Below are 144,179 nucleotides of genomic sequence, written 5' to 3'. Positions count from 1 at the left end.
GAATTGTAAAGCAAATGGAGTAGCCAGTGTCAGACAGAAATTTTCAGTGGTAAACTTGGCCCATTGAATATCATACAATGGGTCACATAACTGGAAAGTGGCCATTAAGTCAATCGAGTCCTGCACTGACCCTCCAAAGAGCATTGCAACCAAACCCTGTCCCCATGATCCCACATTTACCATGGCTAATTCACCTAGTCTACACATCCCTGGATACAATGGGTCAATTTAGCTTGGCCAATTCACCTCTCCTGCACATCTTTGCACTGTGGGAGGAAATCAGATCACCCAGCGGAATTCACACAGATATAAGGAGAACGTGCAACTTCCACACAGACAGGCAGTCATCTGAGGCTGGAGTTGAGCCCAGGTCCTCGCTGTTGTGAGGCAGCAGTGCTGACCATTGAGCCACCGTGCCAGCCTTTCTAGCGAAATTCGTGTTGAATTTCATGCATAAATTCACGAACAGATGGGCGAAAGCAAATCAACAGTCTGTTTCACATCCTACCTGACTTTTTTCTACCCAGTGTAAAATGGATTGTTAATTCATAAACACCACTTTTGCAATGCAGATCAAGAACAATTTCACTCTACCATCATGAACGTCCACAATTCAGCTTCACTCGTTACAGCAGGCAAATTGCATGTATTCTCGCTACAGTGCTCAACACGTGGATATTAAACAAGGAATATGGGCATGTTGCTTGGATGTTATGATACCGTATGATTTCTCCTTTAAGGGACAATACTAACATTTCTGCCCTATTGCACTGAAGACATTTTCTTTAACAGCTTTAGCTAAACAGTAAGGATGGCCAGTACCTGATGTTACAAAATCACATTATTAACTTTCATATGACACAAGTACTTGAACCATTGCTAACAATAATTTACAGCATGACATGAAATAGTTATATAATGACGATGTTTAAACTGTTCTTCGAAAAACAAAATTATGCAAATTGGTCTGAGTAGGATATGCTTCAATTTATTGTGGCTTTAATACAAAGGGGTCATTTTTACAGTATGCACTGTTTGCAGGGTATCCTCATTGCTGACAGCATATATCAGAAATTTAGGCATGTGCTATGTAATATTTTCTGACCAGTCATTTGAAATGGTTAAAAAGGATCTGAGTTGGGTATGCATGAATTTCAACAATGTGCTCCAAAGAGACAATCTACTATTTGGCAACACAAAGTTAAAACCTTGTACTTTAAATCCTTACTTCTCACTCTCCAAAGTGAAGGATGATGGCCATCAAAAATACAGACAGCTGAAAGAGAATTCAGACCCAAAAGAAGTCAATAACTGACAGCAGAAATGTGGTTTCAGAATTTCCCTCCTTTCCTCTAACGCAGTTAATTAATTTTAAACAAAAATCACCAATACTTAAGTAATCAATATATCGATATTAAAAATATTTTGAGCTTATTAAGCTCTATCATATTGTCAAAGTACAAAGTCTGACCACAGATTTTGGAAAAATATCCCTTCACCATTCATCCTTGTAGGAATTAAGTCCTTCAGATGACAGACCATGTTTGGAGTGACACTGTAAACAAAACAAAATAAATTTAATGGCAATTTGTTTAAATAAAAAAAAATTGAAAACAGCTTGGGTAATTGATTAATTGAATAACTACAACGCCACAAGGAGTCGGCCAATCGTGCTGGTAAAGTGCTTTTATTTATGCAGATTTAGTGCATCTCAGTAACCACATCTTGATAAAGATGCATTCATTCTCTGCTGGATACCAGACCACTCCACTAGGAACCACAACATCTTGGTGGAAAATTAATTCACTTCAGAGGACAATCAGCAAGGCTCAGTAGGAAAATGGTCAGCCAAGTCTTATATGTATATCCATGACTACTGAGTCGGAACAAAGTACACATACATAGCAAAGTCACAGGCAATCATGCTCTCTAATAGTTTTGAGTTAAAGCATTTGCACTGGTCTTAATATTGACTACAAATATTTTAAGTCATGAAACACTTTTAGTGTTCGTTACATCCTTACATATTTTCTAGGCCAATTTATCAAAGATTTTCTGTGGCATGGTTTTAGAACCAAGCTTGTCAATAGAACAGGCTCTTCTCTGTAACATTCTAAGCACCTTTCATGCTGAATAACAAATGGAAAATTCAAAGACACAATTGAGATCAATTGGCTTTTCAATCACAAGTGTGTGATGTTTTCTAAATGCTAACTAACTTGTAATCAGTGTTACTATCATTAATTTGTCCATGCTCAGCTAATATAGACAATATCATTACAACATTCGCAACAACTACAAGAATTGGCAAGATTGCAACAACAATTGCAAGTAAACAAAGTGCCGTAAATATTATAAATTTAGCATGCAAGCATTGCATGTGATAAGATTGCCATTCTGGAGTATGTCAAGTAACTAATTACTTCAAGCTGATTAAAACTACAGAATTATACTTCCTGCGCTGTGCCATTTGGTTATTTCAGATAAGTAATTCCAATATTATCCCGATATAAAATACATATTAATTCCAGGAATCATTCAAGAGTGTACCAATATGTAAAATAATCTGAAAGGACTAATATGCTAGGCAGTGAGTATTCATTACATATATGTATGCATGACCTGGCTGGACTTGGATGGCTAATATTATCTGATTTAAAAGTGCAACATTAAAGAAAGAAATAAGTGGAAAGGGACAAGTGTCATGTTTCTTCCAGTGCTTATAGTAACCAGTAGAATTTGTGAATAAAATATGAGTTTACATGCAACGATATTGCGATATTGCTTTATAAGAACCACATTCCAGTGTACCAGAGTCCTGACAACAAAATCATGCTGGACTAAATCTAAGTATTAAATAAAGAATATTGATTCGAACACCAATTTTATGTTGAAAGCTGGAATGTCTTGCACTTTACATCATCTGTTTCACACTGCTGTCTATCCAATGAGCAAACTCAGTTATTTTATCAGTCAGCATACAGTCTTCATTAGTGTCCACATGACATGAAAAGTGATTTTACAAGAGCTGTGATAAAAGTAGTTCAGCTATCAATGCTAAGTGACAGGAAGAGAGGATTTTCCTGGGAAATTATGCATTGACTTTTACTGGAATATTTCACATAAATCATGGAAATTTGATAATTTATTGATATTGTAACAAAGAAAATGTCCACATACTAAATAATAATTCAAATAAAGAGTGAAATATTTAATTTTAGCAGCTGTAGTAATTGTGTTGACCACTGGGCTAAATCCATCCCTTCCTTTTCTAGAATGCATTGTGGATAGGATCACTACCATGTTGCACAGAAAGTAATCTTTAGGGCTTCTCTGAAAAGAGGTTCTAATTGCCATCATAATGGATCTAGATATCAGGATAATAACACTAACAGGATACCCAAGGCACTCAATAGGGAATACCAATACTTTAGCCAAATAGTATAAAACTTTAAGTAATACCAAGTGAAACTATTTATGTTCTAGCACATTTTAAGAGAGTGTAAAAACATACTATGTGATACTATGTCTGAATGATTATCTGATTTGTCTGCATCTGTCTGTTATGGAGAATGATATAATTGATATGTTAAGGGTCTGCTTGGAAGTATCTTATGTCTTAAGATAGCACTGGCACCTTTTAACAGTATTGCAATGTACCGAATAATTATCAGTATTTAAAACCACTACGATCAATTAAAGAATTAAAAGCAATTAGTCCACATTACCGAAATATAGAGGTCATTTGACTTGGTGTCAATGTGGCTCTTTCAAAGAGTGATCCACTTGATCCCATTCCTCTCTGAAAATCAAATGCTCTGTAGAAAGGAGGACTGGAACCTCTATGCTCAAAGAAAAGAAAAAAAATGCAAGCATGGTCTTTATCCAAGATAGTATTTACTAATGTTGGATATATAATACTAATGTTCTTTTTAAAATAATGTTTCTCAGTTACTTCTGTGTGCCATCTGAGATGTAATCAACAATTTTCTTATTCAACCATGGGATGTGGACAGCATTGGCTGAGTCAATGTTTCTTTTTTTAAAACCAATCCCTCGCTGCCATTGAGAAGGCAGTGGTGAGCTTCCTTCATGAATTTTGCAGTTCATTTGATATAGGTAGACCCACAATACCATTAGGAAGTGAATTCTGAAATTTTGACCCAGCAACTTCAAAGGAACGGTGATATACTTCCAAATCAGGCTGGTGAGTCACTTAAAGGGGAGTTTGCAGGTGGTGCTGTTCCCATGTATTTGGTTTAAAAAAATTATACTTCTAAAATTCTGCTGACAACTACAATAAATCCTAAGCACTGAAATGCTCCAGTTCAAAAGTAAAAATGATCCTCTCAAGTTTTAAGACATCAATCATAATGCTTGGAACAAAAACCTCCTTCCAAGATTCATGGGTGGATGTGTGAATGCAAACCTCCCTCTCTTTCACTTGCCTCTTTCAAGGCCTGGCGTAAACAGAATGAGAGAATGAGGTTATCTGGGAGACCTACATCTCTAAGCTTTTCAATTATGTGTCCATAGATCTAAATCTTGAAGCTTCCATTTTCATGTCTTCCACCCACTTTAGCTCCATATGTCATGTTCTACAAACCATTCAGACTTACTGTCTACTGACTCCCTGACTGATATATCAGAATTAATGCTTGTCAAGGGAATGCAATTGATGGTGCATACAAAATTCATTTACAGGATGTGGCTTTTGCTAACTGGACAATAATTGTTGACCTATTTCCAACTCTCCATAAAGAAATGGTTGAGGGTGGTCTTCTTGAATTATCACAGTCCATCAGGTATAGGTTCAGCACAGTTCCATACTTTTGACCCGGCAACAGTGAAGGAACAGCGGTATAATTCCAAGTCAGAACGAAATGTAGCTTGAAGTGGAATAAGCAGCTGGTGATGTTTCATACACCAGCTGCCCTTGTCCTTTCAGGTGGTACAGGTTGAGGGTTTGGAAAAACCACTAGTTAATTACTCTTGCTCTGTGCTTTTCATTCATAGTGTCTACATAGAGAAATGAAAATAGGTTAGACTGAATTATTAAGGTGTAGTGTTTATGTATATTCAGCAAAAAGAAAGACTTGAAGGATTTTTAAAATCTATTTTGCTGCCAGGTAAAGCAGAAAAAATAAAACGCAAAGGAAGAGCAGCAGGGTATCATGAAGAGCTAGTATTAGGCACCTACACTCTTACTTCTTTGTTCAGGTCCTTTGTTGTCTTTCTGAAGGCCAGCAAGGACACGGTGGGGCAAATGGCCACCTTCTGTGTTTGATAACTGCTGACATGTTTTCTACACTGTATTCTGGGGAAGTGTGGCTGACCCTTCTACCTCACCTGATTGCAAAATTTGAATGGCATAGAGTTTACAAGTCATAGGATTGTGATGTTGGAACAGAACACCACGGCTTTTTTATTTAAACTAGGCCTCAGTAGATACATCTGGATACCGATTTGGTCAAGCAGAAATGCCTCAAGAAGATCAGGATCTGCTATCTTCTGCAGAGCTAATAGGCATTCCTCAGCTGTGACACGTCAGCCCAAACAGCCTAGTTAGTTTTCAAAGTATTTAGCTCTTTAAATCCAGCAGAAGCTACTTCTCCCTTTGATAAATAAGTTCCTAGTGAGTGTTGTTTAAAGTCCTCGGGCTATATCCAATATTATAGTTAAGCTTACCTTAGAAACCTACATGATATCACAGAGTGAAATATTACTGTCAAAATTTCAAGGTTTGTAACCTTGCCTCTTGTTCCAGGGACTGGTCGAACAATACAAACCACAATCAGCAAGATCCTACTATCAGGCGACAGATCAGCAGGTCCACGTGGTTATAAAGGACCCAACTAGCTCAAGACCCCAACTTCCCTGTCCTCCATACGTTAGAAGGTTTATTTATTCTGCATTCTCCTTCATCCCCTCTCAAACATCTCACTCTATTACTCTGCACTATATTAAACTTTATTGCTAACAGATCACCTTACCCCTCTCGGTCACATCCAAGCAACTCCTACATCACATTGGAGATGTCAGAGCTAAGAGACAGATCAATCCCACAGTAGGCGATGCTTGCAGATTTTTATATAGGTTATCAGAGAACAGCAGAACATGCTCTTGCACAAATTGCAACAAAAGACAGTCTCATTTGACCAAGGCAATCTGCACGGAGATCGCCAAAGAGGTTAGCGACTATGATGTTTAATTAAGATTGGGAGTTCAGTAGAGGAAAACGGTCAATAACGTAATCCCACCAGGTAAGTATCAAAGTGGCATGAGATTGTCTCTCAAGTGGGCAACAGGCTATGTATTTGTGAGAGTGTGCTGTTAGATTGGGCAGGTGAGTGAGGGACTGAAGGTCGGTGGCACTTAAAGTGAGCGGTTGGATGCAACTTTACACCCTGATGGGCCAATAGTTGTGCTGATACATTTATGAACAAGGGCGTCAGCTGGCAATTATCAAGTCAGTAAATCTCCATAAAGCAGTGGCTAGGCATGATGGGGTGAAGGCACTTGGACCTTCTTCTCAAGTGAGGCACAGAGGTGCCACAGTAGTCCAATGTGGACATGTGAACACATGTCAGCAATGCAGCTTTCATCATTTACATGCAGCCCATTTATTTGTGGTGGGTTATTCACCAAAAACGTTAGCCAGGTGAGTTAGCAGATAACTTTTGTAACCCATCAGCTACCCTCTTGTTTGTTGCTGTAATCACACTAGTGCCATGCCATGATGGCATCTGGCATGGCCTGTGCCAGATGAATGTATTGTAGTTGGCATTCATGCCATTGGGAGGAGACAATACTCAACTATGCTTTGTAACCGAGTCTGAGCGAAATCAGCAGAAACATTGTTGGGTGGTGGTTGCAAGGCAGTCAAGCTACGCTTTGCTTTGGGCTTGATGAATTCTTGCTCCTTTCAGACTTGAAATCACTTGTGCCAAGCAGTGATTTGGGTTACCAAAGCAAGTGTTCTTGTTTTAATTTTCAACCACTTGAAAATGATATAAATTTATTATCATTCTGTAGTTTCTGAACTGTTCAGTAAAAACTGTTAGGTGATGTCATACTGCAGCATAAAATATTAGAGAATTTCTACAGGTCATAACTAATGTTAAATGTCTAAATTATCTATAATGTTGACATTTTTATGTCATTTGACAAATTGCTCAACAGATTATGTAATCTTTTCCAAAATAAGTTTTAAGTCATCATATCACAAATTCCTGGAGTCTTGCTTGCAATGTGGTAATTAGATTTACTATAATTTGTTGATCTGTTCATCTTTTATCGAGTTAAGAATATTGCTGTTTAATATTTATCTACTTAAGTGGAGTTTAAAAATACATAAGTTCCTTATTTGTTGGCAATGAAGTAGCAAACTAGAATAATTTATTATTACATTTAGAAGACATATTGCAGGTGCCATGAAACAACAGTAGTAAAAAACATGGAAGCATCCATTAATCAACCTTATCATTTTGAGAAAGTGAAAGAGGGATCTTCAGTGGTGTCATGACTAACAACTTGGTCGTGTTTAGTTTTTCCCTAATGCTTTTCAAATTTACCAAACTACAAACTCTAAAACAACACAATGAGAAAAAAAAACTGTTTAGAAAACCTGAAAAATAACTTTTCAAAACAGGAAAAATATATGGGTACAAATTACAATTAAGAAAGGAAATAACACTTTGATGGGATTGTACAATAGCACCCCCCAAAAGTAACAGAGAAATTGAGAAACAAATATTGACTGGGACTACCATAGCATTAAAGGTTTAGATGGTGAAGAATTTGTCAAATGTGCTCAAGAAAATTTTCTTTATCACTGTGTGGGTTGCTTCTATTAGAAAATGAGCAAAATTAGACCTTCTGGTGGGCAATAAGATCAGGCTGGTGATTGAAGTAAAAGTGGGGGAACGCTTTGGATCTAGCAATCATAATTCTTTTAGTTTCAAAATGGCTACTCCATAAACGTTAAAGTTTTAAACTGGAGTAAGGCAAATTTCAATAGTATAAGACAAGAACTTGCAAAAGTTGATTGGAATAGACTGTTCACAGGTACAAGGACATCTGACAAATGGGAGACGTTCAAGAGTGTGATGACGAGTTCAGAGGCATTTTGTTTCTGTTAGAATGAAAGGAAAGGTTGGTAAGATTAAGGGCCAATTGATTAATGAAGATATTGAGATTCCAGTCAAGAATAAAAAATAATTTTTATAGATATGGACAACTTGGTTCAATTGAATCTCTTAATTAATTGAAAGAGTATAGGGGCATTCTTAAGAGAGAAATCAGGAAGGAGAGAGGGGATATGAGATAGCATTGGCAGATAAGGTTAAGGATAATCCAAAGAGATTCTACAAATATATTAAGAGCAAGAGGGTAACTAGAGAGAGGGTTGGGCCTCTTAAAAATCAAGGAGGTCATCTTTGTGTTGAACCCCAGGAGATGGGAGAGATACTAAATGAATATTTTGTGGCAGTTTTTACTGTGGAGAAAGAAATGGATTCTAGAGAATGCAGAGAAGTAAACTTTGATGTTTTAAAAACAGTTCACATTACAGAAGAGGAAGTTCGCAAGATCTTAGAGAATACAAAGGTGGATAAATCTCCAGACCTGATCAAATGTATCCCAGAATGTTGTGGGAAGCAAGGCAAGAAATTACGAGACCCATTGCAGAAATATTTGCATCATCTGTAACAATGGTGAGGTGCCTGTTGACTGGAAGGTAGCTAACGTTGTACTTTTGTTTAAGAAAGGCTGTAAGGAGAAACTGGGGAACTATAGACATGATTCTGACTTTGGTGGGTAAATTGTTGGATGTAATTGTAAAAGATAGGATTTATGGACATTTAGAGGGGGCAAGAATTGATTAGGGGTAGTCAGCATGGTTTTGTGCGAGGAAAATCATATCTCACAAACTTGATTGAGTTTTTTGAGGAAGCTACTAAAAAGATTGATGATGACCGAGCAGTAGAAGTTCTTTATTTGGATTTTGGTAAAGCTTTTGACAAGGTCCCACATGGTAGACTAATTAGTAAAGTTAGGTCACATGGGATTCAGGGTGAGTTTACCAACTGGATACATAATTGACAGCAACGGACAGAGAGTAATGGTGGAGGGTTGCTTTTCAGACTGGAGGCCTGTGACCAGCAGTGTTCCACAGGGATCAGTTCTGGGTCCACTTTTGTTTGTCATTTACATAAATAACCTGGATAAGAATACAGAAGGCATGGTTAGTATGTTTGCGAATGATGCCAAAACTGATGGTATTGTAGACAGTAAAGAAGGTTTTCTATTATTACAAAGGGATCTTGATCGAACGGGTCAATGGGCTGAGAAATGGCAGATGGAGTTCAATTAGGATAAATGCGAGGTATTGCATTTTGGTACAAGAGTAGGGCTTATACAATTAATTATAGGGCCTTGCGTAGTGTTGTAGAACAGAAGGACCTAAAGGGTGCAGATCCATAATTCTTTACAGTTTGTGTCACATATAGACAGGGAAGTTAAAAAGGTATCAGAGATAGTAGGAACTGCAGATGTTGGAGAATCTGAGATAACAAGGTGTAGAGCTGGATGAACACAGCAGGCCAAACAGCATCAGAGGAGCAGGAAGGCTGACGTTTCGGGCCTAGACCCTTCATCAGAACTGGGGGTGGGGAAGGGAGTTCTGAAATAAATAGGGAGAGAGGGGGAGACGGATAGAAGATGGATAGATCCCCTGAGGTTTGTCCGGAGGGAGGAGGGTAACTTCTTCCTACTATCTCTGATATAATTTTAACCCCACTGCAAAGCCTCTTCTAAGGATGCCTACCCTGAAGAAGTTACCCTCCTCCCTCCAGACAAACCTCAGGGGATCTATCCATCTTCTATCCGCCTCCCCCTCTCTCCCTATTTATTTCAGAACCCCCTTCCCCTCCCCCATTTCTGATGAAGTGTCTAGGCCCGAAACGTCAGCCTTCCTGCTCCTATGATTCTGCTTGGCCTGCTGTGTTCATCCAGCTCTACACCTAGTTAAAAAGGTGTTTGGCACGCTTGCCTTCATTGCACAGCCCTTTGCATATGGTAGTTGGTACATTATGTTAAGGTTGTACAGGACATTGGTGAGGCCTCTTCTGGAATACTGTGTCCAGTTCTGGGCGCCCAGTTATAGGGAGGTTATTATCCAGCTGGAGAGGATTCAGAAGAGATTTACCAGGATGTCGCCAGGTATAGAAGATGTGAATTATAAGGAAAGGCTGGATGGGACTTTTTTCACGGAACGTAAGAGGTTGAGAGCTGAACGGATAGAAGTTTATAAAATAATGAGAAGTACAGATAGAATTGATGGTAGTTGTCTTTTCCCTAAGATGGGGAATTTCAAGACTGGGGGCACATTTTTAAGGTGAGAGGAGAGATTTAGAAAAGACATAAGAGACAATTTTTTTACACAGAGGGTGGTTCATGTATGGAATGCATTTCCTAAGGAAGTGGTGGATGTGAGTACAATTACAATGTTTAAAAGATATCTAGATGGATATATGAATAGGAAAGGTTTGGAGGGATAGGGGCCAGGAGCAGGCAGGTGGGATTAGTTTAGTTTGGGATTATATTCGGCATGGACTGGTTGGTCCAAAGGGTCTGTTTTCATGCTGTATGACTCCATGACAGATCAGTTTTAGTTTGATTTGATGCAACTCAGACTATTACTGGCTATAAATTAAACAATGACATATTTTCCAGGATGAATTGAAATAAGGGAGCAATTTCATTTCTGTAAGAACTGGAGAAGAAACGAAGAATTGGAAGGAAGACAATGGGTTTGGACAAAGGTTATTAACTCAGCAGGTCTGACAGCATTTGTAGGCAGACAGCAGAGATAACACTAAGTCTGGTGAGTGTTCATCTGAACTGTTAGCATCTAGGAAAAAGTGGTATTTATCCTGAGGATGAAATAGGGGATCGGTAGGGAGAAGGTCAGTAGATAGGTGGAGATGGAGCTCAGAGAGACAGATATGAAAATGATAGGCGGACAATGGGATTACCAATGATTCACCGAGAAGAGAAGCTGACTACATGATAATGAGAGCCGAGAGTAGGAGAGAATGAGTTAGCTGTGCTGAAAGTGACCCATGTCACAATAGGACTAGGGTGTGCAGCGGGTAAAAAAAAATGGAAGGATGGAATTAGGCTCTAAAGTTATTGATCTCTATGCTGGGTCCCCAAGTGGAAAATGAGTTGCTGTTCTTTGAGCTTATGCTGAGGCTCACAGGAACACTGCAGCAGGTCTGAGACAGAAATGTTGCCGCAGGAACAAAGTGATGTGTTGAAGTGGCAGGCAATTGAAAGCTCCAAGTTACTTTTACAGACAGGACATGGGTGTTCTGCAAAGCAATTACCCAGTCTGTGTTTGTCTCTCTGAAGTACAGAAGCCACATTGTGAGTAGTGAATACAGTAGACTAGATTGAGTGAAGTACAGATAAATTGTTGCTTCAACTGGAAGGTGTCTGGGGTCTTGGTTGGGGAGGAGGGAGGAGGCAAATGGCAGATGTTATGCCTTCTGTGATTGCATGGGAAGGGGCTGTAAGGGTCTGGGAAGGTTATGGGAATAGAAAAGGAGTGAACCAGAGTGTCCCAGAGGGAATGGTCCCTGCAGAATGCTGACAAAGGATGAAGGGGACTATGTGTTTGCTCATGGCAGCCTGCTGGAGGTGACAGGAATGGTGGCTTACAATCCTTTGGATGTAGAGGCTGATGGGCTGGTAAGTGAAGACCAGAGGAATGCTATTGTTGTTGTGGGAGTAATGAGAAAGGGTGAGGGCAGAAGTTTGGGAAATGGGTTGGATATGGCTAAGAGCTCTGTCGACCACAGTAGCAAGGAATCCTTGGCTGAGGAAAGAAAGTGAACATTTCCGAGGTCTTCCTTGTGTAGTGGCATCAACAGAACATATGAAACAGAGACGGGATAGAATCCTTACAGGAAGCAGGGTGGAAGGATGTATAGTCCAGGTAACTGTGGGAGTCAGTGTGTTGGTAGCGGATATTGGTGGCCAGCCTTTCCCTAGAAATGGGAAGAAGAGATATTGAGGAAGGGAAGGAATGAATCAGAGATAGACCAGGTGAAGGTGAGAGCAGGGTGGAAATTGCAAGTGAAATTTAAAGGATTCCCCAATTCTAAATGGGAGAGGGAAGCAGCACCAATGACATCATCAATGTACCTGAGGAAAAACTGTGTATGAGGTTCGGAGTACGACTGGAACAAGGCAAGTTCCACGAATCCCACAAAGAGACAGACATAACTGAAGCCCATGCAGGTGCCTATGGCCACATCTTTGGCATGAAGAAAGTGAGAGGAGTTAAAGGAGAAGTTATTCAAAGTGAGGATAAGCTCGGCCAGATGGAGAAGGGTGGTGGTTGTTGTTCAGGTCTTTTTTCCAGGATGTAGTGGAGAGTCTGACACCATCCTGATGGAGGATGGACCTGTAACGCGATTGTATATCCATCGTAAGGAGGCAGCAGCTGGAGCCTGCACACTGGAAATTCTGAAACTGATGTGAAGCGTCAGATGAATTGTGGATGTACGTGGGGAGCAAACGGACAAGGGATTAGCCATGGTAAAATGCAGGGTTAAAGGGATAGGGTAGGGTCTGGGTCTGGATGGGATGCTCTTCAGTGGGTCAGTGCAGACACAGTTGGCTGAATGGCCTCTTTCTGCACTGTAGGGATTCTATGACTGTGTGTTTCTAAATGCCCTGCTATTACATCCTTGATAAGAGACTTTAAAATTTTCCCAATGACAGGGGTTAAGCTAACTGGCCTATAGTCACCTGATTTTTGCCTTCTCCCTTTTTGAATAAGGGTATTACATTGGCAATTTTCCAAATCTCTGGGATTCTTCCCAAGCCTAAAGGATTCCTGGAAGATTACTACTAGTTATTCACTTTCTCTGCAGCTATTTCTGTTAAAATCCTAGGATGCAACCCATCAGGTGCTGGGGATCTAGTGGTTTTTAACCCTAACTATTTTTTCTGTAGTGATTGTTATTTGTTTATTTTCTCACATACTTACCCTTTAGACCCTGGATTTTTTTTAATGCTATTGCTCCTGCTGTTATGTCCAAAACAGTGAGGCACATTTATTCTTTCATTACATTTTCCAGACCCAGTGCACAGCAAAGATTTCTTCTTTGTCGTCCCTTAAAAGCCTGGAGGACATTTGCCAAGGATGGCAGCACGTGGCAATATTGTGTGCATGGAATCTTATAAAGTGCAGCAGCTGCCACATGGTTCTGGTTGAACAGGAGACTTGGTCTGGCAGCTTCCGGCATTTTGGAACAACTTACAAGCGGATAAATGAACCACTTGGGCCTCCCTCTCCGTAGTTATCAAGTCCCAGCATGATCCTCAAACTCAGAAGTAGGAACATGATCATGCACCTCGATGACTCTTACACTGAAAAAAACCACCACCTCTAGCAATTCATTCCTTAAACAGAACAGGAGGTGATAAGCTTGGGAGGTTTCTATTGTGTCCCTCAAGCTTTTTGGAGTTGTACAACATAACACTTTTACTCATTACTTGTAGAAATCAGGTGGTGCACTGCAACTTGATCCGCCGATGCTTCATTATGGAAGCACAACTGGATGTAAATGGAAGTCAGGTTTGTTTCAACAACAACCCGATACCTTCCTACTTTTTGTCCAATATGAACTAATCAAATATTCCAAGGTACTAATGATTTTAATATCAAAGTAAACACTCCTTGCTCCTTGAACCTTTCACCCTGCAGCCTCTATCAGTTTTACTCAATTAATAAACACATCTCTTTATCTTTTCTTACTGGTCTGCTACTATCTACAGCATGTGTTTACCATAGCACATAGAAATATGGGGTCATCTTTTCAAAAAATAATTATCCTTAAATTTATTTGGCACAGTTTATTCTGTACTCGATTTCCTTTATTAACTCAGTTTTAATAGTCCTACAGCTATTACGCGATGTATTGTGTCACTTTGAGGGTAATATAATCATTGCACAGAAAATTAAACCCAGATACTAATCAAAATCCATGCACTTCTTATAATAAAACCTTTTATTGCAATCAGTATTAATAACCCTCTTCATTTTTTTAAGCTACGCATTATTTGCAAATGCAAAGCATTGTTTATTTGCCTGCTAAACAACCTAAACCGCTTCAGAGATGCTTGAAATGAGTGTAACTCTCAAGGGTAAAGTGCTGTAAAAGTATTTTTCACATATTTTGTCAAAGAATTCCAGACGACAAGATCTAATTCTGCAGCTCTTTGTTTACACTAAGAAACCATCCTATAGATATAAACTAAAATTTACAATTTAGCACAAAATTTAGTCAGGCTAGCATATATTTATCCTTCCTAGCCTATCTTAAACTTCACATTTTATAGAAACTATTTTTGGACTTACAGGGAGGATGCTATGAATCTCTTATTGGCCGAATAGCCTAATCCTGCTCCATTTTTCTACACTTTCAATATTATATGCTGTTACATGTATGCCTGGTTGTGTGTGATATCTTTAAAGGACAGAAAAGTTGGAGCATTCAGTTCTAATACCCAGCAAAAACTATTTTATTCCAGTTTGCATAGATGGTGGCACTGTTTTATGTGGAAAGATTGAGGAGATTAGGCCTATCTTTTCTGAAATTTAGAGGAATGAGAGGTGACTTAATAGAAACTTAGAAACAAGAAAATTCTTAAAGGGATAAACAGAGTTGGCGCAATAAAGCTCGTTTCCCCTAATGTGGGGTCTAGAACAAAGGGACACAGACTCAAAATAAAAGGCCTGAGATGAAGAGGAAGCTCTTCACTCAAAAGGTGATGAATCTGTGGAATTCTCTACTCCAGAAGGATGTGGAAACTCAGTCATTAAATAAATCAAGTGTAATCAGGAAGGTGGATTTGATCTTATAATCAGATCAGCCGGAGTTTTGTTTAATGCTGGAGCAAGCTTGAGGGAGCAAGTAGCCTGCTCTTTGTTTATATGTTTGTAAGTTTCTGTGAAAGTGAGAAGGTGTAATGGTAATATGATTGGACTAACAACCCAAAACTCCATGCCAGTATCCTGCAGACACGGGTTTGAACCCCACCATGGCAGATGGTGAAATTCAAATTCAAGAAAAATCTGGAATAGAGAACTAGCTTAATGGCAACTGTGTAATCACTCATGATAACTGTGCAATCACTCATAAAAACACAGCTAGTTCACTACTGTGCTTTAGCGCAGGAAATCTGCCATCTTTACCCGGCCTGGCCCAGACATGACTCCGGACCTACAGCAATGTGGTTGACTCTTAACTGTCTTCTGGGCATTTAGGATTGGGCAACAAATGCTGGCCTAGCCAGAGATACCTACATCCCATGAATGAAGAATAAAAGAAAAAGTTTAAGTCATAGGTTGATAGATTTACTAATGACGTGAAAGGATGAAGGGGATTATACAAGAATATAGCATTGAGGTAGATGTTCAGACATTACGTCAAAACAGATGATACTCTTTTACCTTAGTCTTCAATAGGTGGTGATAGAGCCCAAAGAGAGAAGAACTGTTGGACAGTCAAAGAAGTGGATAACGTTCTGGCTAGGAGGGCGAATAGCTGTTAATGGGGACTGTTAGCAGATAGGTTATGTGTAATAACAGACTATGTGATAACAAGGTCTGGTGTATGGGGGTGGGGTTAGGATGTGGTAAAATTCAAGCCCTAAAGTTACTGAACTCGATATTGAGTCCAGAGGGCTGCAGGGTCCCCAAGTGGAAAATGAGATGTTGTTCTTCCAGCTTGCGCCGAGCTTTGCTGGAGCACTGCAGAAACCCTGAGCCAGAGATATTGGCCAGGGAACAGGATGGTGTGCTGAAGTGACAGGCAACAGGTAGCTCAGGGTCATTTTTGCAGGCAGAACATAGATGTTCTGTGAAGCAGTTACCCAATCTAAAGTTCGTTTCCCCAATGTACAGGAGACCACATTTTGAGCAGCGAATGCAGTAGACTAGATTGTGTGAAGTGTAGGTAAAGTGCTGCTTCACCTAGAAGGTGTGTTTGGGAACTTGGATACTGAGAATGGAGGAGGAAAACAGGCAGGTGTAACACTCTCTGTGGTTGCAGGAGAAGGTGTCATGGGGCTGTTGGTAGGGTGCGGGGTGTGGTGTTGTGATTGAGGAAAGAGTGAACCAGGGTGTTCTGGAGGGAATGATCCCTGCGGAACGCAGATTAGAGAAGGTGTCTGGTAGTGACATCTTGCTGGAGGTGGCTGAAATGCCAATTATTGATCCTCTGAATGTCACTGTTAGTGGGATGGTAGGTTAGGACAAGGGGAACCCTATCACTGTTATAGGATGGGATAGAGAAGGTGAGGGCGAAGAACAGGAGATGGGTTGGACCCGGTTGAGGGCCCTTTCAACAACGGTGCTGGGGAATCCTCGGTTGAGGAAGAAGGTTGTCATTTCGCAGGTTACCTTGTCGAAGTTCGCTTCATCAGAACAGATGCGACAGAGACGAAGGAACTTGGAGAATGGAATAGAGTCTTTACAGGAAGCAGGAAGTCAGGATATATAGTAAAGATAAAGTGGGAGTCAGTGGGTTTACAGTGGATAATTTTGGCCAGTCTATCCCCAGAAATGGAAACAGTGGTCAAGGAAGGGAAGGGAGGAGTCAGAGATGGACCCGGTGAAAGTGAGGGCAGGGTGGAAATTGGAAGCGAAATTGATAAACTTTTCCAATTGAGAACGAGAGAGGGAGGCAGCACCGATGATATCATTGAAAATTCAGAGAAAGAGTTGTGGGTGAAGGCCAGAATAGGACTGGAACAAGGAATGTTCCATGTAGCCCACAAAGAGACAGGCATAACTGGGGGCTATGCAGGTACCCATGGCCATCTCTCTGACCTGAAGGAAATGAGAGGAGTTAAAAGAGAAGTTGTTCAGGGTAAGAATGAGCTTGGCCAAGCAGTGGAGGGTGGTGGTGAATGGAAATGGTTCAGGCCTTTGTTCCAGGAAGAAGCAGAGAGCTCTGAGACTATCCTGGTGGGGGATGGATGTGTAAAGAGATTGTACATCCATGGTAAAGAGGAGGCAGCTGGTGCACGCAAACTGGAAATCCCAAAACTAGTGTAAAACCTCAGAGGAATCGCGAATGTAAGTGGGCAGGGACTGAATCAGGGGAGAAAAGACTGAGTCAAGGTAGGAAGAGATGGGTTCTGTGGGGCAGGAGCATGTGGAGACAACAGGTCTGCCTGGGCAGTCCTGTTTGTGAATTTTGGGAAGGAGGTAGAAGCGAGCTGTGCGGGGTTAGGGAACTATCAGCTTGGACGCAGTGGACGGGGTGGATCACCAGATGAAATGAGGTTGGTGACTGTAGTCGATACAGTAGCCTGGTGTTCCATGGTAGGGTCATGGCCCGGGGGAGATAGGAGGAGGTACCTGAGAGCTAGTGCTCAGCCTCTGCAATGTAGAGGTCAGTCCACCAGACATCCTTGTCAACAGGCTTAATTACAAAATCAAGGTTGAATCTGAGTGCATGGAGTGCAGTCAGTTCCTGGGAGAATAGGTTGGAATGGGTGAGGGGGCGCAGAGAAATTGAGACGACCTATGTCACATCAACAGTTCTCAACGAACAGGTCAAGTGTAGGTAAAAAGGTCAGAGGGAGGGGTCCAGGTGGAGGGAACAGTGTTGGAGGTGGGCAAAAGGGTCTGTGGGACGGGGAGAGGACTAGTCCAAACAAAAATGCACAGAGGTGAAGGCAAGAGTTCAATGTCATGTCATACCCAAAATTCATTAAGGTGGAGATGCAGAGGGATAAAACTGAGACCTTTGCTGAATATAGAACATTCAGCAGTGGACAGAAAGTTAGGAGGGATTGTGAATACCTGACAGGAGGTGGGGTTGGAGGAGGGGATGGAGTCAGAGGGAAGGGGAGGGGAGGAAGGTTCTAGGGGGCCATGGGTATGTCTGAGTTGTTGTATCTGTGTGCCTTGATGCCTGAAAGGAAAAGGAAAAGTTCTTATTAGCACATTCTAACATGTTAATATATCGCCGTTTCTTCACTGTTGCTGGATCAAGATCCTGGAATTCCCTTCCTTGGTGTATTGGACTGTAGTGGTTCAAGAAGGCAGCTCCACTACCACCTGATCAAGGGCAATTAGCTATGGGCAATTAAAATGCTAGCCAGCTAGCAGCATCCACATCCCAGGAGTGAATAAATAAAATAAAGATGTAATATGAGCAACAAGTTATCATGAGTGATTTCTATCTCCATATAGACTGAGTAAATCAATTCAGCACTAAAGCTGTGGAAGGTGAGTTTCCGGAATGTGTTAAAGGATGGTTTTCTTGAGCAGTATGTTAAGGAGTCCACTGGGCGACACTATTTTAGATCTAGTACGTGTAATGAAAAAGGGGTGAATTAGCAATTTTGCTGTAAAAGAAAATTTAGGGATGAGCAATCACAATATGAGAGAGCTTTATACTATGTTTGAAAGTGAGACAGTTCATTCTGAAGCAACGGGGGAAAACTTGATAAGGGGAATGATGAAGTCACAAGGAATAAATTGAGGTGGATTGGGAAGATATTTAAAATGCATGATTTTACACAGCTTTAAAGAATGACTTACAGCAATTATATCTTCTTTCAAGGTGGAAAACCTCAAAACAAAAGGTCAGTCTCTAGTTAACAAAAGAAACCCAGGATTCAAAAATTAAAAGAAAAGGATCTATAAAGTTGCCAGAGATAACAGTAAATCTGAGGATTGGGAGGTTAAGAAGACAGTAATGAGCAAGAAAGCAAGAATAGAATATGAATTCAACCTAACAAAAACAAAAACAGAGTGCAAAAGCATTTATTGGTATGTAAAAAGAAAACATTCTGAAAATGAATGTGGGTCTATTACAGGCAGAGTTAGCAGAGTTTATAATGGGTACTGGAGAAAATATAGAAAACTTAAATGATCATTTTGTATTGATTTTCACTGAGGAATAGACAAGAAATCTTCCAGAACTAGAGATTCCAAGCAACTAGGGAGAATGAGAAATTAAAGAAAATTAGAATTTGTAAACAGATTATACTGGAGAAATTAATGGGGCTGAAAGGTGATAAATTCCCAGGATCTAATATTTCAAACATTCTATTAATACTAAAGAAGATAGGGGAGGAATTAAGTACCATCTCCATCACTACAGAAGTAGTATTAGACAAACTAATGGAGCTAAAGTCAGTTAAGTCCCCTGATCCTGATGGCTTGCATCCTAGGATCCTAAAGGAAGTTGTTATAGACGTAGTGGATGCAATAGTTGTAATTTTCCAAAAATCCTTGGATTCTGGAGAAGTACAGTAGGTATGGAAAGCTACCAATATCTATTCAAAAATGGAGAGAGGCACAAAATATTAGCCTAATATCTATTGTTAGAAAAGTGTTAGAATAAAATTAATAAAGAAGTAATAGCAGCACATTTGGAAAATCATAATCTAATCAAGCAGACTGGACATTGCTCTCTTGTGAAGCCACCGTGTCTGACTTATTTATTGGAGTTTTTCAAGGAAGTCTCAACCAGAGTGGATAGAGGTAATCCAGTCAATGTGCTGTAATTGGACTTCCTGAAAGTGTTTGACAGGGTACCTCACAAAAGGTTAAGTCATAAACTAAGAGCCAATGTGTTGGACGTAGTATATTGGCATGGGTAAAGAATTGGTTTGTGAGCAGAAAACAGTAAGTCAGGATAAAGAGTGATTTTTCAGGTTGGTGACCTGTAACCAGTGGAAACCAGTGGAGAACACTGGTGATCAACTGTTGGGATCAGGACTGTAACTGTTTATCATATATATTAACAACTGGGAGGAAGGAAGAGAACATACTACAGTCAAATTTGCAGACAGCAGAAAAATAAGTGGAAAGGCAAGTTGAGAAAATACAAACAGTTTACAGAGATATTAATAGGTTAAATAAGTGGGCAAATAGTTGAAAAATGGAGTGTAATGTGGGAAAAAATGTGAAGATGTTCCTTTTGGAAAGAAGAACCAAAGAACAGAGTATTATTAAATAGAGAAAAAGTGCAGAAAGCAGCAATGCAAAGGGATTTAGGTGTACTGGTGCATAAAACTAGCACATAGATGCAGCAGGTAATCAGGAAGGCTAATGGAATGTTGATGCTTATTTCATGGGGGTTGAAGTATAAGAGTAGGGAAACCTTATTGCAACTATACAAGGTGCTGCTGAGACCACATCTGGAGTACTCTGAGCAGTTTCAGTCACTTTATTAAGGAAAGATATTATTTCATCAGAGGCATTTCAGAGAAGTTTCACTAGGATGGTCCTGGTATGGAGGGATTGTCTTATAAGCATGGGTTAAACAGTTTGGGACTCTACTCGTTGGAAGTTAGAAGAATGAGAGGTGATGTCATTGAAACATGGATTCTTAAATGGCTTAACAGGGTAATCTTTGAGCAAGTTGAAGGTAGAGATTGATGGATTTCTGATTACCTACAGCATACGGAGTTATCATGTTGGAGTGGGTAAAAGACATTGAAGTATTCAATAGGCATCACATCATCCTGAATGGTGGGGCAGGCTTGATGATCTCTTCCTCTTACATTCCTATGCAATGTAAGTGGCTGGCTCCTCTTCCTACATTCCTATGCAATGTAATGGCCAGGATTGCTTGAAACCATAATTTTTAAGTGTTTTACAACATTTCAGCAGAAGCCCACAAGCAGTTTTTTCTAAAAGGGCACACCAACTGTGACTTTAAAAACTGGCTGATCCGAGAACCAAAGCATTCAAATCTACACCTTATTGTGTAAGTTGGTCTTCTTTGCTCCGTAACTTGTATTCTCTACATACTTGGTTCATGCATGTGTTTCATACGAGTTTCAGAAGTCAAGATTTTTAAAGATCAGGCCAATACTTCTTTAATGCTTAATTTGTATTATCAAGTTGAATTTTAGCCTAATAAAAACTAACCCCTTACTTGTTAATCTCAAAGAAATCGATCTTCATGCTGTTGTACAAACCACATAAAGAGACAAGTACATACTGGATTGGCAATACATCTTTGAAAATTTAAAATCCTGTTGCAATCAAACAAAGTTTTGAAAAAAAAGGGGAGCTATTCCACTCCTCCTCAACTGGTTATAACCCATTGATCAATGATTCAGAAAGACTCTGATTCCTTGAATAACATGGGAATTTGGGTGATACACAATGAATCCAGTCTCCAATTGTTTTTCTAGCTAAGCTAATTTTCTCTTTAATAATCTTGGACATTAAATTCTCCCAAGAGGAGTTGAAATTGTTTCAGCTGATTTCCAGTTCTTGAAAATTACTTTTCTCTTACTAACAACAGCATGTGAAATTACTGCACAATTTAGACATCAGCATATCTCACATCAATGAATCTATGTGAGATCAACACATTTGAGGTACAAGTAAAACGCACAGTCCATCTTAGCCACATGTTAAATATATTTTGATCCTTCTCTCCAACGAAAGCCAATCTTGTCTCATAACTGCTTGGCATGGATTAAAATGCTTTGCTATTTTGAAAAATTGTAATTGCTCCAAAGAAAAATGTAAACAACTTTCACAAATGCTTGTCATCCAAAATCTGCTGAGATTTTCTTTTCCCCAGTGATAATAGATTCAAGATGGGTTAAAAATAATGATTGTGAAACATTTTTCAAGGCTTAGTAGCATCAACAAGGCAGCCTCATCATAGGTAACTTGTAAAACCAGAGCCTCACCACCATGATAGTTATCTGAAATAATTACAGGAACTAACTGTTATTGCCCCAAAGTGGCAGGAGCCCAAACTAGAATTATTAGAGATGAGGGTTAATTTCTCTGCTTGGCATTCCCGGTGAAGAGTAAATGCTGGTTGAGATAATATAAACTGAAGGCTCTGACTTTCCATCTATTAATTTACATGTGTGGAAAACCAGGACTGAGGATTACCAGTTTATAGTGAGGGCCTCCTGTGAATGCTGAATTTCATCAGGAAGTGCCTTATTAAGGAATCTGCTATGCAGTGATGAACTCAGAGAGCCGCTCTGATCCCATCATTCAGCTTTACAGTCAACTCAACTTGGAAGTGCATTTCCTTTAAATTGGCCAGTGTCTTTAGTCATGGCATCAGTATCTAGTGTTTTAAAAGTAAATTTTTTTGATCAACTTATTAAGTTCAAAGAGGGTCTTACTGGATAAAAAGTAGAGAGGTAGAGGTGTAAGGAAGGAATTCCATACCTTTGGCACTTGCCATCTAAAGGCATAGATACAAAAGATAGAACAATTAAAATCAGGGTGCACAACAGGCCAAAATTAGAGGAGCAGAGATGTTTTAAAGAGCTTGGAGGAGATTACAGAGATAGAGAGTGATGAGACCACAGAGCAATTTAGAATCATAGAGTTAGAGTCAGAGTCACACAACATGGAAACAGACCCTTCCATCCAACCAGTCCATGCTGACCACGTTCCCAAACTAAACTAGTCCCACCGGTCTGTGCTTGGCCCATATCCCTCCAAATCTTTCCTCATCATGAAGTTATCCAATATCTTATAAACGTTGTAACTGTGCCTGCATCCACCACTTCCTCTGGCAGTTCATTCCACAGACAAACCACACTGCATAAAAAATATTGCCCCTCATGTCCTTCTCCTCGCACCTTAAAAATATGGCCCCTAGTTTTGAACTCCCCCATATTAGGGAAAGACCCTTGTCTTTCAACTAATCTATGCCCCTCATGATTTTATAAACCTCAATAAGGTCCCCCCTCCTCAGCTCCAGTAAAAAACGTCCCAGCCTTTCCAAGCTATTTTTATATCTCAAACCCTCTAGAGCTATTACCTGATGCAGTTTCACAAAACTGATGTGGGTTAGATAAGAGCTGAAGTTAATAGCTTTCCCCCATATTGAGACTGGCCAACTGCACCTCTCACTCCAAAAAGGTCCTCATCTCCAATATGATTTACACCATAAAGAGGATCTTCACATGTTGCAGACAGAACCTCACCTGCAATTATCAAGTCTGAAAACAAAACTTGAAAGGACAGAGAACTTGACAGAGCAGGGAAATGAAATTAAGAATGTAGAACAGAACACTGGTTGAGATCTGTCTGTCCATATCTGTCTCCAAAAAAGAAAGCACCAAGGTCTCATAAAAAAAGCAGTGAAAAAGCAGGCAAGCTGTGAATTTTAAAAATAAATGCAATTTCCACTACATCTGATGGTTCAAGAAGCCAACTAACCAACCATGATTTCAGGTTGAAACCTTATAATTTAAGGAGACCCAAAAGAATCTATATTATTTTATCTCCTTTTGCCTTTATGCCCCTGGGTGTGTGAAAGAGCTTATGGGGTCACACAAAGGCAGCTTGATGCCACATTCCTAATATAGTTCTCAGGGTTAGCAGGTAACTAAATTGTTCTTTCTTTCACTGAAGAAAACCGTGTAATTGGCTCCTTATTTCTCACAATGAAATGGTTAAATATATTTTAATTGATGAAAGGTACAGGCACAATTTTAGAACAAATTTAACTCTTTGTTACAAACAGAGAGGTTAAAAAGAAGAGAACTGATTCACCCTCCTAAGCTGGTCGTAACAAAATATACAGCAAGAAACTAAAGCTAGGTATATTTAAACAATAATAATATTAATTAAAATATATATTAAAAAGTTTATAAGAAATTCTTGAAGTTATTGATCATGACCTCTATTGAAATGATGTTTAAACAATTCTGACCTTGATGGTTAATCCTCTGTCCCATCTTCCATTTTCTGCATTGCTATGATTTATTGTAGGGTACAGACATTTACCATAGGAACATGCAATACCATCCCAGGTTGAATCACTTCAAAAATAACAAACAGAATCATTCCTAATCTTGTTTTCTTTCCTTTTCAGTGGTTACAGATTTAAATGGGACGAAGCTGTCCTCAACATAGATGGTAGCAGTACAAAACACTAATCCCATTGAGCCCGTGAAGTTTTATGCTGAAGTAATCCAAAACTAATCGCACTGCCCCAAGGTCTCCCTCCAGGCTTCTATCTTTCTCTGCTTCAAATATAATCCAATTTTCCTGTAAAGGGTGTAATGCTCTTCACCTCAACGATTCCCCATGTCCAATAATTATTTACTCCAATAACCACTTGTACATAGAAAATTCTTCTAATCTACAACAAGGAGAAGGAGTCGGCCATTCAGCCCCTCAAGCTTGCTTTGTAATTCAAGATGATAAAAGCTGATCTGGAGGTGGCTTCAACTCCACATTCCCACTTGCCCCAATAACTATAAAATCCACTGTTAGTCAAGAAACTTTCTACCTTTGCCTTAGAAATCTTTAATTACCCAGCCTTCACCACAGTCTGAGAAAGAGAGTTTCAATGACTTGTAACTTTCAGAAAAGAATTCGCCTCACATTTCCATCTTAAGTGGAAGACCCCTTATTTTTAACTATGTTCTTTAATTCTACCCTGAACCAAACCTATCCTTACAATCTGTAACGATCATTTATAAATTGCTGGCTCTTCGTTAGTCATTCCCCATTCAAATTATTTCATGATCTAAGTAAAATTTCTTAATTGTTCTCTTAATCTCCTTGATTCTAAGGAAGTATTTCCTATAATGTCTCCAATCTCTCAGTTCTCCATTCCTGATATCATTTTACTGAGCTACTGCTGCTTGTTTTTTTTTCATTCACAGGGCAAGGGCATCACTGCCTAGGCAGCATTTATTGCCCATCCCAAATTGCCCAGAGGGCTGTTAAGAGTTAACCACATTGCTGTGAGTCTGGAGTCACATGTAGGCCAAACCAGGTAAGGATGGCAGTTTCCTTCCCTAAAGGGCATCAGTGAACCAGATGAGTTTTTTCAACAATCAACAATGGATTCACAATCATCATTAGAGTTTTAATTCCAGATATTTATTGAATTTAAATTCCACCATCTGCCATGGCGGGATTCAAACCCAAATCCCCAGAACATTATCTGGGTCCCTGGATTGCCAGTCCAGTGATAATACCACTAGGCCATTGCCTCCTCCACCATTAGCTGACCCTTCACTGTCTGTACACCTGGAGTTTTAATTAGCTCTAAACATATACACTCAGCAAACAGTATCAAGGAAATAGTAATATACCTGATGATCAGTTTATGAAAAACAGTAGTTAAATGTGTTAGTTACCCTTGGCCTTCACAACTGGAACTTTACATCTTTAAAGTCATCTACTTTCAAAGTTCAAAGCCTGTAATATTCAGATAGAGTTGGTCACCTATCAGTTTGGAGATGTCACGAACATACAATCATGCACCAAAACAGAATTAGTACACATTGTGATCTACAACAGCACAACACTAAGCAGAGGAATAAAATATGATTTGAAGCACAAAGATCTTAAAACTCAAATTCTAGGCAAATATGTCCTTGAGTAATTTTCACTTCCTGCTTTCCCATTTTATCCAGTTATACCTCTAGATTTTTGGGATTATATTATCTCCAAGGTGTATGCAACTTCTCATATGTAATGAAAATCAAAGCTTTGAAACCTCTTCTGCTCAGACTTATTTTGTTTGATTGTTTGCTGAGCTGCTCAGATGTGCAGACCTAACCCTTTCTGCATCAAGGGATGTGTCGACTAGTGAACTATTTCAGGATTATTTTTACCATGTTGAATTTGCACTACTGGATTTAATGTATAGAAGCCAGCATTTATCTAAAAGTGTTTGGCATACACCGAGCCAATTGTAATTCCCTCCACAGGATGTAAATGAGGTAGGAAATGACCTGACAATGATATTCAGTTACTTCCATAATTACTCAGGTACACTAGTTAATGCTATTTCATATGGGGTACTGAGAAGGACAGCCAAAAAGCTCAACAATTTAAGTGGAGGCCACTTCTACTATGCAACTAGGGTCTCTTTGACATAGAGGGCTGGAAATTAAATTTTGAGGAACAAGTAAGTGAAGCCTGCACCATCAGAACCTTACATATTTGTACCTTAAAATTACAATTGGAGTCTTATTTATGACATAGACTGGTATTGCATCAATTAACCAGATGTCCTGGAATAGCTTAGAAGATGCTCAAAACTGCCCAAAATAACATTTATCTTCTTTACTTTTGTAAAAAGGAAGTGTAGCAGAGGGTCTCCAACTGGGTCCCCTTCTCAACCAGGAAGCAATTATTTGGTGTGCACAGCAAAGCCAAAAATAAGGCCCCAGGCTTAAAGTGGCACATGCCTTGCAGCATTTACAACAGCTGAGCATACTCCATCTGCTATCTACCTATACATAGTGAAACATGAATTCAGCTTCACTCACGGGCATCAGCACCACAGAACATCCATGCAAATACCACCATTCTAATGTCAGTTTACCTTCAGAACCAATGCCTTTTCAAGAAGTTTAATTCACCTAAGTATCATCAATATAATTATACATCTTGGACACTAACCTGACCAACATCAATATAATGATGTGATATTGCCCTGCAGCCTATACTTAATTCTAATTGACGCAAGTTTGAAATGTCAACATTAAATAATAAACATAAAAAGGACTTCATTTTGTAGCAGGAAGACAATCCACATAACTTTCTCATCTCTTTACATCTGCAGGCAGAGCCAAGCTTTGTTATATAACTCTTCATCAGATTTTTAATGTTTCTCCACTGGTATGATTAAAAATTGCTTGACCATAATGGGGAATGAGCAGGCATTGGGGAACAGAAGTACAACTTTTATTCGACAATGCATGAAGAAAACTTTGACATTGCATTTGTAATTGAATAAAAGACAAATTACTCATTTTCAGTTATAGTTGGCATCATTCTTTAAATGAAGGTCAAACAAATAATATTCTTGGTCTTATCATGCTGCTAAAGAACATTTTAAAAATCTGCTGAGATAAGGACACAACTTTACATTTTACTGTAGCTTCCTCTCGCCATGGGGCTACAAGAGGGAACAAGAACATGTGACTTGGCATCACTTCCTGTGACAAAGAATACTGCTTCATTTGCATGTTACACTGTCAAACTTAACGCCTTATACCAAACTGCCTGCCTATATCAAAAGAGAAACCGATTTCAGAAAAGAAAAAGGTTTTGAAGAAGGAAAACTGTCATATTGGCTGGAAATGGTGGCTCTTTACTACCCACATTTTTAGCACTACAGTATATGCCCACTTCTGTTGTGAACTGTAGTGAATCCCATTTTGATGAAAGCATTTAGGTATGGAGAGTGTTCACTGGATGTAGAGGAGGCTGCGGTCAGTTATGCCTAATGTTGATTTTGACACCAGCCATATCATTTTGGAATTCAGTGATTCAGTTCCTACTCTCTATTCAACACATAGTGAACACCTTTTTCAGCATCTGGAAGGACTCACTATCAGTGCTATGAATAGAGATCATCAACTACTGAGAGGTTAGTGATTGACTGATTTCCATTGGCTGATGCTTCATTGTAGAAGTGTTCGGTGATTTCTGGAGTTATTTAACATTGCTAAAGTCTACAGGAAATCATGTGCCACATGCTGATCAAAAGTGTCCTGACTTTGAGGACTAACACTTGCTTCCATATAAATGGTGGTAAACATTCTTCTTGTTCTAAAGCATAAAAGGGAGATTGAGTGGACATAGGGGAGGAAAAGCTGTTCAAAGGTAATGGAGGAGGAGAAAGGAAATGAAATTTGTAACAAGAGAGAAAGTTCACCCCAATTATTCAAGAAGCAGTGGTCCCAACTGAAGCTTAATGTGGGGCAATATGAAAGGATATCCTCATTGATATTTGCCATCTGGTGTTGCAGCAAGTGCTTAGCTCAGAGCAGGTCTGAGGGGATATTTTCCATGGTGGGGGAGTCTAGAACTAGGGGACACAGTTTATTGATCTTGCCAGAAATATTTCCCTCAGAGACTTGTTACTCTGTGGAATTCTGTTTGCCAGACAGCATTAGAAGTTGAGAATGTGCATATATTCATGGCTGACTTAAATCTAAAAAGGAGTCAAGTGATATATGGGCTGACAGGAAAATAGAGTTAAGGCCACAATCAAATCATCCATACTCTTAGTGAATAGCGGACAGAGACTCAGGAAGCCAAATGACCAACTCCTGCACCCTGTCTTCAGTAAGGTGAGTTATGGCAGTGCTATTATTGGAAAATGTAACTATCCATTTTATGTGCTTGCCAGATTGCCAGTTGGCAGAAGTGACAATCTGTCAAGTAATAGATTAGCTTCATAAATGTAATAACATCTTCTGCTGAATTAAAAAGAAACTAATTTCATGGATAAAAATGTGGAGTATATTTCACACTATTGAAAGCATAGCCTAATGTGATAGCAAGGTGCAAATCTTTAATCCTTTTCTATTGCTTTTATGTATTCAGACCAGATATCTATTGATATGAGTTTTCCAATCCAGTCATTTATTTGGGACATTTTTGGGCTCTTGGTTGCAATCCAACTGCCCAATCACTTTACAAATGCCTTACCCTGTTTACAATACTGCTTTTAAGAGTCTATTTGTCGACTTAGGAAGATTTATGGATGTTCAACATCTTCCAACTGTTATAATTGGGCTTGTGAATTCTGTTCATAAAGTGGATAATGGGTATTGGGTGTGGGTGTTGGGCAGTTTTATAATGATCAGGTGGTATAAAATGGTCAGAAGGTTTAGCTGTACATTAATGAATTGCTGATTGCATCAGAAGAATGAAACCATAAGCTTTAGAGATGGAACCTGCCTGTTCTGGACTCAGCCCACCTCAATTTTTGGCTAGAAGCAGATCCACCTTGAAGCCACCGAGGGCCTGGACAATCCAGGCTACTAGCAGTCTCAAGACGGAGGTGGAATTTGGATACAGGATTAATTCTATTTCCTGATACCTGGCTCCTACATGAAATTTTTGTCCTATTGTTGCAAAATGAAGCAAAATAGATTTTACAAAAATTGTTTTACATGTTGATGCATTCCATCGCTCTGTATCTTTAAAATAACATACATGTTGAAAAATGGAGATACTGAGGCAAAAGCATACTTTCCTAGTTATAGGAAATGCTCATTTAAATCTTGCCTTGAAGAAATACTATTCAGGCAAAAATGGTAAAGAGGATTTGAGGTAACATTGACTCTTTTTGGCATTATTGACTACTAAAAGTTGTATGGTAAAAAATAAAACTTGAGTATTTTAAAATTCATTGTTAGATCATGATTGGGAATGCTTTGATGTTGGGAATTGAGAGCAAGAAGGTGTACAAATGTTTTAGGCTATAATAAATTTGTAGATTAACCCCCATCCCCATACAACCAATCAACTACCTTTTTAAACATCATACATTAACCTTAGAATTGTCATGTATAACTCTCTTGATAACAATTATTTGTTTCCAAGTTAGTAGGCCAAAAGCCATTTTCACTGGCCATCAAGCAATGACACAAATGAAACACAAAGGGAATATTTATGCAATTTATTTTTAATCTAAATTTTAGTCAGTTGTACAATAGTGCATTGGGAGGGGCAAATCCGCAGGCATATGAAACTGGATTCATGCCTTCCTGTAACAAAGAAAGACCTCCCAAAATGCAAACTGAATTAGTAGAGGAAAGTACATCAAAATGCAAATATTTCTGAAAGAGCTTGCAATTGGGCACACTTTTGTCCGGATTAATTAACTCCCCACAAAGCTCATTACTTTTGTAGCTAAAATAATTTCACACCATTTACTATGGAATTTTTTCTGCAAGCATATTTAGACTCTGAAAATTAGAACACTCTCAACTAAGGAATAAAAGAACAGTTGGACATTGTAAATCAGGCTGTGGGCCAGAAAAAAAGCACAATTTTGCTGAACACAGACGAAATCATTGTAAAGGAGTCAAAAAGCAAAGTAAATAAAGTGAAAGGTTGCCCTGAACAATTCAAACGTCTATGTACTTTACTGATGATCACCCAGAAAGAATTGACCTGATCTTTATTAAAAGTAAAACATTTTGATTCTCCAGATAAATAGCATCTGAGTACTGTAGGCTGGCTATCAATGTTTACACAGATTGTTTAAATATATTCCATAGGTGTGCAAGCCTCTACACTCTTTACAATTAATGTACATAATTTTTAAGCACCTACACATGTGGGGTAGAACTAAAATAGAGAAAAGTTCATCTTCTTTCTTAAATATCACTGTTGATTAAATAATCGTGATAAAAACTGAGCAAATATCAATTTCATCTTTAGCACCCAAGAACAGAGTCTTAATAAAAAGTCGAAAGGTAAACAATCCATATTCTCATAGAGGACATTTTGTCCTTGTAACTATATTTGACTACATAAGGTTAATTATACAATAATTAAGTGACTATTGGTTATACTTTGATTAGTGTTCCCTCACCATTATTTCATGCATAAACAACATGGCATAAAACAAAACCAGACTGCTGGATCCAGTTTCCACTCACATACATTGTTGTCAACTGTAAGTTTACAGCATAAAATGTTTGGAAGCTCATTCAATAAAATATACATGTTATTTTCTTCAGGCAAGGCTAAATCTCTTACAGAAACAATTTGGGTATGGGAGAAAACATTAAAAAGAAATAGCTAATAACACATTACGGTTACTACAAACTGTTAAATCGGACACTTTGACCCTGATATGTATGGCAAGGCACATGTCTGTTGGTGGATATTCTGGCAATATAAAAGGCCTACTACAATAAATGGCAATACTTCATTAGTATCTACTTACTGTTTTCCACCCACTAACTGGTCAGATTTAGGATTTGGCCATTTATTGGTCAATTTTAAAAGAAGGTCACAGACTGGGGCTACTGGTGACAAGTGCTAGCATTATGATACGATTCTGGTGTGACTGGTTGACTTGGAGCATAACTAGAGGAGGGAGGGAGGTAAAGTTAGGTGCATTGTTATAGGAGGAGGAGGAATGGGTTGAAAGACTGCAGAGAAAGAAGAAAAGTTCATGTAGCAGAAGGCTGAGGTTGAAAGATCAGATGAGAAATTGTGAAGGATAGATTGCAGGGAAATGTAAAGAATCGCTCTAGGTAAGTGGTGTTCAAAAAATGCTTGGAGAAACTCAGCTGGTCTGGCAGCACGTCTGCCAAAAATATAGAGATAACATTTCAACTCCAGTGATGCTTTTTCAGAACTGGACTCAAAACATTAACTCTGCTTTCTCTCCGCAGATGCTGCCAGACCAGCTGAGTTTCACTAGCAATTTCCTTTCTCGTGTGTTTCCAACTTCCAGCATTCACAGTTCTTTGTTTTATTTTGAAAAAATACTTAACTGCTTGATCTAGCAGCATGCATCTCCCTTTAGCTGCTGGATTTCCGGAACTCTGGAAAACTTAGCCTGAAGCCATTAAGTTCTAATGGCTGCCAAAATCTGAAGAAGAGTCTCACTTGAATATTCAAATGATGACTATGCCTCCATTGAGTGGGTTACTCAAAAGCTATCAAGTAGTTAACTCAGAAATAGGCAAGTCCAGAACAGGTTTGAGTTGAGTATCACAATTACCAATTTAATCTCCTCGTCCCTGACCCTATCCACGTCTGAAGGGATGTGTGAAGGGATTCAAAACTTGCCACTCGCTTTGAGACAGATACCCTGTTTTATAGAAAATGTATTAAAGTCTGTGGGAAGCAAACATTGCTTCAAACCATCTTTACTGAACAAACTGAGCATCACGTACAGCTCAAAGCTTATAAAATACTTTCCTCAAAGGAATAAAATGGACTAAGGGAGCATAACACTGATATAAAGTTAACATAGTCCTACTTGACTATTGGGCTGCTCTCTTATTAGAGAGAGAGAAAGAGAAATGACTGGTCATTGTTTAACCCAAGGGTCACCATGCCTCAATGAGGGTAGAGGTTGAGGAAAGCCCTTCATGGTAATCTCAGCCACTGTGGGAATTGAACCCATACTCTTAGCATCACTCTGCAATGCAAGCCAGTCATTCAGCCAACTGAGTTAACTGACCCCTAACAGTGATGAAAACCTAACCTAATTTTAGAATTGGTGAAAGCAACTTAATGCATGGAAATGATGTGCCCACATTTCAATAAGCACCAAAATCTCAGAACACAGAAGAAACAATCTTAACCGCAATGTTTGCTGTTAACAGTTTTGTTTTAATGCAGGAAATGCTTGTTATTTGTTCAGACAGCCTTTTTATTACTCTCATTACAGCAGTGTAATGGGATATTCTTGATACTCTTTAAAAATATATATTGTGAATGTACATTGGTGGTCAATCCAACAACATATTTTATTAGCATCTGGTCACTGCCAACTTGAGAGGATGTTTCTGTTATTGCTGTGCCATGGACGAATGCTAAAATTGAGGTATAATTCCAGAGCTGGGTTTCAATTTGCCTCGAGGATGGAGTCCATGCCATTTGGGTTTTGACAATGCACAAAGCACAGACCTTTGCAAACTGTTGTAACCAACTTCTGAAAATGAACTGGAATTTGTGTTCACAGTTTAGTGCATGTGAACATTGACATTCATACTCGATGTTTGGTGGAGAAGGAACTGATTATTATCCAGCTTTTATCTCAGCAAGAAAATCAGACCCAGGCCGCACAAACGAGAAATGGTCTGTCAGAAGCCAATATTGAATCGGGAAAGACTTTCCTTTTCTCTCCAGAAAGGAGAAACCAAAGGACAATCTGATAAAGTTTATAAAAGAGTTCAATAGATGTACATCAGAAGATGCTTGCACTTCGGGAAGAAATCAAAGCTACAGGTCATTTTTATAAGATAATAAATCTAGCAAGGAATTTAAGAGGAACATCTTTAGACCGAGAGTGGTTAGAACATGAACCTCACTTCTATAGGAATAGTTGAAATGAATGGTATAGATATATTTAAAGAAAAACTGGGTAAAGGCAAGACAAAGAAAATAGAATGTTAGCCAATATCTGATGGGGTTAGATGCAGAGCAGTACAAGGAGACTTTTGTGAGCCATGAACATCAGCGTTAATCAGTTGTGTTAAAAGCTCTGTTTCTGTGCTGTGCTTTCTATGAATATGATTTTAGTCAATTGCCAATAATATTTACTTCAGTTATATACTCCGATATGTATGTTTTGGAGAGAGTTATTGAGTTAAAAATGATCAGGCAAGAAGTCGTTAAATCCAAACTTAAGATGTTAGAATGAAATGGGGGGGAAAAGATGTTTATTGGACAAACTACATAAATTGTGCAAGTTTCTTCAATGATATCAATGAGTATTTGGTTGGAAGAAATTTCTGCTTATCCAGTACTGGCTGTCTGATTAGCAGTCTGATTATTTAACAATAATGTAGGAATTGAGAAAAATGTTGCCGAGTTAAACTGATAGAAAACAGTTTATTTTGCTTAACATGATAAATATTCAAAGAGCAATTTCTCATCTACAGCAGAATTCTTCAATATCATTCTTTTACAATACATAATTTTAGTTTTTAAATTTAAAAGTAGCATGGCAGAAACTCAACTTCGATGTTGGTACTAACTGAATGTCATTGCGCTGGCTCCCTGTAATAAGCCCCATGATATTCAGTCCTATTGAAACCAATAGAAACAAATATCAGGCAGCATGTTAATGGGAATCAAATTAGAAACTTTTTTTTTTGCATTTACATACCATTCAAATATCTATTGCAGCATATTTAGCAATACAAATGCAAACTCAAATTTGGACAAAAAATGTTTTGCTTTCAGGAAGATAACTCCATATAATTAAACAAAATATGTTCAGTTTGATTCTAGGATCTCTAACTTAATCTGTGCTAGTCAAGTAAGAATAACAATGGCTAAAAGTATAACTGACAGTATAGTCTATTCACAAACTAAAAATAAATATTACCATTAAAAATTAAACAAAGAACTGTGGATGCTGGAGATCTGAAACACAAAAACAGAAATTGTTGGAGAAATTCAGCGGCATCAGTGGGGAGAAAACTCACTTCAGAAAGAAAGGAGGAGAACACACCCCCATTTATGTCAACAGAGCCGAGGTTGAGAGGGTGGTGAACGTCAAGTTCCTAGGAGTGACGACAACCGACAACCTGTCTGGACTTTCCACATGGATGCAACAATCAAGAAGGCACAACAATGCCTCTTCTTCTTTGGGCAGCTCAGGAAATTTGCATGTCCTTAAAGGACCCTCAACAACCTTTTTAGATGCACCATTGAAAACATACTGTCCGGGTGCATAACAGTCTGGTATAGCAACTGCTCTACCCAGAACCATAAGAAACTACAGATGGTTGTGTGCACAGCCTAGACCATCATGGAAGCCAAGCTTCCATCTATGGACTCTATTTACAAGGCTCATTGCCGTGGAAAGGCGACCAACATCATCAAAGATCCATTGCGCCACGGTAATGCTCTCCTACAACCACTTCCATCGGGCAAGAGATACAGAAGTTTCAACACACACACCAGCAGGTTCAGGAACAGCTTCTTCCCGGCCATTATTAGACTGATGAATCGATTGTCTAATTTCAAAAAATGCTGATCTTGCTAACATTGATCTTGCCTAGTGGATGCCCTGTGCAACTTAACCTGTATGTCTCTGTCTAAGGTTTTTTTCACTCTATAAACTATACATCCTTACTTACTATGATCTGCCTACACTGTTTGTAAACAAAGCTTTTCACTGTACTTAGGTACACGTGACAATAAATAATTCAAATCATATCAAAGCTAACATTTCAAGTCCAGCGAACCTTCTTCAGAAGAAAGATATTCTGAAGTAGGGTGACTGGGCCTGGGACATTAACTCTGTTTTCTCTTAACAGATATTTCCAGTTTGACTGAATATTAGTATTTTAAATCCAAGCGTTAATGGCCTTGTACGTTATACCATACTTTGCCATGGTTATGCCTCTGCTTTAATATTCTGCCACAACACAGCAAACTTCACAGCTTCTTGTGCACTGAAGGAAAATTTATGTAAATTGCACATCATTTACAGTGTTGCCTAAGAAAGAATTACAATTTATTTCTGTGTTGAAATCAATATTTTGACAGGATTGTCAAATTCTAAATCACTTAAAATGTCAATTGCAAGAAGTATGTATCTGCACATTGCATCACACCTATTTACTAATCACCAGCAGAATCATAAAGGGCCAGTTCTATCATTCAGTAGGTAAATGCAGTGCACAGTCTGGTGCTGAGTTATGCATATCACAAACGTTTCACTTTTGACCCATGTCTTTTCTGAGTTAGCTGTGTCACTAGTGGGGCTATAAAAAGAGGCTGCAATTGATGCATCTCTGAGCTAGGGAAGAGAGACTTGTTCTTCAGTGCTAGCCAGAGTCCAGTGTAGCATATTATATGAGCAGTGATCAGATGGGCTAGATCTTTAGCAGTCAGATAAACCGATACCAGTGCTCATTTTCTAGCTCGAATGTGAAGAATAGCCAACTTGATATCTGCGCTGATCCATGAGATGCCATCTCACCATCAGGACCAGAGGAGAGCAGAAATTGAGAGGAATTTGCAAAGGGAAGAACAGAGATTCCCATTTGTAGTTAGCAAGAAAAGATTGAATGTGTTATGAAAGATTAATCATTTGCTCCCATAGTTAAAGAATAAGTGATTTAAAATGTGCAGAAAATACCCTATCTACTTTCAAAGGAAAATGATGCTGGGGGAGCAATTGTATTTGTAAAATGTATCCTCCCAGAAAGCACATTAAGAAATAATTTAAAGGTTATTTCTCAAGAGGAAATAATTCTATGTATGGCTGTCAATAGCAGCCTGCTGGAGATTGACAATTTCACGTCTCTTAGCCAGAAAAAGGCTATTTGGTTGAGGCATCCAGTGGATTTATCTTTGGTTGGTTGGCATTGCAGTGAGTCTTGATTGGCATCCATCCTGGTTCTGGTTGCTGATCCTGGCAGTATACCATTGAAAGGTTTAATACCAGCAGGGCCTGGAGCCCTGAGCTCTGGCTGGTACTAATCCTTTTAGTGCCATGATAGTTACTGCTAAGAGCAACACTGAGAATCAGGAAGGCTGGTGATCACTGTTCACTGTAACGAGAACAAACGAAAGACATCACACGAGGAGACTGAAAGTAACTGTCCTCCAGCAGGCTGCTTTGTGATGGACATAAACACAATATGCTTTCACAGGTCAGAGGCATCAATTGATGCACATTTATATACTTTGAAGAAAATTGTTATATTAAACCATCCCAAATATTGTCCATAAGTAACATTTTCTTAAAATCATTCCACTAGAAAATAACACCAGAATTATTAGCACTTGCAGTATTTCCACAAGCTTCTGTATAATTAACTAGACTGTCAAAATGGCATATTCATTCTGCATCTAACCATGGCTTCTTTATATCATTGGCAAGCGTGACATAGCAGAATGTAAAATTCCATCCAAACTACCTGCCCAATGCTGTACACAGCTTTCAAACCATCATTGCCAGTCATAAAACAATGTTGTATTTTCCCACCATTAGAAAGACTCAAATGAAAGACCCGGCGTGCAATTCCTACAGGACACTAACAAATTCAATGACATTTAAACATCTGAAACTAATTCAAATCAGCAAAGTTGGATTTCAAAAGAGTAAAATAATTGGCAGCAAAGGGTATGTATATGAAGTCTATACACTCCATATATTTTCTACATATATCTAAATGTTAAACAGCTGTAAATGAATTGCACAATGTAATAAAATGGGGATAATTACAGTCCATGAGGAATGATGCATAAATGAATTCCTTTTCTTTAATTTACTGACAACTTCCTACCCTATTTAAACATATTTAAACCAGGGAGCTGGGCCAGAACCCTTTTACCCAACAGTCATGGTTGTAGAGTGAGCTTTGTGATTGTCTTTGTTTAAAGCACCTCAGTTCTAGTGTGACATCTACTCAGGATTACATGTTTCTGTCATGGGTCTACATGTGACTGATTACATCAATTCTCAAAACCAAAGAGCTTTAGGCACATGGGAAAGGACATCCCAAAAGGTAACGGGATCCAAAGTACAGGATTTGCTTATTTTTCTTTTCTTTCTGTTACTGCTCTGCCTCATCATTAAGATCTTTTGGCTCAAAACTTGATGAAGCTAGTTAGGCAAGTTGTCATTATTTTGACTAATTGATAGTAAGTTCTTCCCAGTCACTGATGTTAATACTGCTGCACTTTAAGGAAAGCATCAGAGGAACAGGAAAGTTGACGTTTCGGGTCAGGACCCTTCTTCAGAAATGGGGAGGAGGAAGGGAGCTGGGAAATAAATAGCGGGATGAGGGATGGAGCTGGGGAAGGTAGGTGGGATGGTGATAGGTGAGAGTGTAGGTAAGGGTGTGGTGGGGATTGGTCAGTGGGATGCGTGGGGCGGATAGAAGATGGACAGGTTGTGTCAGTTCAAGGAGGCAGGAGGGATGATGTGCGGGGCTGGGGAAAAGTAGGTGGGGTGATGATAGGTGGATGCAGAAGGGGGAATATTCCCCCTGGGGAGCCTACAGCCTGATGGCCTTAACATAGAATTCATCAGTTTCAAAATCTCCCCACCCCCGGCCTCATCCCACATCCAAACCTCCCTCTCATCCCCACCTCCCTGACCTGACACAACCCGTCATCTTCTTCCCCACCTATCTGCACTACCCTTCCCACTGACCAATTCCTACTTCCCCCTACCTGCATCCACCTATCACCGTCCCACCTACCTTCCCCAGCCCCATGCTCCCTCTATTTATTTCCCAGCTTCCTTCCCCCTCCCCATTTCTGAAGAAGGGTCCCGATCCGAAACGTCAACATTCCTGCTCCTCTGATGCTCCCTGAATTGCTGTGTTCCTCCAGCCCCACACTGTGTTGTCTCTCATTCCAGCATCTGCAGTTCTTGCTGTCTCCCTTTTGAATTTGTAGTGATTCCATTGTTCTCCCCAACTACTAGCCATTCAAGATTTGACAGAACATGACCTGGTGAGGGAGGCACTTTATAGATCTTTGGATGCAGTGGCCAGTCCATCAGGATTTTTGCATATCTTCAAATGTTGCTAAAACAAAACTCATATCAATTGCAGACCTTGTCAATCAAGTATTCCGTCAGTCAACTATTCCAACAGTTAAATATTCCAATATGTCAAAGGGGAGACTCTGGAATATGTTCAGCAGTTCATTTGCAGTCACGTCTTTCTCAAAGTGCTGCCACAGATAAACAGTTCAAACATTGGATCAACTGCACCAGCTCAGCCTTCTACAACCCAATGTTTCACAATAGACCTCCACAAGTCAGTAGACATCCTAGTGTGCAGAGCAGTTACAATCACCTCATCCCCTTACAGCAGTGTGATCTGTTTTATCAGTAACACACACAACAGCACCAAGTGAAATTCCTTCAACAATACCTCTGGTACATTCTCTGGATTCACTGAGAGGATAATTGAAAAGAATGCTGATGTTCTTCTTAAAGCAATCTGAAGATGGTTTTGTCCAGTTCTTAAAGGGCTTTTTGAGGACATTGTGAAAACGTTGCCTGTAATGATGGAACATTTTAGGAGCAATGAAACATCAAGTCCATTGCTGCTGTTTCTTTAGTGCCAATCCAGGATATCTCCTCACCTCATCTTCCCCTCCAATTGCAAAAATGCACTCTCATTTAGCTCAGTGAAGGAGTTAACAGATTTTCTGTAACCTCTAGCAGCATCTGTGAAGAAAAAAATCAGAGTTAACGTTTCAGGTCAGGTGACCCTTCCTCAGAACTGGACCCAAAACGTTAACTCTGATTTTCTTTTCACAGATGCTGCCAGACCTGCTGAGTGTTTCCAGCAACTTCTGTTTTTGTTCCTGATTTACAGCGTCCACAGGTGTTTTTGGAGTTTTTGAGTTTTTTTTTCCCTCTGTAACCTCTACCCACCAAAGGGTCCACCCTTCCTCCCAAGACCACCACCCATTCCAAGTTTTCTGTAAGCACTTATTAAGTACAAGCAACTTGCCAATATATTATAACACAGACAAAGCTGAGCTATGGAAATGGTTCTGAAATTCTTTGCAGGCAGCATACTGAACATCTAGCCTATTCAATTTGCACCACAGTTGGAAACTATCTCCCAGTATCTGGACATTTATCAGATGAACCAGTTTGAGTTTGCTTTCCAAGTTGTTCTGTTCTCTTGATTTAGTTATAGGTTTTATGGTAGCTGTCAATGTGGTGGTGATGATGGAAAAATGATTCAGCTAATCACCTCAAAGTTTGTTTGCAAACATTGGTCTCCCCCAGTAGCTGGGTGTACTATCAGCTGATATTCATCACTCAGTAATCAGATTCCTTTGTCTGCTTCATTTCAGACTGCATTGGCATTTGCTACTAAACGCCACTAGACAGAGCCAAAGAATTCTGGGACCAATTGTATCAATTGGTGTAATTAGCATCAATATATTGGGAGTTTATGAGCAACTTGCCACGCCAAAACACTAATAACCTGGGCATGAAGCTGCAACTAAACAGTAAAAAGCCGTTACAAAGCGTATCAAATTTGGCCTTCTTGTTTGTTTACCCACTCGTGCATATCAAAGTTCTTCTCCCAACACCTTTCCCACTACCATACCCCCGCCCTCCCCCAACCTCACCTGCCCTGGTGTAAGAGCTCTGCACAATTACTGGCTGGTTCCTCCACATGTCCTGGAGGGATTCTTCAGAAGGTTAAAAAGTACGGGTAACAGGCATGTTTTCTACATGAGTTATCCATTCACTCCTGCAGTGCCTAACCCTGCTTCTGACTCAGTCAGCATCTTCCACTCAGCCTCGGGGCTAAGCCGAAAAAAAATACTGTATCCAATTTGCGCACAAACATAGCTGCCTGTTCACAACTAGAAAATAATCACTAAATAAAAGCCAAACGCTATATTAACGTGGATTCCAAACAAACGGAATGCCCTGATGTTTGAAAAGTCTCATTCAAAGATCACGAACATGCTGAACCCGCAATCTCTCTCTCTCCTTGTTTACTGTGAATTTCAGATACTTCAACTTATGATTGTCACAATTAAGGAATGCTGCTGCTTTTGAGATATTTAAGCACCGAAAGATGATTGTTCCTTGTTCAACAGCAAGGACTGTGGTCACTCTCCCAGGATTTTAACCTGAGCCAGATCCTGCAAAGGAAGACCATTACATTGCCAGGTAATCTCAATCACATGATGCGGAGGCTAGCAGGGACGAGGAACTTTTTTTTCGAACGTAGCAGAGTGGGTGAAAATGAACCAGATATGAAAATGTCTGAAGCAATAAATTAACACTCAGCATATGTGTGATAGCTTAATCCTATGTAGCCCAAACAGTACCTCACACCCATTATTGTAATAGGAGGTACTGTAGTACCACACTGAATTGATAGAAAGCGAAAATGATCATTCCCCGATGACTTTAGAAACCGTATAGGTAGAGTGTTACTCTTTGATTGAACCAATTCTTGTTATTTATAAAATTACAAGTTGTGAGGGCTGTCAGACGAAGATGCATATTTATTTAAGCAGGCTTCTGCTTTTAGTTAGTTATTTTTGTATGTTTCCAGACTTGCTTTTTTTTTCAAAAAAAAGGTTCGGTTCACGTGTTTTTTTTTTCTCTCTGTCGTATAACTAAGCGGCTGCAATAAGAAACTTTATGTTGGGAAAAGTCCAGGTAATAGAAACGAGGGCATTCGGAGAAGACAGGCGTGCTGATCTTACAGACGGCAAAATGTTGCAGCAAGCTGCGTACAGTGGTAACGTTCCAAATTTTTCTCTGCACTTTGTTTACTATATATGCCAATAGTGTAATATTAAACAAAAACAGTGTGTCCTGTGCCAGAATGATTGATTACAACACTGTGGCAAGGTCACCTCCTAGGAACCAGCTCAGTGCAGTAAGGGCTGTCTGACTCATACAGTTAACACTATATCCGCATTGTATGAATGTCACCAGGAATCCAGTGATTTATTGCTTGGGAGGCTCTGTTCAATTTTTTCTGCCTGACCAAATTGCACATTTTCTAGGAAAAGAAGCAAAAATATTTCAGCACATAGATTACCCTGAGCCCTCATTTCCCCTCCCAGGTTCATATCTTTTCAAAGATACTGATCATCAAAATTCTCATTTTTATTTGATTTTGGGTGTTTTTTTTTGCTCTTTTTTTGTGTGTGTGCGCAAATGGTCTTACTGTGGGTGAGGGGAGGTTTAATTAGAATTTGGTAACATCTGTGGGCTGGCCTTTGGACAACAATGGTTGCATATGGTTCTCCCTTAATTTCAACAAGGTCTTATTGGCACAAAAATGGTTATCAGCCTCAGGGAACAAAAAAAATCTGACCCATCTGAAAGGAAATTTCATCCTCACGACAGGCTCTTATAACGAAGAACAACTGCAGCTGGGATCCATGTCAAATATGCTAGTTCCCACAAACAACACACATACCAGATACTGTGATTACTTTCTTAATGGCAAACACAATGTCTAAGCTATATTTCTCTGTATAACTAACAAAACATGATGGTAAAAATGATCTTATACAGATAACATATTTCCATTTGTAAGAAATTATCATTTCTTATTGAGGCAGTTCCCTCTGAAGCCATAACGCTTGGATGTAGCTAAAATGAATATCTAATAATTAAGCAATGTCAGATAAAATAGCATTTTATAATGACACTTACAGCTATTTTTTACTTTATTAATTGAATGTGTATTTGTTTTTCACTTACTTAAAAACGTTTGGAATTCCACGAGGTTGCAACGTGTAGGAGTTGCATTGTACCAATCATTCAGGTTACAAATCCCAGTAGGTTAACATTTTATGTAGGGCTTACATCTAAAGCTGATCCCCATACAGAATTAATATAATGACTAGGAACTTAAAGAAAACCGAGACAATGACTCATTTACCAAATCATTAGCTGTGATTACACATCCCTAGTAATCAATAATCACAGAAACCCCACTTTCAACCATCATATATGTAAGATAAACATACTACAGTTTACCCATAAATAATTATTTACCACATATCTTCCTATTTTTACAGATACATTACCATATTTTATATGACTATGGCTGTAAATTATAGAGAAGAATTTACATTTTCCCAGTCTTTAATTAGTTTTGTGTCTGTAGTTCAGTCCAGAATATGAAATACAAGCTCCACTCTTAGAATAATATTGTTTTACGTTTTTCACAATGGAAACAACTTTAAAGAGGATATGCTATGCTTTCCCGTGGAATATCATATTAATCCCATGAGTCACAATAAATTCAAACTTACACAATTACTCAAAACGGGAATAGCTAAGATATAGAAGAAAGACTAGTTGTTATACTATGAGTTAAATCAAAATGATATCATATTTACATTTAATCCATATTAAAATGTATATTTATGCATAAATAATATTCTTATGACACAATTAGATCATGTTGTTAAATTTTGATGGTGTTTACAAGGCTAACACATTTTACTGAGATGATTTTTCTGTTATGAATTTTCTCTTTTTAGAATTATTATCTGATATATGCATAAACTGAAAAGCAAATATTGATTGATATCCTCTCTGTACATGAAACAGAATTATCTTCCAGATTCTTACAAGACATTCCTCACTAGCAAACAAACTAATGTAGTAATTACTTAGTGGCTGTATAATATTCTTTTTCTACTCTGTTTGAAGACTTATTTTTAAAAGTTTGATAGCAATAATAACATTAAGAACCAGCTGATTGGCACAATTGGGAAATATAATATTTTACATTTTGTAATGATGTAAAATAGTCGTATTTGATTTTTATTTAAATAAAGACTACCATAATGGATGGTTGGCTAGACTGTGTGACTTCTTTAATAACAATCAGTCCTATAAGATTCGGAAGGCTTCTTAGCCTTTCCTTAGATTTGGCTTTAAAATCAGAACATTTTTAAAAACTGATCTAAATAGCTTTAACATCAATTTAACTTGCTACTTTTTAAATAATGACTCACTTTAGTCTATCATTTAACTATATTCTGGCAACAAACAGAGCCATATTGGAAAGTGACAAGGCAAGCTTTGCTTTATCAACCTTCGCTGCATCTTATCATTGTACTCTTATTTTCCTGGAATGCTCTGATATATGAAAATAATTTCTCCTAATGGATGTTGTAATTCTTTTTGTAGATAATATTTATGTATGCCATATAATCAGCTAGTTAACTATGGCTTTTTTTCTTTTGCTGACTTAATTTTGATATTGATTTGGAAAGTTGGGATAAAGTAGCAAATATGTGGGAAATATTACATGTTTTTGAACAAAAAAAGTTAATAACCAGAAGTGTATTTCAGTTATAAAAGTATTCCAATAAATTCAAAGAATAATAAGATACCATGAAGGTTAATAAAGCAGAACTAGCCTTGTGACTTTTCAACATGATTCTGTTGGTTGCCAGAATGAGTAAACTCAGCAATGCTACCAACATGAAAAATGTAAAATCATTTAATAACAAGTAACAAAGCCAAGCTGTCCAAAATGGAAAGAAGTAATTATTACTTAATGGACTTAGTTCTAAAAAATTAAATCTGTGACACTTGGAAATAATGTAAAATTGCATTGAAAATTTTGTGACCACTGTTGAAGTCTCTGCTAATAGGGAGGAATAACTAATATCCCTCCTTAATTTTCCTGCATTTGGCTGTTCTTTCAGGAAGTAACAATAAGATTGTGCAGGTAAAAGTAAGTAAACATGACATTGTGCACATGATATCACACTCTGAAAGTTTTAATACCTTAATTTATCAACATTACAGAAGAATAAGTCTGCAAAAAACTGGCTGCAATACAGAATTCAGTTACAAAAATATATGCACACAGCATTACTGTTGTCTGAAAGAATAAACAAATAATGATAGTAATCCCATCAGATAAAAAAGAAAGTTTGCTGGATTATCTATTACTCTTTAACTAAACTTTAAATGATAATTCACTTTTAAAAACAAGTTTTTGTGCTTTTCAAATATCACATTTAATTTATTTTTATAAATGCTGAAATAAAAGCATCTCCAAACCAAATTTGCCAAGTAAGATAATAAATGAGCTCCTAAAAAATGGACTATGGAGTGCACGTTTTATGTTTTAAGCACCAAATTTCAGTCCCATTTTTTCCAAGCTTGGTGTCTTCACTTTATGGAACCAATACTCGACATCACATAAAGACCAAATTAACATTACAAAGAAAATAAGCAAATACATTAAATATTTCATGGGAGACATGCCATGAGTGTAGATTCCATTGTCTAGATACAAAGCATGAGGATGAATTTTCTAACGCTTTGGAGTGTGCAGTCTGGTGTAGTGTAACCACAATAATCTTTTTCCACATGTTTAGACATCCAACTTTTAAAATGGAGAAAGTGAGCCATCGTCAATATCAGGAAATCAGTGATAGATTTGGCTGCTGACTTTTTTTTTGTTGTCATAGCTTATGTCATCTTTTACCACTCATTTATCTTGTACAGTATATTATGCATAATGATTGGTTCCTCATAAGTATGTTACAGAAAACACAGTCCGCATTAATGAGGTATTGTTGTGCCTTCTGTTTGGAGGATTTCCATTCAAGTCCTGGCTTTGATCTCATTCAAAATCACAAAATCCGTGGATGAAGTTTAGCATTTTCGTCGCCAAATCTCTTGTGAGGACAGCTTTATCTGGTAGTAGAAAACATCAAGATTGTGATCTATTCTACCCCATGAAACACAACTCCTGTCGGCCAATACTGCTGCAATGATAGAGGCTATAGAGCTCGGCTTCAGATTGTCCCATCTTCTTTCCCAACAGAGAATAGTGGTCTTGAGGAGGCTTAGAAAGTGGATAAAAGAATGAAAAGAGCATTCATTATAAATAAGCATTTGATATTGGGAACTTATTTCATATAATTCACAGATATTGTGGAATTAATATTTCTCCAGTTTCAACTTCCTTGGTTTCTATAGTAATAAGTAACGTAATGATGACATTAGCACATAACCAGTATATGAATCTACAATTAACGTTTAAAACCATAGCTTTGTATTGTTAGACAGCCACCTAATCAGGGTATTTTAAAACCATGAGGAAAATTAGTGAACAGCATTACACAACAGAAGTAATATTGGAGAGATTTCATATATGAAGGTGAAGATTTCTACTTTAAACAACTAATGAATACATGAATAACAGAATCCTCCAACTGAACCTAGGGTATGCAGAGTTTAAGAAATGATAAATAGCCAACCTACACTTCCCTAATGAATTACCAGTGTGTTACTTTTATCATTTGAATTTGCCTTACCTGTGAAGCAATTTACAGAGATGAAATGTAACAACAAATGATAATGTCATCATTCTGACATTAATTTGGACTTAATTATATACAGGATATCCTTTGTACCAGTGTAAGTCAAAGATGACAATAATTAAACCAGTATCACTTACACTTAAAAAAAACTTATTATCATGCACTTTTCAACAATGATAATGTTATATTACACGTACACTTGGCCTATTTGACAATTACTAGTAGAATTCTTTTTACTGCCAGCTTAACACCGCCAACGTGATAAGAATCTTTCATTTTGCTACCTACAATCCATGTTAACTTTTAATAATGACAACTACATGGCTTAAGAGCTCGATGAAATAATTTCAACATGGTTAATGTAGTACACGAGCTGTGATTAACTTGAAAGATGATGGAATTTTGTTTACTTTTCAAACAACCAGGAATACAAGGATTTAGCTTCTCCCAAATAGATAAGTCATAAATAATTAATAATACCATAATTCTTCCCTCAATTGTTTACTGCCTGCTTAAGATACATTTGGATAACACAAATCCAGAATGTGAATCTACAATATTATCAAATGTGCGTAAAACAAATTTCTTCCACCTCCATTAACAGTGGTAAAGGTGAGTGTAAATATATTAATATGGCTTTCTTAACAGAAATTACTGTCAGCTTGAAATTTGAAGCAGATTTAACATGCATGTTTTGAATGAATTCAATTCAAAATTTAATCTCCACAACTCAATTAAACAAATTGAATTTTTAAAGAACAAATGGGAATTCATACAAATCAAAACTGCAGACCAGTTTTAACTTCACACATTTATGAGTGATAACAAGAAAGACAAAAACATAGCTTTCAGTTTCTTTTATTCGTTGTCTCAGCAGTTAGAGGGGGTTGGCAGGCAGCATCACAAAAGGATAAAAATGTCTGCAATCGAAACACAGCTTTTGCCTCAATAAATCATCTGTCACATCATCACAGCCCTGTAGATAATGAGCAATAAAGTTTCTACACTCAGGGAATGAAGACCTAGACACAAAAACACAAGTAAGCCTGCCATAAGTCAATTCTTTTCTCTGTTATCTGAATGTTGTTTGCTATTTACTTATCAAATGAACACATGCATTGTTTACATCAATACTTTTTATAGCTTGTAAAATACAGAGTGCTGCACAAGTCAGTTAATGGACATAGTGCTAATGAGAATGTTCACTTGAGGAAGACATTTGCTCAGACATAGATTAATTCCCGGCATGGAAAACTACTGGTTTTTAGGAACAGTGTAGATTGGATGTGCTGCTTTATAAGTGCAATTACCAGGTAGAAAAAACAATAGTCAAAGTGTTTTAATTTGGATGTCATGTTGTTACTAAAGACTAAGGCTTTTTGTGACAAGTACTGATTCTATTTTATGTAAATAAAATCTGGTTGAGTGATCTGGGGCATAGTAGCTTTGCTCACTGTCCATTCCCTCTGAGGCCAGTGTTAAAATTCAGTCCTGATTGATAAAATGTAACTATGGCTGCTTTGTCAACTATAAGGGTCTAACAGCCCAATGGAAGTGAGGCAATAGCATATAACTGATTTCAATTGCATACAGGTTAATATTCTGTCTTGCCGAGATAATAACAAAAGCTGATGTGGGGAAAGATTGGCACTGTTTTGTGTGGTTGAATTAAAAGTCCATTGCTGTGATAGAACTTTGTAACTGATCTAAAGTATCTTTCACCTGGGAGTGTGTCACATTAGCACTGATAACTTAAATACAATGTTCCATTTTCCAGCATTGATATCTCTCACCTTGATAAACACCAAAGTTTTTAAAAAAAACTTTAAAAATGTATTGGGTAAATTGTGCATCACCTCTTGCTTTTTGACACACACTAGATCAATGCTTTAGATTTCAGTGGGTCACTTATGCATACTTCATTTTTCCATTGCTGAAAGAGATTGGAAGTTATCAAGACACTTTGGAAGTGAGAAAATATCTTCTGTTGGTCCTTCTATCAGATCAAGAGAAACAAATGTATGATGAAAATGATTGCTAAAACTAAACCAATTGCAACTAAAGGGCCATCATTTCACGTATATCAGATTTGGTGTCAGTGTGTACATAGATTCATCATAGGCCAAACCAACAACTCAAATTGAAAGGTTGCAAGGGGAATCTTTGTACACAGGGACAGGCACCCAGCTCCAACAAAGGAGCGAGTTGCAGCTCTTAAATGTTTGCTTGCTGTCTTAGCAAGCGCTCAGATAACACCTACCTGTTTGCTCACAGCATCTCTGTCTAGTCTTGCCTTGTATTGGCATGCTATGCCAATTAGCACAGTCACAAAAGCACGAAGCTTGCATTGTTGCTGCACAGTCCTCAGCCTATGGGGTGCTGAATGGCCATGTTCTACATCAATATTACATCTGCACCCAGTGACAACAGCTTATGCAGGAAGCACACTGCATGTGCAGCAAGCAGGCAGCCATATGTCCAACATTAAGGGGAGTAGTACTCCATTGACTCCATGGAGGCACGCATCAATCAGGGGTCTTAGCACATTACGTCAAGAACAGCCTCCCACACCAGTCCAGGTGATTGGCCACAGTCAGACACCAGTTGGGGTTGTTGGTCAGGGAGCCCATGTCTCTGCTGTTCAAGGAATAGGCTCTGTAGTGGCAAGTCCCAAGGGTAGAGTTAATGTAGTCGGAGGGAAATATAGGGGGTAGTCAAGGGTCTGGAAATGTCTTGCCTGTCTTGTATGGTCATGTGGGTCAAGGGAGTGGGCTACTGTTAGATCTGTCCTTAGAAACTGAGAAGGAGGGGTAACGAGATGGTGGGGTTGAAATTTCTGATTCAGCCCAAGCACTGAGTCTCAAATTTAGTTTTCAAGACTGGGGACTGCAGGCTCTAGGCAAGGTCACAGTAAATTATGAAAGGGGCTATTTTGACAAGTGTGCCTGGGAAAGGTATAATAAGGGAGAGAAGGTTGTCAATGGTCAGGAACACCCTGGCTTCAAGAAGCAGGCAGGGTGAGTGTTTGAGCGCTACTGGCATCTTTACCTCAATAGTAAGGGTCTGGGTGGGTAGGGTAGGCAGGTGTAGCTGAAAGTAGAGATGTTGGGTGGGGGCATTGGGAATCTTGTTGAGTTGATGGGATTGGATAATAGGAAGGAAACGTGGATATTTGGGCACTCACTGCCACAATCGGGCTGCGACTGGGAGCCACTGGATGAGGAGCATTCACTGTCAGCTTGCATTGTGCTGGAAACTGATAGGATGTAATGGGAAGAAAATGGCTGCTAAATGGCTGAGAGGGGTAAGGGATTCAACCATGAGGGACAGAACTACATCACACACCATTCATAGAGTTTTTTAAAGGGGAACAACGTTGGTCACTGGCCCCTGAAAGGTCTAGCACACAGGCTGCATTGTCCCTGGCCATTCTACAGCATTGACCCTCTCTCTCTAGGGGGCACTGCCCTGAAACAGCCACTGGACAACTCTTTGGTAGCCACACCTTTGTGCACAGAGGGAACCAAACATTTGGGATATTCAGCCAGAATGGCTCAATATATCAACAATACAAAATTCCATGTATACATATTGTTCCCCTGCTTGTAGCTGATGGAGGTTTCATGAAACTTCTTGCGAGCCATGATGTGCTGCTGGATGGTGTGAAAGTACAATTAGTACATAGACAAAGACTGAAAAACAGATATTACAAGTCAACAACATTTATGCACACTGTTCTAAAAGGAATATAATGTTCTTTGCCCATGCCAATATAGTACCCTTCTTACATTTTCTTCTTCCTGTCTCTGTCACCACACTTCAGTGCATGCCCTGCTTCTGCAGCTGGGCTGGAGGGAGCCTTCTCTGATGTTGAGTCCGTTGGCCCTGGAGCAGCAGTAGAACAACCCTGGGGACGTGTGTCTAGATGGGCCAGACACTCTGTGGCTCTATTCACCAGAGGCAAGAGGACCATCCGTGGCTTGGACATTCAAGGGTCAGAGGATACAGGTGGAGGCCCCCAAAACTCTGCAGTGTCCTGAGTGTATACTGTCAAAGGCCCTGTGTGTGGTTCCTCATCCAGCTGGGTGCCCTGTGCTACTGCCCTGCTTCCTTGTGAGAGGAGGGGCACCAGGACAGGAGCCAAGGTTGCTGACTCCCTGTTGTCGGGGGGGGGGAGGGGGGGTGGTGCAGTTTTCAGTCTCTGAAGGTGCTGGACCTGGCTGTCATGGCAACTGCCAACCTGTTGCTGGGGGCAGGCAGACACTCACAGGATTCGTTGCACTGCTGCAGCTTTTGGGCAAAGAGGGCTATTGCATCCCTCATACCTGTCTGGCACTGTTGCTCCTCCCAGAGCATGTGGATGAAGTCCCTGTTTGCCAAAACCACAGGGTCTTCTCCTGACTGGGGCTGAGCAGCTGCCTGTCTCTAACAGTCCTCCACATGCTAGCAGCCTGGGCCATTTCTGCTACAACTGTGTGGAACTGTCACTGTGAGGTGCTCGCTGTGTATCCTCAGTCTCTATCATGACAGTTCCCAACAAGGTGTCAGTATCAAGGTTGCTGGTGGGTGCAGGTGCCTGATGTTGGGCACGCCTCCACACACTTAGGCTCTTTCTGCCTGATTATAAGCTGTTTTCTCTCTTAATGAGCAAAACGGGGTGAAGGAGTGAGATTAAAAAGGATTCTGGGTAATCCAAGATGGAGGCCGGGAAAAGTTGTGGCTGTTACAGCTGCTCCTTTTCTTTGTGAGGTATTTTCACTGCTGGAGTTGATTTCCTCAAATTCTTGGAGCAGTAATTACTGTTTTATAAGCCGTTACATTGTTTTGGAACTTTGGAAACAAAGACATCAAAACAACAGCACTTTAAAGAAGGAGGAAGAGAGAGGGAGCAGGAGCCACATGGGAGGTAAGAAAAGCAGGATCAATGAACCTGCACAGCTGTCTGATCAGGCAATGAACCTTCACAGCCTGTGCTGTTAGTTTCCAGTATCTCACTCGGAGGGTGAGATATGGGTATGGAATGAGCTGCCAGAGGAAGTGGTGGAGGCTGGTACAATTACAACATTTAAAAGGCATCTGGATGGGTACATGAATAGGAAAGGTTTCGAGGGATATGGGCTAAATGCTGGCAAATGGGCCTAGATTAATTTAGGATATCTACTCAGCATGGACGAGTTGACCAAAAGGTCTGTTTCCATGCTGTACAGCTCTGACTGTACAATGGGTGGCATGGTTGTTAGTACTGTTGCATGTGGGGAAAACTTGTTGAGGTGTTCCAAGGAACAGAGAAGGTAGAGCATGGGGCATACAGGGTTAGTGGTGTGAAAGGCTAAAGGAGAGAGAAAGAGTGATGGAAGATGTTGCAGGCAAATCTGAGGGTGGTACAGCAAGCGCCATAGTGAGAATTGGGTGCAGTGGCAGAGACAGAGTATGTGTGAGATGGCACAGATAAGAATGTGGCACTTAACCTGGTGGAGCACAGAAGGTCATTGACATTCTTTCTGTGCATTTCTCTGCACCCTGGAGATGGCACAGATCTGGGTGGTGACCTCATACCAGACTGGCAAGGTCTAGTGACTGGTCCTCCAGGAAGAGACTGGTCCTTTTCTGCACCACCCCATCCACCAGGTCTCCAGGTCCCTGCCAGAGAAACAAGATGCCACTTTCTCCTTCTTTAACATGTTGCAACCTGTCGATGACCAAGCGGGCAGAATGCCATTGCTTGACCAGGTGCACTGCAGTGATTTAAAGATGGCATGGATGCAACAGATCATGGTGTTTTGGCGATTATCCATGGAGTGGCAAAGCATTCCAGGAATGGCACAGGGTAAGCTAGAGCAGAAATCGGACATGGCGGATGCCATAGGGGTGGGCTCGGCAATTATTGTTACAAGTTTGTGAGAGAACCTGCTAGGCTTTGCAGTGCCAAACCCTCTGAAATACTTGGCCCAACTCTGACTAAATGCAAAAAGAACCCTTAAAATCAGCTCATTGCTTTTGTTTGGTGGTCTTATACCACAAAACTGTTTTTTCACCTTTGAAATGGTTGTCAGTTGGAGGCAGTGGCATTCAATTAATCCATCATTTCCTCCTGAAAGATTTCTGGTTTCTCAGACTTTGGATTTCCAAGATGATGATGAACATTGCACCCAGCGTTTTTCATTCCAATGATCGACTACTGGTACATAGGTTACGACTAGTCAGATTCAGATAACCGAGAAAGCTCCAAGATGAAAAAAATACAGCTCTTGCTCTTTGTGTTCTTCTAGTCGACTTTGTGAGTGATTTAAGTTTCTGAAATGGAGAAATGTACTTTGTGAAGGTTAAGAAATGATATAGCTTGTACGGTACCTGAATGACACAAGTTATGTTTGGACAATAAGGCCCTCTGGCTGACTTATTTATACTGACCCTTCAGCTGATTTTATGTGATCCTTCTAAGCAGCCTCTCCTAGTCTCTCTCTCTATTTCAGAATCTAACAATTTCATAAATTTTTTTCTATGTGCTGGCCTCAACTACCAGCAATCTACATCAGAGGCTAAATCCCACAAATTTCTTTCCCTTCATGTTCACTGTTCCTGAGTTGAAGCAGCCTTACCTTTTTTAAGTTTACTTAATTGCTTGGATGAAGGGATTTATCTTTGTCTGAGAAGTCTTGTCATTTAAAGAATGCATATAATATGGACGTATTAAATCAGAGCAACACCTGTACACTTAGGGCATTTAAACTGTAATGATTGACTCAGTATGCTCAGATTCCACAAGTGTGGTGTGAGTGGGGAGTTTGTGTAATTGGGTGTGAAAGTCTGCAATAACTCTACTGAGTTTCACTCCATTGCATCCCCATGTCAGGTTGTGTTCCAATATATATTCAGATTCCTCTAACTCTAGTACTGTTGCATCAGTACAAATTGGAATACATTGTACCAATGCTAATGTTATTGTGCTAATGCATCTTAACTCTATAAATGCAATAGAAGATGACAGCTTTTCCCACCTTTAAAAAAAGTTTTTGATTATAGGGCATTTTAAAATCCATTAATCAGTGGAAACCAGTTACCTTTCAATGTGCAAGGAGAAAACTAATTGGAACACAAAATAAAGAATTGCAGATCTGAAACAAACAGAACTTGCTGGAGGAGCTCAACAGATCTGGCATCTGTGGAGAGAAAGCAGAGTTAAAGTTCCGAGTCTGGTGATCCTTCTTCAGAACTGTTCTGAGAAATGGTCACTGGACCTGAAATGTTATTTCTACTTTCTCTCCACAGATGCTGCCAGACCTGCAGAGTTTCTCCAATAATTTTATTTTTTTTTAAACAAATAGACATATTAACAAAAATTACTTGTGATAGGGTCATCGTTCTGCCAGCCACTTTGTTTTTCCTTGTCTTGGTCACAACATTCATAAGATGGTGACTACAGAAAACATCACTTTTAAAGTGAAAATACATTCACCACATTTCTAGTGTTATCATTTGCAGAGACCAAGAACACACTGAAACAAGAAGTCATTCAGCGTATCAAGCTCTTGCCTTGTAAAAGGCTGAAGCCCTGAATTTGAGATGTTGCTCATTCTGGCTTTGCATTACCAATTAAATGTTCTAGCAGTGGAGAGCACGAACCATAGTATTCATCTTTCCTGCTGATCATAACAGATTAAGCATGATGATCGACAATACTTCAGGAAAGGGCAATAAAATAAAGTGCTGTCAAAATGACTACCAGTCAACATAGTAACTTAATATGGGCAACAAAATTAAAATAGATGGATTGCTTTGATGGAAGCAGAACTAACATTTTTGAGATAGTAAGAACAGCCGATGCTGGAGTCGGAGATAACACAGTGTGGAGCTGGAGGAACACAGCAGGCCAGGCAGCATCAGAGGAGCAGGAAAGCTGATGTTTTGGGTTGGGACCCTTTTCATAAATTTCTGAAGGGTCCCAACCCAACATTTTGATGTACTTCTGAAGAAACAGGCAGATTGCAGGAAAAGCTACATAGACCAAGACCAGCCTTGTTTATAGACATGAGAGTGTCACTAGAAGTCTTCTTCTCAAACCAAGTAAATTACTGGTGGGAATTCATTGGCACGAAAGTAGCTGGGGACTTTGTCATCCCAATGAAATACGTCTAGCATTGGGCTCACTTTGTACTATGAAACTTCTTGAAATAATATCACAAATGTGTTAAGCCATCATTTGTGGCTTTTAGAGTTTCTGGGATTTCTGCACTGTTGCACCAAAACCATGCAAAATAAAGCAGCAGGCGGTTTGGCACCAGTTAAGTCAATGACAATTGCACCATTTCTTGGAATATATTGCCACTTAAACTGAAAATAATGGAACTGATGAATGTCTTTAAAATCACAAGTTCAGAATAATATGATTACAATTGATTGAACCTCTGTTTTCTCTCTTTTTTATTTTTAGCTGAACATTATTAAATAAGAAGTTCTTTGTCACAGTATGCTGAATTTGCATGTACATTGCACCCATGAGGGTAGGACAATGAACTGCTGCATGCACCACTGATGCAGGGCTATGACTCAAGATTGTGCCTGCTCTAAAATGAATCCCCACCACATCATGGTGCATAAGTGGTCTGGTCGATTTGCTGCCACTATACTCTCTCTTATTCGGGGTATATAAGGCATGCTTAGTTTGGTTTGGTACATCAAAACTACCTGGTACTTTGATAAGAAGAGATTTCTGTCTTAATGTAATTTTATTGCATGATTGTAACTCTGTGCACTTTACAATAATGTGATAGACATGGTTACAGAGACTATGGAGAAGACCCAAATCATAGAATCCCTGCAGTGTGGAAGCTGGCTGTTCAGCCCATCAAGTCCACACTGACTCTCTGAAGAGCATCCCACCCAGACCCATCCCTTACCCTATCCCTGTAACCCTACATTTCCCATGGTTGATCCATCTAGTCTGCACATCCCTGGACATTGAGCAATTTAGCATGGCCAATCCACCCAACCTGCACATCTTTGGACTGTGGGAGGAAACCCAAGCACCTGGAGGAAACCCACGTAGACATGAGGAGAATGTGAAAACTCTACACAGTCACCTGAGGCTGGAATCGAGCCCAGGTCACTGGCGCTGTGAGGCAGCAATGCTGGTAAATGGTAAGTCTTATTACTTCAAGACCTTGAGCTGTTGTCCTGCCAAGTCCATATGATGTCATCATAGTTGGTGGTGCTTAAGGCACTCCTTAGCATTGACCCTTTCAGATCCTTACACCTCTGTAAAATATCTGCCTAAGCTTTTCTTTTCATTGTTAAAATTTATACATTTGTGTGTATACTTTTAGAACAACCCCATCTTATCAAGTCACTGATTTCACAAATGTAAGTGTCTGGAGGCTTCACTATTCTTGGAGAGTACATTCTCTTCAGACTTGGAAGAATATTGGATCTCTGGATTGAAGACTGTTGTCTTTCATTCTGTTCCTAACAGAATAAGGATTGACAGTCCCTTTAGGCTACAGAATTTTTTTTTTTTCTGATATTTACCTTTGCTAAGAATATCTTTCTTCCATTGTAATATCTGGATGACCTCTATAGTCTCATTAGTTTTCTTTGTGGAGGATGCCTGTCATGTATTAGTTTCTTATCTGTGCCATTTGTGACTTTGTACCTTAAGAACTGGGTGGCATCTGCTGATCTCGTGATAAGGTTGATCTTCCCTTCTTTGGATTGATCTGCGCTACTTCCAGATATTACCTCCAATCATGATCTGAATGACTCTGTCAAATCAAAATCTTCTTTGGACTGTAATAAAGCCAATAAAGACTCAACAGTAATTCTAAGAACAAATCTGTATCTTATGAATTCTGACTTCAAATCACCATTGTCACGTTACTCCACTAATCTGTAAAAGTCATGAATGAAGTTATCTACACATGTCTTGGATGCTGAACTCGACTGTTTAAATCTTGTTCTGTCAAGAATATAATTGGTTTTCATGTTTTAAAAGCAATTATGAAAGGTTTTCAAAACTTCATCGAAAGCATGTGTTGCTTAGGGATCTTTCATAACATAGACTGTATTTCTAATTCTATACAAAAGTGTATTTAATTGTTCAACTTCTGCATTTTGGTTGGAAGCAATTCTGTGTCATAGGTTGAATTTTTCCATTTTATTGGCCACATTTCTTTCAGTGAGATTCCAGTTGTCTGTCCTGGACCATGTCGACTTTTGCCATACACTCTTCTTATTCATTACGGAACAGTTGGTTTGGTGTCTGTCTAATGGAATTGTTCAGCAGGGGAGGTAGAAGTACTGCCAGACTTTGCAAATTTCATTCTGCTGGCACCTATTTAACCCGGGCTTCACAAAACCTCAGATCACGTTGTGTTCGCAAGGAAATAGCCAAGAATAGCAAATTAGCTCCCCACTTTGTAAACAGAGACTGGGCTGTGCTGGTGGATGGAATGTTGGCGAGGGGAGGCATCTTTTTTCTGGCAGACTGCCAAAGGATGCCTTGTCATAAGACTCAACCAGCCTGGACCAAAATGGCATTCCAGGTCCACGAATGTTTGGTGAAATGCAATGGATAGCAGTGCAGGGAAGAAGTGAATGATCTTCTGCACTCCACAAGGGTAAGTGCCAACATTTTCTTTCTGCTACCTCCCACTTACAGGGCCACCACTCATTCAAACTCTGGCAATGCTCTTGCCAAGAGTTGTGGTCATGGACTACAACCTAATATTGCATACACAATGGCTCTCACCCACCTCATCTTCCCAAATTGATACCCTGCTTCCAGCTTCTGCATTTCTTACTCGCAGACAGAGAAGACATAGACATTAAGAGTACAGAAAAAATAGATCAGGCAACACAGTTCAATGGCACCAGTCTGGACCACAGGAGTTCTTCCTTTTTTTTTATTTTAATTTCTTTTGCTGAGAGTTGAGTTTTGCTGCACACTGAAGCTCTTTTTCATCATCTGTTAGTTGAGTATTTGTCCTTTTCACTATCTCTGAAAGCATTTCATTTCCTATTCGACAAAGGTTTTGCAGGAAAGTTAAGTGGAATACAGCTCACTGTTACTAGAGATTTTCTAGTGTTTCTACACAAGAGAGTGAGAGAGAGACATGTTTTGATGCTTTCTATTTTCAGGCTGAGTGGTATTCTGTTGTACTGTTCCCACACAAGCCATGATCACCTGGTCAGGTGCGAGTCAGATCTTTGTTGTCAAGCAGTTTTAGTTCAGAACCCAATGGCTCCATGGTGTCTGCTTCAGCTCTCACAGTTTCAGGAAAATGCAACATTATATACAATTCACAATGTGTTCCAGTAAACATGATTTTTAAAACAGCAGCAATCTCTTGCACAGCACAGTCTCCTTGGTTTAAAGCAGTATCTTCCTTTCTTTAAGATCGCTGTGTAATAATAAACAAACCAAGAAGATGTGGTCCTTACATCACCAAGAAAAGGCCAGTATCAGAGACTCTGCACTTCACGGCCAGCTCTGGGCTGGAAGCCATTCAACTCTCTGAGGAGGCACCAGCAAGGCTTTTACCTACACCCTCCACCAGTTCAGAGATTCTTACTCGGTGCTTTAGGTAGATTAGACTTGGAAGTACAATCTGGTGTGCACATCACTGATATGACTCCACAGCTGATCAAGGAAGAAATGCCCCAAGTCTCTGGCACTTAGAGGACTTCCAGACCAGGCACTAGCTCAGCACCAGCCAGAAGATGTTCCTCTTGTCTCAAGAGGCCTGACATAGCAGTCTCTCAGTGGCCCAGTGTGATGGTCTTTTGGTCCAGCATGGACTTCTGGCATTGAGATGATTCCAGACCGGCCTCAAGGTGAAGGCTGACATAGCCTGGAGTCAAGGCTCAGCATGGACTGGGTGGGAAGGACTGCTCTTCTGAACTTTTTTATTTGTTTATTTTTCTAATTTATTCCTACGATCTGTAATTCTGGACTTTTTATTTCTTTTTTTTTCAATTTGTTTCCCTAAGAATTGGTACTTAAGAATCTGTGTACCTAGGTTCCTTTGTTTCTAAGATGGCACTGTAAGTGGTGAATTGTAAAATTTTCACTATACCATTTTGAGTACATGTGGTGATAAAAGCTAATTCCAATTCTAACAGGCACAGAAACAGTTGTCTGTTAAATTGGATTGATGGATGGAGGAGTCCAGCACTATTATTTACTGGATATGTATGTGGGCTTACAGTTTATTGTACTAATTATAAGCTCACCATCAGTAGCAAGATGGAGAGCAACCATGATCTCACTCCAGCTGCCCTTCCACTCAGTGAGACAGGATGGTGCTAGTGGACCACCCATAGGGAAAAAGAGCTACACAGGACCCCAGGAGCTTCCTCTCAGGCCACTCTAGAGGTGCCTGGCCCCACCATCTTTCCCCAGACCTGTCATCCTGCAGCCTCAGAAATGAGGAGAGTGTACCTCCATTTGGGCAGGTCTCTCTCATCAGGTCCAGACCCTCTTGGCCCCCAGGGATGACCAGCTAAGTCTTCCAAGCCAACAGGCACAAACTCACAACAGGCTCCCCCATCGTAGTTGCATTTTCAGGACTCCACTGAGATATATTGAGAGGGAAAGGAAGTAAAATATCTTTGAGGGCTCAGACATAGGACAGTGAATCGTCTTTGTGAAGTTTTTTTTTGCATTTTCTAAATATATATTCACTTTCTCTCTTAAAATGCTTGCTATCATGTATGTCATTGGTAGGATGTCTTCAAGCCAGACAATGTGAGAGATGAGCAGCCTATTCAGACATCCCAAGAATGAAAGAAGTTGTAAATGCCAAGTATTTCTCATCTCCCACAAGCAACCAGCCCCCAGATAGCTGAGACGTGGGGATCCTTGAACTTGATATTGATACTGCAGCCAAGACATTGCTTGCAGTCTTAGCATTGCATTTTAATGTGGACAATGTACAGGGTCTGTCCTGCACAAATCTTCCCCACTTACACCCAGCCTCTGAGTGAGTGAATGGAATCGGTGATGATTTGGCATATCTCTACAGGAAACCTTTCATTCTGCCTTTCAGCTTTTCATGGAAGACCACTGCCATTCAAGGCTGGATGTCCTCTTTGGGAAGTCCATATCTCCACTCTCTTTCATTGTGCGCCTTGCCAAAGTGAGAAGTGGATTTCTCAGGTTAAATATATCCTACAAGATGCTCAGCATTTCTGGACAATTTAGCAGTCTACGCACACTCTGAATTGCTGAAGACTAACCAATGATGGATGGGTGGAAAGGAGTTGCCTCAAAGTTCTGGCATTGATGATCATGGACATATCAAACATGGATAGTGTGGAAGCCATTTCTGATGACAAGATCTATAGGTTAGTGATTGGGCGCTCTCAAAGCAATACTAATGTAGTCTATAGCAGCCCGTACTTTGAGGAAGCCAGCAATGGTCAAAAATCACAAAGCAGAGGCCATTTCACCCTCCTCATCATGGGGGAAGGATATAAACTAATGCAATCTGGAGAAATTGGCATCAGTAACATCCTGGATAGGTTTGTGGATCAAAGACTTGGAGATGCCTCACAGGTCATTAGGTTCACCCAGAACCAGGCCACTGACATTAAAAATTCAATGCAGCTGAGACCTTGAAGGCCATTGGGAATGCTGCCCATTCCATCCGAGTGCAAGTCCTGCCCCAGCAGATGACGCAGTTCAGTGTTGATGGCCTGGGACATCTTTGGTCTATACTTGCATGTTTCCAAGAGCTGTAGAAAATGACAACATGGTCTGCAGATGCAGGGTTACAACAGTATCCCCCACCTCCTTCTGGGGGAATCGGTGCCCTTTGGAGGCGGTGCAGAATCCACTGGAGCTTGCTGTTCTTGATGGGCTTGGTGACAAATTGTAATTGATCTCTCCTCGGCTGTCCATGCCTGTGCAGCAAGGTCACAAGGAATGCATTAACTGCAATGTCCATGGCAGAATCATGAACCAATGATCAATGGAAAGTGGCAGAAATAAAACAGTATTTCAGTAATGCTATTCCTGAGCTTTCATGTTAATTGCAATGAAGCCTCACATGACACCCTGACACAGTGTGCCATAGATGCTTTGCAAGGAAGCCAATATCATCACTGAAAAATGAACTTTGAGGTATCTAACCTTATCCAGATATATGTTGTAGAGCCAATGTGCTAATGCAACAATCAGTTGTGAAATTCTGGAAGTAGTCAAGTGTCATAGTACCGCCTTCCCAAAAAAAAAAGCTGCCCTTCAACACCAATTCCTTGCATACGTACAGTACAGTGTGTAAGTATGGCAGTTCCAATGAAGTGATTTATAAGTTTTAACTCTTAGAGTTAATTTAGATCAGCAATGTTTCCCTGATAACTCTGCCCACTGAGTTCAAATAGTCAATCCCACAAATGCCCACTGTTGGTTCTGTCAGATTCACATAAACATCTCACAAAGGAAGAATCTGCTGGAAAATGCTACCTCCCTCTAAATAGCCTGCTTAATTTCAATAAGCCTTAGCTACGCAATAAAAGCCCCAGATATTTTAACAGCCCAGGATTGCTTTCTCTACAATATAAACTTCACTGTTCAAGGACAATACAAAGCTAAGGGCTCATTTCTTCTTTTGTAGCGGAAGAACTTAAATATGTTGATTTTACTAATTTGAAATTTTATTAACAGGAATTAACAAGGAATACATTATAGATGAACAATTATATTGCTATACCAAGAACTATCAAAGGATCTAATGTCAAATCTAATAGAACCCAGTTAGATGTTATTTCTAACTATGCAACAATATCCAAGAACATCTGATAATAGAATATTTAAGAATATCTATCAACATTTAATGTGATGTTTTACATTTAAGCCCTGAGTGTGTAAGATAACTTCTCCTGGTAGGAGAAAACATTATCTGAGAAATATTACCAGAGGATTCCTAATAATTCAGAAATTTCTATAGAGGGGTCTTATTTTTACTTTGTTTGGATGTCTCCTGCTTTGCAAATGTGGGTGTTAACCATCTGTATTGGTTCCCCCACTTTCATGTAATGCTATATCATTTAATATCGTTCCTTAATTATTTAATGAAGTTTTTTTATTCAATTGTGGGCTTCTTTCTAGTCAATTTGTTTGTGATGTTCTATGCTCTGACATACGTTTTCCTTTCAGCTCTCCCTCATTCTTTCAATCTCAAAATAATCCTTTATTAAAAGTTTCAGTAAGGAAAATGTTTCATTTCTATCTTCTGTGTCTCTGTTGTCTGATCCTGGTACATAATAATATTCATGTGATAAGGATCTTTGCCATTTCTTATCTGTTGAATGTTCACAGTGTTCCTCTTGTAATTAATGTCTTTTCATGCCTGGGTGTTGTCTTTCCAAGCCTTATTTTCAGTGATAAAGTTATTGTTTATTTAATTTTGCTGTCTGTGCTGAGTGCTAGTCTATTAACTTAATCATGATTGTTAATGTTCATTGTTGCAAACAGAATGACCTGCCAATGAATTGCAAGTTGATGTCAGATGTGTGGCATTACTAAATCAGCAAATGTATGATTTAATGCAATTGCACTTTGCAGGGTCTCATGTTCAAGCAATTTTTTTTCTGCCCCTAAAGAGAAACATGGTGACTTACTCCAACCAATCTGCAGGCTGTGGCAGTCATCTACTGTGCAATTCATATTGGATCGAAGATGGCAAAGTTTCAACTTGCTGTCCTTTTTTATGAGTGACTTGCTTCACCTTAGATGCAGGGTGATATCCCCCATTCTTTATGTTGCTGTCCCTGTGTTTCCAATGATGTTTCACCCTTTTGCTGTTTCCATTCATCCCTGTTACATTTCTGTGATATCCCTACTTTATCCTGAGAGCCCAGAACTTTGCAAATTGTCATGCCTTGTTGGGACATGCTTTCTGATGTTGATAACAAAGCAGTTATAAATTGTGAACACCCGTTTCCCCAACCCTCCAGCTATCCCTGTCCCCTCTTTATCAGATGCCACCCTTTGTCTTGAATTGACTTGAGCTTCCCATTTTAACCAGGATTCCATGGACTGCCTCATAATTCCCCTGACCATTAACATCTGAAACACTAGAGATGACCAAGGCCCACCTCCTGGACTGACTTGACATGACAGCCACCACGGAGGATGGCCCAATCTTCAGACTGATGTCTTCACAGCCTCCCCACTAACCTCGCTGTAACTCCCAGACTAGTTGCACATGACCTGCACGTCTGACTATTGTCCAGTACTTGGAGTGCAAGGATATGGATCCTCAGACTCTGGTAGGACCAACTACCTGACTGACCGTGACCAATCCATAAGACTAATACAATAAGCCCTTTGAGTATGACTCTTCACCCCACTAAGGTCTGCTGCCTTTTGACTTTCACACATAGGCATTTGATTGAAATGCAATCCATGTGGTTACTCCATAAGCCACTGGCACAAGGTCTAGTGTGACGTTTGTGTAGCACAGCACCATACAGCAACATGTCCATCCCTTGACTGCTGAGTGCTCTGAACCATGACCAGCTGCCTGCCTCTCCCTTTGTGCCAAAATGCAATTCAAGCCACAGAGGCTGACAGTCTATAAGTTAGTACTGAAGATTCTCTGCACTAAACAAAAACAAAGCAAGACATAATGTCTGGCGACCACCAAGCAAGAAAGTGAGTGAGCATCAAGAAAGTCAGCTAAACACCATAAAATGCACCCTGTGTGGATACAGCACAAAGTGACCTGGCAGAAACATGCAGGCCGTAAGTGTGCCTGTATTCCAAAGTGAAGTCTTGAAGGACTGAATTGGTGTCTATGCTGGTCTGAAAGCTATCATGAGGATGTGGTGAAGCTGGTTGTTTAGTGCAGTCCACTTGCATCGACTGAAGGGTGAAAGATGGCAGTATCCAGTGACTGAGGGACCTTGTGACAAAAATGAAGTTGTCCATTGTTCTAGAGAAACAAAGTGGTGAGTTGCTGGTTATCATGGTTTCTTGTTGGTGCCATCTAGTTTCTTGGAGAAGGGAAGAATTGGGAGTGACACGAAATTGAGGCACATTTAGCTAATAATGTGATGCAACTTCGTTGGAAATAAGGTAGTCACTGCTTATCAGTGAAATTCAAAACCTTTAGGCAAAATCAGATTTTTTTTTTTTTGGTCAACATCAAGAAAATCTGACTTTTCCATTTTCACCATGTTTTCCCAACTTTCTTGCCACTGCTCAAATAAAAGGAAAATTGCATCTTGGATCATTACTTCCTCCAAGATGTCCAGCTGTCTGTTCTATTTTAGAGCATCTCTGGAATTAATTGTTATGGCAACATTATTTCTGCTGCCATGGCTCTCCAATGTGATTATTTATTTCTCTTGCTTTAGATGTTTTAATTCTGTAGTATAGCAATGCAGCTGTACTGGAAGCTTTTGCTACACTTTTGGATCAAAGTGAAAGATTCCAGCCCTCAGTTAGTAAAATGGATGATTCCTGCCTTTTTGGGGCTTCGCTAGATAAAATCAATGAATTGTGGCTTTAATAAATAAGTCCACTTTTTTTTCTAACATCTTTCCTGATTGAATCTGGCTTTCTGTGGTTCTTTAAGATAAATTCCATTCCTTTTACAGTTTTTCCTAAATGGTTTCCTCTGCTTGCAGGTGTAAATTTATAATCCCCATTGCTTTTGTAGTTTTCTTTCCCAGTTGAGTCCTGCTGTGTACTACTTTTTAATAAATTCGTTCTGCCTTTACCATAGTTTAAGCAATGGATCTCCTGCTTTGTCCGTAGCCTCAATTGTATCCTAACTTTGTTCTGCATTATACTCTTTTTTTTTTCTGTTTAGATCATTTCAGTTGTTCCTTTTATGAATTTTAACTCATTTCGCAATGTTTCTGAGTCTGATTTCCTTGTTTTAAGTTGCTCAATTTTCCTTATTGTAACCTTGCCTCATGATGTCCACTCATTGTAGTTGTGACACCCAATATAAGCTAAAAGTACTTACTTTTTGCTTTCCCAGTCTGTAAACTGTGCCACTTTCTCTTTGTCTCCGGGGATTTCAACTCAGATCCTCCAGTATCCCCTTCATTTTTCTGGCTGACCCACAACTAAAATCCTTCCTATATACCATCAGCACCCGATGCAATCTGTAACTGCATTGGTGTGACTAATGGCTTCAGTTCCATGGACTTCCTAGTTCACACTTGCTGCTGCATAGCTGCTCCTAGCTCTTCTTCCAAGTGGTGACAGTCAACACGAGCAATGTTTTTAAAGTTGTGTTTGAGAAACCAGAGTCCCTTCCTAGAGCCCATCTCCACCCTGACTGCCTCCCTCCAATTGTTGGAGGTTCAAGCCGAAGAGGATCAAACTGTCTCTGGCAAGAAGACCCATGGCATGTATGGCCCATCTAGACATAGGTGTCCCCAGATACCCCCACCAAATCCAGGGTCAGTGGGCTCTACAGCTAAGCAGATTCCACCTAGCTGCTAAACAAGTGAGTACACTAAACCACAGTGGGAGGGAGAGGAATAAGGAAACTTGTTGAGGGCACTTTGGTGGCTTGAGTGACAATGGCTTATGTGTTACACTCACACTTATACATGTATTAATGTTTATCCTTTCACCTTCCATGTGGTTGTTAGTTCATCATCCAGTATCGTTTCAGGGCCACAGTCAATGGTCAATGGATGGACCTCTACCGTGAGGGTCTATTGTACCGTCTAGAAGTAGAAGGAAAACACATACATGGCTTTGGGTCATTCTGAGACCTTTGGACCTACGTGTTTTAGCTCCTTCCTGTGAAGAAAGGAGTGGCTGCCAGTGAGATGACCAACAGTGGTTGTGCAGGGAGCTGCAGCTATTATGCCTCACTGGGGTAGCATGCAAGAACTAAAGGTACATTATTCCTAGTGTCACCACAAAAGTTAATGATTTTATAAAAAGTATGCAAAATTCTTCAAGTTGCCTATCTTTTTGGACAGCAAGCACAGACAGATTTCCAAACTTGGAAAAATGACTATTTATTACCAGTAAAAAGATTCTAACTACAGATAAACAATTATGAACTGTCAACATATAATTCTACAAGTTAAAAGTATAATGCACCTGTAAATATCCCTTCTGTACACACATGTATATAGACAGACAGGAAGACAAACATGGATATTATGGGCAGAGTGAAAGACGAGGAAGGCAGTTCAGTGGTCCTTGTTCACTGGGCCCACTGACATTGTTCTTTTGGCTTGTCAGAACATACTGTTCCTTGATTTTCCTTCTCCAGATACTTCCACTTGTTTGTATGAGGCACAGAGTGACTCATTCACTTTATAAAATCTGTGGCTTACTGGTTAAGAACCGTAGCTTACAGCAACTGCTGAGCAAAAATAAACTTTCTTCAGGGTTAAGATGGTTTTTACTGCAGAGTGCAAACAGCTCCTTTTTCTAGAGGCTGATAGCTTCTCCCAAATCATTCCCACCCCATGCTGCTCAGCTACCTGGGGTCCAATCACAAAGCTTTTGGCAGGCAGAAAGTCTTTGTCGTCAAAACTGGTCACTATAACACAGACCAATCAGCTACAGGTTGTCAGTCAAATCTCCATTTGGCTCCAGCTCATCTGCAAATTCAGCTTCCATGACAGTTTGAACTAGCAGCTATGTAAATATTACTTGCAATAAGTGTTACATAGCTTGGTTCTAAAATGTTCAGCAATCCTTCAACAGTCCTTGATTTTTAAAACTGCTTCTTTCCCATTTCGGTTGTCAATTAAAAATACAAAAAAAAAATAGCTTCAAGGCTGTAGGGTAGGAGTAGGCAGATTGAGTGCCTGTACAGTGCATGGGCCTGTGTCCAATGTTCTTTTCCTTAGAAGTCCTAATGATGGGTCATTGCTGCAGCCCCTCTTTCACAGGTGAGGTCACAGGTCCTGCCCACTCCGAGTATGGTCACTCCTATTTCTTCCCTATTGAGCATTTTTGATTTGTATCAGGATGGAAGGCAACAGTGAGGGCTGCTCTACCAGTGGCTTCCAGCCTCGGACTGAACACATTGGGCAAGCCCACAAATATCCATTTCCTCTTCTTAGTAACCCATCCCATAAACCTGACAACTTGCCTTGATGATCCCAAGTCCCCACCCAACCCATCAACATGAGCTTGCACCTGCCTACCGTTCGATGCCAGCCCCCAGCATCTGAGTTGAGTATTCCTAGTGCAGTCAGACCCTGCACCACCTTGAAGCCCTTCCCAGCTACACTTTACCATATTCCTCCCTTGCAGATCCTGCTGTCCCCTTCACAATTGCATTATGCCCTTCTTCAGAGCTTTAAACCCCCAGTGCCAAAGAGTAATCTGCCAATGCTAATTCACATGGCAACAGCTACCCCTTCCCCACAAGCTCAAAACCATCTCCTTTCTGCTTGTTTACAGTGGAAAGACCCAATGGACTGATTGTGGTCTACCTGCTCAAGTGACATGCGTGGGTAGTGCTGGATAAGACGTACCCATATCTTTGACTGGTACCTATGCAGCTCTCAAGTGCATTAACTCTGTTCCCCGGACTGACCAATTTGGAGCCAAATCACAGATTGTGACCTGTTTCTTACACTGCAGAAGCACCGGTCCCTTGTCCAATAAAACCTTGACTGGATACCTGACCATGACCAATCCTCTGGACTGAGATGAGAGGCTGCCCTTAACCTACTATGCCTGGGCCTCCTTTGATTTCAGTGAAGGTTATTGCCCTAAGACTTTGAGACATGGCGGTTTGCTTGCTGCATGTTCAGTGCGTTTGTTGCATAAGCTGCTGCCTCATGATTCAGGTATAAGATTGACATAGCCCTCTGCTGTTCAGCAAGATGTGCACTCCCTAGGCTGAGGACTGCAGACCAGCAAGGCAAACTACCTGGCTGCGTGACTGCAATAATTGGCAAGGTAAGGCATGGATGCTGACGGCATGCATTAGGTGCTAAATGAGCATGCTCTAAGACAGCCCTGAGAAACAGCCAATTCTTATAGCTTCAGTCTATAAGCTGGGTGCCTGTGCCTATGTATAAAGTAGATCTGCTGCAATCCTAGTTGCTGGCGCATCAAAGAGACGCGAGGATAGTTATGAGGGGTAGGCAACGTGGAGGTCATTCGGAACAAGCAGTGAGCAAAACCTACTTATTCTGGTTTCCATATTGAGGTTTTCCCAATGTCTAGTTTGTTTGGCAAGTTTGATGAAATTGAGGCTAAATATTAATGAGGCAATTTGGGTGTCCATGAGACATGTCACCATCATCATCCATTGATAACTCACCACTACCTAGCAAGAATCTCGCTGCACGACTTGAGAAAAGCACAAAAGATGATGGTGTGATTTACTCCCGATGTTAAGGTGGGCATTGCTGGACTTTTCATCTGATTCTGTCATATGTCTCACTACAGCCTAAGTCACTCAGATCCCTCTAAGATTCCATGCTACGGAGAGGACTGAGATAGTAGGTCCTGCTCCTTCGAGATCCGAAACTGTTTTTCCACAAAGTCCATGTCTTGGTGAATGGTGCTTAAGGCATTCCTCAGCATTAACCCTTTGAGACCCATTTATTCTTATGCAACAGTGGCAATTACTTCGGTTAATAATTACTTAGTTCATGGATGAAGATGGTATGTGTTACTAGTTGTGTCACTTCTGATGCCTTTAATTTGTCACCAAGCTCGCTGCAACACATTTGGATAGCTTGACCTGCAAATATTGGTTTAAATTTTGAAATGATAAGATTGGGGCATGAAACAGTGCCATTTAAGGTTAAGTTAACATTTCAGGAAATTGTGGGACAATACCATAAGTCATCCTTTAATAGGAGGCTTGTGCTTGCCAATTGTGCAGTCTACCTTTGTTCTGCAACTTATGGTCTTTCAATGTAATGTATGCTTTTGACATGCCTATATGAATCAAGATCCTGATCAGGATTCACTCTTTTATTGATTTTTTTTTAAGAAAGAGGTAACATGCCATTTAATTCTTGCAAAAGACACTTCAGAATGTTTAAGAATAAGATTTGCAATGTTCTGTGACAGGGTATAGAAATCAAGATGCACAAAAATGCATTTGGCATAATTATTTGGAGATAATTTTTGATGAGGGAAATATGTAGTATTTGTATATTTAAATGTAAAGTGCTGAGTTTACAGACATCAAAAATAACACGACCATTAAAACATGCACATATTTCAGCTGATCATTCAAAAATTTAATTAGATAAAATTACAGAGGAAAATGAGTATGAAACACTCTAATGCATCTGTAAAATCACATAGCATGCAGCCAGTCAGAGAAACAAATAGAGATGCTTACTTTCACAATAAATTCACAAATCAAGTATTTTGAGTAATTTTCTTGAAAAGAGAAGGCATCTCTGTCCCTCTACAAGACTCTGACTGTTCTGATAACACTGCAGCAAGATTTTGCAGAAAATTTACATATAAAACTAAAGGAAAAATGCAACTAATGGTTGCTAGGATTGTACTGGCTGACAGTGTTTGACAGCTTACTGTGTACTGGATACTATAAGCAGACTTTTTTGCTAAAATACTTTATTTATAAGCAAATTTATAGTGAGTATATGGTTTTTAAGAATTTCCTTATAATAAGCTGTGACTGAAGGGTGATTGTACAAATGTCCTGCAGCATTCAATCATTCCTTCATTTTAATGTCTTTATTTTATGATTTTTATTGATGAAATACTACTTACCCTGTGCTCAGAATTCCTTTTAGGCTGCAGGCTGAGGCTAGCTTGACATGGGTAGTCATATATTATGGCTATATATTTTAACTCGCTATAGTCCATCCAGGTAACATCGGACAGTAACCAAGAAGGTTTTCAAAACTGTGGGTTATAATTTACTTGTATTTATTTACTTAGGCAGTTCAGGTCTCTATATTTCTATCCCTTATTCTTATCAATCAATTAATACTTAAAAATGATGCATAGTCAACATCACACTGTACCACAAATGTAACAAAACAAACCAATCTTCTGTTTGATAACTAAGGCCATGTTAGGGAGAGTCATTCACAAATACGATTGGAGGCAATACTATTTTTTATGCCAACACAGATTTATGGCATATGAGCTATTGAGACCACTCAGTTCCTTTCTTTGTTTTGTTCGACTAGAGAAAGAACCTATGTGGGCTGTAAAGCCTGCATTCAATAAATCTCTGTTGGGCTAATAAATAATACTATTCCCTGTATTTATATATTGAGAAAAACAATTTTCTAATCATAGTGGATGGTTTCACTTGGACCTATTTTGCTTTACCAGACTCAACGAAGAAGTTAAAACATTAGAAACTCCCATATTTAGATTACAGGACAAACATCCTGCTTTTAAGTACAGAGCTTTCAACTTGGTATGTTATATTGATATAATACTGAGGTAAAAGGAGAAAGAGTGCAAGTGGCTGAAATAGTGACAAGTTGGTGCACTACTGTTGATTACACTTCAACATGGAGTTAAAGGAGCTGTATTGTCTCAATAAAGAAGATTGTAAAAAAACACTATCTGCTGGTTGGGGAGTGCTCCATATGGATGTCATAGACACTCCTGTAATTTACTTAACTTTCTTTTGTGAATAATTTCAAAATTATGAAGAATACACCTTTGAAATTGTTTGATAAGGTGAATGCTGAAATTATTGCAGATTACATTGTGTTCACCAACACTAGGTTGTATACATTTGTGAGAAAATACAACTCTTGATTTGTTTGTACCATCACTGCAACAGACAGATGCAAGCCTCAAAGCATGTATTTTTAAACAGATATTTTAGCTTTGGGATGTGCCCCCAAGTCTAGCATAAAGATACACATAAAAGGAAACACATAGGTCAGCAAAATAAACTTCAACTTTTTCTAACCACACAGAATGGACAGAATAAACTGTGAGCAGCCTTAGCAGAGTCTGTGCAATCCTGGCAAACATAGGCAACAAAGTGGACCCCCCATATGAGTAAGGAGCTCCTCCACTCCATCATCAAGAATTGTTCTCCAGAGTCAATACTGAAGCAAGCATTTTAAAACATGTACCATATGTGGCTAAGAAGAGCCTAATTTGTCCACTTTGAAATTCTTATGTATTTTGAAAGGCGAGTTAATTCAAAGTAATTTTTCTGCAGGTGAAGCTTTCTTCAAACTGCTCAATGCATCACCCTTGGTTTTGTGAGTAATTAGAAATTGTCACGTAAGATAAATGTCACAGTTCATGTAAATAACTATTTACCTAAAGGAAATGCGAATCCACAAGAGTCAGCATACTTTAATGAGGCATGACAATAGAAAAGCCAATGGTACAGTGCATCTGCTGAAGCTGACATAGCTTATGGTAAAAATTGGGCAAAACAACCATTATTTGTTTTTACTTGTCAGAAATAATGTAGCTTGAAAATTTTCAACAAGCAATGTGCGGTCAGACCATTTGTTACATCTAACTGCCTAATTGTTCTCCTGGCAGAAATAAAAAATTAGAGCACTTATGTCATTTGCCTAAATTCCTAATTAATGCAATAGTATCAGTAAAACTGGAGCGGAAAAAAAATGTTGGGTGAAAAATGCGTTGGCGAACGTTCATATAATTTGTCTTTGTTAACTTTCTACCATTTTTTTTCTCCCTTAAACAGCAGGTGTTCTAATCACTGTATTTTATTTTTCAGAAGGAAAAGGTACTGTATATCACTAGTTCTTGCATGAAAGAAGCATAGCTTCTGCCATTTGTCTGATAAAACTCTTTCAACCAGACTTTTAATTTTAAACACAGAAGGTTACCGAATTTCGAACTATAGGGAAAATATCTTCATACTAGGGAGCAGTTTGCAGCAAAACAGCCTGCAATATGAAAATGTATTTAATGCAATTAATAATTTAAGATCTGAGAGCATGTGCTCTTGGAGAGTTAAATGCTTGTCAGAGTGATAGATGCATGCTTCACCACCAATACATTTCGTCTGAAGAGCAGAGGGATTTTGCAAACTTGTGCTGACCTTGGGCTTCAGTACATAAGAGGCATATTGCAAGCCAGCCCCATTCCTATTAGAGCAGTGCAGCAGTTCTCAATTTACTGCCCTTATACCAATTAAAATGCTGTAAAAACATTAAAATTAATGCAGTCTTAACTCCTGTAGCAGGCCTACTTTCCCTCTTTCTTAATTAGTGCATAATTATTCAAATTTTGATATCCTGGAAAATTATCACATGGAAATTATTTTAGGAGCTGTAACAATAGCAAAAAATCCTTTCCCCCAAACTCTATTAACATGTGGAAGTAATTAACAGTTAATTACAGTGGAAATACTATTACTGTTAATGTTTAATGACTTTTGCCATTGCCGGGTAAGCAAGAAATTCAGGAGCCCGTAACAGCACTGTCCTATTGCGGAATGCACTACAAGCAACTTGAAAAGATTAGGCAGTGACTCTAGTTAGATGATTCACTCTAGAAGCAATTACAATGCTGAGGCTACATAAAAGTTTAAAAGGTCATTGCTCAGGAAATATCAATGCATGTAAACTAGCCTAAAATATTCCATTCAGTGGGGGAAAAATGAGAAAAGACAAATTTACTTTGTTTTAATTAACTAGCTATACAGCTACCTGGCCAACAAAAATGGACAAGTTCAGAGCAAATACTATATTGTGGTTTACGTTATTTTAATATTCCATAGTGAAGTGTTTACTGGGCTGAAATCCCAAGATAATTATAAGAATACAATGGTTTCATGAAAATGTCAAATTGTTTGAGTAGCCTTAAATCAATGCAATATTTTCATAACGAGTAAAGATTCCTTAAAATACTAAAGCTAAAGTGAAAATTTTGGATGCATAATAAACATATAGCATAATTAAAGCATATTTTTTGGGTTATGGTCTGCCAAGATTCCACCATATTGTCAGTGATATTTAAAAGCGTGCCGCCAGTAAAATTTCACTGGTCTAGTAGTAAGGAGTAAGACCAATTTCATATTTAAATTAAATAAATTATCATTTAACAATACACCCAACACTACTTGTATTTTTTTTAAATCGACTTTTGATTTCCCAACACTGCAGACTAGATGAACAAAATGTAATTATGCTTTACAAATGATCTCACATCTCAGCACTGAAAAGCAATAACAAAAATCCACATACAGAGTACAAAATTAGTGCAGAGATCTGAAAAGGTTGATGGGAGACTACTGCGCAAGCATGATTCATTTCTTGGCAATGTGACTTGGGCTGCTTTATAAAGAATTTGCTTCAGATTAAAATAGCTGATCCGACTCTCCTTCAGTGGGCCTAAGTTCAAAACGCCAGTCTTGACTGACACTTGAACTAGATTGGCCTCTATTTGTGAGTCTTGCTGGTTCTTGGCCAGGGCACAGATTGAATTGCTCTGTCGTTTACAGCATGGAGGGGGGAAGTGGGGAGAAAGAATCAGTCTTTTGTCACTTTTGTATAGGAGGTTTTTATTGCCCTAGAAGTGGAAAAAAAGCACAGCCTATATCCAGCAAAAGAAATAGCATTATTCCAGCTCATCCTCCATCTAGCTTGAATATGGGAAGTTAACTAAAGGGGGTTAAAATTCATTATAGGCTTTAACTTTGATCGAATAGATATTCATATAAAACTTTTAATTGGAAAATTAAGAGACCAAACTACTTAAAACTCCTTCAAATAGAGTGCCATACGTCACTTGCAAATGGAAAAGGAATGTGTCTATTTTATTGTATAGTTTCCGATCAACAGTGAAAGTAACTGGTCCCTTGCATCATTAATAAGTGTGGAGAGATTAAGTTCCGTGCTAGTATGCTCACAAATTCAAACACACACATCTTTCAAATGACGGTGAAATGTGACCTGGTTGGATTTTTTTCCTAAATTTATAAGCTTAAAAAGCACAACACTCGGGATGCAAGGTAATTCCAGGTACTAAACCTCTGATCTGTGGAATCAGCATAATTAATCTTGACTCTAGTGTGGCATAAAAGACTGCCCAGTTAACATTGTGTGGAATCTTATTGAGACATTGGGGTCTTGTCAGCGGGCTGGAGAGCTGGCGAAAGACCTGTTTTGCCTCTTCCAGGGAAAGCATATCAAACAACATTCCAATGAGGCCACGAGTGGGGCATTCCCTGGAATCGATATCCCACAGCTGAAAGTCCTGCAGAGTGAGAACTGCCAGCCACCCAGAAGCCTACAGCTCTTGTGCTGAGCAGTTCTACGGCAAAGGCCATGCTGCTGGCAGGGTAGCATCAATCAGGTGCACCACATGGCAACATGCCCACTAGGATTGAACCTAATAAAAGTGGACTGACACTCTTAAGTGGTGCTTAATTGGTACTTAAGAGCCTCAACTGACCATGGGTTTTCCTACTGAACATAACTCCAGTGAGGCAAGAAGACATTCGGTTTTGGAGACACTAGCAACCTGCCTAATGATATGCTCTTCCTACCTCCGCTTTCACCACTTCTTGAAGCAAAGGGTTCAGCCCATTATTTGTTGCTTGAGAACAGGAATAATGAGGATCACTGTGACAACAAAGTACAAGAAACAAAGTTGTGATTTCTTCAGTTGCACTGATCAGTTCTTCATGCTTGGATTCATTTCTGTTTTATGTACTATATCTGTCTCTGCAGAACAGAAAAACAAGAAAATGATTATTCTGCTAAGATAGCCATTTTAAAAAAAAAACCTGTAACAATTGACCACTTACACAATGATTAATACTGTTTTGACAACTCCATTGGCACTTAAATATTATTTATATGACTTCATCACATGAATATCTTTTATATTAAGTTATCCTACGATAAATATGTAGTGGGAGGCCTTAAACATTATTCAGCAAATGGGAAAAATGGGCCTATACTAGAAAATAGTTTGTGACAAATTGATCCTCAGAGATTTTAAATACAGTCCCATCCATTACTTTTCGGACTTTTAATTTGTCCTCCTTTGTAACCTTTAACATTCTGCAGCATGTTTGTGCTTGAAATTCTAAGGTATGGAAAACATATGTCTCCTTCCTTTCCAGTGTACATATAAACATTAATATTTTAAACTATCTTCATTGCTATGATGCCCTTATTAAGTGCATTTTTGTAAATATAACCATTTGAATTATGAAAGCCATGAATTGAGAATCCTTTCATCCTTTTCTGTATAGATTCTTGTTTTTGTGTGTCTTATGCCACCTCCTTTGCAGTTGATATTCCTGTTAATATGTATGACACTTTTAGGAAAATATTTTATGTACTTTGTTGCACATGAAATTCTGCTAATGAACATTTTAATTGCATGCATCAAGCTGAAATTTACTGGTCTGGGTATCTCATGGCACATCCACTTAGGTTACTTGCTGCACCTTTTCAGCTAAAAAGTTTTGTTGCTAACTTTACTTGCTGGAAGGTGGAGCTGGTAACAGTGTGGCAGGTTAACAGGACATCAGTGACTTTGGTAATGGTGGGACAAACATAGCTCCTTAACCAATCATATTAAAGTACTGAAAAATAATCCGAGGAAGGATTGAGAAGGACGGTGATTTAATATAATTTTCAAATTCTATGAGACCTAGAAGGAAAAACAGATTAGATTAAGAGAAACAAGTAATATAAAAGAAATGTATGGAACTTACTTAAACAATTTTAATTTTACATTTCAGAAATCTCCATCAACAAATCACTGGTTTACTGAACGAGTTGCAACACTTTTATTTGTTCATGTTCTGGGCCAGCGAGGTGAATTTTAGTTATGAACAATTCTGATGTCACTGAAAGGACATGAATAATTTTATTCATAGATTTCCAGTGATGCAATGGACAATTATTGTGCAAATGCAGTAGTTCTTAACAACCACTGGGAGGTTAAATATTAGATGTCATTTTCAAGAAGCTTTGCCAGAGTATCACTGGTTATTCAGCAACTTTTGTCAAATTGTAATTCACACAAAATCTCCACCTTGGAACATGTTGCTGGCTTATTTACATGTTATTAGTGAGACATGTCATTCTAATATGTTTTTTCGCAGCAAAGTTTGGGTGATTGATCCAGATTTTGTCCTTCTCTGTTCACTTCATGTGTAATTGACTATAGAAATTTTGTAGGCTCGTAAGTAGAGGTTTCTCCTAATGTGGTACCTGTTTCTACACTACCTTCTGTGACTGTACATCTGTGAACAGGGTAAACAACAGTAAGGTTCTTTCATCAATTAGATTGAACAATTTTCACAGAGATATGGAAGTATAAATGGTATTTAAGCAATATGGAGCAAAAATAGTTTGGATAAGAAGAAAAGAGAAGAAAAAAACTGAAAGTTTTGATTTTATAATTATTCAATTTAAATTATTCTGGTTTTAAAATCTTTAAAATTACTAATTTTCAGAGGGCATAAAGCCTTCTATTTCTAACTTTTTTTTTGATAGAGCCAGAGAGTGCGCTTGGAATTCCCCAATCACTTATTACATCATCAATGACTCTCTACTTCAAAATGCACCAGCTATAACTTTTCAACCATTTTCAGTGCAGAACTAGGGGGCAAGTACCTTTTTATTGCCATGCCATTTGCAGTGATTTCAGGAGTATTGCTGAGGAGTGTAACCCCACATTGTGTAAGAGCATCATATCTCCAACACTACCTTCTGGGATTCTGTACTTATCCAGGTGTGGATATCGAAATATACTGTCCAATTGGCACTGGAATAATGATGAGCCCTTTATTGCATTATTATTACTACAGTAAAATCTGGGACATTAACAGTCCATTTTTGGGTGGATTATGCCTTTGTGAGATGATATTAAACTAGATGATGTTAAATATGACAGAATTGTAAAATAAGTTGCCAAATCACTTTCATCAGCTTTACCTTATTGTACAATGTCAGAATCTGACCCTTTAAATCTAAAATGATAAACGTCATGGCTAGAAACTTCCCAGACCCTGAACAGTGTAGGTATCGTTGAGAAAATTGACCAGTAAGGAGCTTCCTGACATCAAGAACAAAAAGCCTAATTTCCTAACCATGTTTTGAATGGCGAGATAAGATTCTCACTAGTGAGCAGCAAGAGGCCTATCTTCATGCATTAGTATGCAATTACATCATTATGTCATCTTGCCTCAGTTTCCTATTCTCCCACCCAATGGATAGAAACCAGATAGCAACAATTCCTGACAAGAAATTCAGAGCTACAACCTGATGAGTCCAGCCCTTAACTTGTTCTTCCAGACATCCATCAGTCAACCAGCATCTCAGGGTACACGCCATGGGAAGTATCCACTTGCCTTCACCCCTAATCCAATAGGACTTCCAAGTCCCCAAAGACAAAGCAGGGTACTAATTACCTTCTGTCCGACATGTCTAGGACAAATAAAATGAACCGCGCAGGGCAGCAGTTGATTGTCAGCACTTGACTGGCTGCATTGCTGGACTTTAAAGAAAGCATTGGCATCATGAATCCCAGGAGGTCCTAACAGTGGCTAGTGGTAAATGGGAGAGCGCAACGAACAGGGTGCCATTGGGGCAAGGAGGATAGGGAATGAGGCGGGTTTGGGAAAGTAGAACAAGAAAAGAAGGTATGGCTTATAGAGAGAAATATTCCATGAAACTCGCCAATAATGTCACTTTGTCGATTTCTGGTAAGATTCCATTCAGTATTTTAACAAGAACATTTGTTTCTCTAATTCAATGAGGTGGATCCAAATGAAAATATAGCTGAAACCCTGTCCTTTATTAATTTAGAGTTAGGTGTTGTGGATGATACTAATTGCCTCTCAATATTTCTCCATCATTGCATAAATAATTCACACTTCTAAAGCATTTAGATATTAAGTTTGTATAGTAGGCTTAATCAGAGTATTTACTTGCCGTTTTAAGAAAGCATGTAGGTCTTTAACATTTATAGGTTCTGAGTACTTGTGCAAAAGCTTTTGAGAAATATATTTCAGAAACATGTTGAAGAAATATGGTTGCAGCTCATTGATACAAGTATCCTCACAGTGAACCCAGAATAGGCAGAAAAAAATTGCTCTGATTTTTTTTTAATATAATTATGCTTGAATCTACATTCAAGTTCCATGAGTGCTCTTTCTTAATCAACTATATTTTTTCAATTATTAAAAAACACAGATGTTAACCTTGAACAAAATGCTTGCCATTTGACACACATTTTATCTTTTCATGCTGATTTCCTAGTTCTAATAACAGTTTGCTTAAGAAAGCCAATTTCTGCATTCTTGCCACATTTCAAAATCTGATTGTAGTATTTGTTTCTAACAGCAACTTTTCTCATTGTAAAATACAGTGTAAAATTAAATGACACCTCTTTCTTTTAAAATCAATTTGCACGTAAATGTGACTAGACAATTAGTCTAATATAAAACATCAATTAAGTAATCTTGATAATCTTCAAGAATTCAATGGCATAGGAAGTTTGAGTACTTTAAAAAGGGCAAACTTTTGTATTCAAGTATAAACTAATTATTCTGAAAACTCTGCAATACATCATTAGCATTGCAAGTTATAACTATCTCAAAAAATTACATAAGAAACAAATTCTAAAGATTATAAATGTTTTTGCTGTAAGATACTCTTCTTGACTGTAGGGCCAAATATCTGAGTGATGGCTCTCTGGGGCATATTTTTGTATATAAAATTATAATGTCATAATAATGTGGGTTTATTTATGTGCACCCAGGAGTAAGCAATTTCCTGTGAAATCTGTGGAGTTTTAGGATTTTTTTAAAATCAGTGCAGCTGTCATTATTCAGACCATATAACTCACTCTGTAGGAGTTGAATGAAGTGGCAGTATTGCACTCAGAGCTTTACACTTCCTGTTCCGTCCCATTTCAAGCCATGTAGCACTTTGACAGACAGCTGAAGAAATCTGCATAAAGGAAGAATATCTGACAGCCAGGGTCAGACTCTCTCTGTTTAATGACACTGCCAGTTACACATTTTGAATTGTTTAAATATGAGTCTACAGTTTCAACAATCATCATCTCACTGGTTCCACTTTTCATACCCAACAGCCAGGAAACTGACACGTAATTACACACTTACTGATGGTATCGCCAGTGCCGATAATTAAAACTGCCACAAGAGGATTGCTATTGCTATTCTACAGCTGGGATGTTGTCAAGAGGTGGAAACTCCAGCAGCTTTTAACACTATCTTCTTAAAGTTGGGCCACAGGCACCAATGTTGAAATAATGGAAAGGCCTCAGCACATCATTCACAATGTCTCACACAAATGAAGAAAATCTATTAACAATCCAATAAGTGAAATACAAACACAATGACCTGAGGGTTAAACAGTCTGGGTGGACTAGTACTTGTTTCTGCTCTTCAATGTTCATTTTTCTTTTCACATTTACAGTATATGGAAAGTGCACCACCACCTAATATAGTAGAACTGATGTTAAAAATTGCTGATACTTCCCTCTTTGCAAATACAAAATCATTTTACAGTCTTACAACTTCTATCAGAATGTCATGAATTACCATAATTTATATACAAGTCAATTACAGTTGGGTGCGATGAATTAGGAAAGCAATACTGCGATGAAAGCTCACTGTTTCAGTTTGAGTTATGCTTCATGAATGCTTAAAGTATGAGTTTGTGTGTTGGCAATTGACAGTCACAGGAGTATCTAAAATAGTGTAAACATTTAAATTCAATCTTTAAACATAGCAATTGGGAAAGAACATTTTTTCTCAGCTCCATAAATATTTAGATAGTGCAGCCAGAAGTGAAATTACCACACTAAACATTTTTGATTTTTTTAACAAATACAAAATTATAAGTTTGCTTATTTCAGAAACTATTTAAGTTCAAAAAATGATTTAGGTATGAAACATTTTGATTGAGTTAACTTTTATACTGAAAGCAAAAAATGTCTTACTTTAAATAGAATTGGATTAAAAATTTTTGGCTTGAAATCTATGCTAGCAAAGCTGAATTGTATTCTTAACCATGTTACCTTTTTTTCATCATCACTAGATAGACACAGCAGTACAAGTATATTCTGTGAATGGTCACAGAAACAGTGTACTGAGAAGCCCTTAATTCTGGAGAAATACTCAGGTTAAACGGCCTTGAACTTCACAAATATACCTTGAGTATTCTAAAAATGATGAAAACAAATACAAATTGGCACAGTACGTCTGGTAATGTTGAATGAGTGTTGAAATGATGGACAGGAAACAACCAGCTGGTCCACCAAATGTGCCTTTAAAGATCATCATGGTGCCTTAAGGTTCATTTACAAGGAAATTTAAGGATTTACAACAGTCTCCACCCAATAGCGGCCATGTGATCTCCTTTGAGAGGTAAAACAAAACAGAGTGAATAAGAAGGCAAATTTAGAGTGAAATAAAGAAAATAAATTGTATCCAGCCACTAAGGTTATTAAAGCTAGTTGAGGAGACCACACTGGCTATGATTTGAATGATTTAGTATGTCACATACCTTTTGTACACTGTACACTCAGCCCTAGCCATGTAAATGTGCAGTTCCCTTTTTGGGGTGTGCATGAACCAGTTATTTGTTCCATCGGTCTATTGTTCTGCAGGAAAAGCAGATATCCAAAACATCTCTTCTCCTGCGCTGCATATATGCTTGATCCCTGGATCTGCTAAACCTGCCTAAAATAATCTACTTATAAAAATAAAGTTAAATCAAGTCATTGTTTGAAACAGCACAATCTAACCACCTAGGAGTCAATATTTTGCTAAAATGAACAGACCAAGACTTTAAGCCTCTCTGGGTAACTACATTGTTTCCTCCATTGAAATTTTCTAAAGCCTCTTCATCACCAAAAAAATGGATGTGAGGAGACTTTTAAAAACACATGGAAAAAGTTTCAATATAAAGTTGGGCCATTTATATATGAACAAGCAAATTAGGAGCAGGAGGAGACCACTTGGTTCTTTGAGCCTCCTGTGACATTCGATAAGATCATGCATGATCCAGTTACTCCATGTTTTCATTTATCCCCGATACATGTTCCCTTCCTTGTTGATTAAGAATCTACCTGCCTTAAAAGTACTCAAAGACTGAGTTCTGAATTTAATTTGTTTTTGGCTTAAGTGCAAGGTGCACGGTGTTTTTTGAAAGGATTCTTGCCATGAAGCCCAGCAAGATTTTGCACCATATTTTACCAAACAAACATCAACTGCTTTCCCCATCCCCATGGTGTCTCACATTCGATTCTATCTCTGACTTAGCACATGTCATTCCCATACCAACTTGCTGCTCACCAGATATCTGCCAAATATCTAGATATCTAGCATTCCCTGTGCCTGCACTATCTTTAAAAGGCCCTGGGCACCCAGGCAAGCACTCTTAGTCTTGAACTGTCCTGCACAGTTCCTGAAGTTTGCCCCATACATGGCAGATATGGGGAACTGGATAGCCTGCTTTGTGAACAGGGACCATGCTAGTCTGGTCCAAGTTTGGCACCCAGTTCAATGGAGGCTTAGCTGTGTGAAGGAATGCACAGCAACGTAAGAAAAATGTCAATGTCCTTCCCCACTCAGCCAATATAGATGCCACCATCTCTATGACAACTCATACTCACTCCATCTGTGCTACTGTACCTACCTTCCACCCATCAAGCCTCACGTTCTGGGTATTTGCCCCTAAGTTTAAAAAAAAAGTGTCCTTACAACTGCATTACAATGATAGTTGACAGTGCAGACCAAGGAGCAGCATTAAAGTGCAGAAGTATTCTGAAAGTGGATTGGAGATGTGCCATGAGGGTTCGTAGAGGCTGGCACTTATTACATGCCAATATACATGGATGGGAAGTGCATGTGACTAATGAACATAAGCTTGTCTTGAGATGTTGATGCCTTGTGTCCAATATGGAGGCTAGTCACAGCCAATGGTGAACTGAAATCACTGGGTATCCTTTCTCATTTCTATGTCAAATTTGCTTGTCATTTGGTTTGTTTAAAATGATTTAAAATGGAAGATTAATAAGGTGAATTTCCATGTTAATAAGGTGTTCAACAAGATAAAATTGTTGCCAAATCACTGCTGGCTAGCAAGAAACTCACCTCACCACTCAGCAAAAGCATAGAAGATGCAGTGAGATGCTCCCACCATCCCATATGATTCTTCCCCAAATCTTGCCAGAGCCCCTGTAAGATTCTGCTGTTTTCTCTCATCATCCTTTAAGGAAAGGAGTTTCAAATACTCACAATACTGTGGAAAAATTCTTATCTCTCTTTTAAATAGGTGATCCATTATGGTTAAAAGGTGACCCCTAATCTGCCAAGACCCCCATAACCTTGCACATTTCAATCAAGTCACCCCTGACTCTTCTAAACTACAGTGGATACAAACCTAGTCTATTTAGCCTTCCCTCATAAGACACCCAGCCATTCCAGGAGTTAGTCTAATAAAGCTTCTATGAACTGCTTCTAATGCTTTTACATCCTCCTTTAATATGTAGACCAATAATGCACACCCTGTTGCAGATGCAGTCTCACCAATGCCTTGAATAATGGAAGCATAACTTCCCCACATTTGTATTCAATTTCACTTTCAATAGCTAATAGCATTCAATTAGCTTTCTTAATTACTTCCCATAACCGTATACTAAGCTTTTGTAACTTGTGCACGAGGATAACGAGATCTCAGATCTCTGCAATTTCTCAGCACTTGGACAATATGCTTCTTATTCATTCTTCCTGCTGAATTGGACATTTCATCTCTCCCATATTCGACTCTATTTGCCAGACCTTTGCCCATTCACTTATCTGTACCTCTTTGTGGATTCATTTTGTCCTCTTACTACTTACTTTCCTAGCTAACTTTGTTCATCAACAAATTTAGCAACTGTACTTTTTTTGGTCCCTTCACCCAGGTCGGTTATATAAATTTTAAAATGTTGAGGCCCCAGCACTGATTCTTGTGGCACACCACTTACTACGCATTGCCATGAGTATATGGCTTATTTATACTAACTCTCCCTTTCTTATTAGCTGGCCAATCGTCTTTCCACAGCAATGTGTTATCCCCGACACCATGAGTTTTTGTTACCTGCAGTAATCTTTGATGTAGTATCTTATCAAATGCCATCTGGTTATCTAAGTACAGTACATCCACCATTTTCCCTTTATCCACTGCATATGTTACTTCCTCAAAGAACTCTAATAAAATAATAATAAACATTGTTTCACTTTGACAAGACTATGGTTCTGATACAGAATATTTGGCATGTATTTGATAAATTAAATCTATTTTTCAATGTGTTACCAAACAAATTATGGTAACAACCAAAAGAACTGCAGATGCTGTAAATCAGAAACAAAAACAGAAATTGCTGGAAAATCTCAGTAGGTCTGGCAGCATGTGTGGAGAGAAATCAGAGCCAACATTTCGGGTTGAGTGACCCTTCCTCGGTAACATATTGTACTTCAAAACAAGGCTGGCAGTTTCTGATTCAGCTAGATAATTTTACTGAAATACTTGCCAGAATCTCATGCATTCGATTCTATTGTTCGGTGTTTTTGAAAATGTTTGAATTTTTTTTCACAGGTGACATTTGGAAGAGGCTGGGAGGGGTGAGTGGGTATGAGAGTTGAGGGCTTCAGATCCTAATATTAAAGAACACAACTGGAAGGCGGTCCCAGAGATCTGAAGTGGGCCTTTTAAATAGTCTGCCTTGGCATTCTGCAGCTCCTGTGGTCACCACTGCTCTGTGTCCAGATGTTGTGGACCCTACTCCAACTCACACCTATCTCCCTTGCCACCCAGAACAAAAGGCAAGCTTTTTGAGGCACCGTTTCCTGATAACTGCTACCCACCTCTGAGTTTAAATTCGTTTTGGTGTAGATTATTAACTTGCTACCAATTCCTAAAATTGGCATTTTGGTTTGACTGCCCATTGTAGAAACCAGTGGAAATGAAAAACAAGCATATTTCTGTAACAAATGCGCAATCGCAACATTAGTTTCACATCTTGACCAAAGGTTAAAGACAGCACCAATATTTTGCATGTCTATTTGTAAATTCAATTGAGCAGGAAACTAGATCACATAAGGCTTACAACATGCCAATGGTTTGTTTCCAAATTCTCTTTTATACTTCAGCTAAAAAGAAACATAAAAGCATGCTTTCACTGAAAATATTCACAATTCTTGCATGAAAAACAGTGGAAAATGTAGTTATAAAAATGATGTGTGGGGTCAGGAAAGTAGAGTTGGGACCACAATCAGAACAACCAAGGTCTTATCAAATGGTAGATCAGAATAAGAGGCCGAATGGCTTAGTCCTCTTCCTGATTGGTATCCAGATAGAATACAGCTACATGGTGCATCCTTGGATAATCAATCAACGATATCACTAACCAATAAAACTTGAAGCTGGAAATAAAACAAGCCTCAATGTAGAATACCCCAGTCAATCTGCTCATTCTTTGCTCTCAGTTTCACGTTTCCACTCATTATAAACAGATGGACTCCAACTGATTTCACAAAACATCCAGGCAATTTGGAATGAGTATCAAGGATATTTTGGATTTGATCCTTTGATTTTATTGACAAGTTTTTATGAGCACAGATTTAAATTTTGATCTATCCTTTTTTTCATCTTGAGTTTAATTCGTTGAAACAAAATTGATCATAACCATAATTCATGCTGTGGTGAAAGTTGCAGAGCTTTTGTTACACATGGGATTTGATCATATTAGCATTTACCCCACAGAAGCTTCATTATAATAAGTAGTAATGACCTGTTGGTAAAAGCAAGGTTTTGATTTAATGGGTGTACCCGTGTTAACCTGTGTTTTGCTATATATCCTTGGCATGAATCAAGCAAATTTTTAAAAATTATATTCTGTTGATTTGGAACATGTAGTAATTTTGAAATTCCTTGCATGCTATTGTTATTTGAACTGTTTGAACTGCAATGTTATTTGACCTGTTTTCTAAATTATCTCAATAATTGTAAATGACTTTTCAGATTTTGCCTTTTAGAGTCACTTTTAGGGTAAATTATTTAAGTAAAACAACGTAAGGTGAAAGTTCATTTTTAACCTTGTCTTTTTCCTTTCTTTAACTGAACACACTTGTGATATAGTGAATAAGATTACTGTTATGGTGGGGTTGAAGTCATGTTATGAAATAACCCAGTTTGAGTTCTGACCTCATTACAGCCTTGGTTCAAACACTGACAAAAGAGCTGAATTCCAGAGGTGAGGTGACCGTGACAGCCCTTGACACCAAGGCTGTATTCGACCGAGTGTGGCATCAAGGAGCCCTAGCAAAACTGGAATCAATGGGAATCCGGCAACAAACTCTCCGGTGGTTAGAGTCATACCTGACACATAGGAAGATGGTGATAACACAGTGCTGGGCTGGAGGAACACAGCAGGCCAGGCAGCATCAGGGGAGCAGGAAAGCTTTCCTCCTCCCCTAATGCTGCCTGGCCTGCTGTGTTCCTCCAGCTCAACACTGTGTTATCTCTGACTCCAGCATTGGCAGTTCTTACTATCTGACATAGGAAGATGGTCATGATTTTCAGAGTTCAGTCATCTCAGTTCCAGGACATCTCTTCAGGAGTCCCTCAGGATCGTGTCCTAGGGCCAACCATCTTCAGCAGCTTCATCAAAGACCTTCCATCCTTCTTAAGGTCAGAAGTGGGGATGTTTGCTAATGACTGCACAATGTTCAGCACCATTCGTGACTCCTCAGATACTGAAGCAGTCCAAGTCTAAATGCAACAAGATCCGGACAATATCCAGTTTTGGGTGGCATGGTAGCTCAGTGGTTAGCACTGCTGCCTCACAGCACCAGGGACCCGGCTTTGATTCCAGCCTTAGTCTACTGTCTGTGTGGAGTTTGCACATCCTCCCCGTGTCTGCGTGGATTTCCCCAGGGTACTCCAGTTTCTTCGCACAGTCCAAAGCTGTGCAGGTTAGGTGGATTGACCATGCTAAATTGTTCATTGACTCCAGGGATGTGCAGGCTAGATGGGTTACCCACAGTAAATGCGGAGTCATGGTGTTGGGGGAGGGGTGGGTCTGTGTGGAAAGCTCTTTGGAGAGTCGATGTGGACTTGATGGGATGAATGAGCTCTTTCCATACTGTAGGGATTCAATGATAAGTATCAAGTAATATTTATGCCATGCAAATGCTAGGCTATGACCATCACCAATATGAGACAATCTAACAACTGCCCCTTGACATTCAATGATGTTACAATTAGTAAATCCCCCACTGTCAACATCCTGGGGGTTATCATTGACCAGAAACTCAACTGGACTCACCACATAAACACAGTGGCTACAAAAGCAGATCAGAGGCTAGGACTATTGCAGAGATTAACGCATCTCCTAACTCCCCAAAGCCTATCCACCATCTACAAAGCAAAAGTCAGGAGTGTGATGGAATACTCCCCACTTGCCTGGATGAGTGCAGCCCCAACAACACTCAAGAAGCTTGACACCATCCAGGATAAGTAGTCCGCTTGATTGGCACTACATCCACAAGCATCCACTCTCTCCACCATCGACGGTCAGTAGCATTAGTGTGTACTATCTACAAGATGCACTGTAGAAATTCACCAAAGATTCTCAGAGAGCGTCTTCCAAACCCACGACCGCTTCCATCCAGAAGGAAAAGGGTAGCAGAAAAATGGGAACACCACCACCTTTGAGTTCCTGTCCAAGTCACTCACCATCCTGACTTGGAAAAACATTGCCGTTCCTTCACTGCTGCTGGATCAAAATCCTGGAATTCCCTCCCTAATGGCATTGTGGGTCAATCCACAGCAGGTGGATTGCAGTGGTTCAAGATGGCAGCTCGCCACCAGCTTCTCAAGGGCAATAATTGCTGGCCAGCCAGAGACGCCCATATCCCACAAATGAATAAGTGAAAAAAGATTGTGATTCTGCACATTGACCTCTTGTTCAAATAACAAAAATAACTCAATATATTAAATAAACACAACACAAACAAAGTTGCTGGAAAACCTTCAGCAGGTCTGGCAGCATCTGTGAAGGAAAAAACAGAGTTAACGTTTCAGGTCCAGTGACTCTTTTTTCCTTCACAAATGTTGCTAGACCTGCTGGGCTTTTCCAGCAACGTTATTTCTGTTCCTGAATCACAGCATCTGCAGTTCATTCAGTTTTTATTAAATAAACACAAAAAAAGTCAAATTTTAGCATACAGAACAAAGCTCACAACAATTTTCACTACCCTACAATTCTACCATACTAGCATATAATGAGAAGCACTGCAATAAAAACAGCTGGGCTATCAATACTTTCCCAATCTGCATGGCCCAACTTGCTCATAACATTTACAGTTATTCTGCTTCAGCTGTTCCCTTTCCCCACAATCACAGCATAAAAAACACCTCCAACCAATTTAGAAAAGAGAAACTAGGAAACTCTAATCCTACCTCCATAACCACGACTATAACATTTCCTCCATTAATTCTTACACAGTACCCACTGCCCGCTGCCTTATAGGTGATCAAGCAACATCTAGAAGACCATTATTCCTATCAATTTTGAGAATTTAAACTGTAATAATCCATCCAGCTCCCCTTCGACTGTGATCAGTTCACCTATACTTACCACAGGATTTAGCAATCTTTTTATCTATTCCAGAGATCGATAACTTTGAGGTCAAACACTTCATGTTGCTTAAACCTAATTCTATGCCTATGTGACATGTGCTGATGCCCCCTAGCTGTTCACCTATACCTTAGAAACTTAACTAGTTTCTGCGTGAGCAGAATATAATCCTATCATAATTTTAAAGATCTAAATCATATCCTCTCCAACCTTCTTATGTAAGTATGCACTGATAATGTGGAGACCTGTTAAAACAGAGATCAGTGAGTGACCTGTCTCAAACATTTGCAAGCTCTTGCTCTCCTTGACCAGAAAGTTATGATAGACATTGCCACTTGTGGTATTAAACCAGAAGGAACTGTTCTTGTAAGGGGAAGTGCTAAAGATCATGTTGGGCGACAACTGAATGCCTTTGTTTATGTTACTTTCCAATTCTGAGACTGATGCTGTGGTAGAATTCCAAGTGGTGATTGGATTATTAATGCAAAGATAGTTTCACAGAGAGCTGTGTGTGAAATGACTTGTATTAGTAAGCAACCAGCTCCTCAAAAATGTCCACTCTATACATCAATAAAGTACAAAGCAATGCATGATATAAATGGACATCACGTACGCTATGGATACTTTTGTCAGGCCACCCACAGGTTGTAGTGAGAAACCTCTAAACTTTAATATACCAGCTGTGTAAACATAGCCATGACATCCACAGTCCGTTCCTTCATCTGCACCTTAACATTTCTGTGAAGGAATGAAGTCAGGTATTCCTCTTTATTGGCATTCCACATCTGGAGACCAGCTTCTCGAAATGTATATCTGTGGGAAACGAGATTCCATTATTAACGAAGGGGTCTATGCATAGTCAGATACTACAACATTTCCTCCATTAATTCTTATATAGTGGAACTAATTAATGACTATAGTCTTTAATTGCAGATTAACATGATAGATACTCAAATAATATAGGATGATATCTGTCCATTATGAGAAAATTTATTTCCCTAGATGTTTTGAAAACAGTGATAACAGAATCTTTACAGCTCCACGGTAGATAATTGCACTTTTCCTGGGGCTTAGACTTTGGATTTGAATGAACCATCAAACATAATTGCTTTTTATTGGCCCTTGACCAGATCACAAGAGGCAAATTCTTTGTGGTTGTTGCAAAATTCTCTACTTCAAGGAAGAATAATTGGCAAAAAGAATCTTTCTTGCCCCGAACATGTGGATTTCATGTCAGGTAATCCTAAGTAATAGGCACTGAAGCCAAAGAAGAACTTGAAAGTTTAAAGAATTCTACCTTCCTGATGTATGGATTGCTGTAAGGAAGGTGAAACTTGAAATGTTAAATATGTAAAAGTCATTATAAAAAAGAGAATGAACAGAAAAAAAAAATGATACATTCACTTTCTGTATATGCATAGGACTGAATTTTACCAGAAATTGGTTAAGTAACATTGTTAGCAAGTTTCATGGAGGGTTTTTCTCTGTGAGCTTTCTGACACTATTCTCTGCAATCCACCTTATTTGTTATGTACTACGTATCTATGACACCCCAATTGTCCTATCTACTCTCTTGGTAGGGCCTGTCATGACTAGGACTTCCCAGGAATCAGGTCAAATTCTGCCAGTCAGTTGATCATCACTGCATGTGTAGTGGAAGGGGAATGAAAATGAAATGTTCCTCAGGGCACATCGGTGTCATGGGTGGCACTTCATTGGAAGTACAAGTATAAATGTATTGCTCTTTAAGAACCAAGCTACACAGGTTAGCTGTCCGATCTCAGAATCCCCAATACCCAGTGTAGTCTAGCATCTTGTCTTTGTTCGATATGAGACCGTCACATACTGGAAAGCCTTCAAATGGCTGAAAATGTTCGCTTTTATTCGGCAACAGCAAAAGTGAAGAAAAGCAAACATAAGAGAAGTGTGCATTTGCTCTGGGAACAGATGGGGCCATTTGCCTTTGCATAGCAACAAATTTGATCACTGCACTCAGCTCACATCTATTGGATGAAAGCAAAATACTGTGGATGCTGCAAATCTGAAATTAAGGTGATGCTGGAGAAATTCAGGTGAGTCTTGAGGAGTCTTGTTAGACTTGAAATGTTAACTCTGTTTCTCTCTCCAAAGATACTGTCAGACCTGCTAGGTTTGTCCTGCATTTTCTGTGCTCACATCTATTGAAACTGGCTATCAATCACATCCTGTCTGGCAGTTCGCTGCTGATACTGCACCCCTCCATGATGCTGAAGGTGATGGCTCTCCTCAGTGTCCTTATCTTCATCCTCAGGCACCAGCTGCATCTCTGCCAGCTTTTCAGCAGAACACAAAATGCCAGGATTATGCAGCACACTGTGTCTGAAGTGCACCGCAAGAACCCTACACCGGTCCAAGCATTAGGACCTCATTTTCAGCGGATCCACTGTTTACTCCAGTATGGCTATGGTCAAACAATGGACAGCAGTGTATCTCTGCTTTGCATCAGCAACGGGTTGAAGGAGTCAACAGTTATGGTTGCAGAAGATTGCCCTTGTCTCCCAGTGACTTTCTTTGTAAGTCATCTGGCCTTTGATGGTGGAAAATGGTGAATTCTAGCAAGAAGGACAATGGAATTCCTTTCCCTGGACATTTGGCATAGGGACCCCATTCCGATGAATGAGGCACAACTCATTCCTTACAAATTGTGTAGTAGGCTACAAATGCTGTATAATTACTGGTAGTTTGCCCACCCGCACCCCACATCACTCAAGAAAGGCTGCATTTTATATAAAATATATAATGTATAATATTGGCAAACCCTCATAGTTCAAGGTGAGAGGAAATCTATTCCATGCTCTTGTGCCGCCTCTGAGATTTTGGACTGTCTTTGTGAATTGTGGCCCACAGGTGCCACTTTTAAAGTCACCTGTGATTACTTCACAGAGTTGACTAACTTCAATTTTCAATGACCGATGACATGCTGAAGATTGCTTGTGACCAAGATTTGTATTCCATACAGGATCCAGTTGTTTCCCATGCAGCATGTCCTGAGATGTTAGGGACTCGAAGGTGGAAGTCCAGAAGAGAAAGTGGCGAGCTGGAGTCATAAGGTGCCTGGCCCGACTTGTATGTCAGTAATAGTCACTTGTCTAGTTTTTACCTGCTATGTGGGAGAATAAAAAACTGCATTTAAATGAGCAGTGACATTATGAAATGATGACATACTTATGCATGCAAATAGGCTATTCACTTCCTAGTGAGAATCTCATCTCACCATTCAACACTTAGTTGGAGAATCAGATTGTTTTGCCTCAACATTAAGAATGTCATTTCTGCTGATCTCACTCCATTTCCCAAATGGCTCATCAATACCAATGCCATTTAGGGGCTGGGAAGATTTCAACCATATTTCCTCAGCTTACAGCAATAGCAGAATGATTTAAGGCCTACCTATTACTCACACATCCAGGCAAAGTACACCTGTGATTTTGGGGTTGGCACTCTTGCAACTATGTCCGATGGTAGATATCTTCTACTCCAACTGTTCAGACATGTAACGACACACCTTAGGAGTTGGTGGGACTTAAACCTGGGCCTCCTGGCCAGAGGTAGGGACATTACCACTGTAGCACAGAGCCCTCTGCCAATAATATATTCACCATAATAAATCTCTCTGTAGCAGTACTTGATAATTCCACAATTCCATGATAATTCTTTATGCAGATAATTCCAGTTCAGTACGAAATGTGCTTGTGCATGACATTTTTTCAAAAGTGATTATGGTCTTTTTTGCAATATTGTTTTTCCTGTATGAGGAGCAGAGTTCTGGCATGACAGAATATTAGCATTCATTTTGTTATGTATCAAAAATTGACATTTATTACGGTTGTTGTTAACTTTCAAATTGTTCATTAACTTGAAAGATATGACCTTATGCATGCACTAGTGCAATTCTCAGCAAAGACATTCCCCTCGGGATTTCATCGTCAAAATGATGGGCCTTTGGAACATTGAACACTGTAGAAAGAACTTTATTTGACTTTGATAACTTCAGAGCTTTTGACAGAGATTGACACAAGCTCAATAATTTTCACCAGATCAATTGCAGTCAGCCACAAATAACCCATCTCAGCATACATAGTGGGAGGGAATCAAAATAGAACAATTTCTGGGGGCACGTAGGTGGCATTCCCCATTGGAAATAGAGCTAATACTTATAAATGTATTGTTACTTCACATCATCACCTCTCTGATCAACTATCATTTTAAGTGCAGTAACAAGAATGAAGCTACACAGACTATCTGTGCTTTGTGCTGTACTGCATTAGGGTCCTGCCTAAGGGGGTCCTACTCTTTCCCTAAGGCCCAGCAAACCATAACATCTTGACATTGTCCAAAGTGGGAACATCACATGTTGGAAAACCCTCAGACAGTTGAAGATGTTAACTTTTATTGGACAACAGGAAAAGTGAAGATAAAGAAACAAAACAAAACATGCTGCATTTGCTTTTGAGAATAACAAGGGCTTGCTTGCCTTTTGAGCAGCAGCAAATTTGCAGCCAATTAATGATCACTTTACACAATTCAACTCTTTCATGACTGGGTGTCAACTAAGTCATGTCTTTCTCCTTTTGCCCAATACTGAACTGCTGTGAAGGTGATATTTTTCCTCTTCAATGATCTGAACTTCCTCCTTGGAAGACTGCTTCTGCTCTCCCAGCTCTTCAGTGTCCATCACATTCCCCCTTTGGTTACACCTGTTATGCACATTACAGTATATTGGACTGTGCAGCACACACAGTCTGGATTGTACCGCAAGGGCCACCTGGACTGATCTAATCATTGGAGCCTCATCTCCAGAAGGTCTACCATCTATTCCATGATGGCCTTGATAATAGAGCGACTTGCATTATATCTATGCTCGATCACAGTCAGAGTCTTCAGCCATGGTTGTAGAGGGTAATCCATGACTCCCAGTAACTATTATCATAAGGCATCAAGGCCCTGAAATGAATCAGAAACCTGAGAGCTGTCATGTTTGTAAGGATCATAGCAGCTTCCAAATGATTGTGCTACCAAACGTAACTGCCTTATGTGACTGACTGACCGTGTCCAAGACTCTGGACTGAGATTGGATGCTGCCTTTTGAATGACTGTGGTGGTACACCCTGTTGGAAGACAGTCGTCCCTGACTTGACTGAGGACCACTCCCTCTAGACATTGCAATGTGTCTATTTGGTTGCAGTACATTCAGTGTGTTTATTGCCTAAACTGCTGGCACATGTTGTAGGTGTGACATTGATGCAGCACAGGGCTGTCCAGCAAGCTATCCACTCCCTTGACTGATAGCTATGAGAAGCTGCTTGGCTTCGTGTCTGCACTAAAAGGCAAGTCAAGCAGAAATACTGTGAGCCTATATGTTCTGACAGCACAAAAGGCAAGACAGAAATGCTGTGAACATTCAAGTAACGATGAAGTGAGTGAGCACTGAGAAAAGAAGTGAAGAGCCTTGAGATGCATGTAACATTCCCATCGTGTGCCATGATGACATGATGGGGTTTGTGCGTGGTTCATACCAACCTCTGGACATAGAGTGCAGACCGTCACTATTGACTGATGACTGCTGACATTCATGACAAGCTGCCTGGCTTTGTGTCTGCGCTAAACATCAAGGCAAGATATGTACTGTGAGACTTTAAGGTCTGACTGAGGCGTCATAGTACAATAAGGTAAGGCAAGACAAGGCATGACATGGCAAGGCAGAGGTCCTGGAGTATTCAAGGAGACACTAAGTGAGTGAGTGCAAAGGGAGCATGCGAGCAGTCCTTTGATGCAGCCTGGTTCAATCTGTGCACTGGGTACCTGTCCCTGTGTGCACAGGGTCCTTGCAGCAGCATTCCGATGAGAGGTGTCAGTGCACTTTGAAATGCAGCATTGAAGTGCATAAATGCACTGTATTAGAGATGTGCCATAATGAGGCTGGCACAAGATCTACGGATATGGGATGCATTATGTTGGTGTGCCAGGGGTCTGAGATGGAAGTTTGGAGGAGCGAGCTGCAAACTGGAATTGCCAGGTACCTGTGCGTATTTCCATGCCACGCATTCTCAGCACCTGGTTTCAGTCCAGCAGCTCAGAAAATGGGAGACTGCATATTAACAACTGCACCAGAAACGTCAAATTCAGAGCCAAAATATCATCATCGAGAATTCGAATGAAATAGAGCTGTGCATGCACACAAAAGAAATTGGAGTTTGGTGGGGAGTGCAGGGATTGAGACAACCAGGAACAGGAATGAGGATAGAGATAGTGAGGACAGGAGTAAGGGGTAGTGAGGACTAGACTGTGAGACAGCTCTCCCAATTTTGGCACAAGCCCCCAGATGTTAGTAAAGATGACTTTGCAGCAGTGACAGGACTGTTTATACCATTGTCTTTTCTGATGCCTAGGTCAATGCTAGATGGTCTGTCTAGTTTCATTTCTTTTTTGAGAGTGAATAGCTTACTAGGCCATTTTAAGAGGGCAATTAAGAGTCAACCACATGGATCTGGAGTCAAATGTAGGCCAGATCAGGTAAGAACAGTGGATTTCCTTCCTTGAAGGACATCAGTATACCAGATGGATTTTCCCTGACAATTGACAGTGGTTTTGTGGTCATCATTAGACTCTTAATTCCAGATATTTATTGAATTTAAATTTCATCATCTGCCCAAGGGTAATTCGAACCCAGTTCCCCAGAACGTTGCATGGGTTTCTGTATTAATAGTCTAGTGATAATAACCGTTGACTATCGCCTGCCCTCATGCTTCATCTCACTCCAAAAAGAATACTAGCTTTATCATATTTCCAAAAAAGAAATCAAGGATGATTGTAATTTGGCCCAAATGAAACATTGGATATTGATTTTGAATTGAAATTTGTAATCTCTCTTTCAATAAGACACAATAAATGGGACAACTTCAGCTAAGGAAACCTGGTCAGCGTTGACAAGTTAGGCTGAATGGCCTGTTTCTGTGCTGTATACCTCTAACAGAAAGCATGCTATATTACTGGCATAATTGATTGCATGAAAGCACATTAGACATGTTGGACTGAAGTTTACGTGGCAATGGGCTTGAAGGGAGAAAGACTGACAAATGGAGTCGGAAGACATTGGAATAGAGGGACCAACAACTGTCCTCTGCCCTTCCATTTTGACAGTAGTTGAAAACATAACAAAAAGATACCCAATTAAATGCCTCTTAGGCTTCCTTAATAGGATGGCAGGACTGGCAGCAGACTCATAGTTTACTGACACCCCTAAAATACGCCTGGGTTCAACACCCACTGACAGATGGCAACCCTCTACTTTTGATCCTGATGATGGGAGGTCTGCCACCTCTGGAATATCCCATTGTATTGTGCACACCATCAATTGCTAGGTTTGCTATGGATGTTAAAATTCTACCTCACACTTGTACATTCATCACTCCGTTAAATATCTGGGCTTAGCATAATGCTTTGGCAGAATTTGACACCATTTATCTGAAATAACTGAATACATTATTTCATTTGAAAGCCTCCGATGATTAGCAGTTGCCTGAAATGAATAATGGAATAATTACTTCAAAAGTTAAAAAATATAAGGAGAAGATAAATTGATATGAAGTAGATGTGGAACAATGACATAATGCAGGATGGCTCATTTAGAACATGCACCTTGTCAACTTTCTTAACATTGAGCCTAGCTTTGAGAGAACATAAGAACATAAGAACTAGGAGCAGGAGTAGACCGTCTGGCCCTTCGAGCCTGCTCCGCCATTCAATAAGATCATGGCTGATCTTTTCGTGGACTCAGATCCACTTATCCGAGTTCTCAGCGTATCCCTTAATTCCTTTATTGTTAAAAAAAAATCTGCCTTTTTTTTAGAAACGTTTAATGAAGGAGCGTCAACTACTTCACTGGGCAAGGAATTCCATAGATTAACAACCCTCTGGGTGAAGAAATTCCTTCTCAATTCAGATCTAAATCTGCCCCCTCTAATTTTGAGGCTATGCCCTCTTGTCCTAGCTTCACCTGCCAGTGGAAACATCCTCTCTACTTCTATCTTATCTATTCCCTTCATAATTTTATATGTTTCTATAAGATCCCCCCTCAATCTTCTGAATTCCAATGAATATAATCCCAATCTACTCAGTCTCTCCTCATAAGCCAACCCCCTCAACTCCGGAATCAACCTAGTGAACCTCCTTTGCACCTCCTCCAGTGTCAATACATCCTTTCTCGAGTAAGCTTTATATATTGGAAAATTGTCACTAAATGCAAGAAACATATTTTTTTAATTTCACACATTTGAAATGGTCTCAATTCCTAGGGATTTGTACAGAAAAGCATTTGTCCCAGGAATCCTTTTACTCTGAGTAAATGCTTAAAAAGCAATATCCGTGTATTTGACCTAGTCAAACATGTTTATTACAGTTTAATGTCAGAATGTGAGAACAGGGTCACATCCATTAACTTATAAAGAAAGCACAAAACAGATGTGTTATATGTCTGTGTTTGTAATTACAATAACAGATCCTGCTTAATTGATTCCCAGCTGTATTTTAATTATGGTCAGAGTCTGAACACTCATTCTTAAAATGTTAAATGAAATAATACTAAGCTATATGACTTCTGTGCAGCTTTTTCCCTAAGTATTATTCTCACCAAATGGTAAAAGCTAGAAGTAAATTTAATCCCCTCGCTATTGTTATGATTGTGGTAAATACAATCGATCAATGTTCAACCTGCATCATCTGACAAAACGTTTCATGGACTAAACTTTATGATTTGTTTGTCGAAACAAATAGACAAATACTGACCTGAAATGCCTACACAGATTATCTGAACAACTGGAGCAAGCTTCATGTGACTCATGTGGAATAAACAGAACCCTCTACACTGAAATTACCGTTTTTATTTAAAGAGATCAAACCAGACAAGTGAAACATTTTCAAAAAAAATTGCATCTCCTGCTTTAATTTACACTTGGATGATAATTTCACATATTGAGAGAGGAATGGCTTTTCTGACAGTTAGCCAGCTTGGAAAGACAATGGAACCAGACTCACGAATAAACATTGAACTATATTTCAACAGTAGCTTTTGAGCAGCAGAGCAGAAGAATATAGACTGATAAGAGCAAGAACTGAAACATAGTCCCTCTCTCTATTGTCTTCTCATCATCTCTGAAGATTGTATCTGGTGAAAAAGCAAACAACTATTCAATGAGAACATAATTATATGTTTCAACTTGGTCACTGCTGGGGATATGATTCATTAAACAACTGTGGTCTCAGGTTAAAAATTAAATACCTCAAGGATTCTAAGGACTTTTAACCTGTATAGTGTTTATGCTTTATGTTCATTACCAGACACTCTCCCCCATTTTAATCCTATAACCTGGGTTTTTGAGTATGTTTGATGCGTTTTTTAATTTTTTTTTCTTGAGGCTTGTAGGTAATAAAATTCTTCTCTCTTTCACTCAGGCAAACATTGTAATTTGCTCCTTCATTTAAATCCAGTATTTACACCTTTAATTGACTCATGATATTGCTGTATGCTAAAAGACAATAAAAAAACTATTTGATGCAACCAGCAAGGAGGAATTAAAAATAGGGGAACCAAATTACCACTCTTCTTTCACCTGATCATAGTATCATTTTTTGTTTTAAGATAATGAATGGAAATGAACCCTTGTGTACGGCCACATACAGCAAGGATGCAATTGTTCTGGTACAAGTTTATGAATATCATCAATTCAATCTAGTAATTTGGCATGTTAACATGAACGTGGATAAAAGATTATTTTGGGAGAAACTGCTTTCAATACAAGAGGCACTAGCACCAATACTGGGGAGGAGGGAGTTGTTCTAATGGGCAGGGCTCCACCTGAACCATACTGGATCCAGAGTCCTTGTGAATCATATGTCTGGGGCTGTGGATAGGCTTTAAACTAAATAGAGAGAGAGAGAGAAAGAGAGAGAGAGAATGTGTGTGTGTGTGTGTGTGTGTGTGTGTGTCTGTGTGTGTGTGTGTCTGTGTGTTCAGTTGCATGGAAAAGTTCAAAAAATTAAAGGGGTGAGGGCTCAGCAAAATTATTCAAGTTTCCAGAACAAGTAATAGGACAGAGTATATGGAAAGGCTCAGGCATCTAACTTCAGACACAGCAGATCAGGGTCAACAATGAGTAAGGGAGTGGTCAACACAGGACTGAGGGTGTTGTACATAAATGCATGCAGTATACAAAACAAGTAAATGAGCTTGTAGCGCAGATTGAAATTGGCAGTTATGATATTGTGAGTATCACAGAAATGTGGCTGCAAGGGGATCAGGACTGGGAACTAAATATTAAAGGTTACACATCCTATTGAGGACAAGAGTTGTGAGGTCATGTTGCAGTTGTACGTGACATTGTTTAGGCTACTTTTGGAATACTGCATTCAATTCCAGTCTTTCTTTTGTAGGAAGGATGGGGGTGTGAAACTTGAAAGGGTTCAGAAAAGATTTACAAGGACGTTACCAGGGTTGGAGGGCTGAACTATAAGGAGAAGCTGCATATGCTGGGGCTATTTTCCCTTGAATGTCAGAGGCTGAAGGGTGAGGGTTTATAAAATCATGAGGGGCATGGACAGGGTGAATAGCCAAGGCCTTTTCCCCAGGGTAGGGGGAGTCCAAAACTAGACAGCATAGGTTTAACGTGACAGGAGACAGGTTTAAAACGGACCTAAACAGCAACTTTATCACATAGAGGGAGGTGTATGGAATGAGCTGCCAGCGGAAATGGTGGAGGCTGGTACAATTACAATTTAAAAGGCATCTGGATGGCTATATGAATAGGAGGGGTTTAGATGGATATGGGCCAAATGCTGAGAAATGGGACTGGATTAATTTAGGATATCTGGTTGGCATGGATGGTTTGGACCAAAGGGTCTATTTCCATGTTGTACATCTCTATGAATCCATGACTCTATGACAGGTAGGTGGACAGAGAGGGCAGGCTCGCCTTGTTATTAAGAAATGAAATTAAGTTGATAGCAAGAAATGATAGTTAGTTGGAAGGCATGTGCCTGTGTGGGTAGATTTGAGGAATTGCAAAGGAAAGAAGACCCTGATGGGAGTTTCATACAGCCTCCAAGCAGTAGACATGATGTGGGGCAGAAAACAAACAGGAGACAGAAAAGGCATGTAAGAAAGGCACTATTACAATAATCAGAGGGGACTTCAATACACATGGAGATGGGGAGAATCAGGTTGGTAACAAATCCTGAGGAAAGGAATTTGTGGAGTGCCTATGACTTTGTTTTGTTTTGGAGTTCTGAAGGAGATGACTGAGGAGATTGTAGAGGCATTGGTGGTGATCTTTCAGGAATCATTGGAATCAGGAAGGGTGCTAGAGGACTGGAAAATAGCCAGTGTAACACTGCTGTTTAAAAAAGAAGGGAGGCAGAAGACAGGAATTTGTAGACTGGTTAGCCTGACCTCAGTTGTTGATAAAGTTTTAGAGTCCCTTGCTAAGGATGAGATTGCGGAGTACTTGGAATGCATGGTAAAATAAGGCTGAGACAGACAGCTTCATCATCAAGGGGAGGTCATGACTGACATATCTGTTAGAATTCTTTGAGGAGGTAACAAGAAAATTCTACAAAGGAGAGCCAGTGAATGGGATCTCTATGGATTTCCAGAAGGTCTGAGAAAAGTGTCACACAGGAGGCTGCTAAATAAGGTAGGAGACCATGGTATTAGGGGCACGGTACTGGCATTGATATAGGATTGGCTGATTGACAGAAGGCAGAGAGTGGGGATAAAAGGGTCTTTTTCAGGATGGCAGCCAGTGACTAGCGGAGTTCCGCAGGGTCAGTGTTAGGACCACAATTATTCACGTTATACATTAACAGCCTGGACAAAGGAACTGAAGGCATTGTTTACAGAGGAAGTTTACAGATGACACAAAGATAGATGGAGGTGCAGATAGTGTTGAAGAGGTGGGGTGGTCACAGAAGGACTTGGATAGGCTACGAAAGTGGGCAAAGAAGTGGCAGATGGAATACAATGTGGGTAAGCATGCAGTTATGCACTTTGTTTGGAAGAATAGAGTTGTGGACTATTTTCTAAACTGAGAAAGGCTTCATAAATCTGAAGCACAAGGGGACTTAGAAGTCTGAGTTCAGGAATCTTTTAAGGTTAACATGCAGGTTTAATTGGCAGTTAGGGAGGCAAATGCGATATTAGTATTAATTTCAAGAGGGCTAGGATACAAGAGCAGAGACGTACTACTGAAGCTGTATTAGACGCTGGTCAGACCACATTTGGAGTATTTGAGCAATTTTGGCCCCTGTTTCTCAGGAAGGATGTGCTGAAATTGGAAGGGGTGCAGAGGAGGGTTACAAGACTGATCCCAGGATGAAGGGTTCTTCGTGTGAGGAGCGATTGAGGACTCTGGGTCTGGAGTTTGGGAGGATGAGGAGGATCTGATGACTCTTACTGAAAACTGAAGCCTGGATAGAGTGGACATGGAGAAGATCTTTCCACTAGTAGGAGAGACTAGGACCTGAGGGCATAGTCTCAGAGAGAAGGGCTGACCTTTAGAACTGAGATGAGGAGGAATTTCTTCAGCAGAGTGTGTTGTATCTGTGGTACTCATTGCAGCAGAAGGCTTTGGAGGCCAAGTCATGGAGTGTATTTAAGACAGAGATAGATAGGTTCTTGATTGGTAAGGGGATCAAGTATTTTGGGAAGAAGGGAGGAGAATGAGGTTTAGCAACATATCAGTCATGATTAAATGGTGGAGCAGACTTGATGGACCAAATGATCTAATTCTGCTCCTAAAGCTTAAAGTCTTATGGTCTAACTGAGTCGAAGCTGCAGCTGAACAGATGGGTCTGATATTCTCCTAATATTGAGCTTTGGTCTTCACTTAACTTCTTTATTCATTGACAGGATGAGGGCACCACTGGCTAGGCAGCATTTATTGCCCATCCCTAATTGCCCAGAGGGCAGTTGAGGGGCAACCACATTGCTGTGGGTCTGGAGTCACATGTCAGCCAGAGTAGGTGAGGATGGCAGATTTCCTTCCCTAAAGGGCATTAGTGAACCAGATGGGTTTTTCCTGACAATTGGCAATGGATTTATAGTAATTTTTAGATATTTATTGAATTCAAATTCCACCATCTGCCACGGCAGGATTCGAACCCAGGTCCCCAGAATGTTATCTGGGTCTCTGGATGAACAGTCCAATGATAATACCACTCGGCCATCGACTCCCCATAAATGAGGCAAACGAGCTGCAGATGTACACCTATGTCCTTACATGTGTAGCTTGCCAGTGAAAAGACTTTCATTTCTGGGACTCTGTTTTCATTTGGGTCAGGAGAGCACCAGGAACTGATCAAGGCATTAAGTCAGGGAAAGGGGAAAGGTATGGAGTGGTCGGTGGGGGTTCAAGGAGGCATGATTTCAACACATAGTTTTGAAGGTACCTACCGAGAAACCATAAACCCCGCTATGAACACGCACACACATTGTATAAAACAGATTGACCAATCGGTGTTGCAGTTATGAATTTGCCAATGTCTCAGTAAAGCTCCTTATAAAATGAAACCACCCAGTGACATTATTGATGCAGAAAGGTTCTATGCAGGTTGTCGTGGGAAGAGGACAGAGAATGTTGGTAGCATGAGGATGGACTATGGCAAGTTGTGGTGGAGTCATGTCGCGATCACAAAGGGAACTGTAAGGTGGACTGCAGCAGCCTGTGCTCTTAATTTGAGGCCAGGAGGAGCAGTCCTTCACCCGGCTCCAATTCTGGGAAGTATTTCGAACAATCTTGCTGTTTTGCCAGTGGCCTGGAGCAACCTCTTTAAAGTCCATTTGATACATGCATCAAAATGCGGTTTTCTTAATTGTGGTGGTGTCTTTGTTGGCGACCTCAAAGCATAGCAATAGCACAAAGGAGACCTGAAACAGGCGTTAGCCTCTTTACATGTGCAAGAAAGAGGCCTAACACCTGTTTAAGCAGGGGTACTGAAAGACTTTTATTTGCCGACATGAATATCATGAGCAACACACTTCTGGCTCATAATGAGTGTGGTGAAATCTGATTTCCCAGCTCTGATTTCAATGCATAATTTTGAAGGCACCCAATGAGAAACATAAACTTCACTATGAACACTAGTATTGTATATTGAATGACTTACAATTTGTGCAGTTGTGAATTTGCCAATGTCTGAGTCAGGACTCCTATAAAATGAAAACTCCAACGACATTATTAATGCAGAAAGGTGCTTTGGCAGCCTATGTTAATTTATATACATAATTTTCATGCTGCTGAATGTGGCCATTTGAAGCAAAAACTTTGCAAATGCCAAAGCATCCACCCAGAAACACTTTCTGGCTTGTCCTTTTGTAACATTAGCCAAAAAAAGGTCATAAATTCCAAACGGCAGTATGAAAACATTATGTGTTCTTAGGCAGCTGAAACTGCATGATGTAGTTTATAAAACTCAAGAATGTGTCAAAACGACTATTTAATGATTGCTCAAAATATTACAGATCAGATGGTACCTTTAACCATTTCACAACTAAAGTAAGAGTAAACTACATTTTTCTTCTTTCTGCGAGGTAGCGAAATAATACTTGAAGGAGACCATTCAGCCCTTAAGTCCATTCTACCATTCGGTCAGATCATAGCTGCCTTAAATCCACCAACCTACCTTAATGCTCAACTCCAGCAAAAACATATCAGTTTGAAATTTTAATTTGACATAACCTCAACAGTATTTTGGAGGAGAGAGATCCAGACTTCCAGTACCTTGCTTTACACATAACCAAATTAATAAAATAATGTTGACAATGCTAGCATACCTCTACAATGTAGTAATTGTGCTGAGCACAACAGAGGAAAAAAGCTGTTGATGAACTTTTATTGTCTGAAATGTTAATGATATGGCCCTTCCCCAGGTAAAATATACTGAACTGCAGCAGATCTCCAACCAAAATCTCACTACAGCTAGTTATCACTTAATTGCCTATGCCATATTAAAAATTTTAAAAATTATTCTCTAATAAACATAATATTGCTTCATTGACATTACATTATTTAAGTTCTTTAAGTTGTGAAAAAGATTACTGAAATTATTAAAATATGCATTTTATTTTGACTTACACATTATGATTTTTGAAAACTCCAAATATCCCAAAGGATATCCTTTAGATGATATTTTATATGTGCTAAAATGTCTTGGGAAAGGCAGTCCACTAAGCAGTCAAAGAGTTAATCTTTCTACATAGATGCAAAACTGAATAAGCTATTTCATTTTATTGAAAGAAAACCAGGCTTGGTATGCCCTTCTAATGCAAGTTGATCAATAACCAATATTTGCACATCACAAAGACTCATTTTTTACATTCACATATTATTTAGTAATGACCCTAAATGTGAGGACCATGGTTAGTTTGGTGATTCAGTGACTATTACAGTTGTTTTAGTCATGAATCTAGAACTAAGGATATTTAACGTGCCTTCTTAAAAGTGAAATTGTAAAGATAGTTACAAAGCTCTTCGCCAACCTTGAGATTGTGATGCCATTGGAGTCTTCTAGTTGTGTAGTAGTCTTGTAACTGCCTCCTGCCTGTCGAATACTGTACAAGTACTACAGTGCTGGTTACCAAAGAAAAGTAGAACCTCTCGCTTGACCCAATGTGACCTTTTGAGTATACAGAAGGAAGTATAACAAAGGTAGGAAAAATTAGCTCTGTTGTTGTCAACAGTGACAAGAACATTTGTTTGTCAGAAGTACCTTCTTATTATTGAAAGACATGGTTTTCATCCTACTAGAGCCAAAGAAAATCATATCATAGTCTCCAAAAGACATACCTATTATTTTTCAGTGATATATTGCTTTCCAGCTGTAGCCAAAACAATCTAATAACCACTATTAGATAAAGGATTCTGAATATAAATGTATTGAATTGTAGTGGGAGAAAATGAACATATTGCAGCACTTATGTCAAAATGGTTTAGGCTTTTGTGTCCTTCTTTCTTTAATAAATGCAGATCAAAAGACTTCAGCTATGTAAAAATAATAAAAATTCTTGCAATATGAAATAACACTTCTACTTTGTAACATTCTGAAGGAAGGAGCTGCAAATATGCTGTACTGAATACAAATAGCATTAAAAGTGCACAAGCATCCCAGGAAAGCTTCTAACCATACATTTATATTCATAGCAGGTTCAAAAAATCCTAGAACAATGCTAGCTATCTAGTCACCATAAAGCATTCAGCCATTTACAGTGTCACTTATGACAGTTTTGATAGACATATACTATATAAGAAAAATATCTTATAGTACACAGTTCATTTAATAAATTGATTACACTTCTCCTCAGCCAATTGTTTTTGTCTTAACAACATTCTTAAACATCACCTGAAGAAACGGATTGGGATGGTTCGTAAAGGCTACAGTGAAGAGACAGTTTAATCGAGGGCCTAACATTTGAGTACTGTCAGAATATTGCCCCAAATGATAAATGATTGTATAATGCAACAGTCTACTGCTAGTGTTGAATTATATTAGCCATCAGTGTTCAAAATCCATTTTAAACTTAATTGTGCTATGATAGCTGTATCCCCCAGTCAGCAGAACAGCAGGTTTATAAAAATCATCTTCTATGATTGTTAAATGCTTTCCTAATGAAGCTGATGATCACAACATTCTGCAGTAAATGCTTCTGTCAGACTGTCATACTTGCATGATAGTGGCCCCTATAGTGAATAAGTGCTTGTGTGATTTGAGTTTATATCAAAGGCAGGAAACTCAAAAGATCTGCCTGCATATGTAAGATAATCTCATGAAAAGCAAAATGTCATATATTAAAATGGAATTATCAACTAGGACACAATCACACCATTCTATGGTACACATACATAGGTTTGACCAATCATACAAGAATATAATTGAGGGCTATAAAACTTAATTCAGAAAAATCAATAAAATATAAAAGCAATCAGAAAGGACCTCTTAAGAAATCGATCAACTCTTGTACAAAATCATAATGTGTTTTCCTAAGAGAAAAGAAGCTAAATGAAGCAGAGAAACCTACATAAAATCCCACAAGTAGCTTTCTCAGGGTTCTTATGAAGTGGGGAGGAAAGAAGAATGAAAAATGTAATTAACCTCTACATTTTTACAGTCATGTTCAGTATTTGCAAATAATGGAGAAACTTCCTTTCATTAATCAGAAAAGCATATCGATGAATGCAGTTGTTTCTACTATATTTAATAAAAGTAATAGTTCTGCAGTTAACATTCAATATCATTACCTTCTTGAGAGAGGGCTAATTGTGTAAGTGGTATCAAATATGAGATAAACTGAATATTATCCTGTCTTTTGAACTCTAAGAAATGCTGTTCCTTGACATCACAAACAAGGCAACAATTTTGTCGTGGGGGCAGTGGTGGAAGGCTCAGTCAAGTATGACAAATATTAATTTAATTTATATATAAATGGTGTAAGACCAACAAAGACAATGAACATTCAATTACTGGACCAATTAAGCGGCTCGTAACTCAATATCGATTACAATTACTAGATTACCAAATAGGTCACAGTAGAACCGTTGATGTGTTGTAGTTAGCTAGCCCCATCCAACCAAGTTTATTACTTGGCTAAAAATAATTGAGGGTATATTTGCATTAACAATACAATTGCAGTATTTTGTACTTTATTTGAATTTCAAACAAAATATTAAAAAACTGAGATAATGTGGTTTACATTTCTTTTGTGATGTATACAATTAGCTTATGAAACAGTAGATATAAATGGAGCAAATACTGTAACTGCATTTCTTTTTGAACCATAGAAATAAAATGTATTTTATTATTCAGCATTTCTTTATCAAAATAAATGTAAGAGGAATAGGTATTCTTTATATTTAACTTAAAATGTCAGCAGGTTTACATGCACTTTCTAAACCTGCTCATCATGTACACTTTGGCATTTTAAACTTGTATAAAATAACATTTACCCTGCATCACTGAGTAGACAAACAAAATGATACTGAAGAAATCGTAGTCTGCTATTAGACTGAGTCTTTATAGCCGAAGGCCATAATCTGACACAGATTGAGCCCAGTACAGTAGTCAATTAATGGCTCACTGCTCATACAATAATGACCTACTAACCTGCGTGTGTGTTGCTCTCACATTTTGCTGTCCCTTGGGATACCACTGTCACTGTGTTATCTATTGCCTTCTTCCCCATCAAAGAAATAAGCTTGGCTGAAATGTATAAGCATCAAGCTAGTTCATTGCACACTAGCCCCAGTCACTGGAGGGACAATAGATTTATAAGTTTATCCTACATTAAACCAAACATGCCTGACTGCACTGTAAATTACTAAATAATAAACCTGGCTGTGTAAAATCTTGACTTGGGAAGAATATAAAAATCCATCAAACTGTACAGGACTATAACCATAAATGTACAACATATCTGGTGGCACAGGTATTTTGAAATCTCAAACATCATTGACTTATTGCAGATCTTCAAAACAGTGTTACAGATTAACATAGTTTTGGTTCTGAATTTGTCAACAACAACATTTTATATTTGTACACTACCATTATTGTAATGAAATACTTCAAGATGCTTCACTAGAGCATTACAAAACGAAGTATGACACTGAGTCACATAATGAGATATTAACAAAAAGCTTAGGCAAGGAGATAGGTTTCAAGGAGTATTTTAAAGGAGAGATGCGAGTTGTAGATGTATTGAGGTTTAAGAAGGGTTCTCCTGGGTTTGCAACATTGGAAACTGAAGGAAAGGCCCCCAAATGGTAGAAAAGTTAAAGTTGAGGATGCACAAAATGTCTGAATTAGAGGAACACGTATAATCTTGGTGAGTTGTTGAGCTGTACGAGATTACAGAGATAGGAAATGGTGAAGCAACAAGAAATTTGAAACCATAATGAGAATTTTAAAGTTTTGCTTGATTGGGAGCCAATGCAGGTTAGTGAGCACAGGTGTGATAGAGGAACAGGACTTCCTACAAGTTAAAAAAAACAGACACAGAGTTTTGAGTGAACTCAAGTTTATGGGGAATAAAATGTGGATGGCCAACATTGGCTCATTTGCATCAGTAGATTGCAGAGCCATGAATGAGGGTTTCAGCAGCAGATGATCTGAAACAGAGGTGAAGTCGGGTCACATTGTAAAAGTGGAAATTGACAGTCTTGGTGTTAGCATGAGTATGAGGTCAGAAACTCATCTCAAAATCAAATATGACATTAAGCTTGTGAAAGACTGGCTTAAACTCAGAGTGTCACCAAGGAGAGGGATAGAGTTAGCTAGGAACTGAAGTTTGGATCTAAACCGAAGTTTGGTACCAAACAAAAAGGTCTTCCCAAAATTTAAGTTGACAAAGATGAGACAATAAACACTGGAGCTAAACTAAAATAAAATAACATTGCTAGATGTGAAACTAAATGGGAAATTGTTTGATTTTTGTTTTGACATACACACATAGCAACAGTTATTAAATAAATTATATAATCATGTCAGTAGTGCTCATTTGAAAATGTCTACTCACTCAGTCTCTGAAAGCCATTTTTTCGTGAATGGCTACCATTGATAACCAGACCTGTCCTGCCCTCCATTCTATGTTAGATGCAGTAATGGCTTTTTCACCTTCAGTAGGTTATTTATGCCTGATGAAGTGATACATATGTTAGGAGGTGTAGCATAAAAACAAGATGTGGGCAATGCAATATTGATCATAGAATCCCTACAGTGCGGAAAATGGCCATTTGGCCCATTGAGCGTGCACTGATTATTTGAAGGGCATCCCACCCAGACTCCCATAACCATGACTAATTCACCTAACCTGCACATCCCTGAACACAATTGAGCAATTTAGCATGGCCAATCCACCTAACTTGCACATCATTGGACTGTCAGAGGAAACCCAAGCACCCTACAGAAACCCATGCAGACACAGGGAGAACTCCACACAGACAGTTACTCAAGCTGGAATCGAACCCTGGTCCTGGGAACTGTGAGGCAGCAGTGCTAACCACTGAACCACTAGACCGTGTCTGCTATAGGATTGAATTGACTATTATTATAGTCCTTGGTGTTTTATGCTTTATATCCAGAAGTGCTTTCATGCAAAACTGAACACTTTTATCACTGAATCACACGTGTTACTTTTCACCTTTATCCACCATTGCTACAGTTCCTGGTATTTTCATATACAGGACAAGCACAGTCACTTCCATGTCTGGGTTGAAGCTACACAATTCAGATGTCAATGATAGCATGCTTCCCTCAGCATGTCATGCTGCATGGGGACGCAGCAAGATGGAAACCTGAGAGCTTTATACCATTAGGTCAAATGATATGAAAGAGTGATAATCTCATGAGTATGCCACTTACAGGTATATTATATTCTAAATATGAGACATAACACAACAAATTTCACTGAAAAATGCAGGAGGTAAACCAACTTTACTCATGGAGCTTCACAGTCAAGAACAGTAGCTATCATTTCTAACTTAGCTCAGCAGTTGTAAACACATGTTCCAAGGACAGCAGACAATTAGCTGCAATGGTTTAGTTAGTTTGCAACAGTGTGCCATTGGTTTGCAACAGTGCATTGTCAGCTGCAATACAAATGGAATTTCAGACGAAGTGATGGAAGAAATAGCTTTGCTTTAGCACAAATCCTAATGGCATTTGTCCTCTCCCAGTTTCAGTTTCATGGAATTTGCGCTACAATAAGCTGGACCGAGGGAAAACGGAATGTTTTTACAGCCTTATCAATCGTAGTGCTAATATTCCTGTCACAAAGTTCATTAACATCAGGTTGGGCATGTTTGCAGATAATTGTAAATCATTACGAAATGGAGAAAATGTCTTTTGTTTGATATTTGTATCAGCATTTTAAACTAATTCTTAACTTTGCAGTTCCACTTCCAATAACAAATTGGGGAAATCTTCCTTCAATACAGTAAAAATATTAAATAACTAGAGCCTACTACCCAGTTTGTAAGGGATCCTGACAGAACAGAACACATTTACTTAAAGTAACAACGTACATCTAAGGATATTCAAGCACTTATCTTGCGCATTGCACTCAATGCTGTCTTGCATCGAAGTAAACTGGAACATATCTGTCAACAGACGGCAGAAGATCAGTATCTGCACAGCTAGTTCTTATTAGTTAAGATTAACAATGATGACAAGCACTAAGCTTTTCCATTCCATCTGTTTCTCAGACAGCTCTAAACCAGCAGAAAAAAAAACACTCACTTTGTGATTTCTAACTACTGGAGCAAAATATTACAAGTAAATGTTATCCAATTTCAATTCAGGCAAAATGTTATTAAATAGGAATGTTTTTAACCTCCTTTGCCAAACAATGAAGAAAAGAATACAGTGGAAACTAACAACACAACAATTATGATGCAAACTTTATACCATTTGGGCCAAGCTTGAGGAACTGTGAGCTAAACCATGCTGTGACAAACTGGCTTAAAATTTAGGATTGGAGGTGCTTACCTTCCGTTCCAATTAACATCTTGGGATCATAGTTATACTTTACAGATATATAAGAATATAAATCGTATTTGTATGAGGCATGAACTGCACCACACATTGGAACATGTGAATGGTTTCACAGTCTGAGCACTTAATTCTCAGTAAACATTCTTAATAGTTGCTTGCTCGACCTCTAATTGATGCCACTCTGTTAAAAAGAAGTCTGAAATCCTGTCCGTTTTCTTTATTTTTATCAAAGGAGGACAAACTGGCAAACTAGAATAGCAACCAAGTAAAAATGGTTGTTCACACTCAGTTCATAACATTACTAGATTCATCATACATTGCCAAAAAAGTCACAGCACTTGTCATCCATGACCATTTTGTGAAGACAGAATAAGATTTTGTTTTGCATTGAAGTGTTAAAATGGTAATGACATTCAGCCAACAAAATGAACATTTTAAACAGCGATTAAATCAATAGGCAATTCTTGCGTATAAATTGCAGTCAAATATAATTATTTTTCTCAGAACACCAAGCAATGTTTACTGCACTTTTTTCAGACGAACAAAACATACCAGTTTGCATTCAAATGCTACACACAGGATCTTTGGATACTATGAGTGGCTACTAATTGTTGCATTGCTTGTCATGGTAATAAAAAATGCAAGAGTGTGCAGACTGCTTAATTACGGGTTTATGTCAGTTCACCATATGAATAATATCACAACATCTCGCCACACTCATTTAGCATGCCTAAAACTCCTTTACAGATGAAAACAGCTTTGCCCTAATACTAATACATCACTTTATTTAATATTATGAATACTGTTTGTACGAAGGTCATGATCTGCACCATAGATTGGAACACATGAATGGGATTATGGACTGAGCAATTATTAATTGGCATTTCATTTTAAATTTAATTGTTTTAATTATTTCTGTGATATATTTTCATTTGTTGTATTATCAAATGAATTGCACTATTGTCTCAATCATTTAATTGCAACATGTTCTATCAGTGTGTTGTATAAACAATCGAAACATGCCTTGAACTATATTCAGAAAATAATAAATTTGTTGTTTTTTTTGGAAGCATAAATATTACTCTAGAATTTTCAAACAGAAGATACAGCCATGCATCATTTAACAGCATTACTAAATTAGCTGCAAAACTAATACTTCTGTACGTATCGTGCTTAAATTAATTTTACTCCAAATTTTAATACATATTCATGTGCCATCATTTTACCATTAATAAGCTTGTGAATCCTTATAAGATTATTTGGTCTCATTTATGTCATGCAATGACAAAAGAGACCAGTATCTTGAGAACTGTCAACATTAAGATTTCTTAGGCTGTTGCACTGGTCTTCTTCACCTGGAATGGGACGGGGGTGGGGGTGGGAATCACATTTAGTGAATAAATAAATTACTCAAGCTATGCATCATTCAAATCCTTAAGGATTATTAGCTAATTAGAAGTACAGAAATGTAAATTTGCCTTGTGTCAGGTTTGGAAGATCAGTACAATAACATAATTAACCAGTGAACAAAGGAAAATAAGGCTGAGATAGTTGTCTACAAATAACAGACAAATTTTTTTGTTGTTCTCATTCAAAATGTAAAACAAAGATTTTTAAAATTTACACTCAATGTAAGGCTGCAGAACATACAAGCATTCTCAAATTAAATGGTTAAATGTTTATATAATTTAACAATGACTGAAGTGAAGGAAAGGGTCAATCTTTTATGACCCTGGGATCCGATGTGAGCTGTTGAGTTGTAAACGAGTATTGTCCAACAGCATGTCAATACACTAGGTCTCAGCATGAAGTCCACTTGGGTTCCAGATATCAGTTGCAGATTTGATTGAGTACAGCACCAAAATCTGATGGCAACATTTCAAGAATGTGGAGCTGAACATTGGCTGACAAACAAGCTCCCAACTGTTGTCGTGGTTCTGCACATGCCTCTAGTGAGGAAGGTCAATTCTAGAGTAGCTCCAGGCAGTATGTTCAAACTGACCTTGTTCCTGGTCTTTGTAAACGGCAAAGAACATTAGTGTGCTTTTGAAAGTGATATGTTTACATATGATGCCACTATTTATCAAAGCAAGTCCTCCAGCTATAGAGTAAGTGTGGTTGTTTTCATCAATAGCAACCTAAGAGCTACCAAGGACAGAGCAATATAGTGGTTTGTGGTTTTATACACTGAAAAGACCAAATCACAATTAGAAACTCAAGTTTTCTGTTGAGGATATATTTGATGTATGAACATAGTGGTCTGCTTGATTTTCTGTCTGCTCAACTTCTTTCATTGAAAACTGGAATGAGCAGACCACAAGCGATCCCACACACATGTGGATGTCAGACTATTTTCTCCAACTGGCCAAACCACTGCTTACGTGTTTGTTCCACTCGGAGAGTTAATGCTTTAAAGGAAAAAGACAAATGCATTTTTAAGCATACTCAGTACAGGAGGTAGCAGAATAACATTTATCACACAGTCCTTCAGTACAGATTATAATTCACTGAAAAGTAGGCAGATAAAAATACAGCACATTCTGAATGCTACAACACTGAAATAAACAAACAAATTCTTGTATTTACACTCTCAGGGATCCAGACACCATTAGACTATAAGGAGTAGAAATTTATCTTAGAGGGTGGTATTAGATTGCCACCCGTTATATACAGTCCGCTACTCAGTTCCAGTGCAGTCAATTGTAAAAAAGAAGCAGGATGTCAGTGCTCAAGTCTTGCACCTACAAAACATTCACCTGCACTTTTCACCAGCACAGAGCTAGACCCCTGGGTGGGTACCTTACTTAGATTAGACTTGGACACATAATCTGGTGAGCACATCCTTAGCACGCATCTGCAACTGGTGGAGGAGGAAAGACCTGATATCTCTACTGCTCAGCAGAGTGCCAGAGATGAGCCGCCTGCTCAGCCCCATGCAGAAGACAGACCCTGTATTAGGCCATGATTTATATGGTTAACTTTCAGAGAGAGACAGAGGAACATAAGGCAGGTGCACTAGAGGCTCTTGGTAAACTGGGATGAAAGATGGAAGAGTCATGACTGCAGTGCCTCCAGCATGACAGTACTCAGCAGTCTCCATAGAAAAGGTGGTGGCTGCTTTGAAGACCAGGTCCAGCAGAATGTACAGTGGCCACTGAATATATGTTCAGAACTGCACTGCATCACTCTAGCCATGGGTACACAGCATCAATGGCAAAGCAAGAGGGGGATGAGGCACCTCAATTTCACTCCAGTTCGCCCTACCGGTACCCAGAGGAAGGACAGTAACAGCCAGGCACCCACGCAACTTCACTTCAGCATTTCCCAGTTTTGCTCTGCCTTGCCACTTCCTTGCTGCCAATGGCTCCATTGCCTTCAACAGGTCAGGCCTGGAAGAATGAGGAGATTGTTAGCAGGTTGGTGCCCAGAGTCCCCATGATGGTCAGCTAAAGTCTTCAAAGCCACCGAGGTGTACTAATCAGCAGGGTTCCTCTACCCTAACTGCAGAGTTTGGACCTGCACCAAATGAAGCAGGATTGAGAGGAATAAAGTACCTTCTCAGGGCCCTTCAGTGACACTCTTGTTCAATCATTATATATAATCTGCACTTCTGTAAATACATTTTCACTTGCACTGTTCAAAATTTGGTTGCAGTCTTATCTTCCCGTTAGACCAGAGATGATTCTCCAAAGTGAGAGATTTGGAGTATCTTCATCTCCAATAGGTTAAGCTGCATAGCAATTGCCACTACTTCTCTCATAATCAATAAAGTGAGTGATTAGAGATAGCCTTATCCATCAGGAAACCATACACATCTATAGGTTTTGGATTGCAGTTATTGTACTACAGGTGGATTTCACAGATATTGAAGGAAATGTTATGGTCTCAGGGAGGAGCCAGGGACCTAGGTATCCAGTTGGTGAACCCTTTCTGTGTACGTTGTGGGAACAATGGCAGAATATTTCATGTGTCTACAGGCTCCAAGAGAGAATGGTCCATCCAATATTGTCAGTTCAACAAAGCCATGCAAGAACATTTAAGACCATGAGGTGAGTAATAGGCAATTCATTTGTCAATTTGCCATCATTATGGTGGTGAATGAAGGGAAGAAATCCAATCTGCACAGCCTGGAGTAATAGAAGTGTTGTCAATGAGGATGCTCAGGCTTTGCAAGGGTCAATTGAAGGATTCCGAAGGACAGCAGGGACAGTGAGGATGTAAGGTACTTAATGAACACTCCCAGGATAGGATACAACTCAGTATTATTCACCAGTGAATGATGTGTCTTTGGTGCAATGACCATTTCAGTGCAAATGCCTAGGAGCATGTGGTATTGGAACTGCTCACAATATCCCAACTGCTTTAGTGCTAACATTGGTCCAGGGCGAGGTTTTCACACATGCCTCACACAGAGGCAAGGATATTAGAACCACAATTCAAAGGAAAAGTCAACATTTTATTGCCCAGATCAATCAAAAATGATAATTAGTCAGTCCTTGAGAAAAGTATCATACAGCAAGCACTGTGCAAATAACACCAACAGAAAAAACTCTCAACACAGCTGAGTCATCCTGTAAGCAGATGGTTTTCTGGCCTCTTGGGCTCAGAGGACCTTTGCCCTGTTCTCCTCTCCTTGACAAGTCTCCTAGCCCATCACAGGATCTATCTCCTTCTCAGGGATTTCCTCTCCCTCCTACATATCCTCCTCAGTCAGTACCATATCTCTTTTGGTAACTGAGATGGTGGAGGGGGCTATGATTCAGGACACCCTGTCTGGGATATACTGCCAGGCACTGTGTTACTGGCTAAAGCATTGGCCCCTCATCTTCTCCAGGCATGACAAAGAGCTAGCTGCAGGGTATTGCTCCTCAGCAGTAATCTGAGGATTGTTTTTGAGGTGCCATCAGCCATATGTAGGGGGCTACTTTTCGTCATGCAGCAACCATCTTGTATGGGTTGAGATCCTTTGAGAGAGGCAGGCACCTGTGACTGCTGCAGGATGTACATGTCTTGGTTGCTTCTGGATATCCAAAGCAGACAGCAATATCTGGCTGTTATTCTCACAAATGATTAGAACATGAACGGAGTCAAATTCTTTTCTCTTCACAAAGAAAGCTGGTTCATGATAGGGTGCTCTGACTTCTATGTAGCTATCGATTGTACACTGAACTTGTGAGAAATCAACAATGGCTAAGAATCATAATGCTCTCACTGCCTGACTCCCTTCGTTAGAGGGAAAGAGATTAATATGTGGGGTCACTCGATGAAAGCATTAGTGACATCCTGGATGCAGTTGTGAGCTGCTGTCTATGAAATGCCACAGAGGCACCCAAGAGCATCTGAAATGATTTGCTGACAAATTAAGGGAAGCTGTTACCTTTAGGACTACAGGTTTGGGATTGCCACCTGATTCAATTGTTCTGAGCACAGGACCCTGCCCAGCAGCTGGTATAGGTGCAACATGCTGGATCTGGATATTCTTTGTCATATTCTACATTAGCCATCTGTTATTTACAAATAGGTGCACCTTGTCTGATTGAATTTTACATACTTTTGAAGAAGAGAAGAGCAGTTCTAAGACTAGTAGTTTAAACTTAAATAAGGGCAACTGTGAGGGCACAAAGCAGAGCCAACTAAGCTGAACTGGCAAATTAGGTTAAAGGATGGGTCAGTAGAGATATAGTAGTGGATATCTAATGGCATATTTCTGAACATAGAGAATAGATATATTCCCAAGGAAGAGAAAAATTCCAATGTGAGAGAAAAAGACAAACGTGTACTTCAAACGTGTAATTCAAAAAGAGAAGTAGACATAAAGTAGGAAACAATAACTAATTTATCATAACAACCAGTTATATATTTGTCATAAGATAATGTTAGATGCTATGATTAGAGATATTGGCCCAGATCTTTCACTGGTCAGACAGTTGCTATTCCATTGTAGATGGGATTTATTAAGAGGGATCCTGCAGCATTCCCATCGTCATAGCCTCTAAAGGAATTGTGGAGGAAGTTGAAGATTGCACTGGGAAATGGCTTTATGCTTGGAACCCTCTGAAAATATCCATTTAAACTGAAGAATTTGGAGTCTTCTGAAAAGATTAAGTAACTAATTACTCAGGAAAGGTTAGACGATTAAATATCTAGTCAAACTCCTGACTAATCATTCAACTGACCCCATACTTACCTCTAACACCCTCAACTACACCACTCCAGAGCACTTATAGAAACTCTGACAGAACACACTGGGACCCAACATACTCGCCTTGCTCCATATCCAACACATCCCATTCCCTATATCAATGTGCCCCATTTCCCCCACTGCCCCCTCCCCCTTTCCCTGCTACGAACTTGATTTCTCCTACCCAGCTGGACCTATCTTAAACATCGCACAATAATCCAGCACCCTTGCCACTTTGCATCTAAGAGAAAAATCAAGGTAATCAGGCAGAGTCAACATGATTTCGTGAAAAAATCACATTTAACAAATTCATCATTTTTGATGAAGTAACATACAATTTGGATAAAGGAAAACCAGTAGATAAACTGTAATTAGATTTTCCTAAGACACTTGATAAATTGTCACATCAGAGATCATTTCAAAATATAAAACCTCGTGGTGTAAGATAAACCAGATTAGCATGAATCATGGGGCAGCACGGTGGCTCAGTGGTTAACACTGCTGCCTCACAGTTCTAGGGACCCAGATTAAATTCCAGTCTTGGACTTTCTCCCTGTTTCTGCGTGGGTTTCCTCTCAGTGCTCTGGTTTCTTCTCACAGTCCAAAGATGTGCAGGTTAGGTGGACTGGCCATGCAAAATTCTCTGTGGTGTCCAGGGATGTGCAGGTTAGGTGGATTAGCCATGGGAAATACAGGGTTACAGGCATAAGGTAGCGGGCTGGGTGGGATGCTCTTCAGAGGGTCAGTGCAGACTCGATAGGTCAAATGGCCTCTTTCTGCATGGTAGGGATTCTATGACTAATTAACTAGAAACAGACAAAGATGGCATAAATGGGTAATTTTTACATTGTCAACATACAACAAATAGTGTAGCACAGGGATCAATGTTGGGACCTCAATTTTTAAAAATGTATATAACTGATTCAAATGAAGAGACTAAAGATTTGACTACTAAATTTACTGATGACACAAAGGTAGGTAGGAAAGTGATTGTGAAAAGGACATAAGATGTTGCAAAGGGATCCAGATAGGTATAATGGGTGGGTGAAGATTTGGCAAATGGTCAATTGTTAAATGGTCCATTTTGACAAGAGGAATAAAAAAGTAGCGTATGACCTAAATTATGAGAGATTGCAAAGCAATGAGATGCTGAGGGATCTGGGTGTCCGACTGTATAAATCGTAGAAGATTATGTATGAAAATCCAGCAATATTTAGGTAAGCTAATAGAAAGTTTCCAAATTTGCCAGGGCATTTGAATACAAAAGAAGGGAGGATATGCTTCAGTTGTACAAGGTATTGGTGCAGGACATCTGGATGACTCACTACAATATTGATCTTATTCAAGGAAGGATGCAAATGCATTGGAAGCAGTTTAGAGAAGATTTACTTGATTATATTTATCAAACTAATAAGATAAGCTTTAGATTTTGTTTTCACTGCACTGACTTGTAGCGTCTGCTGCAGACCCATGAAATACAGACCATTCTTTATGTCCTGATTGTGCTGTGCTTGTTATATCCCTAATGACCCTTCACCTAACCCTTGTTTCATTCGAATCTCTATGCACAGCCATTCACCATTTTACTCTCAGTACTCATGAATGATGAGGCATTGATATCCTTGCTGGTCTTACACCCTCCCCCATATCAAGGCCAGGAGTAGGACTTACCTTGAACCACATTTGAGACTCTGCAGATCCTTCCTAGATCCTACTGGATCCCAGGCTACCATCTATGCCCTCTGCATGACCATTCCATCACCTACCAAATACAAACAGCCCAATCCTCAGACTTGAACCACCCATAGCCTGAACCATAGCCATTGGACTGACTGTAAACCTCCACATCCCCAATTCTGTATGACTCATCTCCTGGGGGACTGCAGCCCATCCATGAACAGAGATTTCAGGACATCTCCTCCATCAACTTAATGTGCAAGGAGACTCGGAGTGACCAGTAAGTCGTGGACAGACTTTGCCTGACTGCCAGGACTGATCGGGTCCAAACTCCAGATTGCAATATGGCAGATCCACAAACATTTTGGACCAACCCCCTGATTTACTGTATCCACCTCCCTGGAATAGAAATGGCCCAGCTTCTCAACTGAATATGGCCAAATGATGTTGTGGGTATCACACTGATGTGGCTGCAAGGGCGGAATCAGTGCTGGGAACTAAATATCCATGGATATATGTCCTATTGAAAGGACAGGCAGATGGGTAGGGGGATGGGGTTGCCTTGTGAGAAAGAAATGAAATTAAATCAATCAGAAGGAGGCATATAGAATCAGAAGGCGTAGAATGGGTATGGGTAGATTTGAGGAACCGCAAAGGGAAAAAACCCTGATGGGAGTTATGTACAGGCCTTCTAGTAATAGTCAGGATGTGGGGAGAAACATAAATCAGGAGATCGAAAAGGCATGTAAGAAAGAGATTATTACAATAATCATAGGGGACTTCAATGTGCATGTAGACTAGGAAAATCAGGTTGGTAGCAGATCCCGAGAAAAGGAATTTCTGGAATGTCTATGAGATTTTTTTTGGAGCAGCTTGTGGTAGAGCCCTCAAAGGAACAGGCAATTCTGGATTTGGTGATATGTAATGAGGTAGACTGGGGGGACTTAATATGAAGGAAAGCCTTGGGAGCAGTGACCATAACATGATAGATTTCATCCGGCAGTTTGTGAGGGAGAAGCTTAAATCAGATATAACAGTCTTACAATTGTGTAAATGTAACAACAAAGACTTGAGGGAGGAGCTGGCCAAAGTTGTGGAAGACACCAGTAGCATAGCAGAACTTCAAGGCAGTCAAGGGTCAGAGTGAGTGTAGTGGCCATCACTAAGAAGGTGCTAGGGAAGCTGAAAGGTCTGAAGGTGAATAAACCACCCAGACCAGATAGACTACACCCGGGGTTCTGAAGGAAATAACTGAGGAGATTGGAGGTATTAGTCATGAGCTTTCAGGAATCACTGTAGTTAGGGAGGGCCCCAGAGGACGATAAAATGACTAACGTAACATTCTTGTTTAAGAAGAGAGGGAAGGAGAATGCAGGAAATTATAGGCCAGTTGGCCTAACTTTGGTCTTGGTAAGATTTTACAGTCCATTATAAGGATGAAATTGCAGAGTACTTGGAAATGCTTGGTAAAATAGGGCAGAGTCAGCATGGTTTTGTCGAGGAGAGGTTATGTGTGACAAATCTGTCAGAATTCTTTGAGGAGGAAAAGGGCAAGTTAACCAATGGAGAGTCTTTGACAAGGTGCTGCACAGGAGGCTGCTAAATAAGGTAAGAGCCCATGGTGTAAGGGGCATGGTAATGGCATGGATAGAGGATTGGCTGACTGACAGAAGGCAGAGAGTGGGGATAAAGGAGTCGTTTCTCAGGATGGCAGCAGGTGACGAGTAGAGTTCCACAGGGGTCAGTGTTGGGACCACAGTTATCCACATAATATTTTAACAATCTGGAGTAAGGAACTAAGGGTATTGTTGCCAAGATTGCAGATAACACCCTTTTCACCCAAATAGTGGAGAGTGTCTGGAACATGCTGCTAGAGGAGGTGGTGGAAGCAGACACAATAGCGGCATTCAAGAAGCTCCTGGACAAATACATGAATAGGAAGGGAATAGAAGATCCTGGAAGTAAAGACAGTTTTAGTATGGAAGGGCAAAATGTGTCAGAGCAGGCTTGGAGGGCCAAAGGGCCTGTTTCAGTGCTGTATTGTTCTTTGTTCTTCTTTGATCTTGACACAAAGGTAGGGGAGGGGCAAGTAGTGTTGAGGAAGCAGGGAGGCTGCAGAAGGAGTTGGACAGGCTAGGAGAGTCGGCATAGAAGTGGCAGATGGAATGCAATGTGGGAAAGTGTGAGGTTATGCACATTGATAGGAAGAATACAGGCATAGAATTTTCTAAATGGGGAGTGGTTTCAGAAATCTGGACCACAAAGGGACTTAGAAATCTTACTTCAGGATTCACTTAAGGTTAACGTGCAGTTTCAGTTGGCAGTTAGGAATGCAAATGCAATGTTAGCATTCATTTCAAGAGACCTAGAATACAAGAGAAGAAATGTGCAGCTGAGGCTGTATAAGGCTCTGGTCAGACCACATTTTGAAGATAGTGACTAGTTTTGGGCCCCGTATCTAAGAAAGGATGTGCTGCCATTGGAGGGGATCCAAAGGAGGTTTACAAGAATGATCCCAGGAATGAAAGGCTAGTCATGAGAGAAGCAACTGAGGACTCTGTGTCTGTACTCAATGAGGTTTAGAAGGATGAGGAGGCTGTGATTGAAACTTACAGAATATTGAGAGATACAGCGGACTTGGAGAAGATGTTTCCACTAGTAATAGAGACTAGGATCCAAAGACACTGCCTCAGAGTGAAGGGTTGACCCTTTAGAACTGAGATGAGGAGGAATTTCTTCAGCCAGAGGGTGGTTAATCTGTTAAACTCATTGCAGTAGAAAGATGTGGAGGCTGTATTGAGTGTATTTAAGACAGAGGTAGATAGGTTCTTGATTAGAAAGGGAATCAAGGGTTATAGGAAGAAGGCAGGAGAATGTGGTTGAGAAATGAAACAGTCATGATCGAATAGCGGAGCAGACACCATGGGCCAAGCCTCTGCTCCTATATCTTATGGTCATATGCTAACCCGCAACACACTAGAGTCCACTCTCAGCTTTTTAATCATGTCTCCCTTTTCCTGTTCACACATTAATATGTTCTTTATACGTAAGTAGTCTGGGGCTTGTTGCACAAGCTGCGAGTACATGCACTACAACTGATGTTGATACAGCACCATGCAAGTTTTAACATCTATCTCCTCTTTCAGATTGACTTTTCATTGTTTCCTACAGTCACCCCTCCTGCTTTTCCTTCTGTGATACAGCTTCCCTTTTAGCTACAAGCTGCTTCCCTTTTCCTTCTGTGTTAAAGTGCCACTTGATGGAGAAGGGCTTCCCTCTCACTGTGCCTGCTGAAGTGCCAGCCAAAAAGCTGATGCTGGTGCAGTTTTGATACCCCCAGTTAAGTGGAGAACGGTTCAGGGAGCCATCATGCCTTAGTCAACGTGGAACTACCTAATCCTGTTGTATCATTTCCAGCAAATGTGTGAAGAAGGAACATTACAAAAATATCAGTAGAGGCAGTGAACACTACTCACCTTGACAAAGGGCCAAAGCCACCAAGTAAATGCAGTTTATGTAGTTATGTTTCTGAAGCATCAGTATTTCCATTGGACAACCATTAATTGGGAAGGGTTCATTCATTCAGGCATGTATGGTATTTATTTCAATGTAAATTCATGCAGACAGGATTCTTGCCACTTGATGGTAAGAAGAGACAACTTAACTGAGAAAATCAATGGTGAGAATCTGATTTTTGGATTCTCCTCTGTTTAAATCACCACTCTCGCCAGTATTCTTGACACTTTAGGGATGAAATCATCCTTACTGTGCAATGTGAAAAAGACAATTGAGTATCAATGAAAACATTGATCTCTGCGCAAATTTTGGTTAGTTACAGTTTCCATTCATGATACAGGATCATGTTGATGGCTGGTTAGTTTGTATCTGAAGGTTATAAGTACATGTGCCCTTCAATACCTATTCTTATATTCCAGGTGAGGCCAGTACTCTTGTGCAATTAGTATAGGGTAATGCATTTCTGGAGATGTTGTTAAACTGAGACCCCATCTGTTTGTCCTGGTGATATTGGGGATTGTATTGTAGTGAATATCTGTATTGTATGATCACTGTAGCTCCTTCAAATAAACAGCAGTTAAAATCAATTCCTTTATCTTGGATAAAAACAAAGAACCATAGATGCTGGAAATCTGAAAAAAAAACCGAACGTTCTGATTAAGGGTCACCAGGTTCAAAACATCAATGCTGTTTTTCTTTCAATAGGTGCAGACAGACCTATTGAGTTTCTCCAGCATTCTCTGTTTTTGATTCACTCATCCTGTGATTGAATGCTCACTGTTTTAAACTTGTTTGCCTTTAGATAACAATTGGAAGTAACTCTGTGTGAAATGCTTTGAGATAAGGCAAAACATAAATGCATCTTTACTTTTCTATTATTATTTTTAAATAATGCATACTCTTGTATTATATGGCTATGAAATTAAGTTAAATGTTCCGATCTGATCATTACATGCCATTTCACGTAAATCATTCCTACAATTTGCTCTTCCTGTCAGAATACAGCGCATAAATTTGCCAGTATTTAAGCTTTAAAATATGTATTATTTTAAGATTACACTACTACCAAATCTATGAATTATATCCTATTAAATATTCAAATCCCAAGGAATATTAAAACCTGAGTATAGACGTTAAAATGTAGGAGGTATATTTATACCAAGTTTTGGAACAATTTTGCCTAGGCTAAAAAGCAGGTGCAACAATCTTCACCATCATCATGAGAGTTTAACCTATACACTTTAAGTTACAATGGACCAGGAGTATTGAACAGCGCAGTGGCTTCTCCATCTATTCTGCAAGTCAGATTACTAGGGATTGGATCAAGAAATCATCATAGAAAAAATATCTTAATCTGACATTGAAGAATGACATCACACAAGCTGCCATTCCTCATTTCCACGCTATTGAGGTTTGGATGGATATGTTACTAACATGAGGTTGCATATCATGCTGGTTAAAGCTAGGTAAATAGGGATTAATCAAAACATAGCCACTGTCACTCAGAACCAGATTACTACACCTCCCACCATATCCCTCCTTTGGAGCATGATTTGAATTATAAAGAAATGCTGGTGTAAGTTTGTCAATTTAGTTCAAGATGACAGCCATTTGATACCTCATGCTGTGAAGTGTGAATTAGTTTTCCTCAATATTTTTAAGCCAAATTTCAAAAGATGGTCTAATAAATGTGTCATTTATATCATTAAAATACTTACATGGGAAAACAAAGTCCTTTTGTTTAATTAATGATTGTCTGCAGAATTTCCACAATTACATAAAAGGCTACTTTACTTTATTCAATCTAGTATTGGTCAATCTGACCAAAGAAAAACACAATATCTTAAAACATCCCATTTCCTAATTTTGAAAAAAATTTAAAGGAAAGTTAAAATAATGAACACTGAAACACTAACCCTGAAATAACAAAGATTTTGGACAGATTACACAAAAGTAAATGTTGTATGGTCAGCAATTACATGTCAGTCTGACAAGTACAATATCAGCAAATCATTACAACATATTCAGTCTTTAAACATCATTCAATGCCAACTCAAAGCATTTTCTCAATATGATTTACAATTAATTGTTCTTTTATCAGAAAATTTTTCACAAATTATGAAGTGGATCAATTATTTTCAAGGATGGTGCGAGGACATTATAATTACCAAAGCACTGTAGTGAAAAATGCAACAAAACAATGCAATGCTGGTCCAACCATCCGGTCATTCCCCACAGACAGAACAAAAGCCGCAGTTGCCAAAACAAACACCATCTCACAGAATCCTGGGAACTGGCAAGGACTCGCAACTTTTCCTAATGACATCCACAGCTGGACCGTTGAGATAATAAAGTCATTAAATGCTCAACACAGCCAATGTAGCACTTCTGGATGACTCATCCCAGCAGAGGAAAAAGGCTACCTGCCAGAGAAGTAAGAAAGGATGGCTTGGTGTAAAACATCAGGATAAAAGATTAATGAGAGAACAAATGAAGTCATTTACCCACCATGAAGGTGTGCAAACATAAATTATTAAAGCTGAACTGTGAAAATCTAACCCCTCTCCATATAATATTCGTCCAACTATTGCATTTCTACCAGAAGATAGAGCGATTGTACTTCACCATAAAGGATCACAATTTTGATAGATGGTTTTAATACATTCCAATGAAAAAGTAAATTAAAAATGTTTCGCAGCATTCAGAGTATCAAGGTATGAATATGCATTAACAAAAATATTCATTTATGATGTCGTCACTTGGCCATATCCTGAACCTTTCGTAAAGAACATTTTGAAGGATACAGGCTACAGTAGCAGCATGTTTCATTTGCAAGGTTCAAGCTGCTTCAATGGAGTCATCAAGTCTGCAACAGATTTGGAGAAAAGTCACACGACTAAGTTTGCAGGTACAATAAAATCTGTTTTCAGCACAGTTAGAGAGAGCTTGCCACAGGAAAATCAGGCTTTGAACACTTTCATTTTTTGAGGCCTGTTGCATAAAAGTGAATGAGTTGAAAACGTATTGGAAGACTTATCACACTACAAATGAAGTGTTTTCAAAAGAGAAAATCTGAAACTGCACTGCTATCTCTTAGAAAAGAGAATTCAACCAGCCATAACAGATCAATCACAAAAAAAATGCCAACAACCTGTGTAGAAAGTAACTTCAACTGTAGACCAACACTTGGAAAATGTGTGAATAAGTCTTCTTTTTCTAAATTTAACTGAAAAATAGATGAATATATTTATACTTTTAAGCTTATTTATTAATAACTTCTGCATCTTTATCTAATTAAATGTTTTTCCAATAAAGTATTTCTTTATTTGTTAATTTAAAGGAGCTGGCTGACTTGTTTCTGATACTTAGCTATATATGGTCTGATTTATACATAATTAGCATATCACCATATCACCTTCCTATTAAATTCAAACCTTCTTGTGACCAGTGGAGGAAAGAGGCAAGGAAAGGAATCAGTCTACCCTCATAACTGGGATGTAACAACTGTAAGTCACGTATCTCAAATATTTGTTGTCCTTTTTTGGTTTGTTCCTTTCTTTTCCGCAAAGAGTAGGCTGTAACCATTAGACCTCTATCCCTACAATGTCTTTGCTTTTCCCAGCATGATACTCAGAAGCCAGCATTCATACTGAAGTGGGGTAAGATTTGTGTATCGGATTGCTAGCGTTGTGTTAAACCTCTCTTGAAAACTTTGAAGGAAGGTTACTGAGGGAAAGGAAAGGGAGAAGAGGAGGTGGAGAGTGATTAGTTTCTTGCGTAGGACCACACCAGCTCTTTTTCTGTGGTCTCTGACCTTTACAATATTTTGTGTTCCACATTATTTTTTCTAGAAGAGTTTCCACAGTGGATGAATCCATTTATTGATCCTATTTATAAGTGCTTAAGTGATTATTGACAGCATTTAGCTTCCAGCTAAAGATTGTGTACATTTAAGATCTTGATTAAAATATCTGGTAAAACTATAAGTGTCAAAGTTCTGTTATGTTAATACAGAGATTTCTTGGAAGGAAGTTTTGTTAGTGATTAAAAAGAAATTTGAGATGTTAATGGCAATTGTGAACTCTGCCAGCAGTAAATGAAATCAAAATACACTGAACTCCTAGATTTCAATGTATTTTGGCCAGCAATATTTCAAAGCGTCAGTTCTTTGTACGTCAACTTGGTTCCAGATGGAAGGTAGCACTTTTCTTGGTAATGCTTCTTTTGATGGTTTAATGTCATGTCACATTTTATTGATTTGGGTTTACTGCATGAGCAATAAATGCCCACTGCTATTGGACACAAAAAAAGTCAACTAAGCTCATTATGAGGAAAGACCCATAACTTAAGAATGTATCAAATATTCTGATATTTCAAAGCCCTTGCACCGCTGTTACAGAAGTGACTTAATGTTTATTTTCTGTGCTAAAATCTGAGCAATGTATTTAAATAGATCTTAAACAACATCCATCATCTTTAAGAACAACGCTAGTTTATGCACCCTTTACATTAGTCCAGCTTTCTTTACTCTTTATTGCAGATTTATTTTCAAGGAACATGGTGAGATGGTTTGTGGATCAATATCATACAGATAGATTCAACTGTTCAAAAATAGCTGGACCAACTATCAACATTTTGGACATTTCCAAAATAACATTTAACAACATTTTTAACAACAATGACAACTTTTTCATATCAATAGCAAATTTTGAGACTATCTGTCCATAATCAGCCTTCAGCTGGTGTTAATGCAATTAAAAGAACTTTTTGGAAAATAGAAAATAACTTATCACTCAATCCTTTCTCAATTCAGAAACATATTTAATTTTCACCTCTACTAATTTATTTAATACATCTTTCTTGCCTTAGTTAGCACATTTACTGAGAACCATATTCTGTCAGAGGGGTAGTAATCAGAATCAGATTGCCTCTGCATCCCTACTTTTTTTGTTAATAAAGAGCTCTGCATTTCTGGCAGGAAATTCCAATCATTGCTCTTTCCTGATGGAGTTTACCTTAGATCGGCAGGCCCTTTGTAATACAAGATAACCAATGGAAGTGAAACCGAAGCATGCTCTTTTTTTCATGACATTAGTTGCTTTATGCTGTGATTTAAAAGTCCAGCAGTCACTTTAAGAGGTCCTGTGGAAGGCTAAGTGTATATGGTTAGGTATGGGATTAGGGTGCAAGCTGATTAGGATGTCAGGTAAGGTATGTTGCCAGCTGGGTAGAGTGTCATGTGGGTAGGGTGGCTGGAAGCAAAGTGGATAGAGTGCCAGGGTGTCGGGTGGGTAGGATGTTCACAGTATAAGGTGATAGAATGCCAGATGGATATGGTGCCAAATGGCAAGGTGATAGAATGCCAGAAGGGTATGGTGACAGGGTGCAAGGTGAGAAGGATGACTGGGAAGTAATGGAGTGTTTACTGTAGGTTGGTAGGGAAAGGGACATGAATAGAGGGGTGTTTTGAGTCTGTAGTGGTGGAGGGGGTAGTGCTGTTGGGATGGCTTGATGTGGTGTCACTTCCAGCATGAGGTTGGATGTGTGAAGGTAGAGGGCATGTCAATTCTAGTGACAGAAAGGGTGAGGTGACAGGTGCTCAGTCTGGCTGAGATGGAGGGCAGTGACAGGAGTGGGGGGGATGGGGGAATGGTGTGGGGTTCCTGTGGCAGTGGGACACAGGTTCCAGCAGTATGTGAGGGGATGTGTTGAGTCTTGGGGGCGGGGAGGATGGTTATTTGAGAGGGGATGTTGGGTCTGGCAGAGGAGGAGGAGGGGGAACTGATCCAGTAGCAGAGGGGCAGTATTGGGTCCCAGGAGATGAGAGCATTGGGCTCCAGGTTTGGGGTGTGGATAGGATTGGGGCAGAGTTAGTTCCCACAGGGAGAAGGGGTTATTAAACCTCGGGAAGGGAGCCCCGATGGTGGATATGGGGTTGTTGGTTCTTGGAGGAGGTGAGGGGGATTTCAGGTCTCAGGGAGGGAGAGGGTGTCAGGTCGCAGGAGCAGAGGAACTGGAGTTGGGGGTGGGGGTGGATTCTAGGCAGAAGGAGGATGCTGGGTCATGGGGAGAGGCAAGGGGAGCTATTAGTCCAGCGACAGGGGACTGGGTATGTTATGTCAGAGTCTGCAGGGTGTAAGTTGTTTGAGGTAGTGAAGTCAGAATAAGTGTGTTAAGTTGCAGCGTCGGTCTATCAGTTACCCAACAGTTAGACAAGAGGCTGAATCTTACATTCCCTTGGGTAAGTGTGAGTTGTATCAGGCTTTTTTGGAGGAATTCCAGTCACAAGGACGAGCCAGAAGTCTCACTGCGTCTTACCAAGCACACCATATTACTACTCCGATGGTATCCATGACATCCAGTTCCAGCTCCTTACCATGTATCATTCCTGAAACAACACACCATTCAGCAGTTATCTGCTGAACAACCAGCTACTCTGGTACCCACTGGCATTCTGAAGCTGCACTGCCCAGTCTGAACATGTTGGAAAAGAGGCAGATGGCACCATGATTTTCCAGTAGGGACCAGGAGGTCATCCTTGAGTGGATGGTGTAAAGAAGAGGAATCATCTTCCTGGAGGACAGGCAGAGGAGGACGGGACCGCAGACCCTGGCAGTTTGGTCCAAGGTCACCACTTGGGTTGGTACCATCTCCAAGGTGCAGAGCGCTGTTCAACCCTGCCATAAGGAGGTTATGGCACAGTGCTATTATCACTAAACTATTAATTCAGAAACTCACCTAATGTTCCGAAGATCCGGGTTCAAATCCCACTACGTAGAATTTGAATTCAATAAAACAAATGGAATTAATAATCCACTAGTAATCATTGCTGATTGTTGGAAAATCTCATCTGGATCACAAATGGAAGGAAACTTGTCATATTCACTTAGTCTAGTCTTCATGTGACTCCAGACCCACAGCAACGTGGTTGACTCTCAGATGTTCTCTGGATAGGCCTAGCAAGCCTTACTAGCATTAGGGGCCAGTGCAAGAAGTGGGAGGGTTGTCTCACAGACTGGTCAAGAAACAGCTTGACATAGTCGTATTCATGGAATCATGCCTTACAGACAAAGTCCCAGATACCACATTCACCATCCCTCGATATGTCTTGTCACAACAGCAGGACAGATCCAGAAAAGGTGACAACATAGTGGTATACAGTCAGGAGGGAACTGCCCTGAGAGTCATCTGGACTCCATGAAGTCTCATGGTTTCAGGTTAAACATGGGTAAGGAAACCGTCCACTGATTACAGCGTAAAGTCCTTGGAAGCACGGAGGATAGCAAGGGCACAAAATGTACTCTGGGTGGGGGATTTCAATGCCCACCACCAAGAATGACTCACAGCGGTTCTACAGATTGAGCTAGCCAGGTCCTAAATGACATAACTGCTAGATATGTGGACATGTGGACGGAGGTAAAGAAACCAACAAGAGGTAAAATCATACTTTCTGAAGAAGGGTCCCGACCTGAAACGTTCACTTTCCTGCTCCTCTGATGCTGCCTGGCCTGCTGTGTTCCTCCAGCTTCACACTGTGTTATCTCAACCTCATACTTACCAATTTGCTAACTGCAGGTATATCAGCCCATGACAGTATCAGTACGAGTGACCACTGCGCAGTCCTATGGAGACAAAGTCCCACCTCCACATTGAGAATAACCATTTAGCTGGAGCCTGGTTCTGTTTTGGTGTTTTGCTGTGGACTGACCTGGAGTTGCTCTGTTTAGTATATGTCCTGAGTTAGGCTATGGAATTGCCCTCAATCAAGTGGTGTCCCCCAAGCTCAGTCAGAGTGGTAAGGGTGTCCACTTCTATCAGAATACCCTGTAACTCATATGCTCCACTTGCCACATTTTCTAATGGTAAGGTCAGTTGTATTGCCTGTTTGGCATCCAGTTGGGCTTCAGCTGGTAGGCGCTTTTGCATGGTTGCATTATTAATCCCAAAGGCCAAATGGTCTCTCAGCATCTCATTAAGGGTTAAACCAAAGTCACAGGCTTCTACCAGTTGTCTTAACCTAGTCAAAAATCGTGATATGGGTTCCCTGGTTCCAGAATTGCCGAGTAAAAATGAGAGAGACTCAGAATTAAAGGAGGTATATTCCTATTCCTATTAATATTCCTCATCTAAATACAGTCAGAGAGTCATAGAGATATATTGCACAGAAACAGACCCTTCAGTCCAACTCAATCAGATATCTGGTCTAAATGAATCTAGCCCCATTTCGCAGGATTTAGACCATATTCCTCTAACCCTTCCTATTCATATGCCAATCCAGATGCCTTTTAAATGCCATAATTGTTCCAGGCTCCACCACTTCCTCTGGCAGCTCATTCCATACATGCACCACCCTCTGTGTGAAAAAGTTTCCCCTTATGCCCCTTTTAAATCTTCCCCCTCTCACCTTAAATCTATGCCCTCTAGTTTTGGATTCACCAATCCCGGGGAAAATATCTTGTCTATTCATCCTGTCCATGTCCCTCATGATTTTATAAACCTCTATAAGGTCACCTCTCAGCCTTCAATGCTCCAGGGAAAATAGCCTCAGTCTACTCAGCCTCTCCCTATAGCTCAAACCCTCCAACCTTGGCAACATCTTCATAAATCTTTTCTGAACCCTTTCAAGTTTTGCAACATCCTTCCTGTAGCAGGGAGACCAGAACTGCATGCAGTATTCCAAAATGGCCTAACCAATGTCCTGTACAGTCACAACATGACCTCCCAATGCCTCTACTCAATGCACTGACCAATAAAGGCAAGCATACCAAATGCCTTCTGGCAGTATCTGTGAAGAAAAATTCAGAATTAATGTTTCGGGTCCGGTGACCCTTCCTCAGAACAGGAAGGTTCTGAGGAAGGGTCACGGACCCAAAACATTTTTCACAGATGCTGCCAGACCTGCTGAGCTTTTCCAATAACTTTTGTTTTTGTTCCTGATTTACAACATCCGCAGTTCTTTTGGTTTTTATACCAAATGCCTTCTTCACCATCCTATCTGAGGAGATTGTAGAGGCATTGGTGGTGATCTTTCAGGAATCACTGTTGTCAGGGAGGGTTCCAGAGGACTGGAAAATGGCTAAACAATCCTTCTGTTTAAGAAGGGAGAGAGACAGAAGTCAAAATGTTTTAGGCTGATCAGCCTAACCTCAATCATGGTAAGACATTGCAGTCCATTATTAAGGATGAAATTGCATAGTACTTGGAAGTGCATAGTGAAATAGGACTAAGTCAGCACAGCTTCGTCAAGGGAAGGTCTTGCCTGACAAATTTGTTAGAATTCTTTGAGGAGGTAATGAGCAAGTTAAAGGAGAGCCATTAGCTTTTAACATAAGTAACATGTATTTCAGTTGGCAGGTCAGAAGGCAAATGCAATGTAAACATCCATTTCAAGACGGCTAGAATACAAGAGAGGAGATGTGTTGCTGAGACTGTAAAACTCTGGTTGGATAACATCTGGAATATTATGAGCAGTTTTGGGCCCGTATCTAAGGAAGCATATATTGGCATTGGAGAGAGTCCAGAGGATGTTTACAAAAATGATCCCGGGGCTGAAGGGCTTGTCATATGAGGAGTGATTAAGCGCTCTGGGTCTGTACTCAATGGAGTTCAGAAGGATGAGGGTGAATATAAAAATTGACAATAAATTTACATCGCCAGTTCAGACAATGTCCCGTGTAAATTTAGCAACTTACACCGGATCACTTTGAAATTTTATGTTTCCTAAACCAATAATGCTCAATTTTGTTTACCCTTACTTTTAACAAATTCTTTGTACCTCTTGTTCAGAATTGTACTCTTCTGATATTGAGGAAGTTTATCTACCCTAGAATAAACTGCAACCACATCCAGTGCTCTTTATAGAGCCTGACTGATTACAAATCTGTACTACTTCTTAGGAACTGGGTAAAACAACACAGCATCATATTGCGCTTTTTCTACAATGTAACAATAATATGGCTTTAAAAGAGGTGTATTTTGTCCTAGTTTTTTTTGTGAAGAGTAGTTGAGACAGTAGTACAGAGCAGTCTGCTTCAAGGCAATAAAGTAAACAGCTTGTGAGTCCTTGGGTTATTTTTAAAAGTTGGAACAATAGAAACAGCCTAAATGTGATTTTACTTTTAGCTTTCAGCTATTACATCTCTCTCTTTCTCTCTCTCTCTGTCTTTGCCGCAGCTAAGAGCTTGGGTTGGCTGCTGCTAGAACTGCATGTGAGACAATCGAGTTCATTGACTATGCCTTTGTCAAGGGTGTGCTTGTGTGATATTACTATATTGGAACAGTCAATGAGTAGTTTATTATTTTGTTAAGTATTTCAATAGAGTTACAGTTAAGCCAACTCTATTATTTTATTTTTATTTTGTCCCTATTTTAACTATAGGTTACAAATAAAGTGTATTTTGCTTCAAGCCTGGTAGTTTGACCAATCAAATTGCATCCGGAACACCACGTTTGGCACTAGCCTTTAAAATAAGGAACAGTTAGGTCTAGGCTATCTCCTTGACATGTTTTTAGGGATTTGGTTTGGTTTGATCTATAACAACAGCTAACTGTTGCTCTTAGTTTCATGGGTCTACCAATGCTACTCTAAATCATTTTGATCAGCACTTAGTACCGTACATCATATACTCTGCCTTTGGTTTCATTGGTTCCATGTATGTACTCCTTGGGACCAGCAACAATCCTTTGTGTAAAGGTGGTATAGTAATTCACACTTTATGAACCATTTCCACTCTCCTGAGTTTTCTCGAGTCCCCAATTGAAGTTGTTTTCTCCAGTGCCAATGACTTGCTTGTATGTCTCAAGCTGCTCAATTAATTGCTTATGTAAGTCAATGTGGAATAAAAACAAATTGCCGGAAATTGGAGAGATAATTATTATAATCCTCTGAGGTACTTAAAACTTTAAAGAGAGTTTGGATCAAGAATTGACACTTGAAAAGCGACTTTTGTACAGTTCCTGAAAATCTCATCATTGAGGTTGTCAACTATTGAGGATATTGTGCTGCTGTTTAAAGGCAGTGAATCAGATGTAAAACATCTGATTTTGTTACAGTAAGGAAACTTTCATACCAATATTGTAATGTCATGATCCTGGTTGCAATTAGTGCACTGGAAATCAAAGCCATTATGCCACGAGTCATCACACAAAAGTTCAAACTTCCATTCTTTCCAGTTTATATTTCCATATAAAATACATGAAGTCCTTATGATAAGAAAATTGATTAGATGGCTCTATCAACTGGCCACCTACATTATTAAATTATGTCAAGTACTCTGCTTAGTCCCTAGCAAGTAAAATGTGAAGTTGGTACTTTGAGCTGATCTTACATTTGGGAAAGATGGGGGAAGCTTGAATTCTGACCCTTTAAGGAAAGCAAGAATAGTTAAGAAACTAACTGCAATTTGCAAAAATTTGAATAATGGCAGTCAACACAGAATTGTTAAATGAAAAACTCAATTAAAATTTTTGATGAAGTGACAGAGACGATTAATCAAGTATGTGCAGTTGATGTTTTGTTTATGGACTTTAAAAAAGTTGCGTAACAAGCTATTACAACACAGACTTATTAGCTTAAAATTGAATTCCTCGGGATTCACGGACAATGTAGATATAAAATTGGTTAAGGCACTGAAAGCAGAAAGTAGTATTGGATGATTGTTTTCAGACGGGAAGAAAAGTGTACAATGATGTCCTGCAAGAGGCCAATATTAGGATCACAGCTGTTTATGATAGTTAGTAATCACCTGGACCTGGATATAAAAGGCATAATTTCAAAGCATTCAAATGACACAAACTTGGAAATGTAGTAAAGGGTGAGGAGAATTAAGTCCAGGATAGTATAGACAGATTGTGCAATGGATTGACATGTAGCACTCTTAATTTAATTCTGAGGATTGAAGAATTATCCATTTGGAAGGAAAATGAGAAAAGGTACAAGGTAGTTCAATGCCAGATTAATCTAAGGATTTAAGTACATAATTTTTTTAAGGCGACAGGAAAAGTTGGTGCAACTGTTAATAAAGCATATTGGAGCCCTGGATTTGTAAATACCAGAATTGGTGAAGCAAAGTTTATTGTTTTCGCCTCAGACACTCTATGGCAACCAATGTAGGTTTCATACCTTTTGAAACATGACTGGGCTTTGAATAGTATCTCAGTGAGATATATTAGAATAGTGTCAGGAATCAGGGACTTCGATATGCAGAGAGGCTAAAGAAGCTTTAATCATTCTCTTTAGACAAAAAACATGTCAAAAGGAGATTTAATAGAAGTGTTTAAAATCATGAGAGGTTTTATAGATTAAACAGGGAGGAACTGTTTCAACCATCAGGGTAGTAAAAAGAGGACAGAGTCTTAAGTTACTTGGAAAAAAGACCAGACAAGTGATGAGAAAATTTTAACAGTGAATTGTTATGATCTGAAATGCAATGCCTGAAAGAACAGTGGAGGTTGTTTCAAGAGTAAGTTTGCAAGTATAATACTTGAAATGGAAAAACAGATTGGACCATAAAAGGAGAGCAAAATGGAGAGGAGCTGGAGGAACACAGCAGGCCAGGCAGCATCAGAGGAGCAGGAAAGTTGACAGCTCAGGCCAGGACCCTTCTTCAGATTTTCTACTCCTCTGATGCTGCCTGGCCTGCTGTGTTCCTCCAGCTACACACTATGTTATCTCTGACTCCAGCATCAGCAGTTCTTACCATTGCAAAATGGAGGGGGCCTACTGACATTTGCAAAGAGCAATCGCAAGTAAGATGACTAAATAGCCTGTGTGCTACATCATAGAATCATCATAGATATAATAGAATTCCTACAGTTTGGAAGCAGGCCATTCAGCCCACAACAATTCTCTGAACAGTATCCCACCCAGACCTACACCCCGCCCCCTGCCCCTCACCCCACTACTGTATCCCTGTATTTCCCATGGCTAACCCACCTAGTCTGCATATCGCTGCACACTAGGGGCATTTAGCATGGTCAGCCCACTTAACCTGCACATCTTTGGACTGTGAGAGAAAACCAGAGCACCCAGAGGAAACCCACACAGACATGGGGAGAATGTGCAAACGCCACACAGACAGTCGCCTAAGTGTGGAATTAAACACGGGTCCCTGGTACTGTGAGGCAGCAATGTTAACCATTAAGCCACCGTGCTGCATATGACATGATGATTGCAAAATTACTCTTTTAAATTTCTAAGCTAATTTCTTCTCAGCTTCATCTGGCAAGACAGCCACATTGGCTTTCTTCCTCAGGTCATTGCTTGAATTTGTATATTTAAAGAAGATACACAATAATTTCAGTTTGTGTCTTTCCCATGTGATCAGAAGACGGGATTAAAATTGGATATTGTGGAACAATGGTAGTATATCTCCACGTTTTACTGTGTGCTGACTGGGTGTGGTTCAAAACATCAATTAAGTCTTCTGTCAGCAATTTTACATACTTCTAAAGAGATAGTTCCAAAATGAAAATTGTCAACTTGTTGAAAACTCACATTTGACGTCTGATTCACTAGGATCCATAAAGCCTCATAACCTTTCTATGAAGGATATAATCCTTTGTTTTCTTTCATGGATAGAAGTGGCTACATGAATCACACCATCAGGATGTCTTCACTGTCTCCTTTGACTTTTCCCTCTCTGATGCTTATTCCAGACTGCCAAGTGATGAAGGATAGAGCCTAATCTTTACACACCCATAGATTTTTACTTACAGACATGAACCACCCTTTCCACTGCCCTGAACTCCAAAAATTCTGTTCCTGTAAAACAACAATTTACTGAATTGATAGGGAAGAAATAATCCCAACTCATCAACATGCATTTAAGTAGTAAAATGGTGGTAAAATGAGGAGTAGGGCCAACTGGGGACAAAAAGGGAGGCAAAAGATATTAAATTCTTTATGAAAGAAGAAGATACCAACTAAATGAAAAAAGAATAAAAGTAAGTAGAAAAATTTGAAATTGATAAGGACAAGGAATTAGAAAAGCTGTCTATACTTAAGGATGATAAGATGCCAGGACCAGATGAAATGCATCCCAGGATACTAAGAAACATGAGAATAGAAATTGCAGAGGTGCTCTCTGTCTGCTTCAGACTCAGGAGTGGTGTCAGAAGACTGAGGAATTGCTAATGTTACATAGTTGTTCTAAATGGCAACTGAAGATAGGCCTGGCAACTACTAGCCAGTCAGTTTAACTTTGGTGTTGAAGAAACTTCTGGAAACAATAATTTGAGACAAAATGAATAGTCTCATGGCAAACATGTGTTAATTATGGAAAGCCACTGTGCATTTGTTAAGGGAAATTCATGTTTCACCAACTTGCTGAAGTTTTATGAAAAGATAATAGAGAGATTAATGACGGTTGATGTGGAGTTCATGGACTTCCAAAAGGCCTTTGATACAGCAGCACACACCAGGCATGTGAGCAAGTTAAAGCTCATGGAATAAAATGTAGTAGCACCATGAATACAAAACTGCCTGAATGACAGGTACCAGAGAGCAGTGGCAAGAGGTTATTTTTCATACTGTAGGAAAGTTTGCAGTGGAGTTTCCAAGGAATTAGTGTTGGGATGCTTACTCTGCTTGAAATATATTAATAAATTGGATTTTAGAAAAAAGTGTGCAATTTCAAACTTCCTGGTGATATTAGCTGGGAAACATTGTAAACTGTGAGGAGGATGATGTAGAACCACAAGACGACATGAAATTTAACGCAGAAATATATGAAGTGATACATTTTGATAGGAAGAGCATGGAGAGACAATATAAAACAAAATGTAGTGCTCTAAAGCGAGTGCAGGAGCAGAGGGACTTCTGTATGTGTGCCTGTCCTTGAAAGTGGCAGGACAGATTAAGAAAGCTTTTTTTAAAATTTGTTCTCACTTTGTAGGCTTCACCCACTAGGCCAGAATGTTTGCCCCTCCTTAATTGCTTTTGAGAAGGTGGTGGTGCCCCCCTTGTTGAACCAATGCTCTCCATGGAGATTTGATATACCTTGCGATAGTGAAAGAGTGGCAATATAATTCCAAATCAGGATGATGTGAGCCTTGGAGGGGAATTTGCAGGAGGAGCTGTTCCTATGCGTCTACTACCCTTGTCCTTCGATGTTTTGGAGTTTATGAATTTGCAAGGTGCTGTTGAAGGAGCCCTGGTGAGTGTCTGCAGTGCATCTTGTACCCACTGCTGCTACTGAGTGTCTGTGGTACAGGGAGATAGCATCGAAAGTAGTGGACGATGAGCCTATCAAACAGGCTTCTGTATTCTTCACGTGTTAGACTTCTTGAGTTTTATTGGAGCTGCACTCATACAGGCATGTGGAGAATATTTTCCCATACTCCTAACCTGTGCCCTGTAGATGGTAGATAGGCTTTGGGTGATAATGAGTTGAGTTATTTGCCTCAGAATTCCTAGCCTCTGATCTGCTCTTGTAGCCACAACATTTAAATAATTGCTCCAGATCAATTTTAGGCAATGGTACCCTCAGAATGTTAGCTAATAAAACACACAATATCCTCACTTTAATTAAACAGGGGCATGGCGCATACACATAAGGAGGTTATGTTGGATTTACATAAGACAGTAGTTTGGCCTCAGCTTGTTTATTCTGTCATGTTCTGGCCAACAAACTTTAGGAAAGAGATGAAGGCATTGGAGAGAGTTCAGAAAGGATTCGCGAGAACAGTTCCAGGGATGACAAAGGTCAGTTATGACACTAAGTTGGAGAAGCTGGCACTGTTTTCCATGGAGAAAGGAAGACTGACATGAGATTTGATAGAGATATCTGAGTGGAGCAGATTGGAAGAAACTGTTCCCACTCATTAAAGGATCAAAATTAAGAAGGCACAGATTTAAACCATTTGAAAAAAGAAGCAAACACAATCTGAGTAAAATCTTATTCACACAACAAGTTGTTAAGATTGGGAACGAACTGTGTGAGAGTCTGGTGGAAACAAAATCAGTGAAGGCATTCAAAGCAAAATTAAATAGTTATCTGAAAAAGTATAATGTGTAAGTTATGGGGAAGAGGCTTGACAATGGGATGATGTGAAATACTCATTTGCACATCCGTGTGATATATAATGGGCCAAATGGCTTTCTTGTGTACTGTAACAAACCTGGGATTCTCGGATATTTTGTGCAATGCTACTGAGATTAATATGGTTGTTAAGAAATAATGATAGCTGCACTGATTTGACTGGGGCATCTTAGTTCTTGGTCATTCTGATGGAAATCAAAACAATTGCGCAAGGACACGAGTTCATATTTATACTGGAACCAATGCCACCTGTGGCAGATGAAAAATTGAGTTTTGTTTTTTCCAAGTCACAATAAACCCATGTGGCTGAGAGGCTGAGTCCAGCTGATCATTTCTGTTTTATGTCTACAGTTTATTGGCAGAAGCAATAAGACAGTGATTATACAAAAAAGGATGAACTAAGCACTCTTAAATAATGTACAGGTTCGTCTCCCAGCAAGAAACAGACCTCAGTTTAGAACTGATTTGATTAAAGTGACCAAGTGTTAGCAGTCCCAGTTTCTGGTCTGAATTTGCATTCATCCCTAATTTCTCTACGTTGCATGCACAGGGTAATTTTGGATGTAATTAATTTGTTAGGCCCATCATTGCTGAGCTGTTATTTGCTCTATGAAAATAAATATAACTTTCATTCATTGACAAGAGCTTGAACTGTAAATTTAATTCTTTTACTAACCTTATAAATGAATTTAATCAGCCATATGGGTTTGCCAAGAAATCAGAGAAAATTGTTAAATCTGGTCATGTGGAAAATCAACATCTTATTTCAGCCAATCATCCTAAGTCTATATTTGAACTTGGATATGCAGATATAGCATACAAATCCCTAAGATTCACAAATACACTCACAGGATCAACAGCATCACAGACAGCCAAATTATTCTGAAAGCCGCAGAATTCATCAAACATGAATTAAAAGGTTCTTCTCAGCCTGCAGGAAAAGAAAAATAAGCTATGCTCATTCTCAGTATATTAGGAGTAAAATAAATGTCAGTGCAAACTCCTTTGCTGATTTATACTTCCCCATCTAATCAAATAAATAGTTTCAATTGTTTCAATAAATGTGCAATTGTCCAAATCATCACCAAATCCTTATTGTACAATACGGAACTTAATGTCACTTATTCAAAGAATTTACAATGATGTATAAAGATTTACTGAAACTATTTATTGAGTTCAGTGGTTTTAGTCACACAAACACTTAACAAAAACAAAATTGTAACAATGCAGGTAGAATATAGCAGAAAACAAGGCATCATCATCAAAACAATGAAAAGATATTATGGGAGCCAGGTTGGATAACACTTTACAAATGGTCATGAGGATAACCATCTGTGATTAACATTAAATTGTGCTACCTGCTGTTTCAACTTATTGCCATATGCAGTCAGTACCACTTGCATGGTTCACTAACTGCATGCATAAGCAGAGGTTTGATATCACATGTGGCTAGCACTCCTTCAAGATAGCCTGCACCTCATAAGGAGCAGAGGAACTGAAGGTTCAAGAAGTGATGGGAGTCATTTGAAAACATATTCCATGCCATCATACTTTGAGGAGTGGCAAAGAATGTGAGAAGAGGCAGTGGCATCACTGAAGCTGTGGCCATTGATGGAGTTGACAGAATAAACGATGAGGGTATCTTATTGTAGATGCTCCTTCCCTCATCCATTTCTCCCTGACAACATAGTCTCATTTCTTCTTCTTTTTCTTAGACAGTCCCTCGGATCAAGGGTAAGTTTCATACACTCCAGTTGTGTGTCCAAAGGTCACTAAACAGTCCAATGCTGGATCCACACACCCTGGTGTAGGTGTGGAAGCTGGTGTTTGAAAAAGCAAAAAAGTGTGATGATCGGGTTTTGCTCTGTCTTTCCGTTATTTACACTAGGCCTGTCAGAGATGCTCAAAATGGTCGGCACCTGTGTGGGTGAATTTGCTCCAGTTTGACTAGTCTTAGATGAGAGATTCCCATGAGTTGGTGAAAATATTTTATTTTTTCAGGGAACTTCTGAGGGGGTCTTTAAATCATTTCTTCTGGCCCCTGGTAAGTGCTTACTGTGACGAAGCACAGTATAAAAAATGTTTTGGACATCTTGTGTCAGGCATACAGACAACATGGCCCACCCAAAATATGTGATTGACCGTAAAATTTCCGAGGATGTTTGGTTTAGGGAGACTCTGATACTGCACCATCAATCCTGCCATTGGATTTGCAGGATTTTGTGAAGGCAGTGCTGGGTATTTCTCTAGAGATGTGAGGTATCTGCCTTACATCGGTCCCATCTCTATTGCACACAAAAGGACAGGTAGCACTGCTAGTTTGCAGATCATAAGCTTGGTGCCAGGCTTGGTATCTTTAGCATAGAACACACTGTTCCTCAGAAAGACAATGGCAATGCTGGAAAGTTGAGGCTGTATTAAATGTCATCTGCCTCATCCATGTACTCACAGAAGCATATGAGAGACTAGGCCTTGGGGTAAACATCTATATGACAAAAATATCTTCTACCAGCCTGGTCTCACTGTGCAAAACTATCCCCCAACATTCAAGACACTGGACAATGTGGATCCATTCTCATGCCTTTGAAATCTCCTTTCACCCACATGCAGCAAATGGTGAAAACTCATTCTTGATTTTGCCTCTCTCCTCATCCCAACTTAACCCTTGTCCCATTCTTGATTTCATGTACCCTACAAGTTGGAGGAGCAAAAAGAAGAAAACAGTGATGATGAAGAAATACTGTCACTCAATCTTCCACTTTGCAGATGACACTCTGCAGCATGTGAATCAGCTCCTGAGTTTCCAAAGCCTTTCCATGATTTGGAAAATCTGATTTGATAATGGGCGGCATGGTGGCTCAGTGGTTAGCACTGCTGCCTCACAGCGCCAGGGACCTGGGTTCAATTCCAGCCTCAGGCGACTGTCTGTGTGGAGTTTGCACATTCTCCCCATGTCTGCGTGGGTTTCCTCTGGGAGCTCTGGTTTCCTCCCACAATCCAAAGATGTACAGGCTAGATGGATTGGCCAAGCTAAATTGCCCACTGTGCCCAGGGAGGTTTAGGTTAGGTGGGTTAGACATGCGGAAATCAGGGGTAGGATAATGGGTCTGGGTGGGATGCTCTTCGGAGGGGCGGTGTGGACTTGTTGGGCCAAATGGCCTGTTTCTACACTGTAGGGAATCTATGATCTATGATTTAAAAGGCACAAGTCAGGAGTGTGATGGAATGCTCTTCAACTTACTGGATAAGTGTATTTCTGACAATACTCAAGAAGTTTCTTACAGACAAGTCAGAGCAACACATTAAAATATTCCTCAAATGCCAATTTCCTTCACCATCAGTTCACCATGGCTGCAGTGTGTATGATCTATATAATGCACTAGGACAATTTACTAAGGTTTCTTTGATAGTACCTACCAAACCCATGACCTCTATGATTTAGAAGGAGAAACACAGCAGGCAGATGAAAACTTCATTCCACCAAGCTCCTCTTTTAGTCATATAGCATTGTATTTTTTCTCAATTGTCAATGGGCCAAAATCCTGGAGCTCCATCTGTATCAGCGCTTTGGGTATACAAGTGCCAGATAGACTATAGCAGTTCAAGGAGCAGCCAACAATTAGCTTCTTGAGGGAAATTTGGGATGTACAGTAAATGCTGACCTTGCCAGTAATGCTCACATCCTAAAAAATGAATAAATGAAATGGGGAGATGTGGCTTCTATCTCCAGTAGGGAGACCCGAAGGGATGCAGTTGCGTATAAAAAAAAGAGCCACTATCACTCTGAAACAGCTGCAGCAACACAGTCTGCACTGAAGCTCCAGCAGGTTATAGATTTCATCTTTAATCTCTCCTGTGAAATCAACATGTCTCAAAGTTGAGATACAAGAATTGATCCCCGAAGACACTCTTTAGATATGGTGTCCTGCAGAGAGTGTTGTTCCACCTAATTCTTCTGCTCTTCTAACAGATCGTCCTGCTCTGCTTTCTTTATTCTCCCACCGTGTTCAATTTCAAGTAGAAACCATGACACACCACTGTCTAGAAGCGCCTTCGTCCAGCACAGTATTGTAAATAATGCAAACAGGGCTGCAAGGCTAGCTAGACCACTCCCTGCAAAGGACTGAAACTTTCTGTCGGAGCAGAAAGCATCCTTCCAATTGCAACAACAGTCAGAACTAAATAATATGGCAAATACCCCGAAAAGTACTTCATGACTCAAGGCTGGTGATGATTCCATGGGGTTTAACATTGTGTTTGTATGCAAGGTTAAGAAAGGCAATGGTTTGAATATAAAGCTCAAAATGGCAGCGGTGACTTCAAATCAGTCATGCTCTGTCTGCTCTGCACGCTGCCAAAGGTTGGTTGGCATGCAACAACCTTTGTTAAGATGGCGACTATGTGTGCATACATTCTGGTCACAATTATGATATACAAGTGCATACGTAATATTTAAAAATTAAGTGAATCAGTTGAATCCCTCTAGACCCATCTGTATTGAATTAGAAGTTTTATTAAACATAACTATTCACTAGGCTTGGTAAGACAGGACATGTCCTGGAATTCTATAAATTCAGGCTCCAGTTCCTTTTGAGCTATTGTCACTATGACTAGCACTTTACACATATGCTCAGTATCTATTCTTAGAGTAAATAAAAATATAATTAATGCTGTACTCCCTCAACCCAAGTTCTTCTATGGTATTTTTTTTCATTGATATTTAATCCTCTACTTTGACGGCCATGCCTCCTGCCTCCTCCACCTCCAACAACCTTCTTTGGTTTGAGATTTGATCTCTAATGATATTCTCTGTTTTCTTGTTGGATGTATAGGATCTGTATGCTCCTTCATAGGCAGGTAAGTGCAAAGGTGGAGTGGATGGCAGATTCGCTGCAGGAAGAACACTTCTGGAACTCTATCAGAAACTAGAGGTACATCATTACCACTGAGGAAATAGACTTCTGGAACAAAGATCCATAAGATGTTCTTGCGTAGTGCTGTTGTCTGCAGGTTGTCTAGCAGCCCCATCTGTTTCAAAGCCTTTTTTCAAAGGATCATCCTTATTCTGCAGGTGGTGTCTATCTTTAATAAGGCTTGTTTCTCCACAATACTCTTCTGCAAACTTTAAGGAATATTTTTGATTCTTCTCTCCGAAGAGGTCTTTTTTTAACACAAGATCATCACTAATTGCATCAGGAAGTTTTCCTCAACTAGTCATTCCTGGTGATCTTGGAGCTCTGAATATTTCTGTCAAGTAATACTTTTTTCTTCATCAATATATCTATTTGTTGTGCAAACTGCATGAGAACATTGACTGACTTTGGAGAATATTGTTCTGTAAATCTGATGTAGTGCATTATTTTTTAGTCTTCAAGATGTGAATGTGTTGTGTGAATGTTAATAACTGAATTTTTAAGTCAGCAGTCATGTTGAGACAGTGAGAGAATTCCACTTTTTTGTCAAACTTTGACCTCAATCTCATTTCATTTTTGATTTTGAATTCCACCAAGACCATCTTTATTTATTGAAGCTTTACAGTTTGACCCTCACCCACCACCATTGTTGATTGAATAAAATCTTCTTGCATGTTCACGTGGATGTGATGAAGCTCATTTGTACAGTCCAATTGCCAGTTATGCAACTAAACAATTCTTGAATGTTAACTGTTGACGTGATCCAATTTGGACTTAGGTTATCATTATCTCTGGCTACATTTTCATTAACTGCTTGTAGATGGGTCATTATTGAGGTTGGAAGATTTTTCCTTAAATGCACCATGTTCATGTTGATATTGCCTGTGTGTGAGTGTGAAGATGTATTGCATATTTCTGCCAGTGCAGGAGGAGCATCCTCCACTATGCCTGAACTTTCAACGTTCATGAAATGAATTGAAGGTATCTTTTGAACTCTACAGTCCAAGACATCTCAGATGTTGTGATCATTTCGTTGGCTGTGGAATTTTTTGAAAATTCATTGGCCCTAATTCGTCATGGAATTAGTATAAGATCTTGTTCTTGCTTCCCTGTAGTGGTCTAACCTTCCACACAGGGAACAATATCTTCAGCTCATTTTGGTTGCTATTGTTGTTGTGCCTCCTTGGTAAATTCTGCGAGATAAGTTGACAACTTTACCCTTTCTTAAACCGTTTTCAGCAACGGAATGATTTTCCTCAAAAGTGGCAACAAAGTTTTCATAGATATGCACCTGAATCCAAGCATACAAGAAGTTCTAATTTCACTGCCTCCGCTAAGTCAATCATACAAGTGAGGAGAGTATAGGATGGGCCGAAGGGCTAAAGCTAATGATGATATTCGAAGGCTGCATGAGAAAATAGAGTGTATAGGATATGAAATAGGCATGGGAAAGTTAATGATAATACTCAACAAGGTGCATGACCTTGAATGAGTAGTGTGAACATTCCTTTATGAACCAAACATGACACCTGCAGCTTGTTTTTCTGTATCTGCTGTTTTCTGTACTAGCCAGCAGTTTTGTCTTCTGTATCTGCTGTTTTCTGTACTAGCCAGCAGTTTTGTCTTCTGTATCTGCTGTTTTCTGTGCTGGCTGTTTGTTACACATTCTAAGACAAAGAATTTCATTCCAAGTCGCTGGATTTCACCTCAGGCCGGAATCATGAATGGTGCCAGGAACAAACCTAAGCTTCCAGACCAATCGAAGGGTCGCCGATGGGCAGAAGGGCATGAGATTTAGAGATAGTAGGAACTGCCGATGACGGCGATTCTGAGATAACAAGGTGTAGAGCTGAATGAACACAGCAGGCCAAGCAGCATCAGAAGGGTCTAGACCTGAAACATCACCTTTCCTGCTCCTCTGATGCTGCTTGGCCTGCTGTGCTCATCCAGCTCTACACCTTGTTATCTCAGGGCATGAGATTTGTTGTTTTTCTTTTTTCTTTTTCATTTATTATTACCACTATAATCATTATTTTTACTTAATAAGCATTCATATTTAAGCAAATTGCTCTTGTCGAGTCTTCTCTTAATTATATTTAACCAAAACTAAAAGAACCGCTTGGATACATGCTGCGATCCAAGATAAGGAGTTCATTCCCTGTCAATGTATCCCTATAGAGGTGACCTCTTGCAGCTCATTACCTTCATTTTTGGTATCCTTTTCTTCCCCCTGGAGTCTACAGCTTCTTATTTGTGGAAAATGAAGGTTCTGCATTATATTATTGTAATCCTGGGCATTGACTGTCAATAGTGGAGAGTGATTCATGGTACACTGAATCAACTTCATTATCTCATGCGTCTGCTAACCAAAGAATATCTAAAGCTACACATGCAGCTCTGCTTAATAAAGAAATGTAATGATTAGAAATGACTTGCAGGGATTCTGTAATCAACCTTCCATAGTAGAAAAATGTAGCATGATCCTAGTAGTCATTCTGATTTTAATACTTCCTGTGTCCCAAAGTTGAATGGAAGATGTTCTGTGAATTTTTGGTCTTAACCACGGTGTAGCCTCTGAAAGAATCGATGTATCTGCCCAATGTCCAATCTTGTTGTCACTTACCACGATATCTGTGTACCAGAATCCACCTTATGGGTCTGCATCATAGGGAAGCCAAAATCCTATTGTCAACAAATCATCATGAGCATTCATCCTGTCCCTTCTTGTGCTCTACACCTGGGACATCTACAGACTACTATAATTTGTATTTAATATACTATGCTGCTGCTAGAGCTGTTATATTTTCTCTTGGCACTTATGACAATTTTAATCTGGCTGAGGTTCCTTAATGATGTTAATCATGCCCTTTCTCTTTGTGAGTTTGCAGTCAGTGAATTTTCTGAGTAGAATTTCTTCCCCTGGAAATTTTCTGATTTATGATGCAATTTCCCTCATTGTAGCTAAATGATTTTGCTGGAGGCATGCTGCATTCCCTGCTGAGGGCTTTTCCAGCGATTGCATGCACTTTCCTTCTGCACGGTGTGTTGCCTAGGAGGGCCTTGAAGTCTGGTGTTTGCTGCTTCAGTTGCTGTTGAGCTTCTCTTCAGGTATTACCTCCATTCTGTGGTCAGATCATTGAGCTGGCCATGTTCTTCACCTGCAACACTGTATTGTTGATGGGCTTCACTCCAGGCACTACTTGCTGCTTGCCTCCACTTCCATGTGTCTGGTCACCACTACTACTATATAGTAAGATACACTCATCTTCATGAACATTAACAAGCTCCATTAATATAACAATTTACAGGGCATGGTAAAGAAGAGACATTGCTGGAATCCAATAGTATTAGGTGTCAGTTCCATTTGAGCTGACATCATTATGATCTCTCTCTTTTTGCACATACTCAGTAGCTATTCTTAGAACAAATATATAATTAACCATTTACTTCAACTCTATTATTTAACTCACCACACTAAACACTCCATTGGGAATATAAAGCTGCCTCAGTGGCTACATTTGATTTTGAATCAACCAGTGTTGTCTCTTAATCTTCTGCATAGGATGAGTTTCAAAGCCTAAGTTTGGTCAAACATGAAAAAGGGGGAAACAGAGAAGACAGCAAAATTTGGTATTCAAAAGGAGTCTTCCCGCTTTTAACAAATGACTCCCACTTTTAACAAATGACTCCCAGGAGACTGGCCGATGAATAACCTTTGGCAGAATCCAGAGGGATGACACTGGATTGGAATTATTGATCTAACTGTTGATGATAGCATATATATGGGACAGATGAGAAACAAAATATTTACACATTTTTATATGTCTTGATTAATATAATACTACTTAAGTATTCAAAGTAGTTGTTAGTACATTAAATTCAATATATGGTCCAAGAGGGATTAACAATGTGGTTATCTCAAGCACTTGTTTTCCATATTTTGATAAATCTTTGTCAGCAGACATTTTAAGAATTATATGAAACTATAAAAATCAGAACTGGTGTTTGCAACATGCATATCTGAATGCACAATACACTTTACCGGTGTTCCCTCGTCCTGGTGATCCAGGCTAATTTTTGCTTCTTACTTACTTCCACAATCACACTTCTCGCACACATTTCTCTGCTGAAAAGCTCAAGTTTCTCCATGCTTTCTTCATATATCAAATTGAAATTATGGCCTGTCAAGTTGAGCAGGTTTCTGTGCAAATGCCAGGTTAAAGCACCTGAAACTGCCAACATGTTAAGAATCTGGCAAGAGTCATTAACCCAAGGTTCTGAATTTGACTTGTGTTGTGTGCTTGGGTTTTCCAAGCTATCTGGAATTTATTAGGTAAAACAAGGTGAGAGAACAGCAGGAATTAATGGG

This window comes from Rhincodon typus, chromosome 20 (genome assembly GCF_021869965.1).
Source record: "Rhincodon typus isolate 14 chromosome 20, sRhiTyp1.1, whole genome shotgun sequence".
Classification (NCBI taxonomy): Eukaryota; Metazoa; Chordata; class Chondrichthyes; order Orectolobiformes; family Rhincodontidae; genus Rhincodon; species Rhincodon typus.
Note: the sequence above shows the minus strand (reverse complement) of the source record.